Source organism: Sciurus vulgaris (assembly GCF_902686455.1).
Source record: "Sciurus vulgaris genome assembly, chromosome: X".
Classification (NCBI taxonomy): Eukaryota; Metazoa; Chordata; class Mammalia; order Rodentia; family Sciuridae; genus Sciurus; species Sciurus vulgaris.
Window position 1 is genome coordinate 73454196 of NC_136471.1, and position 125593 is coordinate 73579788.

Below are 125593 nucleotides of genomic sequence, written 5' to 3' on the forward strand. Positions count from 1 at the left end.
CCTTTATATCAGTCCTTATCCTATCTCAATAATCTTGAGGGCCACATTTTAAGATGGACTTTACCAGCATGGGCTTTACCATCAGGCAGGATGTTAAAGAGTATGGCAGTCACATCACATGATAAACACTTGGGAGAATAGGACATGGTCCACAAACAAAGGACCTGGCAGGTGGGGAGAATAATAAAAACAAGTTTCAGCCAGATGTGGTAGTACATATCTATAATCCCAGCGACTGGGGAGGGTGAGGCAGGAAGATTGCAAGTTCAAGACCAGCCTGAGCAAATGAGTGAGGCCCTAAGCAATTTAGTGAGGCTCTGTCTCAAAATAAAAAAAAAAAAAATTTAAAGGGCTGGAGATGTATTTCACTAGTAAAATACTCCTGGGTTCAATCCCCAGTGCCATACACAAAAAAGCAGTTTTCAAATATGCTGGGAGAAATCACTCTCATGGTTAAGAGATCAGACTCGACTCTACAAAGTCAAGACACAAAAGAGCTGGGTGTAATGATATGCACCTGTAATCCCAGTGACCCAGGAGGCTGAAGTAGGAGGATTGCAGGATTCAGGCCAGCCTCAGCAATGTAGTGACACTCTAGGGCTGGGGACACAGCTCAGTGTTAAAGTACCCCGGGGCAAATCCCCAGTACAGAAAGAAAGAAGAAAAGAAAGACCTCCACTCATTACATTTATTAACCAAATTTTGTGCAGACGAAAGGCACAAGCCTGTGGCTTGAGCAAAGATCCCTTTCTTTCCAAAAAGAGGTCAATGGAAGGCTCTATGATGTTTCAACTGGAATATCCCAAGCCCTTCGCACAGAAGAGGGGCACTGCATTTAAATCTGCATCTACCTAGCTTGTTGGAGGCTAACCAATTTCTTTCCTTAGAGAAGTTCTTTGGCTTTGTCTCTGAACGTTGAATTCCTTTTAACGTGCCTTTGTGCCCAGAGGTTTGGTTTCGCAGTGCTGGGGATGGACTCCAAGGACTTATCATGGTAAGTGCCTGCTCTATCTCTGAGCTACACCTCCAGCCCCCAGAGTTGTTTTCTCATGTAAAGAGCTACAGCTAAGTCGATGAATTTCAGAGGGTAAAGTTCTCTAAGTAGGTGACTGTCTTCAGAGTTAAAAATTAGTCACTGTCCATTTTCATTTTCCTAATCAGTCACAGATTAAAAACTATTTCTGTTGAACACAAATAAATATGTGCAAAGGAATCTGAAAGAATACATACCACAATGTTACCTGGTAAGTGGTGAATTACAGGTGGCTTAGTTTTGGAAAAAGAAAAACAATAACAAATCATTACATACTTATTTTCTTCCCACGGCAGCTTAAACAAAATGACCCCTGGATTCTGTCTCTCTATAAGATTACCTTCTTCCCCCACACTACCTTTCACAAACTTTAGCTACAGTCAAAAAACTACAGTCCTCAAGCTGCTCTGGAGCCCAGGGTGTTAAAGAGAGACATGACTACTAACAGAGTCTCTAGAGCAGCTTGGGAATGGCAATGGGCCTTTGGCCGTTTGTAATCAAGGTGACCAGCAGCCTCCTCTAGCATTTATTGTTATTTCTTTTTAATTTTTTTAATTTTTATTTTTTTAGTTGTTGCTGGACCTTTATTTTATTTATTTATTTATATGTGGTGCTGAGAATCAAACCCAGTGCCTCACGCATGCGAGGAAAGCACTCTACCACAGAGTCACAACCTCAGTCCTTTGTTACTTCTCTTTCTCTCTCCTTTTTTTGTACTGGGGATTGAACCCAGTGGTGCTTCACCACTGAACCACATCCCCACCCCCATCCCTTTTTATTTTTTATTTTGAGACAGAGTCTTGCTGAGTTGCTCAGGGCCTCACTAAATTGCTGAGCCTAGCTTTGAACTCATGTTCCTCCTGCCTCATCCCAAACTGCTGGGATTAAAGGCATGCACCACCATGACCAGCCCATTAGTGTTATTTCCAGCCACCAGATCCTGATAGGGATTGAATCCAGAGGTACCATACCATTGAGCCACATCCCTGGTCCTTTAAATTTTTGAGACAGGGTCTCACTAAATTGCCCAGATTGGCCTGGAACTTGTGATCCTCTTGCCTCAGCCTCCCAAGTAGCTGGGGATCCTAGCCATCTTAATGTTCTTCCAAAAATTTTGGACTTTTCCTTGACTCCTCTCTATCTTACCTTATAATCAAATTAAAAACCAGGAACTCTAGTTGACTCTACATTCAAAATATAAATACCCCACTGCTACCACCATGATTTAGGGCATTTACCTGGATTACTGCTATAGCATTCTAACTAGGACTGCCAGATAAAATACAGGGAACCTAGTTAAATTTGAATTTCTGATAAATGAGATAATTTGTTAGTGTAAGTTATGTTTTATACTGTATACTCTGCCTCATGCTTCTCTGTGGCAAGCCCCCCCACTTCCTTCAAGTATATTCTGAAATGTCTGCTTTAAAGTGAAACTTTCTCTGATCCCCTTATTTAAATTGCAGCCCCTCCCCAGTATTCCCTACATTCCCTTCTCTGTTCATCCCCCCCACACATGAGTTGCTATAGTTAGCGTCTGAAACATACCCCAGAGGTTCATGTGCTAAAGGCTTGGTTGTTTAGTTGGTCTGGGGTATGGCCTGAGAATTTGTATTTCTCCCAGGTGATACCAATGCTAGTGGCCGGGAAATCATGCTAGGAGTCAAGCATGGTCTCAGACAATGAAACCAAAATGTGATTTGCTAGAAAATAGTTACCGCCAGTGGTTCAACTTATTAAAGAAAAGGATAATTTTGCCAGGTACAATGGCGCATGCCTATAATCTCAGATACTCAGAAGGAGGCTGAGGCAGGACAATCACAAATTCAACGCCAGCCTGGGCAACCTAGTGAGACTCTATCTCAAAAAAACAAAACAAAAACAAAAAGGACTGGGGATGTTGCATAGTGGTAGAGTGCCTCTGGGTTCAATCGATGGTACCACTAAATAATAATAATAATAATAATAATAATTAAAAACTTTGAGTAGAGGGAGCAGGTTCATTGTGACTATTTAAAGCAAGACTTTGCTCTAAGGTCTTAAATATAAGAACAGACTCAGCTATGCCTCAAAGTAGGAGTATTTTAGTTGAACTGGTACAAACACGAAGAGCAACAATTATGAAGGAAAAGGAAAGGCTAACTGCCAAATTTAAGGACCCAAAGAGATATGATTAGTGTTGGGAGCATTTGAGACAAGTAGGCTGTTATTTTGGTGCTCCTCAAATCATGCCATTTGGGGACCTTGTAAAGGCAAAAACATCTCTCTTCAAAATATGAAATTGGCAATTTAGGTAGCTCCAGATTAATAACTGACCTACACAGCCAAGTGACCATGGGCAGTTTGTCTTTCCTTATGCCCCAAAAAAATAACCACTTGCCACCGTATCTCTGGTATTTTGGGAATATCACCCCACATTATTGTTTAAGTCTCACAATTCAGTAAGGTAGGTATTATTATCTTCATTTTCCACTTGAAGAAACTGAATTTCAGCCAGGTCAAGTTAACTTGTCCATGTTCACTATCATAGGCAGAATAATGGCCTCCAATGATGCCCATGACCTAATCTCCAGAACCTGTGACTAAAGACTTTGCAACTGTGATTAAGTAGAAACATGAGGAAATTACCCTGGATTATCTTAATGGATGTGATATAATCAATCATTTTAAGAGGGAGGCAGGTGGCCAAAGGTAAGACAGTGTGACAATGGAAATGAGAGGCTGGAGTAACATGATGAAGGGGCCATGAGTCAATGAATACAGACAGCCTTTGGAAGTCAATGACCAAATTCTCCCAAAGGAATGCAACCCTGGTGACACCTTGATTTTTTTCCCCTGAGATTCACCACAGATTTCTGACTTCCAAAACTGTAAGATAACTTTTTTTTGTTTAACTAAGTTGGTTTTCATTTTACAGTAGCAATAAGTGGTCACCCACCCAGCTGGTAAGTTGCAGAATTGTTATTTTTGCAACTAGGTCTAACAGACTCCAAAATCAGTGATCTTTCCATCATCATGGGGATGTAGGGGTTTAAAAGAAATCTTGGATGTGAGAATGGAAAGTAAAAATCTACCAAAACCAAGAACAGCCTAGGAGAGCTGATCCTGGGGTCTACTTACTCCAAAATAACCTCTTGCGCATGGCCTGATGTTTTTCATTTTAGTAGTTGTAGTCATTTGGATTGAAAAGCACTGTTTTAAGATTATTGAAAATACCTCTGGCAAGCACTAAACGTCACTGGCACTTTAGGATGGACTGAGTTAATCTCAGTTTTTCTGCTATACTTGGTGATAATAACTGCAATAAAGAAATTGGAATTTTTTTTTTTTTTTATTTAAGAAATTGGAATTTTGACTGGGTGAGGAGAAGCAAGAAATTCTGAAGTCATGGTAGCATTCCAGTTTATAGACATCTTGTGGGGCGGAAGAGGGTGCTGACTATGAAAAGCTTGGGGGTCACTTGAGGGCAATAAATACAGTATACCAAAGATACACAGCATGTAGTGTTTTCTAAGCAGAGAATTGACTATATGGAAGTTTTCAGGATTTTGGGGGGTACCGGGGATTGAACCCAGGGGTACTCTACCACTGAACTACATACCCAGCTATTTTGATTTTCTTTTAAATTTTGATACAGGGTCTCCCTAAGTTGCTGTGGCTGGCCTTGAAATTGGGATCCTCCTGCCTCAGCCTCCCAAGTTGCTGGGATAGTTTTCAGACTTCTTATACAGTGTGGGATTCTACACAAACAAGTTTACTTAAACCTTCTCTTTAAGAGCTTTGCCTTTGAGTTGTGTGCAGTGAAGCATGCCTGTAAACCCAGGTACTCAGAAGGCTGATGCCGGAGAATGAAAATTTCAAGGTCAGCCTCAGCAATTTAGTGAGACCCCCAGCAACTTAACAAGAATCTGTCAAAAAATATGAAATTTTAAAAAGGGTTGGAATATAGCTTAGTGGTAGAGCAGCTCTGGATTCAATTTCCAATACCAAATAAATAAATAAACAGGCTTTCATACCTCTATTGCAAGTTATTCCCACAAATAGTTGGACACACCTGTGAAGATAAAGCCATTTAGCAAGTAGGGCTGTTAGGCCCCACCAAATTTGTGAAAGAGCTCTATTTCTCCTATCTCTATTTGAATTCTAGCAGGGTCTTTATGCCTTCATCTAGCAAGCATTCCCCAATAGGAAGGTTTTGTTGATTTGGAAAGTTTTGAAACCTCACCAGCTGTGATACTGCAATCACTATACATTCTTCTCCAAGATTAGTCAGGAAACCAACAAAAAAGGGAGGCTGACCAGTTGGATGGATGCCGCAGCAATTTTACTCCTACGTTACCATTTCTGGTCCTATCTCATCACTTTGAGTAATCCCGCAGATTTGGTGAGAAATGGAAATTAATTTCTCAGATAAGTTCAAAACCCTTTCCTTAACTCAAACGATTGTTTGGTATGGGACTGTATCTTGGGTAGGATCTTCAAACACACTGTATAAGGCTCCCCAAAAGCAAGAAAAGCTCTTTTCTCTGTTTAGCTCATTTGGGGTAGATTACTCGATTGAGAATGTATTAGAGACTATAAAAGACAGGAGGACAATGATTTTTTTTCTTTGTTTCTCATCCTCACTGAATGATATGGCAGGCTGAGTGGAGTCTGAAGGAGAACAAATTTCCTCTCTCCCACACTTACCAAATGTGTAGTGCTGCCTCCAATCCTGCCACATTGTAGATTAACAGTTGGGGGAAAAAAAACACAAAGACACCAAGAGTAATTTGGAACAATTGGTAGAGAGAGTTGGATGATTTAACAAAAGAGACACTGACAACATTTTTACAATACTATAATTATAAAGTTGAAGGCACATCCTTGGCAGAAATATGATCAACTACATGCTTGTGGAAAAACAAACTACTATCTTGACTACAGTAGAAGAATATTGCACAACATTGTCCACTGCTGTTTTGGGTATCAAACAATGTTTAACAATGTTTAGTGAAACATTTCATTAACTAAAAACATAAGGTTGAGACGCCTGGTTTGGGCTACAAAAGGCATTTATGATCAATGTCATTAAAGAAATTCTTTGGACTGAAAAACAAGAATTCATGCTTTGTGCTGTATCTAATTGCTCATACCAGATTAAGGGACTAAAGAAAGTTAGTGTAAAAATAGGCATGAATCCATATTTTTTAATATTTGGTAAAATAATACTTTTTAAGAAATATAGGAAAGAAAACAAAAAATACCCATAAGGGAGTGAATAATAGGAATGTCTTTATTCTTTTTAAAATAACCAGTAACCAGATGCCTCAACCAAACAAAATAACAAAATAAAATAAAATAAATATTCAGAAAAATCATTTTAAAGCAGGATCCACAATCATGGAAAAAAATTATCCAACACACATTTTGATTTGAAGCTGTGTATAGAAAATATATGCACACTTAAATTTTTGGAAACATCTTGTCTACAGTACTATTTTAAGCATTCTGTATATCTGAATAAAGTATAATTTTTAAAAAATTAAAGCACAATATAAAATTATTTGTTCACAAAGCATCAAATTTAACATTCTAAAATGTTGATACTAAACTAGGAAAAACATTTGTAGTTTCACAACTGACAACCATACTTTTTTAGACTGCAACACTAAATATTCTAGTTGGGTTTTGATCTTTGAAATTCAAAAGGCATCTTTGGATATTTAAGTTAAGGTGCCCCATGGCTGAGTCTGCACCAGCACTAGATATCAAAGTGTTCTTGTCATCTTCAGACTGAGGGCATGATTGCTGAGTGAATATGGAAGAGTGATAAAGACAATACAAATAAAGAACTTTAAAATATATCAAATTTAAATATAAATCCATTTTCCTTCTACATGATAATATAGATGAATACATATGTGCAGGTACATATAAATTTGTTTATGTGCATGAATAAACAGAGATACACACACTTATAAAATTTCTCACTAGTAACTAGTTACTTAGTTACTAACGAAAGCAATGATTTTGATCCCCTCCATAAATCACCTCTCTCACCTGTGAATATAACAACCCCTCTGTAGCTAATAGTTCAAGATTTCAAGAGACCTGCGGTAGAGAATTCAAATGTGGCTACAGATATCTAAAGCAGGACTCTTAAAAAACAGCATGTCTTCTGTTCTTGTAGTAAGAACTGAAATTACATCCTGATTACTTCCAAATCATAAGCTATTAACTTTTGCTGTCCTATGACATGCATGATATAAAGCCAAAAGATTGACTCAAACACACACACACACACAATAAAAACAGTAACTGGCTATGTTCAATTGTGTGGGAGGGGGGCTTCTTTTCTCAGTTTGGCTCCAGAGTAAGAAAAAGGTATTAAACATTTGTCATACCAGCTGTTTCTTGTAAAAGAAATGAGTCATGTTATCATGGTCCACTGGAATTAAAGAAATGAATATTCAAACTCAAACTGTAAGCATGGAAGATGGGATAAGATTGGTCTTAAAAAAGTCTAAACATACACACTGATTCATACATTTTTAAAATGGGCTTGCCTTTCTAGATTAATAGCACCTTAATCAAAAGTGTCTGTTCTGTTCTCTCTTTAAGACATGTATAGAAATTACATCTTTTCCAAATGTGAAAAGACAGCATGAAATAATGTTGTAAATTCTGTGTGTGTGTGTGTGTGTGTGTGTGTGTGTGTGTGTGTGAAAGGATACAAGAGAAAAGGGGGAGAAGAACCTTGTCTCCTACCTTTTAGACTCCCATCTATAAAAATGATTTTTCATATTTAGTACTGACCTCAAGGAAAGAAAAGAACTAATATTTACGGAGCACAAATCCTATGTGTTGGGTATTATTCTGGCAATGGGAACAAAATGCTTGGAATTTACTTATAAATTATCTTAATTTACATATTCTGCACATGAAATCCACCTTGCAATTAACAAGGAAATTTAAACAGTCACATAAGTACCAGATCTCTGACCAGTATATTAGCTCCTGGGCACTCACCCTGGAATTTTCATGTGACAATGGGAACAAGCCCCTAAATTTGCCAACAACACTAACAAGACAAGTGCAAATGTTTTGTTGTTGTTGTTTTTATGGCACTGGAGATTAAAACCAGGGGTATCACTGAGCTAAAACTCCAGCCCTTTTTATTTATTTATATTTTTTATTTTGAGACAGGTTCTAAGTTGCCCAGACTGGCCTCAAACTTGCAATCTTCCTGTCTCAGCCTCCCCAGTCACTGGGATTACAGGTGTGTGCCACCACACATAATAAGTGCAAATGTTTTAAACAAGAGAAAAGTATATATTTGGCTAAAAGATATCATGGCCTAGGGACATTCTAATTTCTATATTACAAATTTACTGTAGTTTTTGGTACAAGCAGCTTTGCGTAATAGTATTACTTTAAAGTCATGTTGACAGCCTATATGAAACAATAAAAGATAATTAAAATCTATTAAATTATATATACCAGCAAAGAAATTCTATATATTAAATATAATAGCGTTAATCTTTTGAATGAAGGCTCAAAATGTTAACTTTCTGGACTGAACAACTTAGAGCTGAACTCAGCCGGAGTGAATTGAAAGCTAGCACAAAGCTAGGGAGACTGAAGGAAGAAGGTTAATATACTTCTTACAACAATGGAAAGATGGGAGGCAGGGATCCCTACAGACCCTTAAGGTCTTTTTAGCTACAAAGTTCTTAAAAAAGGAACAAGGTAGTGGAAAAATTGTCAGTTATTTTTATCAATGAAAAAAAAAACACCTAAATTTGGCTCACTTAAAGGAAGATAACAAAAGAAGACATCTTGGAGAATCTAAGAAAGCAACTGCAAAGACAAGGATACAGGGAGATAAGGGTGAAAGAAAATCTACAATAAATAAGGCACGTCTATTTTTAAACAGTTGCAACTGTTTCCCTTCTAAAACTAGATGCTTTATACAGTGCTTTGAGAATCAATGCATCCCGGTAGGGCAGGGATACAGACTCAAAAACATCCTTAAACTCATGCTCTTGAATCTTCAAATTTTTAATTATCCTCTTTTTGACTCCCCCTATTTTGGTTAAATAAAATATTCTATCATTTGAGCAGCAATTCAGCAATCTCTAATTGTACAGCTTGTTGTAAATCTCACTGCACTTTCCTTATCTATCACTAGAGAAAGCAAAAAAATGCTGCAAATTCATTTTAAATAAAGCTAGGTTCAGAGCCCACGCCCTGAAAAAGGTATTTTGCCATTAGACAAATGCAACTCAAATTGAATCCCTCACATAAGAGCATAAGATTATAAGAGCATAAAATCCTTCCACAATATCTTGAAAAGCTAAAGTAATAGCATGAATGCTGTGTCAGTGCATAACAATTTCAAATAGCAGTGCTCTCTGTTGCCTTTACAATGTGGTGTCTTCATCTTCCCTGAAGTCTCCCACCAGGAGCGAGTGCTTGTCAGGTTCACTAGTAACAACACTGTTTAGGGAACGTCTATCAGATAGTAATGAGTTTATGGAGGCTCTGCTGTAATTAACAATCCGGTTCAGCAAACCCAGTTTAGGAGAATTTCTTGAAGTGTCATCTATTCCAACATGAACGCTGATTTCTGAAGGACTCTTCTGTCCTATCTGGCTCCGGGAATGCAGTTCATAGTTCTCATAAGTTGGTTTCCTATAACTGGACACATGGAAAAGCATATAAGTTTAAAATAATCAAATGGTGAATAAGGTGCTTATTACATGTACAAATGAAAGATGTACCTGGTATGAAAAGTACAAAGGTTATCACTGCTAGAAAGGTAGCCTTAAGTGAACTGAATAGAGCCACATGATCAGAAATTCCATTCTCAAAACCAATTTTAACCAGACTAGATTTTATCTCACTCAGTGCTAGTGGTTGCTATGCATAAACTATATGAAGTGACAATTACACAGCTAATTATTATTATTACCTAATTATTATTATTATTATTATGAATGGCTTGAGTTTATTATTGATCCATGGTCAAGACTGTAGAAAAACAATAAAAGGTTTGTAAAAAAAAAAAAAAACAAAATAAGCAACCCATCATACTTACAGTTTAAGGAAGAGAGAAGAAAGTACCACAGAAACAGATGAAGCAGCCATTGCTGCAGATCCCATCCAGGGTTGCAAAACCAAACCAGCGGGCATAAAAACTCCTAGGAAATGAGTTTGGATTAGAGTATACAGTACTAAATAGATCATCTATGTGTTTTAACACATATATACAAATGATTTCTTTGATTTTTTTTTAGCGTTTTATCTTCTTGGTGGTAAGGATTTACGTTGTCAAATTTTTTGTTGTTTTCCAATTTTTCATTAATAGAGTATTGCTGTGAACATTCTTGTATGTCTCCTTGTACCCTTGTACCCATGTTTGAGAATTTCCCTAGGGTACGTCCTAGGGGTGGAATTGCTGGGTCATGATAACCTGGGCACATCCTCAGCTTTAGGTAAATATTCCTTAGTTCTCCAAAGTGGCTGGACCAGTTCACAATTCCAGCAACAGTGTATGGGAGTTCATGTTCTATAAACTCACCATACTTGGTTTGACAGATATTTTAATATTTGTTCATATGATGGAGATAAAATATAGACTTACTATACTTTTAATTTTTATGTGCTTATCTGGATTTTTCTGCTTGTTCTACAGTGATCATATATTACTTGTATAGTTTTTAAAAAATCACTTACTCCATGAATTAATCTTATTAAGCTGAGGTTGTTCTTTTGCTCTTTGTCCCCTTAGCATTTGTATGTCCTTGTTGATAAATAGCTTTGTAATTGTTTTCATGTCATTTCATGTCTTTGTCTCTCGAACCAGAGAGAATAAGAAGAAATGGATAGCTATTTCTTCTCTCATTATCAACTCCTACCACTTCTAAATTTACGAGATTCTCAGATGCTTATTAAAAAATCCTAAATTATTATTTCTTGGCCTTTTTCCTTTAATCCACCTCATTTGATCTCTGAACCTAAAATGACACCTATTAACTATACCAGAGTATTAAGAACAGAAAATTCTCTGTATGCTACAATCATAACTACACAAGACCAAAACTGACACAGAGTAAAAAAGACTGGAAGGAAATATAAAATACTAATAATGGCTGTTTGGGAATGAGATTAAAGGTTTATTTGTGGCCAGGTGTGGGGATATACACCTGTAATTCCAGCTACTTGGTAGGCTGAAAAGGATCACAAGTTCAAGGCCAGTCTCAGCAATTTAGTGAGACCTGTCTCAAAATAAAGAATAAAAGGACTGAAGATGTGTAGCTCAGCATTAAAGCATTTACTGAGCATGTGTGAAGCCCTGGAGTTCAATTCTCAGCACTGTTAAAAATAAGAAGGATCCAGGCACGGTGGTGCATGCCTGTAATCCCAGCAGCTTGGGAGGCTAAGGCAGGAGGATCACAAGTTCAAAGCCAGCCTCAACAAAAGTCAGGCGCTAAGCAACTCGGTGAGACTCTATCTCTAAATAAAATACCAAATAGGACTGGGCATGTGGCTCTGTGGTCAAGTACCCCTGAGTTCAATCCCCAGTAACCCCCCAAAAATAAAAAGAAAAAGAAAAAGAAAAAGGATATTTGTTCTCTTTGGCAAAAAATACACTTAAATAAATACATATGTGTGTGTGAGTATATGGAGAAAGAAATGAAGCAATGTGGCAAAGTATCAATTGGTGAGCTTAGATGAAGGGTACACAGATTTTCATTGTATCCTTTTTTGATGTTGATGTAGATTAGACAATTTTCAGAATATAAAGTTAGAGGGGAAAATAAACCTGTCAGAATGCTCATACAGTCTTAGACCATAGTGAATACTGCTGAAAAATGAAAATTATTGGGTTTAACATTACTTTTCACTATGGCAGCAGGTTATATACAAAAACTAAGCTGAAAACTAATAATACTAAATCATCCAATATAATAGGTCTCTAATGACATCCATAAAAAAAAGCAGTAACAGTTAAGAGTCACATACCAGCAGCTATGGGAATTCCAACCAGATTATAAATTAGAGCAAAGACAAAATTTATCCGAATCCTCTTGACTGTCTTTCTTGATAAGTCAATACTTGCCACTACATCCAGAAGATCATTCTAAGAACAGAAATATTTATGATATTAGTGAGAGACTCTAACTTTACTAGTAACTTTTGTATTTGATACTGTATATATTGAAGATTATGTATACCCTTCAGTAATATGTGTATTAACTACAAATCTCAGACATTGCTAAAACCTCTGAGCCAGTCTTGGAAGATGTTTTACAGAAATTTTTCCCAGGGTTCTGAAAACACTTTAAAGGGTTGTTCTGGTACAAGGATTAAATATCATTAAAATAACCTCAACAAATATTACAGAAGATAATCATTATAAATACATTCCTAAATGTTATTCTTCACATTGGCAGTTTAGAATTCTCATTCACATTGATACATTGAGAAAGTCAATAGGCAATTGGTAAGATTTCCCATACTCCCACCTCAAATTCTCATAGTCTTCATAACTAGGAACATGGGAATTAGGGCAGAATCACTGTGTTCAATATACTTTATGACATTATCACTGACCATGTATGGCAGTCTCATGTTCCTCAGAGGTCAGGCCATGGGACTTACCCTTATCAAAACCACATCAGCTGCTTCAATGGCTACATCTGTGCCTGTGCCAATGGCAATTCCAACATTTGCCATTGCCAGAGCTGGGGAGTCATTGATTCCATCTCCTACCATGGCTACCCGTTTCCCCTCCTCTTGAAGTTGCTTCACCTTAGCAACTTTGTGGGAAGGTAAAACTTCAGCAAACACCTTAGTAATGCCAACCTACGAGAGGAAAATAAACTCAATTCACTTCAAGCAATAATACTGAGTACCTGAGGAATAACTCAGTAATAACCAGCCATCGTTTTTTACCCACCAGATGTCTACATTTTCAATGACTGATAATATCCAGTGATAACATGGGAAATGAGTTTTCTATACACTGTTGTTGAGTGTGTAAACTGACAGTCATTTCGGAGGGCCTTTGGCAGCATATACCCAAGTGTGCACATCATTTGGCACAGCAGTTCTACATCTAGCAATATTTTGGACAGACTTGTACACGTACAAAGATGTTTATTACTGCCTGTTTGCAACAAGAAAACTTTCAAACATTTGGTATTTAAGTTTAGTTGCATTTTTAAAATACATCTAATCAGATTAAACAGATTCAATTCTATTTGCTTCAAGTATAATGCTGGCAGGTTTCTATACTTCTCTGTGGGATTCAGTAAACTCTACATTTATTAATAAAAAAATGGAAAACTTTCAAATTTACCTAAATGTCCACCATTAGGGGAATAGTTAAATTTTGAATGATCCATATCATGGAATTCCATGAAACAATATTAGAATGAAATAACTTTATGTGTTCACACATGAACAAAGTTCTAAGGAATAGTTATATTTAAAAAAAACTAGGGAATACTCTGTATAAAATGATCCAATTGATGTTGAAAATATCATAATTATACATTAGTATAATCTGTATGTGAACATACATGCATTTGTAGGTGGAAGGGGTAGAAATGGACAGAGAGCATGGGAAAAGGGTAGCAAACTCTTTACATCCTTCTCTATTTTATAAAAAAAAATTCATATATTCTTTGTGTTATTTATTAGAAGAGGGGAGAAGGCATTCCCAAGTAGAAAAGACTGAAAAATGTTGGAGGTAAGGCAAATGCAGGAATCAGCAGAAAATTTGTATGTCAAAGTGGTGCATTAGGAAAATGGTTCCATTAGTGGTGTTTGGGACTGAATAGAAAGGAATCTGTTTGGTGTTATTGTCAAATTTCAGGCAAGAGATGATGAAAGCCTGGCTAGGCTAACAGCACTGTAAAGAATATGAGCAACATGTCAAAGGAAGCATCAACAGAAACTGGTGTACACTCAAGCATCTAATGAGCTAAGCAGATACCTTTTTACGTATACTAGTAACACACAAACCTCAAAGTCCTTCTAGAATAGCATGCTAATTCTTCTTTAAGGAACCAGATAAAGCTATTTGGTGTGAATTGCTTAGTATTTGAATGCAATAAATAAAATGTATGTGAAGAATCAGAAGTCACCACATGCCCAAAGCCCAACAACTAAGTAAACCAATTACCTGAGAGGCAATAGATCTAGCTGTCTTACTGTTGTCTCCAGTCATCAGAACTACTTCTAAGCCCATAGATTTCAGGATATGGACAGCCAATTCTGCTTCAGGCTTCACAGTATCAGCAATGGCTATCAAGCCACACAGCTCATCTAATATAGAAGCAGCAGAAGATAGTTTGGAATATGGTGAAAAGTTGAATATTTTAATGTAAAATTTCAGAAAGAAATGAATTTTGTTAAGTTATTCAGGGCTTGACTTAACTCAAAATGTCTCTGAACCCATACAGACTTTATACCATGAACCCTATAATAAACGTTCATATTTGGTTATGAAAACTTCACAGACGAAAGCAGGGGTAACTAACAAAAGTAGAAATAGGAAAACAGAGAGATCTTACTGAATATTAAAATAATCCTTTCCTTTCCTTAGATAGGTATTTGCCAACAGCTATGAACACTTCCTAGCTAATTTAAAGGGAAATGAAACTTACAACTAATACTTTTCTTCTTTTTAAAAGTGAAAGGGGTGTGTGAATGGAGCTAAAACTGACATTTTAGATAGGTAAAAATTACTGCAAAATACTTATTTTATTCTGTTTAAAAGACAAAAGTAAAATGATATTCTCTGTTTCTTCCTGGACCTAAAAGCCATAGTAAGATACCTCCTTCATACTTAGCAATGATTATAAATGTTCAATGACTAATCTCAGAACTAGAAATTTACCCTAAGAAATAGTTTAATAAGTGAAAGCGCCTAAAACCTCAACGATGTTTATTGCAGGGTTATTTACAATAATGAAATATTAAGAATTCCCTAAATTTCCAACAATAGGGGAATGATTTATTATAGTGGTAAGCTGGATGAATCATGTAGTATTAAAGTAAAATTATAGGGCTGGGGTGTAGCTCAGTGGTAGACTACTTGCTGAGCATGCACAAGGCTCTGTGTTCAATCCCTAGCACCACACAAAAACAAATAAATAAATAAATATGAAAATTACATAGCAATAATGGAAAATAATTTTATTAAGTAAAATAAAGAATATGAAATTACAAAATGGTATGTATACAAGGGATTTAACACTCTTACTTAACTTTATTGAGGTAAAATGCACATACAATAAAATGCACTCATCAAAAATAATATATAGACTAGTTTATGATAGACTACTATCATAAGTGGAAATACACATGTTAACAAAATCAGGAATAGAAAATATGAAATGAACTCTGACATTGTCTCAGTATGACAGGGTTCTGAATGTTACTTTGCTATTAGTTTACTGTTATATTGCTTTTAGGATTTATTTGTATAGGGGATTGAACCCAGGTTCTCATAGGCAAGCACTCTACCACTGACCTACGTCCTCAGCTACTTTTTGTTTTTTTCTTTCAAATCCATGATTAGCTTTTATTTATTTAAAACAGGCTAAGGAAGAAAGTAACAAAGAAAGGCAAATATAAGAGGATTTTTAAAAGACTTTTCTCCTTCTTTTTTATAGTACTGGGGATCAAATCCAGGGCCCTAGCCCAGGAAATTTTAATTAGTCAGTAGCAATCATATGCTACTCATGTTTTTACTTTGCATCAAAAGTGCTTGAGAAAAACCCACAGAGTTCAGAAGTTTCTCAAAAATACACAAGAAAGCACTTTGTATGGTGGCTCACACTTGTAATCCCAAAGACTTGGGGAGCTGAGGCAAGGGTATCAGAAGTTTGAGACCAGCCTCAGCAATTTAGCAGGACTCTTAGCAACTTACCAAGAATCTGGTCTCAATATAAAAAAATAAAAATGAGGGCTGCAGATGTAGCTCAGTAGTAAAGTGCCCCTGGGTTCAATCACCAGTACCACAAACAAACAAAAAGACCCCAAAACACACATGAAACAATTAACTGAGATTACAACGGTGAATCACAGTATACTCATGGAAAACCTTACCATCAACTGCCACCAATACAGCAGTACGACCTTTTCTTTCATGTTCAGTCATGGAATCATCTACATCATTATTAATGATGAGACCATTTCTAATCATCCACTCCCGGTTACCAATGAGAACTTTATACTGCTGAGTACTAAAAGTATCTGAAAGTAATTACAGAAATAACAATTGGTGAGTTCATGTAATTTTTATACCAACTCTATGAAGGCAGTTCTTTCTGTCTCATCTTGTAGTCATTACAGCTTATTTTTGGTAGAACACAACCTGGAATAGCAATTTTCAAATTTTCTGGGAATATACTCTGTTCTTCCATGTTTCTAGGCCTTTGCATATTTTGCTGCCTTGGCCTGAATATTCTTACCTCCTCCTTTCCAAATAGCAAACTTCATTGAATTCTTCAAGAGCCAATTCAAATGTCACTTTATTGGTGAAGCTTTCTCTTTGACCTTCCAGAGCAATTCAATTAAATTCAAAATATTTATTGTGTATCAGTAGCTGAATGTTGGACATAAATATGCAACCATGTTAATGTTACATTAAACTTGTGACCACTAACTTTAAGTGAGCACTTAGTGCTGTCTGGCAGTTCATCCACTTTTCCTTAGGTTATTCATCTTCCATTTCTTCTAGATGGATATTTCACACCTTCTCTCCTCCTTTCAAATCTTCAACTTCTCCTCCCCCATTCTTATACTAGATAAGAACTCTGGTTCCTACTTCAGAAAGAAAATAGAAGCAACCAGAAGAGAACTTCCACAAGCTCTCATTACCTCATCTACCCAGGGACTTGCGCCTCCTGTGTCCATATAATTTAGCATCCCTTCTATTCTTATAAACTGACCCTGTTCCTATTTAAGACCAACCTCTCCATTTGTGCATTAGATACCCTCTTTTGCTTATTTCAGAACATCTTTCCAACAATTCTCCCCTCTCCTTTTCTATTTCTGCTGTACATTGTCCTACCTTTAAAAATACCTCTGGATCTCACCTACCTCTTTAGCAACCACATTTCTCTGCCTATCTACACAGCAAAACTTCTCAAGTGTTTTTATTGACAGTCTACAATTCATGTCTTCCCATTCTCATAAGAACACACTCCAATAAAGTTTTTGCCTCTCCTATTTCAATGAATTGTTCATAGGGTACACCAGTGACCTTTACTCTAATAAACCTAGTGGTTAATTCTCAACCATCATCCTACTTGCCCTATTAGCAGCATTTAACACAGTTGCTGATTCCCTCCTTCTGGAAATACTTTCTTTGCTTGGCTTCTAGGACACCACATTCTTGCAAGTTACTCCTTGCTCACCACCTTTCAGTCTTTGCTAATCCCTCCTCACCTCCCTGACCTCTTAATCTATAGTGCACTGGGGTTCAGTCTTCAGCCCCTGCTTCATGATCTTATCCAATTTTATGTCTTTAAATACTACTCATATCAGCATTGTCCAAGAGAACATTCTATGATGACGGAAATGTTCTGTATCTGCTCTGTTTAATATAATAGCCACAAACTAAAACATGAGACTACTGAGGTCTGAAATGGGGTTAGTATGATTCAAGAGCTTAATATTAAATTAATTTTTAATTAATTTAAATAGTCTCATATAACTAGTGGTTACTGTACTGGACATCACAGATCTACAAGCAAATGACTCCCAAGTTTTTATCTATGACTCAGTCTATTTCTGACTCCTATAGCCAGAAATTTCCATTATATGACATCTCCACTTGGACATTTAATAGGTTCTCAAAAACATGTGCAGAACTGAAATCTTGATCTTTTCTCCAATACTACCTTCTCCTGTGGTCTTGCTCATCTTATTTAGAGGGTAATTCCATTCTTCCAACTGCTTAGGCCATAACCGTAGCACAAATTTTGACTCTGGTTTCTCTCCTACTCCATATATGAAATCTGTGAAAAAATCTTTCAATTCTTCTTTCAAGACACATCCAGAATCAGAACCGAGGTCATGGTAACAGCCCACTAACTCATCTTCCAGCTTCTGCCCTTGCCCCCAACTCTCACCTCCACAGTATAATTTTATCAGAGCATCCAGAGTGATAATGTGAAAACATTAAGTCAGATTCTGTCTCTTCCTCTACTCAAAACCCTAAAAATAGCTTCCTAAGAGTAAAAACCAAAGTCTTTTCAATGTCCTTACATGATCTAGTCCCATACTACCTCTCCAATCTTGTCTCTTGCCCCTATCCAACTCATTTATTCTGCTCTTGCCACACTGTTCTTGTCACTCCTCAAACAAATCAAGTACACTCCTGAATCAAGACTTTCGTACTTGCTGTTCCTCCTCCCTGGAATGCCTGTGTCATGGATATTCACGTGGCTTTATGCCTTGACCCCTTAGGTGTTTGCTCAAACACCACCTTCGCAGTGAGGCCTACCCTGATCAGCCTATATGAAATGGTACCCACTAATCCCAGCATTCTCCATGCCTTTTTCCACATTTCATTTCCTTCCATAGCACACTATCTCCATCATACTATATTTTTGATTTCTTTTCTGCTTTGTGTTCTCCTGTGTGTGTGTGTGTGTGTGTGTGTGTGTGTATGGGTACATGTGACAGAGAGAGAGTGTGTGTGAAAGAGAGAGACAGAGAGAGATAGAAACAGAGAGAGACAGAGAGAAATAGATATGTGAATTGAACCCATGACCTTGCACATGTTAAGCACAAGTTCTACCACTGAGCTATACCCTCAGCCCTGTCTGCTGATTCTTTAGTGCCTTGAACAGTATTGACACAGAGTAGATGCTCAATAAAAACTGTTGAATGGTTTCCTATGTATCTGTGTTCTTTATTTCAGAAGTCCACAAACAAATAATAAAAAAGTCACAGACTAGTATAGATGGCTGAATTATCATACAGTCTATCTAGTACAACAACAGAGATTAAGTACAGTTATAATTTAAGAAGAGCAATTATCTCCGTCAGTATAGAATGCCAGTGAAGAAAGATGTGAGCTTGGTCTTGAAAGATAATCATAATTTCACAAGGTAAATGCTATTTGAGTACAAGAATATTACATAGAGGAAATAGTAAATGAAATGATCTAATAAGTATGAAATGACACACTGTAACGAGGAAATGAAGTAGTTAGGTATGGATGGAACATAGAGTACATGTGGAACAATGGGAAAGACAAGATGAGTGATCCAGGGAGGCAGGAGATATAACACAGGGAACAAATCTTGAACAAAGTCCAGAGACTTTGACCTAAAGGAGAGAAAAAAATATCAAATCTGGGACCCTTAACCAAGATCTATGGATGGCCTTCAAGGATACACATGAACCTCCTGAAACAAACATACTAGAAGGGATAGATTCCTAGCTTTCATCACATTCCTCCAAAAGATTCACAATTCACAAAATAGGTTATAAACCACTACAATAGAGTCATGGGTCAGAAAATGATATGATCATATCTGCATGTTAGCAAAATTCCTCAGACATAAATGGGTGGAGAAGTAATAGCACACTTAGATCATGTTTTAGAGGCAGATAAGAGACCAATGTGAAGCTCAGGAAATAGGCCTTAGCTAGAGATACAGATTTTACAGTGGTAGTGGAAGCTGGTAGATAGAGGAATAAATGATGGGCATGAATGAGACTGTACAGAGAAAGTATAGAAAATGAGAAAAAAATACCAAATACATTCCTAAGGATATCCAGTATTTGAGAACAGGAGAAAAGAGGAATTAAAGGAAGATTACAAGGTATAGCCAAGAAAGTAAGACTCTTCTAGAGAAAAGCAGAGAAAGCAGAGTCATGGAGTCAAGGGAAGAAAGAGTTTTAGGGAGGAAGAAAAATCATCAAATATCTTAGTGAAGTCACATGGGATGAAGATGGAAAGGGCTCAGAGTGACCTAGAAAGTATAATGTCAGTAGTATGGATGGAACAGAAGCCAGATTACAATGAACTAAGGCATGGCTCTGCATTAAGTAAGTGAACCCAACGAGCTCACTCTTTCTCAAAGTTTAGATAAAAAGGAATGGAAAAAGTCTAGATGGGAATATAGTGATTTTGACAGGAGGAATATTTAGAGATACAGATTTTGGAGTGGTAGTGGAAGCCTATAGGAAAAGAAGCTACTACAGGAAAAGAATTGGAAAATAAAGAAGCAATGGAATATGACAGAGAAAGGTAAGTCCCTGAGGAATTAAGAGAACATGGGATCTAGAGTAAAGATAAAGGAATTTGCTAGAAAAGACAAGGGCCATCTCTTCCTATGAAAAATGAATAATTTGGGCAAAAATGGAAAGAATGCATGCCTGAGAATCACAAGTTTCTAGTTGACAAATAACATAATTTGCAGAGGGGACCAGGGGGAGGATCAGAGGATCTTTTGAAAGATATAAAAAGCCTGGATTAGTCATAGTGAGAAATAAAAGAAGGATCACAGAAGATCAACTAAGACTAGACCTCATCACCCTATAGGGTGTCAATGAACACAGTTAGGAAACGTTCTAAAGCAAACTGAGTAAAGATATCATATGGTCCATAGTAAAGAGAGAATGAAATCATGATGCCAGTTTTTGTTTCTTATATAACAATTCAGAGTTATAAAGTTAGCCATCTGTTCATTACTCATACTACAAAGAAAATTAGCTTACTTGAGAGCTGGGCATCAATAATCATGGAAGACGAAGTTGATGACTGTTCATTTCTTGCATCAATTTGAACCAGGGATGCATTTTTAATGTTATTTTCCTCTAACTTCCAGTTATTCTTATGTAGCAAGCCTTCAATATTGGTGACTTTACAGCTAATGCCACAGCCTGGTACAACCTGGAAATCTATGCAGGTACCCAAGGTTTCAGTGTCCAGCTCCTAACAAACAGAAACAGAAGAATTTCCTCTGTTGTTCTGATAATCCAAGGTCATCCATTAGCAAGATTGAAGATTACTCCTGGTGAATTCTAAGTATTTTGAATAAAACTGTCACATATCGTTGCCTACTTGATAGCAGATTTTGATAAGAATAAAGGAACAGAGCATTGAGTATAACATTCAAAGTTACAGGAGAGTCTCAGAATTCTTTGTTTTAATTTTACTTGCTCAAATTTATAGAAATCATGGAAGCCCTGCTATCCTCTGCCCTTTCCCATAGAGAATCACAAGTGAAATACTTAATTCACAATCAAGTCAGGCTTTCTGGTCAGTACAGGGCAAAGAGTAACAAAGAACAGGGCCTTTAGTTATCAGAGTGCTCTATAGTCTCATTCTGTGTCCTTAGTAAGCCAAAGAATTCTGGGAGCCACATTGTTTCCTGGCTCTTTATATATTCATCCTCTCTGTTGTTTGATTTGGGTGTAAAGAAGCCAGGTTAGTAAGAGTTAATAAGAGGAAAGAACAAATAAAGAAATGGCAACACCAGTGGTAAAACTGTCACATTTTAAGTGTAAAGTGAATGAGAGATAATTAATAAAGAATTTACACAAATCAATGAGAAAAAAGACAACCCTATGGGAAAATAGGCAAAAAATACAGACAGCTTAGCGAAAAACAAATTCAAATGGCCAATAAACATAAAAAGATGTTCAACCTTACAATTAAGGAATGCAAAGCAAACCATCAACAAGTAAATGTTTTTCATATTAAATTGGAACAAGAGTGTTGGTAAGAATGTAGGGAAATGAGCAGTCATAATTTCGGGTGCAGGTATAAACTGGTAGAAACTCTTGCACAGGTGTTGGTAATATTCATCATATAGCTGTCTATAATATTCATCAAATTTTAACTACAAGAATCCTTTGATCTAGCAATTGCTCTGAGAGGCATTTAACAGAAATAGATTTGCAAAAGCTGATGAAGATGTTCAGGGTACATTAAAAGAGCCAAAAAATCAATCTTACAACAGACTAAAATACAGTCATTAAAAACAATGGGACAGATCTATATTTCCTGATATGGAAAATTCATTTAATCAAATAAAAAGAAAGGTATTAAAGACTACTCATTGTATGACCTTTGTACATAAAGTTTCTTTTTTTTTTTGCCGTGCTGGGGAGTGAACCCGGGGGCCTTGTGCTTGCAAGGTAAGCACTCTACCACTGAGTTATATCCTGAGTCCATGAAGTTTTATAAAATGATAAATACAAGTATTTTTAAATATGCACTAAAATTGATTAGTGAGCCAGACACAATGGTCTGTGCCTATATGCTTAGCTACTCAGGGGCCTGAGACAAGATCACCTGAGCCCAAGAATTAGGAACCAGTCTGGGCATCACAGGGAGACTCTGTTTCTTAAAAAAAGAATGGTTAACAGATGCACACTTTTGTAAAAAAAAATCCAAAATTATTAAATCATGTACTTTAAATGGATGAATTTTATAGTATATGAATTATATCCTAAAAAAGTTGTCATTAAAAAGAATACGTAGCAGATTAACCACTGTTAAATTTTGGAGAAAGAAATTATGGAAGGGGGAAGGGAATGAGGTTTTCACTTTTCATTATTCACTGAATTTATCTGAATTTTCCTATCATAAATATGTATTACTTCTATTTTAATTTTTAATGTAAATAGGGGTTATCTATATGGTAGGATTATAGTTGATTTTTGTTTTCATCTTTATATGTGTCTGTGTGAAGAAACTAAGATGTGTAGAGTTAAATGAGGAAATACAATTCTTTTAGCCTCTTACTAACTATATAGATAAATTATAGCCAAACACCAGTCTGGATTTGGCTTGAGTAGTTTCTACAGGAGATGATTATAAAAGGAAAAAACTGTACCTGCTTGCAGTATTTGGTTACAGCTGCTCCTAGAGGGTGTTCACTGTTACTTTCAGCAGTCCCCACAATGGCAAGGATCTTATTGCGTGATATCCTGTTACTTTCCACTAGGACCTTTACTTGATTCACTACTGGGGTTCCATGGGTAATGGTCCCAGTCTTATCGAATACCACCACCTTTACCTGTAAGAAAATTAAAAATACAATGCATCTACATATGACTTGATAATCTTTAACATCACCTTTCTAGAAATGAGAAAAAGATTTACTTTGACAAACAGATTACTATTTTGTTTTGTATAGACTGACTTGATTTGACTTCATAAATGGTCTTTAGGGAAACAAAAAGGAAAGGAGAAACGTTCTAGTTGTAACTAATAGCTCTCCCCTGAAAATGTTCAACTGTTCAGTACTGCTAAATGCCTGTGAATACATCATAAACAATCAGAGCTAATTGTTAAGGGTTGACTGTTAATAAGTAATTAAGAGGCCTCTACTGCCTCCAGGGAAAAGACAAAGGCTTTCAATACTAATGAATTATAGATCTGTTGGGAAAATCTGGGCAGTAGGCAGACGATTATGAGAGAAAAGTTAAGTAATTAAGTTGAGGTGAGTGCCAATAAACACCAGCTGAGTTGCTTTGGCTTGATTTCATCTTGGTTAGAAACTTGGGCTGAGAAGAGATAGCTCAGGGAGCCAATGTGGGAAACTCAGACCACACTGGAAAAGGGAAGAATCTGGAATTACAGAACACATTCACCTTACTAAAAACGCAGAAATAAGAACCCTGAAAAATTAATAGCTCAAGGAACAAAGATCAAAGAGAAATGAACATTAAATACAAATGATTCTGGACAAGGGAAAATATAGCTATAAAGGGCATTATTGAAACAACTGAGGAACTGGAAAATGAGTGTAGATAAGATAATAGTATTGTATCAATATTAATTTCTTGATTTTGATAATTGTACTGTGGTTATATAATAGACTGTCCCTGTTTTTCAGAATGGTGTCCATCAGCTGTAGCAAAGGTCATTTGGTTCTCTATCCTAGTACTGCAACTTTAAATTTGAAATTATACCAAAATAAAAACATTTCTGTGAAAATGGCCTGTATTCACTGGCTAGATGAAGTTTCAGATTTCTTCTATGTTTATTGCATGCATCTGTATATACTTTGTATACTTATACTAGTAGAAATGTGTTTATTTATGAAATATGGTCTTAATTGAAGTCAAATAGCTTAAATTGAGATTGTGAAATCCTAGTATCAGAGAGACAGGGATACAATTATATTTCTGAAGTCATGTCTGAAAACTGCCAGCTGGTGGCAGCAAAAGCAAAGAAAGTGCATTGTTATGGCGGGTGCCAGTTAATGCTGAAGAACATAAACATGGAGTAACACACAAATGCATTAGAAGCCCACTAATCTTTGGCAAATTTTCCCAAGCAAATACTTATTCTATCTGCCTGCCTGAAGACTGGTCTAGACTGAGCAGGGACAGGTTTCCACACCAAAGTCTGCTCTAGGATAGGTCTGAAGTATTTTTAGAGATCTTAGATAACTAAAGACAATCTAGAGCAGAACCAAAACACCTTTCCTACCTCAACCCTCACAACAGCCCAAGAAGAAGCTTGGCTTATGAACCACGTGGAAATAATTTAGGACTCAATTTGGTTTCTCAAAAAGGGTGCTATTACAAGTTTGGATGGGTCAATTTGTAGTTCTGGGGACTGCCTTACCTTATGAGCCATCTCCAATGGCTCTCCACCTTTGATAAGTATGCCATTTTGAGCACCTACTCCTGTACCCACCATCACAGCAGTTGGAGTGGCCAGTCCCAATGAACAGGGACATGCAATACACAAAACTGTGATAGAGGCTTGGAAAGCAAAGCGTATTATAGTTTCTGTTCGGGAGATACTTCTATTGTAGCCCTTTAGAAGAAAGGTAAAATTTTGGTTAACTGATTTAGAGCTGTTCAAAAGAAAAGAAACAAAGCTTAACTCATTTAAATAAGACCACAATGTTAAAATCACATATCTTACATATGTTTTAGTTACTAGTAAGAAAAGTTTTTCTTTTATGAATATAATATGACATAACTGGTAAACAAGTCCTAAACTCAAGATTTCATTTTCAATTACTTCAGCATTACAAACTATGTAGTGAAAATAAGAAATACAACAATCACTTTTTCTTTTTCTTTTCCTTCTTCCTTTTTTCTTCCCCATAAGAGTAAGTGTTTTTACTACGGACTTTCAGGAATAGCTGTAAACATGAGGCATAATTCTCAAAAAATGTGATTCTGAACAAATAGAATTCTGGTCCTCTGTATGCTAAGAATATAAATATGCCTTTTACATTATTCTTTAAAGACAATTCACCTGGCATGTCAAGGGAGTTAAATCATATATCCACAAAATCCTTTCAGATGTAACAATGTGAACTAAGCTTATGCACTAGTTGAGCTGCTAGTTACACTGAGTGCTCATGTGGGGAAATATGATTAACAGTTTTAGGCAAAATCTCCTAAGACTCATGAAACTCATGAAAAAAATTCCTGAAGGACACATTCTAAAATGCTTTCCAACAATCCAACTGTTCAATGTGCACTTAAACCAAGATGAATAGTTTAAACAAACATTCTCATATTATGTACATATGATTTACTAATAAATGTGTACACATATGATGTATGAAGGACTAGAACATGGAATAGATAGATAGTTGTTATGATTCTATTTTTTTGTTTTTTTTATACCAGGGACACTTATCCACTGATCTATACCCCCAGGCCTTTTTTATTTTGAGACAGGATCTGAGTTGCTCAGGGCCTTGCTAAGGTGCTAAGGTTAGCCTTGAGTTTATAACCTTCCTACGTCAGTCTCCTGAGTTGCTGAGATTTCAGGTGTGTGTTACCACACCTAGCTTCTACTTTTTCTTTAACTGAAGGAACAAATACAGTAAAACAGAGTATAGCATTTACAAAAATAAAGCTTTCTTAAAGTGCTAGGATTTTTACTAAGTTCTTAAATATTCACCTAAGCACAAAGAAATGAAGTTGGAAAGGATTTTCATAGATACCTAGGTTTATGCTTTCATGTACATCATATATGTATGTTCTCACATGTTGTATGCTTTAACAAATACTAATTGCTTTAACCAATACTAATCCTGCAACACAGATATTATTATCTCTATTGTACAGCTAAGAAAACGGAAGATAACGGAAGGTGATTTCAAGTTTATATATCTAATTTGAGCCACAAATCAAGTCTACTTTAACACGTTACAACAACATACTTTAGAGATCATCATAGTAGGCACTAATATTATCTTATATTTGTAAAGTATTTAATAAATTACAAAGTATTTCCAATATACTATCTTTTTAAATTAACAACAACTGCAAGTCACTTGACCTCACAGATGAGGAAATTGAAACTAAGCATTTATGTGTTCTAAGATCACACTGATAATAAATGACAGAGTGAGATCCTGAAGTTTTTCTCAATGTATCTACATAGTCCTTTGTGAAAACAAAATCATGCCAGAAATGAGACTAAGAATAAAATGTAAAAGTTCAATACTTCCTTTTGGAAAAATCGCAAAGCATAATGAACATATTTTTCCAAAAGGAAATCTTTTATGTTTACAGGAAGGTAAGAGTTATTCATATCACTCTCCTGCTCCGGCCCCTTAAAGATACAGTAGTTCCTACTTATCTGCAATTTGAATTTGAGTTATTTGCAGTTTGACAAAACTGTGGTCCAAAAATATTAGGTAAAGCCAGGTGTGGTGGCACACACTGTAATTCCAGAGGCTTGGGAGGGTGAGGCAGGAGGATTGTAAGTTCAAAGTCAGCCTCAGCAACTTAGTGAGACCCTGTCTCTAAATAAAATATTAAAAAGGGGCTAGGGATGTGGTGCAGTAGTTAAACACCTCTAAGTTCAATCCCCAGTTAAAATATATATATGTGTGTGTGTGTAAAATTCCAGAAATAAATAATTTATAAGTTTTAAATTGCATGCCATTTTGAGTAGTCTGATGAAATCTCATTCTGTCCCACCTGAGATAGGGATCATTCCTCTGCTCATCATATCAGTGCTAAACACTACCCATCCATTAGTCACTTAGTAGATTTTTCTCAGTTATCTGAACAACTGTTGAGGTATTGCAGTGCTTGTGTTCAAGTAGCCCTTATTTGACTTAATAATGTCCCCAAAGTGCAAGAGTGTGATGTTGATAATTTGAATATAACAGAAAGATGCCATAAATGCTTCCTTTAGGTGAAAAGGTGAAAGTTCTTGACAATAAGGAAAAATCTATGCTAAGGTTGCTAAGATCTACTATAAAAATGAATAATCTATCGGTGAAACTGTGAAGGAGAAAAAAAATACATGCTAAATTAGTTGCATATCAAACTGCAAAGTTACAGCTACAGTACATGGGAAGTGTTTAGTTAACATGAAAAAGGCATTAAATTAAATTTGGTTATAGGTATGTGTATGTGTGTTTCATATATATATATATATATATATATATATATATATATATGAAAAAAACTGATATATAGTATTTGGTACTATCTGTGCTCTTTTAGGCATCCATGGGGGGGGGGGGGGCGCAGGGGGGGTGGTCTTAGAACATGTTCCCTGGAGAGAAGGAGATACTAAAGTACTGGTAATTTTTATTCTTTTTGGTGCTGGGGATCAAACCCAAGGCCTTGTGCATTTCAGGTAAACAAGCATTCTACCACTGATCTATACTTCCAGCCCCTATGCTGGTAAGTTTATAAGTTATTTCCACTTAATTACTTCTGCAAAAGACTCACGAATGGTTTTGCATAAAGAGTTATTCCAGGTCACTTACAGGAAAGTAGGTTTCCACAATTTCAAAATTCAGAAATCCAATTATGATCCATACCAAGAGGGTAGCAATGGAAACAAACACGATAAAAGGAACAAAATAGCCACTGAGTTTGTCTGCAAACTGCTGGATCGGAGCCTGGAATTAAAAATCATTACAATAATAATTATCATTTTATTTCAAAGTCTCCTTTTCTGATACCGAATACAGAGAATTTTCAGTAGTTAGCACAGAAATATTTTTTAATAAACTCCATATTAATTCACCAAAAAATCAAAGAAAATATAAAATTCTGAACAAGATTTATACTGAGAAGGCTTTAAAGAAAACACTTTCTTTTTCTTTTGGGGGGTTAAGTTACCTTTGATGTTTGTGCCTCCTCCACAAGTTTGACAATTTGAGAAAGGGTTGTGTCTGCTCCAACATGGGTTGCTCGGATAAGTATAGACCCATTCTGGTTAATGGATCCAGCAATCACTGTGCTGCCAGGTTTCTTAGCCACAGGCATTGCCTCCCCTATAGGAATAGTGAAGATAAGATTCAAGGAGCACAGATGATCACGACCTTCAAACATACCATCATTTGTTAATTGTCAAGAAATAACTAAACTACTTCCATATACAACTAAAAAGAACAAAATTTTTTAAAAAGAAACCAGAGAGAAGATTCTCACTTTATGAAATAGAATCTGGACAAATGTGTAAGTGAAAGTTGCCCTCCCCTTTTCCTCAAGTCAGTTCTAGGTCAAACACAGCGATATATACTTTAAACTGAAAACCCTAACATGTTAGCTCTTGCTGAGAGATACTTTTGGAGCTTCATCCTGGTCCTAAATCCCTGGTTCTCAACTTGTTCTCAAGCAGCACTCAGAAATGTGGGTGGGAGTTTTTCTTTGTAATATTGACTGGAATGAAAGAAAGGTCATGGGAAAGTGGACCAGGGTCAAGGACACTAATTTGTACTACAGTGAATAAGACAGTCCCCCAGAACTAAGACTTTTCCCATCCAAACTGGAAATGGTACCCCTACAGAGTACTAAATTATTTCTCCATGGTCCATAAATTGAGCCCCTTCTGAGACTATCTGGAGAATTGAGGAGGAAAGGAATTATTTTAATTCTGCCCCAAACTGCCCTTAGTTATCTAAGACCTCTAAAAATACTCTAGGCCTACTCTTTTAGAGCAGACCCTGATGCAAAAACCTTGTAGTTGTAGCCCAGCTCAGACCAGAACAGTCTTTAGGGCAAGAAGAGAGAATAGATATTTGCCCAGAAAAATTTGCCAAAGCCTATCTGACTCTACAGTAGACTGAGACAACTTCCTTTGGTTAGGCATTCTGGTAATTAATAATCTTCGATGAAAGGAGACTCCAATAGTATAACTAAAACCACAAAGTAAATCTGAATAAACTGATTTAACACAATCTTAAAAGGAAATCATATTCTTTGTTCATAATTTATTTTGTGTATAGTTTCTACAAAAAGTGTTTTATCTTTAGTGCCTATATTCATTAACACTTTGGATTCAATTCCCTTTCATGTCATGATCCTCTGAAAAAACATTACCTGTGATGAGGGACTCATCTACCATAGAATGTCCTTCAATAACACGACCATCCACTGGAAATTTGCCTCCTGGAACGACTTTAATGATATCTCCACGTTGTACAAGTTCCACATCCACTTGTTCTTCACTAAATATGAGTTAACATAGAAAGTATCATGACAATATACTTTTTACCCTGACCTATCCATGTAAGCTTTGTAGTTCATGTCAAGCTTCATGCTCCATAATTACTACCAACAGTAGCTAAGACCAGCATTTAAGTCAGGAACTACCACATTGGTCTTGCTCACTTTTGGTGAGCTCAAAAGTACTCTAAATATTTGTTGAATAGTCATATAATAAATCAGTGAAAGATTTAAAAATAATGTGATGGGTTTTATTTAATTAAAACATTTATTGTGTAAATTTGTCTAATAATTTTATGGGTATAAAACTGGGAAATGTAAAGGATGAAATCTAACCAAGCCTTTAGCTCTAATTTCCAATTTATAAGTAACATAGGAGTTACAGAATAAGTTAAATGAGCCAAGTGTGGAGGCTCACACCTGTAATCCCAGTGACTCAGGAGGCTGAGGCAGAAGGATTGTAAGTCTGAGGCCAGCCTCAGCAACTTAGCAAAGTCCTAAGCATCTTAGTAAGACCCTGTTACAAAATAAAAAGTTCAGGGATGTAGTTCAGTGGTAAATCACCCCTGGGTTCAATCCCCAGTACCAAACCAATAAAAATAAACAGGTTAAATGATATCACAAGGAAGCTAAGAGAGATTGTGGGATATTCTGTAGAACATCTGATGGATGTTTCTTCAACAAGTCAATTATAATGGGGCTGGGGAGGAAGGAGGAGGGAGGAAGAGAGGAAGGAGATATTCTAGATTAAAAGAAACGTAAGACACATGATAAAAACATATACATGAATCAAAACATCACACTGCATCTCAAATATTTAAAAATATTGTGTGTCAATAAAAACTCAACTAATTTTTATTTTGGTACCAGTGATTGAACCCAGGGGAAGGTTAATCACTGAGCCACACCTCCGGCCCTTTTTATATTTTATTTTGAGACAGGGTCTTGCTGAATTGCTGAGGGCCTCGCTAAGTTGCTGACGCTGGCTTGGAACTCAAGATCCTCCCGTCTAAGACTCCCAAGCCACTGGGATTACAGGTGTGTGCCACAATGCCCAGCAAAACTCACTAATTTTAAAAAAATCAAAATGATATAGTGACCTTATTTGAACTTTATTTCAAACAAAGATACTGAAGACATTTTGGAGACAAAAGGAGAAATGTGAATGTGGACTGGTTATAAGAAGACATTAAAGAGCTGGGCATGGTGGTGTATACCTGTAATCCCAGTGACTTGAGAGGCTGAGGCAGGAGGAAAATTGCAAATTCAAGACCCATCTCAGCAATTTATCTCAAAATAAAAATTTATTCATCTCAAATAAATAAGATTTATCTCAAATAAATAAATAAAAATGTATTTATCTCAAAGTAAAAACAACAAAAAGCACTGGGAATGTGGATCAGTGGTAAAGCACCCCTGGGTTCAATTCCCAGTACCCATCCCCAAATAAAGAAAACATTAAGGAATTATTGTTTATTTTGATAGGTATTAAATGGAATATGTCCCCCTTTTTAGAGATATTATAGGGAATTTTAGCAATAAAACAATATGGTTTAAATATACTTTTTTTTTTTGGCAGTGCTGGTGATGAACCCAGGGGTGCTCCACCACTGAGTTACATCCACAGTCCTTTTTCTGGTTTTTTTTTGTTTTGTTTTGTTTTTGTGTGTGTGTGTGTGTGTGTGTGTGTGTTTGCGGTACTGGGGATTGAACTCAGGGCCTTGTGCTTGCAAGGCAACCACTCTACCAGCTGAACTATCTCCCCAGCCCTTTGTTTGTTTTTGAGATAGGGTCTTACTAGATTGCCCAGGCTGGCCTAAACTTCTACTATGACAACAAAAAGAAAGATGAAATGAGTAGATGAAGTAAAGTCTGGCAAAAATGTGGATAACTGTTAAATCTTGGAGATAGATTATGTGGTTTTATGATGCTTTTCTCTCTATTTCTGGGTATATTTGAAAATTTTTGTAAGAAAGTAAAAAAAGACAAGTGATAAGAATGAAGATAAATACCTCAGGAGGATATTTTCAGAGTTAAGAGTTACAATAGTTGCTTCTGTAGCTTGTAGTGAAATCAGCTTTGCAAGAGCCTCTGATGTTTTGCCCTATAAATTAAAACAAACACATTAACAATGCTAAGAAACAAAATGTTTAGATCTTAACTAAAATAAAGATATAACTTTAACATTTACCAAAAAGTCAGCTTTGGAAATATTAATTTGTTCAAATGAGAAAAAAGGTCATATCAAAAATATGAAGCACACAAAATATTGAAAGGAATAAATATATTTTATTAAAAGTATAATTTAATAAGGAAAATATCAGGAATTCAATAAATATATCAGAAAAGAACATAATAGGCAAATCATTCAAAAGGAAATATAAATACCCAATGCATGGAATAATGTTTATCCCTGTTACTAATGGAAGAAATGCAAACTAAAGCAACCCATTAATGTTATTTAATGCCTAATTAAGCTTGCACAAATTTAGATAAGATGCAATGCTAATGAGGTTGTAGTACTAGTTCACTGGCACACCCTTGATGGCAAAAATTGTTTCAACTTGTAGCAAGAAACATATAAAGTTTTATGCTCTTTAACCTGGTAATCACATTCTTTATAATTTCAATAAAGATACTAGTTCAAAGGAAATGACTATTAGACATGAATATGTTCAATACAGGATTATATAAAATTTTTAAAAATGGAAATGACCTAACTGAGAACAGAAGCAGAATGGTTTAATAAATTACAGAACATTGACTGTACTATGAAATAATTACCTAGACTGCAAAAACTGGGAAAAAACTTTACAGCATTAAGGATACAAAGTGCTAAATATATACTATGTTTGCAACTCTTAAATAAAAAGATATGTGGAACAGGATTAGAAAGCAATTTACATTACAACATGGGACTATGGGTAAAATTTTCCATCATTATTTTAAACCATTTTATATCAGTCCTTTAATTAGTAATGTGATATAAATAAGAATTTCTCAAATACCTCCTCTTAAAATAACCATGGACATACTTTATTCTATAAATTTGTTAAATCTATTAAAGGAATATTCAACTTAAAATATTACCAAAACAAAAATACTTATTTCATGGAAGGGAACCAGGGTAAAGGGAGGGCTAAAGGAGGATAATGGGGAAGTAGATTAAATCACAATGTTATTTGCATATACTAATATGCCACGATGAAACCATTCAAATGTACTAATAAAAATATTCAAAGGGAAGGTACTAGGGAATGACATTGACCAAATTACATTATATGCACATATGAATATGTAACAACAAGTCCCACTATTATGTATAATTATAATGCACCAATAAAAGTAAATTTAAAAACTAAATTTTTTTCCAAAACACGCTTGTTGCAGTAAGTGGTTTGCTACATAAAATCAATGTAGAAAATATTGTGGTCATTTATCTGATACCCAGGATTTTATTAAACATCAGCCGTTCTTACTTTACCTTTGCTATATGTTCCAGCCATCGGCCTAGTGCAATAAACACAAACAACATAGGAGGTGTGTCAAAGAAAGTAATAGGGTTCACTGTGGCTCTCTCATACATTGCAACCAGAAGAATAACCAAAGAGTAGGCAAATGCAATGGTGGTTGCCAGCACAATTAGTACATCCATATTCGCTGTCTTATGCTTCAATGCTTTGTAAGCCTGAATGTAGAAGTACCAGCCTCCAAAAAACTGTAAAATAAGAACGATAATCATTCAATTTTTAAAAATGCCAAAATTCACACATATACCTAAATAACTTAAAGTATCAATATCTATAAATCCTTTGGCTTTTAACTGATCCACAAATATAAGGGGATTTTAAGCTAAAGCAAGTTTATATTTTAGCAGATATATATGCAGAAGGAGGGATTCAAATTGCTGTACAAGTCCTTGAGGGCTGTCCTCTGTGATCCAATGAATATTCCATATCATAAGGAAAGTCAGATAGTTCTTGGATTTTTCTTTTTGATGTCAGTAAAACACAACAACAAGGACAAGAATTTACATTTTGGTCAAGGATTTTTAATTTTTTTGTTATACATGTTAAAATTATATAATGACAGAATCTATTTTGATATATTTATACAAGCACGGACTATATCTTATTCTAATTAGGATCCCAGTCTTGTGGATATACATGATGCTGTGATTCGCTGTGGTGTATTTATATATATACACAGGAAAGATATATCAGAGTCATAAAACTCAACCCCCTTTCACCATACTCAACCTAAGTGGTGTGTTACAAGTTATTGTATCTATTGGCTGCTTTTGTTGGTAAACATAACTGGAAAGCTCATTTTTCATTAGTATAGGGAAACATAGTAAGATGTTTTTAAAATTGCTACATTTTATAGGGATCAAATCAAGGAAAAGATTTATTAAATGGAAGTGTTCTATTCCACAAAGAAAGTTTATCTCAAAACAAGGGTTGAAAACATATAGAAAGTAATAAAGTGCCAGGGAGAAATAATAAATATAATATAAATATAAATAATAAATATAAAGCTATATACAGCAGCAGATATGAATATCAAATCCAAAAAACTTGAACCCTTATTCTCTGCTTTGTCATTAACACCATTCTTAGGAATTAAATGATATCTATTATGTACTTCAACTAACTATTCAGTTTAAGATTATATTTTGTAAAACATCCAACATAAAATGATCAGACTTCTGGTTAATATGTGTTTTGCAAACAGAAATAACCTCCCTGGCCACTTTTGGCTATTTTTTCATTATTACCAAATATACTTGCTACATTTCACTTGCCTGTACGGGTATACATAATAAAAAGGACAGCAAATTCATAATGGACAATCCTGGCAGGATCTGGCGCTCCAGGAACATAGAAGAATGAATGTTGATCATTTCCTCATTACTTATGTTCTGATTATGGTGAAGGGTTGTAAGGTGGTGGTCCATAACCATCATATATATCATCAGCCCCATTACAGGAATACAGAAAAACAGGCTCACAAGGAAGGACCGTCTCCATCTTACATAGAAAAAAGTTAAGAAGATAAACATAATTTATTAAGTAGCTTACGGTTAAAGATGTTATGTACTATAAAGACATTCAGGTTGCAAACATTCTATAAGGATAATATAAAAACTCACATACTAACAGTATGTTAAATTTGCAATGAGGAGTCAAAATCTGGTTTTTTTACTGACACTCCCAAAGTACTTACTGTCTGATTTCTCGTTTGTGGTCTAGGTGACTTGCTGACCGATCCTTCTTGACCAAAGAAGCTTCAAAACCTAAGCTCTAAGAAAATTCATGAGAAAACAATTATTTCACTCAACATAGAAATAATATATAGAGAAATTCTAAGCCATGATATTCTCATTTACAGCAATTCAGTTTGATTACTGAGTGTAAATCACTCTGGAAAATAAGATTATATGCTTCCTGGTGTTGATTACCTTTGTTTCTAATATTTCATCAAGTAAATTAATATTTCCTTAATTTTAGTTAATGTCTATCTTACTGCTCTCAAACTAACAATTTAACTCAAGTGCAGTTGTCCTCAGTAGAGGTTCTCATTAATAGTTCACAAAAGTGGGCTGGGGATATAGCTCAGTTGGTAGAGTGTTTGCCTTGCAAGCACAGGGCCCTGGGTTCAATCCCCAGTACCGCAAAAAAAAAAAAAAAAAAAAAATAGTTCACAAAAGCTAGTACCTTACTAAATAATTCAAGGCTTCATGTATGCTAGCCTTGATTCTGGTTCCATCAGAAAGAGAACTTAAATAAAAAACATTTTCCCCAACAAAACAAAGTATAAAAAGGAAACTGCACCTAAGTGAAACTCGAATAAGTTTAGACAGTAACATACACTATATTTTCAATTGCTAGGGAAACTGCTGCCATCTTACATTTGATGGCCGTGTAGTACCAAGAAGAGAGTCAGAGTGATTAGGTTCAAATCCCAGTTATGATTACTAGCTACGGACAAATAACTTCTCATAACCAGAGTTTCCTCAACTCACCTGTGGGAATTAGGAGTTGAAGCTTTGCAATCTTGCATTACTGAGTACTGTCATTTCATTACGACACGTGTGAGTCACAGGTACTCAATAATCCCAGTTTCACTAAGATGTTAATGATATTATTACCTTTACTAATTGGATCTTCTGTGAACTATTAATATACTTTAGATTATTAGAAAATCAATTTTACAGCACACTGAAATTCTTAAAGGACTTTCACACATATTATTGCTTAAAATTTGCTGAAGAACACAGGATAAATTTGGTGCAAAGAAAAGGGTTTGGTCTTTTTGATTTTTTTACTTTTACTTAAAAATAGGGTTTTTGCTTTGACCTAACAAACAACATATCTAGCATGATGCTTCATTTACTTAGTGAATTAACAAAAATTTCACTCATAACAAATCTATTTCCATTTTCTACAATTTATGGTATACCTTAGAGGACCTGCCTAACATGTGTGAAGCACTGGGTTTGATCCCCAGTACCACACACAGAAGTCTTTATTTCCATTTTCTAAATATTTTTAAGTGACTTGTAGTTCTAACTTAGTTTGTTCATAATTAATAGTGCTTTAAATGCCACCTTTGCCTAAGTTTTCCTGAAAAAGACCAAGAAAAAAATAGGCAGACACATTTAAATTAAATTTTTAAAAAATTAGCTGCAGATGGACACAATACCTTTATTTTACTTATTTTTATGTGGGGCTGAGGATCAAACGCAGTGCCTCTCACATGCTAGGAAATCGCTCTACCGCTGAGTCACAATCCCAGCCCCTTATAATAATTTTATTTTTTATTTTTTTGGTACTGGGGATTGAACTCAGAGGCACTCAACCACTGAGCCACATCCCCAGCCCTATTTTGTATTTTATTTATAGACAGGGTCTCACTGAGTTGCTTAGCACCTTACAGTTGCTGAGGCTGCCTTTGAACTCATGTTCCTCCTGCCTCAACCTCCTGAGTGCTGGAATTACAGGCTATATCACTGCGCCCGGTTCCCTTACATTAAATTTTGACAGAAAGAGATCTTGTCTGGATTTTGTTTTTCATTGTCTCTATCTGATATAAACTAGATGTGACACACTGAGGTGTTGGTTAAATAGGTAAGAATATGGAAATGCAAAGATCTTGGCACTTACTTCAATTGTATGAATAATATCTCTGGGGCCAATAATTTCTGGATCATATTTAATATGTGCTTTGTTGGTTGCCAGGGCCACAGAACAGTAGAAGATCCCTCTGTGTTTTGTAAGAGTAGACTCTATTTTATGTACACAGGAGGCACAAGTCATTCCTCTCACCTGTTAAAGAAAAAGCCTTTGTTATTTGGAAATATACTTTTTCTTCCATTAAACATGAATTAGTACATTTAACCAAAAGGACTATTATAACACAGGACTGCCATGAAAAATCTCATCTGCCCTATTAGTATGCTTTAAATATGATCATTAGGATATCATTTTTATATTATATGGAACAAAGATATAGTCCTAACTACTACAGGTTAAAGAGAAGTACATTTCATTAAAAATCTCTCTCTTCCTGTCACTACTACTTAGTAATACAGGATTTGATATCTATCTTTGTTTATCATATCTAAATGCGTTGCTTCCCTCTAGATTTTTTTTCATCCTGCTGAAGTATATTGCCTTTAATATTACTTTTAGTGAAGGTTAATAGGTGACCAAAAAGTTTCAACTTTGTATGTATAAAGATATGGTTTTCTCTATATCTTAAGTGGGGTTATTGTTTAGTTGTGTATTAAAAATTAAATTGATGGGGCTGGGGTTGTGGCTCAGTGGTGGAGCACTTGCCTAACATGTATGAGGCTTTGGATTTGATTCTCAGTACCACATATAAATAAATGTCTATCAACCTCTAAAAATATTTTTTAAAAATTAAATTGAAAAAATAAATTTTAAAAAATTAAATTGAATGGACAGGACTTCCAGGATGACAATGTAAGGACCTCAGCAAATCCTTTTCACAAAAAGCAATAATAGGCCAGGCCTGATGGTACACATCTATAATCCCAGCAACTTGGGAGGATGGCAAGTGTGAGGTCAGCCTGGGCAACTTAGGTGAATTACAGGCATGTGCCACTGTGCCTGGCTCTATGTTATTCTTTTAAATAGCTGTATTTTGTTCCATAACATGTCTATACATAATTTATATAGCCACTTCTTATTAAAGGACATTTAGGTTGGTTCTAAACTTTTGCTCTTAAAGTTTTATAACAAATATAACCTTATATATGCTCATATTTCCATAGGAAAGAACCCTAGCAGTCAATTTTCCAGGTTGGAGAAAAATCATCTTTTTTTTTTTTTTTGGTGGGGGATGATCATTTTAAACCAGTATGCCTTACACCTGTTTTATAACTTCATTTATAAAATTTAAGTCTGTAGTCTATCTGGAATTTATTCTTTACATGTTACTAGATAGGAATCACATTACATTTAAAAAGTTGATTTTCATTTAGTCTTTTAAAACCAATTCTTACTTTTTGGTTCTTAAGGAACATATAACAATTATATTCCATGCCTGAAGGCCAACACAAACTTATATTTTATCCTCCTTTATTTCATTATACATCTTATTTTCCCAGCCTTTAGTTATCTTCAGAAGTCTTCTATGAACCCTCACCAAGTTTCCCTGGAAATTTTATTAACCATACAAAAAAGTCTTACTCACAACAAGTTCCAAAACACCATCCCCTTCATCAGCATTTTCTATCAAAGTGGCACCAAATCCAAGGTCTCGGATGAATTCTGCTATCAATGGTGGTTGTATAACAGTAGGATTATATCTTACTTCTGCCTTGCCAGCCATCAGAGCGACAAGTACAGAATATATTCCTAGGAACATTCATAAGAAAAACAATAGAGATAATAATCCTGATAAAAAATGTTATATTTTTGTATTTTTTCATGTGTGAAAGGATTAAAATAAAATTACTTAACTTTATACAACTCTTGAACCCAAACCAAATAAAACTCTTTGTCCTTATTTTCATAAACCTATTATAAATAGTTTCAATATGCAAAGAAAAACATAAGAAACTTGATACACACATCACCCAGATTCTACAATTATCAATAATACTGATCTTTTTATTTTTCTTTTAAGAGACAGGGTCTCACTATGTTGCCCAGACTGGCTTCTAACTCTTGCACACAAGTGATCCTTCAGTCTTAGCTTCCCAAGTAGCTAGGACTATAGGTATGTGCCACCACACCCAGCTTTGATCTATATTATTACTCATGCTATTCCTTGCCCTCTACCTGGATTATGTCGAAGAAAATCCCAGATGTTATATCATTTCATGTGTAAATATTTAAATATGCATTTCTCAAAGATAAAGACCCTTAAAGATAACCAAAATGGGGCTGAGGTGAAGCTCAGTTGTAGAATGCTTGCTTAGCATGCACAAGGTCCTAGGTTTGATCCCCAGCAACACAAAATATAAATTAATAACCATAATACCATTTTGTAACTAAAATAATTCTTATTTTCATCAAATATTCAGGAAGTATTAACATTTCTACAAATTGTAATATAACTGTTCATTAGTTTAACAATTTTTTGCTGGAATTGGGATCCAAATAAACCCTATGAATTGCAATTGGTTAAGACTATACTTGTAAACATAAGCATTTTTAGAAGGTAATAAGGAGAAAGAAACTAAAACAATCGTCACAATTGTAGCAAAGTATCCAAGAATATACCAATATACACATTATAATATTACCAAATAATAATCATTTTCTAAAATACTTTTTTTTGTGGGCGAGTATCAGGGATTGAACCCAGGGGCACTCAACCACTGAGCCACATCCCCAGTCCTTTTTTGTATTTTATTTAGAGACAGGATCTCACTGAGTTGCTTAGGGTCTTGAAAAGTTGCTGAAGCTAGCTTGAACTCTCAATCTTCCTGCCTCAGCCTCCGAAGTCACTGGAATTACAGGTGTGCGCCACTGCACCTGGCCATTTCTTAAAATTCCTAAGTTTAACTGTCTGTCACACACTTATCTAAAAGGCTCTTATTCCTTGATAAAAGAAAGTGTCACACAACTTGCTAACGAAGCAAACAGGATGACTACTGTTTGTTGGTGCAAATTTTTGTTAAAATCCATTCCACTTATCCAGGCCACTGCCAGGTGTCACTGCCAGGAAAATAATTAATTCCACACAGCAGAACAGCAGCCCTTTCTAGGAATCTGTGGTACTTGGTGGCTACCTGACAGGAAATGGAGATAAAAGTCCATAGGTCAGCCGTGGGGTTTGACAGAAAGGAAAAAAATGATTGAATATTAATTTAATAATAGTTTTAAGTTTAAAAGTACCTAATATAATCTAAGTGTCCATACAAACTCTTTACGTTTTGGGCTTTATGGGTACCAAATAATTGAGATGATCAGTTTACAAGAAAAGTTTCAGCAGTTAAGAGAAGTGTACACAGAAAGTGGAAAAACAATCTTTTTGCTTCAGTTGACTGTAACCTATGGCCAAGCAGAAACAAAAGGGAAATATTATTTTTCAGATTTCAAAAATGTAAGTTCAATCACTTACATAAATTATAGTTAATTTAACAAAATTCCTCAACAGGTATGGTGGCACACCCCTGTAATCCCAGTGGCTTGGGAGACTGAAGAAGGAGGATCTCGAGTTCAAAGCCAGCCTTAGCAACTTAGCGAAATGCTAATAAGCAACTCAGCGAGACCCTGTCTCTAAATAAAATACAAAAAAGGGCTGGGGATGTCGCTCAGTGGTTAAATGTCCCTGGATTCAACCCCAGTACAAAAAAAAAATCCTCTAACTATAATTGGTATTCTTTCTATTCTTTTTTTTTTTCTTTTTGGTGATGGGGATTGAACACAGAGCCTCATGCATGCTAAGCACCTGTTCTACCACTGAATTACACTCTCACTCCCTCTATTCATTTTTAGAAATATAATGAACACTTAATTGAGTAAATGTCAATGCTATTTAGTTAAAGAAAAGTGAATATAGTGACCCAAGGTAGGCTAACAATATTCCTAATCGGACTAAGAGGTAGTAAAGGGTATAGTATATGTTACATGGAAGAAAGTGCTGAATAAATTTTAAAAAAAGTTTTAGAACTGGTACAGGAATTGCTTATCTCATGAAAAGACAATTTCTGAATTGCCTGAAAATAGTTCTCATACTAAACAGGAACCTTTCTACCTTCTTTTTGTTCTCATTTTCTTGGTAACCTCCCTCCTTTTTTAATTAACCAAACAAATGTTTGCATTTACCATATTCCAGTTCAAAATCATGGGGGCTGTAATGAAGGACGCAGACATGACAGAATGCAGACGAGATAATATTAAACTGAAGATGGCTTGGTACATCATGTATTTTGTTGAAATAATGTTTTTGCCTTAATACATAAGATGTTGTGATTACTGTATACATTTGGAATTATTTCTCCAATGGTAGGGATAAGTTTACACTCATCCTTATTTCCTTATTTAACCCTTGTGAATGTATGACTGAGACACTTAGTAGGTTAGGACAGCCTAAGTACCAAACCTCAGACTTACGTCTCATTAAACATAACATATGGACTAGGGCTGTAGCTCAGTGGTAGAGTACTTGCCTTGCACGTGAGGCACTGGGTTCGAGCCTCAGCACCACATGAAAATATAAATGAAAATATTGTGTCCATCTACAACTAAAAAAATATTTTAAAAACATAATATATAGCCAATATATAATAACCATAACATCTGAATGGTTAACAAAAATACTATGTTACACTGAAAAGTCTATAGATATGAATGTAAATAAGTTAAAACATCTGAGTGTTACTGAATAAAAAATTGTGCTGTAGATTTTCTAAGATTTATAACTTAAAATTAAAACCTGTACATGATATTAAGCAACTTTTGGACATTTTTATCATAAGCAAAGTTCAGATATCAAACTGTTAGAAGAGAACAATATAGTTGAAAACAAACTTGCTTTTGATCTGGTGCTCGATCCAGGAATGGTAGCACTAAAACTCATATAGATTCTAATTTTCAGTTTTAAGTATAGCTTTAACAGAAAATTTGTTTCTTAAAATCCATTGCAGCCATGATCCATAAAAAAGAATTATCCTGTGCATTTCTTTCTGCTATATGTGTGTGTGTGTGTGTATTTTTTGTGTGCGGTCCTGGGGATTGAGCCCAGGGCCTTGTGCAGCACAAGCAAGTACTCTAAGAACTGAGCTATATCCCCAGTCCTCCTTCTGCTATTTTTTCTGTAAATTTCATTGACATTAAAATATAACCATATAACCATGAGGTAAATGAGATAACACTAACAAAAACTGGCTATTAGGACATCACAGTGGTTCAGCACAGCACTGATAGCCTTTACGAAGTCCAGGTCACAAACATAAATGTGGTTACAAAACATATGAAGAGCCAGGCAAGGTGCCGCACACCTGTAATCCCAGTGGCTCGGGAGGCTGACACAGGAGGATTGTGAGTTCAAAGCCAGCCGCAGCGAAAGCAAGGTGCTAAGCAACTCTGTGAGACCCTGTCTCTAAATAAAATACAAAAAAGGGCTGGGAATATGGCTCAGTGGTGGAGTGCCCCCTGAGTTCAATCCCCCACATAACCCACATAAGAGAAAAAAGGAAAAGAATCCTCAAACGAGTATGTAAAATATCAAGCTTTAAGTGCCTCACCTTCTTCACGCCTTAAATTCCGTTCAATGTTTGCTACACAAGATGCACACGTCATGCCAGTGATCTGTATGTAACACTTAGATGAAGTCTTTGCCTCCTCCTTATTATGAACTGGTGTCATCGCCTTATTTAATTCATTAGTTGATGGCAAAGGTGGTATTTCTGATGAGGGCTGAGCTATCACTACCAATGGCTCATTCATGTCTGGAAGAAAAGGAAAGATTCTTTTCATTTGTACTATTGATTATTTTCCAGTTGCCACCTTGTCACATATCACAATCCACACTCCTAAGCACTGCCAATTCATTTCTTTAAAACCAACAAGGTCCTACAAGTCCTCAGTTAATACGTAGTCTTTACACTTTCCCAGCATTAACTTCCAATTTCAACAGTGCCCACCCCAGTTCCCAGGAAAATATGAGCTAACTGAACAAGCCAAACTTAAAAGTTCTTCCAGGCATTAACTCCATCCCCTACACCAGATAAAAATTAGTTTGTTAATGGATAGTTCTTATTCTTATTCTTAATATGGACATTTATCATTATGTTGATAATTTGCATACTGGCATTAAAGAAATTCATGATATACAGCAGTCCTCCTGTATCAGGGGCGGGGGTATATTTCAAGACCCCAGCAGATGCCTGAAACTGTGGATAGTATGGAACACTACATAGTTCTGTATTTTTTTATACATACCTATGACAAAGTTCAATTTATAAATTAGGCACAGTGAGAGATTTATAATAAGATAGGACAATTACAATAATATACTGTACTGAAAGCTATGCAAATACAGTCTCTTTTTCTCTCTCAGTCAGGTATAGTGGCACATGCCTGTTATCTCAGCTATTTGAAAGGCTGAGGCTGGAGGATTGCAAATTTGAGGCCAATGTGGGCACCTAAGCAAAACCCCGTTTCAAAAAATATGAAGGGCTGGGGAATGTAACTCAGTGGTAGAGCACCCTTGGTTTTAGTTCCTATCAAAAAACAACAATAAAATAGTATTTTCAGACTGTGACTGAATCCAGGGTAAGAGAAAACAGGGAAAGTGAAACCATGGACAATGGAGGACTACTTCATTTTTTAAAATTTCTTTTAGATGTTGATGTACCTTTATTTTATTCATATATTTATATGTGGTGCTGAGAATTGAATCCAGGGCCTCACACATGCTAGGCAAGTGCTCTACCACTGAGCCACAACCCCAGTCCAGGACCACTTTATTAAGTGGAACAAAAAGCAGTCTGTAAAACAGCATTGCAGTATGATTTCACTTAAAATGTTGGGGGCATATACATATTTGAGAATATGCCTAAGAAAGTATGGGACACTACATAACAAATTTAACAGTGGCTACTTCAGGAGTGAGGTTAAGGCAGGGATAGAATGAGAGAAGGACAAATTCACTCTAATGATGCTCTATCTAATTTGAATTTTTAGCACAAATTTAAAATGTCTTTGTGGACAGTATAAGAGACAAGGAATAAGTAGTAGCCTTAATTTTTCATAAAGGAGTATTCAGAGAATCTCTGTATAAAATATTTATAAACTGTGGAACTTTTGTCATCCCAGAAGCTCCCCTATAATCTCAGAAAATCTGTTTTAGTTTAGCCATTGAGGTATTAATCACCTCCCCAAGGAAAAAATCATTCTAATACATTCCTGCACCTACAGAAATGCCAAAATGTTCTCCTCTCCTGTAGAGACAAAGAGGTGATATGGAAATTTCTACTAACCTATCTAACTTGTTTTTTCTCCCACATGGAAAAAAAAAAACTGATGCAGGTCTACTTGGCCATCCCACAAAGGAACACCTGCATAGCAGTTTCCAGATTAGTGAAGAGGAGCATCGTTGGAAGACACTTTAACAAAAGCCTAATCATTTCCCTAAAGAATAAAGATGTAGATTTCTCATATAAAAATATCTCTTAAATTTTATGCAAGTAGAATCACCTGGGGCAATCTTATTAAAATACAGATTCTGCAGTGTAACTCCACATTATGTACAACCACAAAAATGGGATCATAATTGGAATGGGTTGAACTCCGTGTATTATAATATGTCAAAATACACTCTCCTGTCATGCATATCTAAAAACAACAAATAAAAAATGCAGATTCTACAAATAATCCAATTAACAAATGGGCTAAGGAAATGAACAGACACTTCACAGAAGAAGATGTACAAGCAATCAACAGATATATGAAAAAATGTTCAGCATCTCTAGTAATAAGAGAAATGCAAATCAAAACTACCCTAAGATTTCATCTCACCCCAATTATCAAGAATGGCGATTATCAAGAACACAAGCAACAATAGGTGTTTGAGAGGATGTGGGGAAAAAGGTACACTCATACATTGCTGGTGGAGTTGCAAATTGGTGCAGCCACTCTGGAAAGCAGTATGGAGATTCCTCAGAAAGCTTGGAATGGAACCATCATTTGACCCAGCTATCCCACTCCTTGGCCTATACCCAAACGACTTAAAATCAGCATACTACAGAGATACAGCCACATCAATGTTCATAGCTGCTCAATTCACCATAGCCAGATTGTGGAACCAACCTAGATGTCCTTCAACTGATGAATGTATAAAGAAACTGTGGTATATATATACAATGGAATGAATATTACTCTGCCATAAAGAATGATAAAATTATGGCATTTGCAGGCAAATGGATGAAATTGGAGAATATCATGCTAAGTGAGATAAGCCAATCTCAAAAAACCAAAGGATGAATGATCTCGCTGATAAGGGAATGATGACACCTAATGGGGGGTGGGAGGGGGGCAAGAATGGAGGAAGGAGGGACTGTATAGAGGGAAAAGAGGGGGGGAGGGGTGGGGGGAAGGAAAAAATAACAGAATGAATCAAACATCATTACCCTATGTAAATATATGATTACACAAATGGTATGCTGTTACTCCATGTACAAATAGAAACAACATGTATCCCATTTGTTTACAATAAAAATTAATTAATTAATTAATTTTTAAAAAACTACCTTAAGATTTCATCTCACTCCAAATATAATGGCTATTATCAAGAATACAAGCAACAATAGGTGTTGACAAGGATGTGGGGGAAAAGGTACACTCATACATTGCTGGTGGGGCTGCAAATTGGTGCAACCACTCTGGAAAGCAGTGTGGAGATTCCTCAGAAAGCTTGGGATGGAACCATCATTTGGCCCAGCTATCCCACTCCTTGGCCTATAACCAAAGAACTTAAAATCAGCATACTACAGTGATGCAGCCACATCAATGTTTATAGCAGCTCAATTCACAATAGCTAGATCGTGGAACCAACCTAGATGCCCTTCAATAGATGAATGGATAAAGAAACTGTGGTATATATACACAATGGAATATTATTTGGCCATAAAGAAGAATAAAATTATGGTATTTGCAGGTAAATGGATGGAGAATATCATGCTAAGTGAGATAAGGCAATCCCCAAAAAAACAAAGGCCAAATGTTTTCTCTGATAAGTGAATGCTGATACATAACAGGGGGTAGGGTGCAGGGAGGTAAGGGAAGAATAGAGGAACTTTGGATTGTGTAAAGGGAAATGAGGGGAGGGGACAGGGCAAGGGGAAGGAAAGATGATGGAATGAGACAAATGTCATTACCCTATGTACATTTATGATTACACAAATGGTGTGGCTCTACATCATGTGCAACCAGAGAAATGAAAAGTTGTATCCCATTTGTGTACAACGAAAGAAAATTCATTCTGCTCTCACGTATAACTAAAAATTTCATTCTACTCTCATGTAGAACAATAAAAATAAAAAAGAAGATTTTATGGTATGTGAATTATATACCAATGAAAATCTTTAAAAAATAAAAAAGGAGAATTTCAATAGTAAAGGACCATATTCTCCCTGTTCCTAAATTTGTCAGTATCTGATCTTTCTTTTAAATATTTTTTTAGTTTATAGATGGACACAATACCTTTATTTTATTTATTTACTTTTATGTGGTGCTGAGGATCAAACCCAGTGACTCATGCATGCAAGGCAAGCACTCCACCACTGAGCCCCAGCCACAGCATCTGATCTTAAAGAGAATCACTTTGAAAAGCTATTCATTCAGATTATAAGAATGTTTGTTACTTAGAACACAGAAGGAGATAATTTACCAACTAGTACCACTGGTTTTGTCTTGTTTGTTTGCAGTACTCAGGATTGAAACCAGGCCATATGCATGCTAGGCAAGCACTCTACTACTGAGATAGTTCCTCATCCATTAAAAAAAAAATGAAACAGTCTGGCCTTCAGTGTATCTAGAATTATAGACAGGAGCAACTTCACCCAGCTTTACTGTTATCTTAAAGGACTCAAAAAGGAGGCTCCTTCAGCAAAAGGTAATAACTTGGACTTTGAATAAATCAATTATTTTAATATAGCCAGAAACTTCCTTCATTCTCTCATAAGTACTACTGAATCTAAAATCATGAACTTGGACAATGGGAAAAAAACTGTAAGTCTTGTTCCAGAGCAATTTAGATATTTTAGGTACCAGAGGTAACCTGGAATATCATCTGCAATTTTCAGACTCTGGAAGTACAGTATTAAAATAAGTCATAGAGGGAGTCCCCTTCAGTTACTGTGGTATGATCTTTAAATAGTTATAAAATCATGGCCTTTAGTTCTGTTAGTGTGGCAAGCAAAATAACAAAAGTTTCTCACAAAGGCAATGAAAGTATTAAAAGGTCACAACGAATTAAATGGTTGATTTCTTCCGGTTTTTTTTTTTTGTTTTTTTTTTGTTTTTTTTTTTTTGGTGGGGTTGGGGGTTGAATCCAAGGCTTCTGTGCATACTAGGCAACCACTGTACCAACTGAGCTATATCCACACCCTTGGCTGGCTTCTAATTTGCTTTTCTATAGACTATAACAACACTTCTTATGCTTAAATAAATCAAAAGGAAAGTTGATTTGAGGCAATAATTTAAAAAGATTACAAAATGAAAAATAGCAATGTAGTTCAGTAAAGGGAGGAACTACCTTAAAGGAAAAACCAATCAAAGGAGAAACCAAGTCAAGTTAAAAATCAATAATAAGCCCAAATGACTAGGAATACAAAACATATCTCAATAATAACCCTGAACGTTAATAGCCTAAACTCATCAATCAAAAGACATAAACTGGCAGATTGGATTAAAAAGAAAGACTCAACAATATGCTGCCTTCAAGAGACTCATCTCATAGAAAATGACACCCACAGACTAAAGGTGAAAGGATGGGAAAAACCTATCATGCACATAGACTCAGTAAAAATGATTACAAAAATCTCAATAGTCAAAAGTGGAAGGGGCTCAGTGTCTGGTGTAATGTAATACATAATCTGAAAACGGCAGAAAAACAATGATAAACACCATGTCTGTAATTTACTATCAAACAGTTTGTACACAAAATAATATTCACATATGTATATGTGTATATCTATCAGAGAATGCAACAACAAAGGTAATGAAATCTGAACAACTGAGGATATGAATGAAATTGATAAACAGAATTTCTTTCTACTATTCTTACAATTTTCTTGTAAATTTGAAATTAGTTAACTTTTATTTAAGTTATAGCCTGGTGCAGTGGCTCATTCCTGTAATCCTAGTAACTCAGGAGGCTGAGGTGGGAGGATCACAAATTCGAGGCCAGTCTCAGCAACTTAGTAGATTCTGTCTCAAAATAAAAAAGGGTTGAAGATGTAGCTTAGAAGTAAAGCAGGCTGAGTTCAACCCTCAGTACCGAAAAAATAAATTAAAAGTTATAAAAGGAAGGAATTTAATAGAGTATTCTGTGTGCTTTAAATTGTTAATGAAGACTTCACGTATTACATGTCTTTTTATTTTAAGAGGATGACAATATTGATGGTTGTGATAAAAGATAACCTCCATTTTTCTCACAACCTCCTTTAACATTTATGATCCATGCAAGACATGGAAGGAAAACCTTTTGATCCCTTCGTCAGAGAACAAGTGACAGTGACAGACTCTGAGTCTAGGATCGGCACTGACACTGATACTCAGAAAATTAAAATTAAAATGGACAGCCACAATTCCGGCAGAATCTTAAACTCTGATTGATCTCTAGCAGAACCACAGGATGCAGTTATTTGATATCAGTCTTTTATCCCAATAACATGGATCACTGTTGTCACAGCTCTAATTGTTTTAGGTGACATTCATTGCACCAAGGTTTTGTTTCATTTTAACCTATCTATCATATCCATTAACACATCTGTTATGAGCCCTAACAGATGTAGGCCATATAACTGGTTTCTGATAATAATTTGTTGAATAATTAATTCATAGGGCCCTTGACGATAGTAGGTTGAAATAAAAGAAATTGTTAAAAGTTACTGAGCATGCTGTATTCATGGTTCCTGAGGACTAGATGGATGCTCTATATGGTGTCAGAGACTGAACGAGTACTCTTGAATTCCAATTACTAGTCTCATCAAAATTTCTCCTATTGGCCTGGGGGTCTAGCTCACTGATAGAGCACTTGCCTAGCATGTGTAAGACTCCAGTTTGAATAAAAGCATCACAAAAAAAAAGGGGAAAAAAAGAAATTCTATTGCTCAAGTCCATATTTGAAACCACCTAAGGAAACAGGAAAGTTGCTGCTCTGCCCACATTTGTTACACAAGACATCATAAAATGCTGGCTATTTAAATTATATCCTTTAATATTATATTTTTATTGCATTAAATGAAGCTTCTGGACTTTGCATAAATAAAACTAATATAAATTCAATTCATTTTATTCATAGAGGTCAACAGAGCAAATTATTTAGAGCAATGTTCTCAAACTTTAATGTACATATGAATTACTTGGAGGGCTCATTAAAATTTTGGTCCAATGGCTCAGCAGTGGGTCAGAGATTCTGTATTTCTAACAAGCTGCCAAGTGATGCTGATGCTGCTGACCTGTGAACCACACTTAAAGTTGCATAAATTTAGACTCAAGGGTCTAGTCTGAAAGTTTATGGGGCCCTTACTTAATGTATTGACAGATACCGGATCTGAATGTGAAAAATATTTGTTTTATATCGTATGTGATATAAATTAATTATATTTGGGTTCCTATATGTAAGAGGCAAGTGAATATTATAAGGTAAGCAACTTGTTTTAATGATAGTGACCTAAACTAAACTTATTTATGTGGTATTCATCATCAACAAAATACTTTATACCAAAGTATTTGGATTTTATAGAAACCCTGAAAAATAATTCAACATTATGAATTACTGAAATGTAAAGCAACATAATTTTAAATTCTGCTACTTTGAAAGTTTTTCAAAAGTGTAAGTGGTGACGGTGGAACCAACCTAGATGTCCTTCAATTGATGAATGGATAAAGAAACTGTGGTATATATATACAATGGAATATTACTCCACCATAAAGAATGATAAAATTATGCCATTTGCAGGCAAATGGATGAAATTGGAGAATATCATGCTAAGTGAGATAAGCCAATCTCAAAAATCCAAAAGGCGAATAATCTCGCTGATAAGCGGATGATGACACATAATGGGGGGTGGGAGGGGGGCAAGAATGGAGGAAGGAGGGACTGTATAGAGGGAAAAAGAGGTGGGAGGGGTGGGGGAAGGAAAAAAATAACAGAATGATTCAAACATCATTACCCTGTGTAAATGTATGATTACACAAATGGTATGCTGTTACTCCATGTACAAACAGAAACAACATGTATCCCATTTGTTTACAATAAAAATAAATTTAAAAAAAGTGTAAGTGGTAACAAAATACGCTGTAATTGGTAACAGATAAAATTAAATTTTGCTAAAACTAATTTTAGTCATTTTTATGGCCACCTGATACAGTTTCACTTCCTATATATCTATTCAATTTAAATTTTCTTTCTAATTTCATAATTATTTCCTTTTGCAATTATAGATTCCCTAAACTTTGTTCAGACTTTTGGTACTGGAGGCTCTTTAACATTTTAATATTTTGTATAATTTTCTAATAAAGAATAATGTGTCACTTTTTTAGAAGACAAGTTACATTATTCATAATAGCCAAAAGTAGAAACAACTCAAATTTCTATTAACTGATGAATGAAGAAACAAACATGGTATATATCCATACAGTGGAGTATTATTCATCACCAAAACAATGAAGTTCTGATATATCCAAAATATGGATGAACCTTAAAAACATTATTCTAAATAAAACAATCCAGACACACAAAAAAGGACAAATATTATATAATTCCATTTATATGAGATGGGGGTGGGTGGGAGAGAGGGTAGAGGAAGGGTGGATGGACTTGATCATATGCATGTATGAAAACATCATAGTGAATCTCACAAATTTGAACAATTAATATGTGTTAATGTTATGTTAATAATAGTGATCACAAAAAACAGTAGTCACTAAAGGCTAGCAGGAGAAGGAAATGTGGGGAGTGATTGCTTCTGGGTATGGGATTTCTTTTGGGGGTGACAAAATGTACTAAAATTATATAATGGTGATGCCTGCAAAACTGTGCATACACTAACAACAAATTAAGTTTGCATTTTCAAAGGGTGAATTTTACGGTATATGAACTACAGTTTGAGTAAACCATGTCAGAAATACTTGGGGTCATTCAACAGATGAATGGATAAAGAAAATGTGATATATATATATACACACACACACACACACACACACACACACACACACAAACACACACAATGGAGTAGTACTCAGTCATAAAGAATGAAATTATGGTATTTGCTGGGAAATGGATGGAACTGGAGAATATAATGCTAATTGAAATAAGTCAATCCCAAAAAAAACAAAAGGCAAACGTTCTCTCTGATGTGCGGATGCTAACACACAATAAGGGAGGGGGAGGGAAGAATTGAAGTTTGTTGGATTAGACAAAGGGGAATGAAGGGAAGGGGGGTTAGAAATAGGAAAGACAATAGAATGAATCAGACATAACTTTCTTACATTCACATATGAATATATGATGTGTAACTCCATATTATGTTTAACTACAAGAATGGGATTCTAATTAGAATAAGTTATACTCCATGTAAGTATAATGTGTCAAAATATATTCTACTGTCATATATAACTGAAAAGAACCAAAAAATGCTTGGAGTCAGAAGTGTTTTGGATTTTTGAATATATGCCTAAATGCAATGAAATATATAGAGGATGGGATCCAAATCAAAACATGAAATTCATTTATGTTTCATATATACCTTATATGCACATCTTGAAAATAATTATTAAAAACATTTTTGGTATGCCTATGTTTTGATAGCAACCCATCACATGAGATGAAGTGTGGAATTTTCCACTTAATGGCATCATGTTGGCACTCAAAAAGTTTTGAATTTTGGATTTTCTCATTAGGGATATCCAATCTGTATATGTCATCTTCAAAATGTGAGAATTATATAATTTCTACCATTTGTCATCAATATGAAAATTAAGAATGTTTTGTATTTCTCAGGGTGCTCCCTGAGAAATATATATGGTTTATTATTATATACCATAATAATCTAGGCATGAGTTTACTAGAAGCTTTAATTCAGTGTGAGTGAGCTTAAAAAGGGACTATTATTATTTGATATCTTTCATTCTAATTAGAATAGCAAAGGTTATGACACTGTAAAACAGTTATATTTGTTTCAGTCATTAAAGAAGAAATTTCACTAAGACAATTCTTCAGTTTAATTCAAGGCCAGGTTCAATTCTGGTTTAAAACAAGAAGTTCACATAGGCAAATTCCACTGGATATACATTTTTGGTTTCAGTTCAAAAGTAAGAGCTGTCAGGAAATATGAAAATTTTGGAATACATCTGGAATCAGTTTAATTTGGATGTCTAAATTTAAAGTCACAGTATAAATTGTATTATTTATTTCTACCTTTTCTTTTTAAAATAACACTTGGTTCCCCAATTATATAAATACATACATATATTGTTGATATAAAATAAATGTATAACACACAGGAAAGCACGATGGAAACAAAAAATCACTTATTTTCTACCAATCAAAGATAACCACTATTAAAATTTTGGTTTGTGTCCCACCGGGAATCTTATTCAGTTCTGCAAATAAATAATATATCCGCAGTATAAATTCATACACATTTGTTTATAATTTTGATTGTAGTACACATGTAGAATTTCAGTTTTTTTTCATTTAGTGAAGTATCTCAGATACTTTCCTATAGTATTACTTATCTTTAATACCATCATTTTTTATTGCTTCACAGCATTTCATCACATTGTTATACCATGGTTTATTTACTGTTTGTAGTTTTTTTAATACTACAAATAATTTTTTTAATACTACAAATGCAAACACCCTTAGGCATCTTTATATGCACTGCTAACAACCTCCCAACGACTTGTTGGTAAAAAGTGGAATTTCAGTGCCTATGAGTCATTTCTCATTGCTGAAAGCCAAATGAAGCGGCAAAATGAAAATCAAAAAACATCAGGGATGTCAAAAAAGTGATAATTACCTGATAAGGTAGCATCAAATCCCATGTCTTCAATTGCTTCTCTCAAGGTTTCTGGAGAGGTTAGTAGAGGATCATACTCAACAGTTCCATTACTATTTGCAAGCGAGACCCGTATGGATTTTACACCTGTCTTTTTTGATATGACACCTTCAATAGACTGCACACAAGAATTACAAGTCATACCATCAATGTTTATCACAGTTTCTTGAGTAAGAGGCTGGCTAACTATGTTCAAAGGCATCTTTTGAAGAGATGAGCTGGAGGGAGAGGTGGAGGTACTCTCAACTTCACTTGAAATACTAACTCTATATTGCCCTGGTGAAACAGCTTCAATTGCATTTCTCAGCATTTCTGGAGTGACTGAGCTTGCATTGTACTTTACAAGGGCAGACCTATTCTCTAAAGAAACTACTATGCTGCTTACGTAGTGGAGTGTAGATAAAGCACTTTCAATATTTGACGCACATGATTTACAATGCATGCCATCTATGATGAACGTGGCTGTTGTATCTCTGGTATATGATGATGATGGACTTCTTTGTTGTGATCCTTCTGGAGATTTGACTGGTGTGTTCTTTAGACGTTCTACATCAATAGCTCCCAATTTAAGGTACTTGGGCTGTTTTTTGATGTGTGCTGGAAAGCCTGCAGCTTCAATCTGCTTCTTTATTTCCTCTACTGTGATAAGATGAGGTTGATAAATGATAGTAGCTTCTTGGTTGTCTAGGGAGACTAGTTAGTGAAAAGAAACATGATTATTATTTGAATCAGTTATTCCTGGGCCCCTTCAGAATCAATCATTATTTTTCTCTTATTCTTCTCAACATCTGTTCTTAAAATAATTTTGACTGACATTAAGTGGAAACAAATAAAAGATATTACCACTGTTGCTATGGTCTCTAAGTTTCTCTAATGCCTACACAGAAATATATTAAAGAGTCCCCCAGGCATGTTGTGGTAAGAACCCTGAACTCCAGGAATCGCTACCTCAGCTGCCCTTTCTGCCAAACTAAAGTTCAAGACTCTCATAACTTTTAATTATAATCATTAACTTTACTGACATTAATGCTGGGAACATGCTATGCCTCAAACTTCAATGCAGCAATAAGCATTCTAGTCCCACGGATTCAAAATCCACGCTTGAGAAGAAAGCAAAAAGTTAAAAGATCAAACCAGAAAACTAAGCTTTACAAAACAAGCAAAGTCACAGCAGATATATTACCTTTAATTCGCTGAACACCTTGCAGTTTCCCAATTTTTCCTTCAATAGTGCTAGTGCATGAATGGCAGGTCATTCCTTCCACTTTCATCTTCAGCATTACTTCCCCTGCTTGAGCCATACTGTTATCTTCACAAGTTCCTGCTTTTTTCTCCATAGTTCCAACATCTAAACTGAGGTCTGGAACCAGCTCTATTATCTGATTGGCATTAACTATAGAAGGAATGATTGTCACTACTGCAGTTCTTTGCTGAGAGGAAATTTTAATATCTGTCACACCCTTGGTCTCGAGCAACATGCTTTGGATATGGTCCCATGGTGGAGCCAATGAAGTAGGAACAGTCAAAAACACAGTATCGGTTAAAACCGGAAGAGGGTTAGGATTATGGAGAATTGCATCAAAGCCCATATCATCAATAGCTTCCTGTAAGGTCTTTGGAGTCTGCCGTTTAGGGTCATAAATAATAGTTGCATTTTTTTCTTCCAGTGAAACCTTTTGGAATGAAATTTCAGAAGTCAGTTTAATCAAATGACATGACATTGGGATTTATTTATTTTTGGGGTACTAGAGATTGAACCCAGGGGCACTCAACCACTGAGTCACATTCCCAGCCCTTTTTATTTATTTATTTTTTGGTTTTGAGACTGGGACTTGCTAAGTTGCTGAGGCTGGCCTTGAACTTGTGATCCACCTGCCTTAGCCTCTAGAGTTGCTGGGACTATAGGCATATGCCACTGTACACAGCTCACATGATGGAGGATTTTAAAATATCAATAACCATTATCGCATTCAAGAAGAATAAAATAACTCAAGCTAATTGGAGTAAATAATAATTTATTATTTTTCGTGTATACTATTCTCATTGGAAAGAAATACAAAATGCCTTGTCTATCTAAAAGAAAGGTAAAGCAATATGTAGGCTTATGTGACTATGGTACCAGTCAGTATTTGAAGTATGCACGTGGACAAACACACCCTAGAATTTCACAATAGAGTACAAACTACTTTTTCCTACCATCTCCTTTCATGAACTATTCCAACACTTCACATTCTACTAATTCAAGAGGTTATATGGGAAGCAGGATTAGCTATAGAAAATAAGAAGGTAACAAAGTTTGCTCTTATAAAATGTTCAGTTAAGATAACCATTGGCAAGAAAAGACATTAACATGCCTATTTATGAGTGAAGGCAATATTCATAGGTTTTTGTAGCATATACTCCTATTACTCCTAAGTCACTACAGCATAGTATTAATTTTGTTCAAACCAGAACACCTTTATTGCTTCTTTTATGGTTCATAAACATGATGGCTGGGTTTTCACAATCACGTGTAAGATTTACCTCAAAACTAGCTATGACACTAGCACATTTTCTGTCTGACATAAAAAGGAACTTTTGGTGTTTTGCCTGATTAGATTATAAAACAATGGTTGTAGTCTTAGAGCTCACTTATGGATGTATATAATTTAATTACTGTCATGACTGCATCTCCTTGGCTGACATATTAAAAAGATTTATGATGAACGCACACATCCGCAAATACTGGGTTGAGAGAATATTTGAATTCCAACTACGATTCTTTACTAGTTATTAGCCAATCATACTTCATTAGTTCCAGCATCTAAAAAATGGAAAATATGCCCTATGTTCTCCCAGGGTTTTTTATAATGATCATATAAGTAAATATATAGGAAAATTCATTGTAGCAGCAACAAATTATATAAAACAACTAATCATTATCAAGCACTTATTATATGTGCCTAGAAATGGGATTCTCAGGATACAAACTGAATGGCATAATCACAGGGAGCAGCAATACTGTGGCATAGACTCCAGAAAAATTCACACTCATTTATCCTTGGGAATACAGGTGAGGGGAGATAATATCTGACCATAAAAGGACAGACAGGAATCAGCAAGGATGTAGGAGGCAGGGAAATGCAGACAACTAGAAGCACAAAAGTAGTGAGAACTGAGAAGCTAGGGAAATAGACAACTGCTCCATTATGGGGGCTTACTGAACAATATTGTTTTGTAATTTATCTTTTAGTAAGTGAGGAGGCATGGATAAGTTAAGCAGGGAAATGACATGATTAGATTTACTTTACAGAGAAGTCACTTTAGAGGCAGTGTGGATGATGATGAGGGGTGGAGTACTACGGGAGGAAGGAAGATCAAAGAGGAGGCTATTGCAATTACAACAGTGGTGCAATAGAGGGTCTGAATTACAAAACCAACACTGAAGCCAAGAGAAAAGAGGAAGTTCCAAGATACATTTAATATGGCAGGGCCTATCAAGAAACAGAGGGTAAGGGAACTGACTGGGATGATTCATAAATTTCTGGCTTGTGCCAGTGGACAGACAGATGGTGATGCCATTAAATACTATTAGAAGAGAAGGAAGGAGGAAGTCAAGAAGTAAGAGTAGAGAAAAAGGAGAGATGATGAATATAGTTCTAGACCTGTTGATTTTGAGATAGTAGTAGAATATTAATGTTCAAAAGGTAGCTAAAATATAGGTGTTATTTGTATTAATTCAGAGTGAAAAGCTTTGCTTCGCGCAACAAAAACAACTTAAAACAAAGCTATATATAATTCAGAACTTGAAATATCATTTTAAGCTGTCTACAATAATTATACAATTAAAATTTTCACTTATTTTCATGGACTTCACTTTTTATTTTTTCCTTTAACTTGATAACTAATGACTATATATTTGATGAAAATTTGAAATTGCTCATGGCAGGGGAAATTTCTATGACTCAGGTAATTCTAGATGGTTAGCTTGTTCTTGTTATAGAAGACATCACTGGCACAAATTATCCAAAACAGAACTGGGAAAATGATTTATATGGGTTTTGGATTATACTACATAATATTTTCCATCGAAAAAAACTTCAGAATAGTAAATCACATATAGCTGAGACACATGTTTGAAAAAGATACAATATTATGACAATCATTATCAAATGGAAGCTTTTGTGTCTTTGGGTTTTCAAAGAGATCCTCTTTTAGACTTTAATGTCACTCCCCTGAGGTCAATGATTTTCTGATTTGAAAAATATTTAGGGGTGCTGGGGATGTGGTATGTGTGAGAGCCTTGGTTCCATCCTGCAAAAGGAAAAAAAGACTTTATGACTAGGGGTATAGCTCAGTGGTAGAATGTTTCCCTAGCATGTGCAAGACCCTGGGTTCCATCCCTGCACCATGAAAAAAAGATGAAGAAAATGGCATTACATAATGTACACATGCTACCTAAAGGGGAAGATGGAAAATAGATCAGTGGTTTTCAGGAGTTAAAGGTGGGGAGCTGGGCTGGGGAGATAGCTCAGTTGGTAAAGTGCTTGCCTTGCAAGCACAGGGCCCTGGGTTCGAACCTCAGCACCACCAAAAAAAAAAAAAAAAAAAAAAAAAAAGGTGGGGGACAAGTATCACAACAGTTTTTTGGAATGTTGGGATTGTGCTATCTTGGTGGTGGTAGTTAAATGAATCTATACATGTGTTAACATTCACAAAACTAAGAAAGAAATCAAAAGAACTCTCTACCAAAAAAGTCAATGTTATTGGATAATTTTTGAAAATAAAACAAAAATGAAAAATTCAGTTCCTTAGCTATACTAGCCACATCTGAATTGTTCAATGGTCAACATGACTCAAGGTAGCTAGTGGCTGCCGTATCTGATAGGGCATATGTAGGATAGTACCATCAGTGTGGAACATTCTTGGACAATACTTTAGATACTACTACATTTTTTTCTGATAAAGTGACAATGTAAAGGATTCTTTTCCCTTTAGGTTTGAATATATTATATCTGGTGTCAAGACTGGTTTTGAGCTAAATTTCCCCCCAACGATATCAATTTACTAAAATACCCAATGAGAAATTGGTCTGATTTTATGAGTAAAAATAATTTCATCACTGCATGATTTGCTATACTTTGTATTGCCTTAGCCTATATTTTATTTATAAAAGATATGAGACTATATATAAAATACTATACAAAAAGGTTATATTACCCTGTGCTTTTCATGCTGCAGGGGGGGAAAACACTTCCTTACCTAAACTATTTCTTTCAGCTGGCCATCTATACTCAGCACAAACAAAAATGTTCCCCTTGGGGTAATAATACTCAACTTTCCCTCTGTTAATATCAAAGAGACTTTTCAAACCTGTTTTCAAAGCATACTGTATCTTATTTCATTTTAAGAAGAAATTCTCAGAGTAGCTGGTAATTTTCACAATATAGTTGGGGGTGCCAAATTCTTGGGCAGGAAGCTAAAATGGCATTTATCTTGTCAACAAATATTTGAATGCCTATTATGTACCTGGCCCTGTGCTAGCCTCCTCCAATTCCCCATGTGGACTCAGAGTTTCAAAAGCTTCTTTTTCTCAGAATCGTTTATTAGGAACCAATGCTATTATTTTTATTTTCAGAGAAACTATTTCCCTTTAGTTCCCAATAGTTCCTCTGGAAAGTAAACAGCATACAACTATGAACATAGGAGGTATTGAAGATGAAGGGCTTTCATTGTATTTGGAGGAAGGCAGCAGTGGGAGGGGAAAAAAAGAAAAGAAACCAAATTCTGTGTAATCTGAGGCTTTACAGCATGATAGAAGTAGAGAGGGTGCTGACTGTTCACAGAAATTGTAAAGATCCATTATTTTAATGTTTGTGGTGTTCTGTGTTTCCTGAAATGTCAAAGATGAAATTCAGGCACAGTATACTTTTTTGAATACAATTTCTGCATAATTTGCATAAATACATAAAGGTCACATCTTATATTCTTAGGCAATACAAAAGTTAAAAACCTGGACAAATCAACCAACCTCTGAGGGCTTCCATTTCCTGACACTGGACAATATTCCTTTTATGCTTAAACATTCTATAAAAGCTAAAAACTGTTAATATATCTGGGCCCCCACAAAATTCATGTTGAAACCCTAACCCCACCCCCCCCAGGAGGGGCCTTGGAAGATGAAGAAGTCATGAAAGGAGAGCCCTCATAATTAGGATTAGCACTCTTACAAAGGAGGCACCAGAGAGCTCACATGGATGGGTCTACCATATGAGGAACAGGAAAATGACACCATTTATGGAGCAGAAGTCAGCCCTCACCAGACAGTGAATTTGCTATTGCATGAATTTTAGACTTCTTCCCTGCCTCCAGAACTACAAGAAATAAATTTCTGTTGTTTATAAGCCACCCAGTTTATTCTATTTTGTTATAGCAAGTAAACAGGTTAAGGCAATGGTGATCCAATTCTGTATGTATAAAAAGCTAGGAAATTGAATAAATTGCCCAGAACACACAGCAAGAAAATGAAACAGCTAGGATTCAAATGTACATGTAAGGAACTCCATTAGTCCATGTTCTTTCAATCTAGAAATGATTAAATTAGATGATCTCCAGTTTCTTGAAAAACTAAAATTATATGCCTTTGATTTGAACAATGTGTTTTACAAATAAAAAATAAACCTGAATAGCATTAAATAGTTCTAGTGTTTGAACCAAATTTTAGTTCTGTTTGCTTTTCCCTCTACATTTCATTGCTTCTCCCATGCTAGTGTAAATTAAAAATGATTTAGGGAACAAATTTCTTTGGGTTTTTAGCAGATTTGAAAATCAGGACATTTTAATATTTTCCCATTTTTAAGTTACTTTGGGAAATGTCCTTGGCTAATGTTTTAGCACAGTGAAATTTCTTTTTATATCCTAGGGATCAATTTATATATCATCACAATAAATTCAGTGTAGGAATCTCAGAAGATTTGAAGCTCACTTTCTTTCATTTTCATCTAATGATTCAACAGAGAGGTGAACAAAGTGTTTCATGGTTGGAAAGATTCTGCCATTTTACAGATGTAGAAACTGAAGTTGGAAAAGTGAAGTGATTCATCAATTATCCTGAATTTCTAATACATTTTATATATAATTCATGTATTTTTAAATCAAGTCAAAACCAATTACAATAAACAGGAGCCCCATTTATATATAGTTACAATACAAATTACATTATTGTTTATTGAAAAAGAATGTTATATCCATTAATAGAGTAACACTCTGCTTTGATGCTTCAATATAGGATACTAAAAATTAAAATATCATTTTAAGAGGATGCCATTCAGCTCTATTAACATGTATTGGGGGGCCAGAGCTCCAGCTCATTGATAAGAGTTCATGCTTAGCATATATGAGATCCTGGGTTCAATCTGCAGGACCAAAAATAAAATTATCCTTTTGACCAATCTAAATAAAGGTTACCCTTAAAATTATTAAATCAATTTATGAATTGGCAAAAGACAATTGCTAGAAACTAAGACAATAGTTCAAAACCAATCTAAAATTTCAAAAAATCAAATGTTTTAAGATGAAAGAGATGTAGAGATCTTAGTTTTTAAGTTGTAACATTGTTTTTCATGAACTAAACTATCTGTAAATTGAGTGCTTTGTCAATTCTCACTTTTAATACATTTTCATTTGCTTCAGAAATTATACAACACATGATTATCATTATAAAAAATTAAATACAACAGTATAAAAAGGAAACAGTTAAGGTTCCCTTCACACCATTTCTCCACTGCTAGGTTTTATCTTGGATTTGACCTTTTTTTGATCTTTGGAATACAGTGCAGAAGCCTAAGCCTCTGTGAAAAGCTGACCTTATGTTCTTACAGATGTGTGATTATTACCAACTAATCTATAACAATCAAAATGCCTATATTACCCTAATACAGTGTAGGTAAGAAAGCATCAGTCTGAAAAACAGAATGCTGAATACACTATCATTTGCAATAGGAAATTTTTAAAATCTCAAACAAATAAAAATATTAGATGGGAGCACTATATATTGATATGGAACAATATCTAAGATATATTTACTAAAAAAGCAAGGTACAGAATGATATGTACAGTATGCTTTCATTTTTATAGAGAGGATACACATATATTAAGTATCTATACATATATACATAATTTTATATTCATAGTCTTTCTGGAAGGATACACACATATATAGGATAACTTGTTTCCTTTGGGAGCAGGATTTTAATCTGTGCATGTGTTACTTTTTCAATAATAAAAAGTAAGTTGATTTTAAGGGGATCTCGGAATGTATTTATTGATTCACAGAAGGAATTTAGTAACTGCTAGCATCTAAGTAGTCATTTTTCCATATTTTTATTGGTACATTATAATTACACATAATAGTGGGATTCACTGTTACATATTTGTACATGCACACAACACAACAATATAATTTGGTCAAAACCATTCTTTCTCCTTAGATGGTCATTTTTTTCCTGTAGTCCTGGGGATTAAACCCAGAGACATCCTACCACTGAGTTACAACCCCAACCCCTTTTTTATTTTTATTTTGAGACAGGGTCTTGCTAAGTTTCTGAGTTTTGCCTTGACCTTGTGATCCTCCTACTGCAAACTCCTGAGTCACTGGGATTACAGGCATGTAACATTGAGCCTGTCTAGGCAGTCATTTTTATAAAGGATAGTCTATATCAAAAGAATAGGCAGCAGTGTTTATCTGAGTAAATGTTAAAAGCACTCAAAAAGTTAGCATTATAAAGTTTCACAGACAAAGTAATTTGTTAATAAGGCATTAACCTTTGGAATCATTCAGTACTTATATCTAATTAAATCTGTTTCTACATTTTTACTTCACAAAGGCCAAATGATCCCAGAGAAAGACCTTCGCATTATCTGCCCATTTTATTTTTCCTTTGAACAGACTGCTGGGGTGATTAAATTAAACTTCAGGTTAATACCTTTAAAGTCTGGCAGGAAAAACAAGAGTATTATATTCATTTAATGTATGATTTAGGATACAATTCCCAAAGTGTATTCACATGCTAAACCTGCAAAGGGAAATTAATCATATTCTTTCTGTTCATTCAAAAATTTAGAGACTTCTTAATACAAGTTCAATAGATTAGACAAAGAGGAATGAAGGGAAGGGAGGAGGACAGGAATAGGAAAGTCAGCAGAATGAATCTGACATAATGTTCCCACGTACATATATGAATACACCACAATGAATCTCCATAGTATGCACAACCACAAGACTGGAATCCTAATTAGAATGAGATATACTCCATATTTGTATAAATATGTCAAAACATACTTTGCCGTCATGTATAACTAAACAGAACAAATTTTTAAATATTTTTGTAGATGTTGATAGACCTTTTATTCATTTATTTTTATGTGGTGGTGAGAATTGAACCCAGTGCCTCACACATGCTAGGCAAGTACTCTACCACTGAGCCACAACCCTAGCCTCCAGAACAAATTTTTTAAAAGGGAAAAAAATTAGAGAATTGTTGACTATTCATGTTCCTTGAATTGTTAAAGCTTTAATCTGTTCCACTGTTGCATTTTTCAACAAAGCAACCTCATTTGATCGAATTTATTTGTTTGTTTGTTTATTTAGAGACAGGGTCTCCCTAAGTTACTTAAGGCCTTGCTAAACTGCTGAGACTAGCCTCGAACTTGTGATCCTCCTGCCTCAGCCTCCTGAGTCGCTGGGATTACAGGTATGCGCCACTGTGCCCAGCTTACCAAGAGCTCTTTGACTTAGTTAAGACACTGCTCTCCTGAAATCTGGTTTTAAATCGACTGCACATTAATTTTAATTATAATTTTAGAAATTAGGACAGAAATTTTAAACCTTAATATTTTTTAAAAGTCAGTAATGTTTATGTATTATCATATTGACCTACTTTCTGATTATAAACTATGTTTGGACAAGGACAATTTTCTATATGGTGGCTCAAAAGATGCAAATTCACATTTTATAGCATCTGAAACTCAAGTAACAATAAATATATTTATAAAATACTTATTTTATAACTACAAAAAATAAGATTAAAAATATTCTAAATAAAAGTATATATTCTCAATATATAACAAAAATCACACTACAAATTTGTTAAAGTTTAATATCATAAACATCCATAAAATAACATTTTTATTAATAATGTCTGATATATCTTTCTTTTCCTACACATCTAGTTGTACATTGTTTGGTTCTTCCTTTGACAGCAAATTGATAAAAACATTTTCTGTACAGAGAGAAGACAGATAATTCGGTCTTTCTTCTAGACAGGATGTTATTTTTGTTAGTTCTACAGCACTGGTGATGGAACACTCTACCCAAGAGCTACATCCCCAGCTCTAAAATGTTTTTGATTAGCAACAGTTTAGAAAAGTTCCTTTCAACATTACAATTCATCACAATTCACAAAAACTGGTCAGTTTTTAGAGCTGTTCTCAAATCTTGGATAACTATTGAGTTTCTTTCACATACAAACTAAGATTTCAGAGCATTTCAAGTTTATTTACGCAGTTTCTAATCTTACATAATCTTTCAGTTGATAGCATTAATGTATCAGTTATACAGTGAGCCCTGTACCTTCATGTCACAACTCTGCTGGTGTCTCTGATAGGGATTTTGAAAGTCATTCCTATACCAGAATTCCTAGCGAAAACTTCCCCACATACAGGAGTAACCAAAAATCGCACACAGCTAACGAGTCTACTAACCCCAAACTAAACATATCCCCAACTTAACTTCCTCTCTGTCAGATCCCCAAAATACACAAGGCCACTCCAATACTACCCAACTCAAAGGGGGAGTTCGAAGAGGAATTCAATGAATGGGGGCTTAAAAGATAGTGGTTAAAATATTTAACTTTTACAAATTGTGCAAAAATATGTGACCATGTGAACACACTACAAAGACTCCTTCCAAGTTTGTGGAAGGAGGTCAATGCAAAGGAGGGGCTCTGAAACATAAGCTTCATTAACTTCACAATCAATCTGTCTCTGGGCTTAGAAAACAACACTTAGTAAAATGTTTTTTAAAGGAAGGAAAAAAGAAGAAGAATCACAAATATATCCTATTTTATAAGGGCTTTTGACAGATGGAAGGCAAGCAGAGCTGAAAAAAGCAAAAGTATCTTTCTTTTTATGTCTAGAAATCAAATTATGAATGTGTCTTGGAAAGTACCCGCTTGAGAATCTGTCACTGGGATTTGTGTCACTATTAGTAACACAAACTGCTTTTACATTACCTCATTGCTATCCTTCCTTTACAATTGAATCAAAATTCAATTGCATTTGTCTGACCTTAAACAGATCTTATTAGGCAGGGTTGAATTCTGGGAAGATGCAATTAGTAGTCTTAGATATGAGTGGGGTACAAGTAGGCTGTTTTGGGAAATAGGAATGTACTTAAAAATATCAAAATGGAATCTAGCCTTCTAGTTACACATGCACATGTCAGCATAAACAAATAATCACCCAAAACAGTTTGCCAGTCAGGAAGTTGGGGGTTTCAGAAAATACATTAGTTGCTGGTGGACAGTAAGTACCTAAATCACTTGAAGAAAAATTATGTGAACTAGCTTCTAGATGGTTAAAAGTTTTACTACAATTAGCACAGAAACTACTATATAATTAGTAAGCTTCAGCCTCTCTTCCAGCCTCCAGCAACAGCCCCACCTTAAATCAAGTGGAGGAGGTTTAATTGGTTTCATTTGAGGATAAATCAAATACACATGTCATACATAATACTCACTGAAATTAAACAACTCATTTTTAAAGTCTTAAGACTGAAGGTTGCAGAGCTACTTTTGTTATCCTGTTTCATAAGATATTTATCTAATTTTTACACAGTTGTGATTAGTGAAAAATATTACAAAATGTTTTATAAATTTGAATATTTTAAAGACAAACTCATTTGCAAAACCTGCAGTACAGTAAAAAAAAAAAAAAAGTACCTGTAACCTCCTATCTTTTCCAACTTGGCTCTCTCTCCAAAGAAAATTAAAGGCAACTGTATCCTCATTTGGACCATGGGGGAATTGAAGTAATGCAGGAGCCTCTAAGATTGGAGTTATGCCAAGGTAGAGAGTGAATACAAATTAAAATCTACTTTTGGAGCATGTGAAAATGGAAAATTCATATTCAAGTATTCACATGGATGTCTCAGAGACAGAAAACTTAGAAGGCTTATTATACTATGCAAATAAAGCTTTTCTAACCACAAACATCAATACAGAGTATACAGTCAACAAATAAGAAGCACTGCTTTTCCCCCATACAAATAGCTGCCCATATATTAGTTAGGATCACATTTTATGTAACTCTTAAATTAAGGAAATGTATCAACCTTCATAAAGAATCATGATATGCCAATTAGTTGATTTTTTTGTAATGAAAACAAGGCAAATTGAAGTCAATCTACTCAAGAACTTATAAGAAGTTAGAATCACAGACAAGAATACTATAGAGACAAGAAAGTATGAATCCTGCATTTCATTGAAAAGCCATAATCACTTTGAAATCTTGAATAGGTAAAAATTAATGTTTAGATTAATGATAATTATAAAACTAGAGCTTCCATAAGTATCTGATCTAGATATACACAGAATGTTCCAGTCACAGTATAATGAGCTTCTAATAATTAGAAAGAATCCACTGGATTCCTAATTTTAAATCTTGCACTAAATCTAATGTTCATTGAAACAAAGATCCCTTTAGAATATTAATATCTGCTCTGAGTACCAGATATATAAAAATATATCTTTGCATGAGGATCTCAACTGGTCACAGGAAAACCATTCTCTGATTGAAGCAATCTGATCAAATTCTAAAGTGGTATTTACTTTCACCATCAATATAAGGAACATTGCATCAAAGCAAAATTATATAAAACTCCAGTGAATGAAATCACCATCAATATAAAGTTGATTTAAAGATGGTAAAAGTTCAAATATTAAAATGATAGGTTACACAAATGAACCCACAACTCAGCTAAAATGGCACATCTAGGGATTGACTCAATGAGCCCTGGCAGTGAAAATAAACATGTTCAATACTAAGCAATTTGTAGCATAATATTTAAACAAAAGTTTTCTACCCATTATTGTTATTACAGTAACAATCCTCAAAATTCTGGCAAAAAAGTGATATTGTTAACTTCTTTGGATCCTGTTTTAGTCAGTTTTTCCCTGCTGTGACTTAAAGATGGACCAGAACAACTGTAGAGGAGGAAAAGTTTAATTGAAGCTCAGGGTTTCAGAGGTCTTAGACCATAGAAGGCCAGCTCCATTCCTCAGGTCTCAGGGTGAGCCAGAACATCATGGCAGGAGAGTGTGGCAGAAGGAAGCAGCTCACATCATGATCAGAAAGCAGAAAGACTCCATTCGCCAGATACATATATATACCCCAAAGCCACACCCTACCACTTCAATTAATCCCTATCTGGGGATTAATTCACTGATCAGGTTAAGGCTATAATCCAATCATTTATCCTCCAAACCTTCTTGCATTTTCTGACACATTAGCTTTTGGGGAACACATCACATCCAAACTGTAACAGACCTTTAGATGCAAGTCAGAGAGAAATGGGGGAAAATGGGTGCAAATCTAACTTCATGAAGCTGGAGAAAGAGGGATTAAGCTAAACTATACTACTGTCAACACTGAGAATCTCAAAGAGTGACAAGGGAAAGGCAGAAGGCAGCAAAAAAATGCTTGGAAATGGCAAGTAACTAGCATGGAGATATACTAGGTAATTCCAAACCAATAGGCAGGGATCTCTACCTCTTAATAACTAACTCTTAGAAGTATCAGTAAAACACCTTACCAAATTCAGCTGTTGAGATTCTCATGCAAATGAACAGCAAGTATTCTAGGCAATGGGTTTAGGGAGGTTTCTTGTACTCGATTCTCCACTTATGTGTACATTTGAAATGTTTCATTAAAAGTAAGTATTCTTTAATCAAATGGGGCTTATCCTGGGAATACATGACTGGGTCAACATTTGAAAATGAATGTAAAGTATCATATTAACAACTAAAGAAAAAAATACATGATCCTATCTAAATTCAGAAAAAGCACTTGACAAAATACAATATCCACGACATAATTGTCTATGTACAAAATCCCAAGGAATCTACAAAAAAACTAATAGATTTAATAAGTCAGTTTAGCAAGGTTGCAAGATACAAACTCAACATATGAAAATTATTGAACTTCTATATGCTCATCATGAACAACTCAATTTGAAGTTGAATTGAAATTTAAGAAACAATATCATTTACAATAGCATTTGAAAGCATACACAATACTTAAATATAAATCTAACAAAATATGTACAGGAACTACATGCTGAAAACTACAGATCTCTGAAAAAAGAAATCAAAGAATACCTAAATAAATGGAAAGATAAACCATTTACATAGACTGGAAAATTCCATATTGTTAAGATGTTAACTCCATCCAAATGAATCTATAGGGTGAACAAAATCCCAATAAAAATTCTAGCAGACATTTGTGTAGAAACTTATAAACTGATTCTAAAATTCATACTGAAAGGAAAAGAAACTAAAATAGCCGAGACAATTGTGCAAAAAAGTTAAGGAATTGCATTACCTGACTTTAATACTTATTATAAAGCAAATTTTTATAGTTAGTTAGTTCAGTCATAGAAACGACTTTTCTCTACCTCATTGAAGGTGAAGAAAACCTTTTCCTAATTGAATTAAACTGTATACATGGATGGGTATGAGTCGTTAATTTTGTTTATGAATATAGATGTTCAGTTTTTCCAGCACTGTTTCTTCAAAAGTTTATTCTTTCTTCATTGAATTGCCTTTGCAATTTTGTTGAAAATCAATTGACCATGTTTATTGGTTTATTTCTGTACACCTAGCTGGGTGTGGTGGTACAAGTCTATAATCCCAGCAGTGGCTGGGAGGATGAGCCAGAAAAGTCATGAGTTCAAGGTTAGCTTGGCCAACAGAATGAGACCCTGTCTCAAAAAATAATAATTTCATTTTTGCACACCCTATTCAGTTCCATTGATTTGTATATCTGTCCCTTGGCCAGTATCACACAATCTTGATTATTATTGCTTGCACTTTGGGTCCTTCTGTTTAAGAGATGCCACCAAGCTGTTTAGCTGCTTTTGTCCGTGTGTGTGTGTGTGTGTGTGCGCGCGCGCGTGTGTGTGTGTGTGTGTACATACGTATGCATGTATCCTGGAAACCCCAGGACACTCTACACTGAACTATATCTCCAGCCCTTTTTATTTTTTGAGATGTGGTCTTTCTAAGTTGCCCAAACTGGCCTCAAACTTCTGATTCTCCTGCCTCAGCCTCCCAAGTCACTGGGATTACAGGCACACACTACCACACTGGGCTTTTATTTATTTATAACTATTATATTAATATTTCATGTAAATTGCATAAAATTAGAATACCAGATAAAGATGTTTATATTACTAAGTAAGATCCTGACATACATTATAGCAAGAGATGTGTTAAAATGGTATTACTAAGGCTGAGGTTGTGGCTCAGTGGAAAGAGTGCTTGCCTAGCATGTGTGAGGCACTGGGTTTGATCCTCAGCACCACATAGAAATAAATAAAATAAAGGCAAAAAAATAAATAAAATTAATGTTAAAAAATGGTATTACTAGCTGAGTGCCATGGTGCACAGTTGTAATCCCAGTGGCTTGGGAGGCTGAGGAAGGAGAATAACAAGTTCAAAGCCAGTCTCAGCAACTTAGCAAGGCCTTAAGTAACTCAGTGAGACCCTGTCTCTAAATAAAATATAAAAAAGGGTTGGGAATGTGGCTCAGTGGTTAAGTGCCCCTGGGTTCAATCCCTGGTACAAAAAAAAAAAAAAAGATGGTATTACTGGGGCTGGGGTTGTATCTCAGTGGTAGTGCATTTGCCTAGCACATGTGAGGCACTGGGCTCAATCCTCAGCACCACATAAAAATAAATAAAATAAAGATATTGTGCCCACCTACAACTAAAAATATTTTTAAACGAAGATGGTATTACTGGGCTAGGGATCAAAGTACAGCATTAACCTAGCATGCAGGAAGCCCTGGATTCAATTCTCAGAACCACACACGCCAAAAAGAATGGTATAACAGCCAGGTGTAATTACAGGCATGCCTGTAATCCCAGCGGTTCGGGAGGCTGAGATAGGAAGATCTCGAGTTCAAAGCCAGCCTCAACAATGGCGAGGCACTAAGCAACTCAGTGAGACCCTGTCTCCAAAGAAAATACAAAATAAGGTTGGGGATGTGGCTCAGTGGTCAAGGGCCCCAGAGTTCAATCCCTGGTACCAAAAGCATAAATTAATCAATTAATTAATTAAATAAATAAAAAAAGAATTGTGTAACAAAAGCCAACAGTGACAAAGAAGAATAGTTGCTACATATATTACTTGAGTAACCCTATCAGTGCAATAAGAAAGAAATTCAAGTTCTATAATAATAGTTACTAACATTGTACTCTAAGGTATGTATTAAGAATTCAGGGGGCTAAAGTTGTGGCTCAGTGGTACAGCAATTGCCTAGCATGTGTGAGGCACTGGGTTCGATTTCAGCACCACATATAAATAAATAAATAATAAAATTAAAAGTCCATTGACAACCAAAAAATAAATAAATAAAAATTTAAAAAAAAGAATTCAGTAATAAGGGAGAAGGAAGTGGTGGTACTCAAAAGAGATACTGGCCAAATTATATTGCATGCATGTACTGATATTTAACAACAAATTCCACTATGATATACAACTATAAAGCACCAATAGAAAATGTGCAGGGAAAAATATCAATACCAGTTTTTTTTTAAATACAACATTCATTTCCTTAATGGTTTGTGCTTTTTATGTTTGGTTTAAGAAATTTTTCCCATAAACGAAGTTACTAAAGACATTTTTCTACAAAACAAAAAGAATAGTAAATATTGCTTCACAGTATTTCTTTGAATGATGTAGAACTAGCAACACAATTTTATAGATGAAGACCAGGCCTGACAGGAAAAGAGGCTAACAAAATAGTCATTCAGAAACCAAGTTTGGTTTTAGGATCATTTTCATTGTTTATTTTTTATGAAGAAATTCTGCTGTAATAAGATATTCCATTTTAAAATTTCTATTTCTTCTGGCTTATGCCTTCCTAAGTGCTGGGAGGATTATAATGCATACTTAGTCTGATAATGTTGACATTCAGTATGTTCTTTTGCACTGGTCTAGTGTCATCATGTACAAACAAGGCTTAGGCCATCTAATTCAATAACAAGATAATCTAAACTACTGTGCCTTAAAAGCACTGTATTCAAAGTCCATTTTTCAGGATGGGGTAGGTCAGTGGTAGAGTGCTTGTCCAGTATGTGTGAAGCACTGGGTTTAATCCTCAGCACCACATAAAAATAAATAAACAAAAAAGGTATTTTGTTCATCTACAACTAAAATAGATAGCTATACATATATATGTAAATATATTTTAAAAATAAATAAATAAAACAAAGTCCATTTTCTCTTTTCTTTTTGGCACGATAGGTATACACTGGTAATAAAAAAATAAATACTGCATTACAGATCTCTGTGCTTTGTAATGTGGCAAGCACCAGTATGAAGCAATGAAAGTATCACATATAATCTTAGTCACAAATTTTCAACTGTCGCTGTAGTGACAAAGCAGCCATAAACAACACATACACAGACAAATGACTGTTATGTTCTATAAAATTTTACTTACAAAGAAATTTGAATTTTATATAATTTTCATGTAAATTGAAAATATTAAAAAAGAAGGTTCTTTTTTTTTTGTATTGGAGATTGAGCCCAGGGCTACTTAACTGCTGAGCCACATGCCTAGCCCTTTCTATTTTTAATTTTGAGACAGGGTCTCACTAAATTGCTTAGGGCCTTGCTAAATTACTAAGGCTGGCCTTGAACTTGTGATCCTCCTACCTCAGCCCTCTGAGTCACTGGGATTACAGAAGTGAGCCACCACTCCCAGCTCAAAAGAAGATACTTAAGATAATCACAGGCACCTCATGCAGTCTTCAGAAAGTTCTTCTATAACCTGAACTTTGTCTTTAACCATTGAACACTTAGAATGTTGTTGATGCTCAAAATGTAAAATACCAATGTATTCTTCCTTGGGCACACCATGTAAGATATAGCAGTCTTTTTTTAGACATTTTCCTATTGATTTTAAATCACTGTCACCATATAAAAGAGAAAAAAGGAGCTGGGGATAGCTCAGTGGCAGAGTGCTGCTTGCCTAGCATGCACAAGACCCTAGGTTTAATCCCCAACACCAAAAATGAAGAAGGAAAAAGAAAGAAAACCCCCTAACCCATACTCTGAGAACATATATTTTAGTTCAGTATGACATTAAGAGTAATAAAAAGCATAAATATGTAAGTATTTATGTACTTTTAAAATATAAATCTATAAATATACAACTACAATATGCCAAGATTCCATGTTCCAATATTTTGAAATTGAAAATTAGATTTTTTTCTTTTCCTTCCTTCATTTTTGGTTTATTTTTACTTTGAAATGGGATCTCTCTATGTACAGGATGGTCTGGAACTCCTGGGCTCAAACAGTTCTCCTGCCTCAGCCTCTGAAGTGCTCAGCCTCCCAAGTAGGTCTTGCCACCACACTTAGCTTCTTCTTTTCCTTTTTAAAGAGGAATTTGTGGAAGAAACAAAACTTATTTAGCATCAGGGTTAGAATTGTAGTAGTCTTTACTGCCAAATGTCAGTGTGTCTGCTTCTATCCCAGTGTTAGAAGTAATTTCCTAACAATTCTAGTCAATTGCATTTATTTTATCTCATTCATTTTTTTTTTTTTTTTTGCAGTGCTGGGGATTGAACCCAGGGCCTGTGCTTGTGAGACCAGCACTCTACCAACTGAGCTATATCCCTAGCCCCTATCTCATTCATTTTTAAAAGTTCTTTTTTTTCATTTGCAGTACTGGGGATTGAATTCAGGAGTGCTCTACCACTGAGGTACATTCCCTTCCCTTTTTTAAAAAATTTGATTCTCCTGCCAGAGTCTCCTTAGTTTCTGGGATCACAGGTATGTGCTGTCACACCCAGTGAGAGTAACTTACTTTTTAAAATTTATATTATTATTATTATTATTTTGCTACTGGAGATTAAACCACTGAGTAACATCCCCATCCCTTTTTATATTTTATTTTTAGACAAGGGCTCACCAAATTGCTGAGGCTGGCCTTGAACTTGCAATCCTCCTACCTCAGCCTCTGTCCAACCTCAGCATCTGGAGTTGCTGAGATTACAGACATGCACCACAATACCCTGCAAGAGTAACTTACTTTAATGTGATGTACACCATTCACTTTTCCAATCTGCTGTTCAATGGTCCAAACACAGGAATTGCATGTCATTCCTTCAATAGAGATGGTAACAGAATTCACACCCATACTTGGATCCATTTTGATTTCTCTTTACATTCCTGTTGGAAACAATAATATAATTAATAATAAAATTATTAATTTTAATGATGAAAATATCTTTGCTCAACTTTTCCCCCATGTCCCCAATTGAAAATGTGCCAGTAATAAAACATGGCCAACATTCTTTCTACTTTCTTAGGCAAATGTTTTCTTCACCTCCGATGAGATAAAGTAAAACTGTTTCTCTGGTCAAGCTAACCAAAAAAGAAATGCACAATATTCAAATAAATGTAACTAGCTTTTACAGATTGCTTTCCTGATTTCTAAACACTTTCCGTACACAATCTCATTTAATATTGGAAGTAGAATAAAAAACTAATCAAAAAATGCCAGAAGTCTTTACAATTGCCAACAAGTTCCTACATGATTTCTAATTCTTGCCAACCTCAAATTAACCTCTCTGACCTCCTCTCCTACCACTCAGCAAACCTTTCTCTTGTGTCATAGTTGTTCCTCATGCCTGGATGACTACCACCTCACAGATTTTTCTTTTACTATTCCCTTGGTTTCAGATTTTCTCTTAGATAACTGCTTAGCTAAGTTCCTTATAACCAAGTCTTCTTTTAAAAAATATTTTTGTTGTAGACGGAACACAATACTTTTATACTATTTATTTATGTGGTGCTGAGGATCAAACCCAGGGTCTCACACATGCTAGGCAAGTGCTCTACCAATGAACCACAACCCCAGCCCTCCTTCAAGTCTTTGATCTAATCTAAACTCCTTCCTTCCTTCCTTCCTTTCCTCCCTCCCTTCCCTCCCTTCCTCTCCTCTCCTCTCCTCTCTTCTCTTCTCCTTCCTTCTTTCCCTCCCTCCCTCCCACCCTCCCTCCCTCCCTCCCTTCCTTCCTTCCTTCCTTCCTTCCTTCCTTCCTTCCTTCCTTCCTTCCTTCCTTCCTTCCTCCCTCCCTCCCTTTCTTTTTTTGGAACTGGGGATTGAACTCAGGGGTACTTTATCACTGAGCTACATACTCAGTGCCCCCCCTTTTTGAGTGTGAGACAGGGTCTTCCTAAATTCCTCAGGGCCTCACTAAATTGCTGAGGCTGGCCTTGAATGTACTACCCTCCTGCTACAGCCTCCTGAGTCATGAGGAACCCCATCCAGCTAACCCAACCTTATTGAACCCTATGTAGACCACACTATTTATTGCAACCTACATTCCTTCCACATACACATAACCTGATTCTCCTTACCTCTGCTTTAATTTTTGTCATAGAACTTACCACCTTCTAACATATTCCATAATTTGTTTATTTACTCTGTTTATTGTCTGTCTTCTTGTGATGGTTTGAAAATGTTAGTAAGCAGGGCACCGTGGCACATGCCTGTAATCCCAGTAACTCAGCAAGTTCAAGGCTAACCTCAACAATTTAGGGAGGTCCTCAGCAACTTACTAAGACCCTGCCTCAAGATAGGAAATAAAAAGGGCTGGGTGTGTGTGTGTAGTCTCTTTAAAATTTGAGATGTAATTTACAAGCTAAAAAAAAATCTACCTAAAAGGTATTACAGTTCAGTAGTGTTCATTGTATTCTCAAAAATGTGCAGCTATAATGACTACGTAATTGCAGAACATTTTTTTACCCCCAAAAGAAATCCCATGCCCATTTAGCAGTTGCTTCCCATTCCCCTCTATTCACAGCTGCTGGTAAATACTACTTTACTTTCTACTTCTATAGCTTTGCCCATACTGGTCATTTCATATAAATGGATTCATTCAATATGTGTCCTTTTATGTCTAGATTCATTCACTTAACATGTTTTCAAAGCATATTGAAAAACTGAATGCACTGGTCTTGATTCTTTTCATTGGTCTTGATACTGTTCATTGAAGTACAAAAGCTTTTAATTTTCCTAAATTCTAATTTATTTATTTTCAGCTGATGAACATTTGGGTTGTTTCTATTTGGGGCCATTATGAATAATTATGCCATAAACATTCTTGTACAAATTTTTGTGTTTTCATTTTCCTCAGGAAGTACCTATGAGTGGACTTGTTGGATCTTATAATAACTCTGTGCATAACTGAGGAAAGGCAACACTGTTTTCCAAGGAAGCTGCATCATTTTATATTCTCACCAGCGGTATATGAGGATTCCAATTTCTCTACCTCCTCACCAACATTATTATTATTTGACATTTTTATTCTGAACATCCTAGTGGATATGAAGTGGTATCTCATTGTAGTTTGCATTCATATTTCCTAATCACAAGTGACATCAAGCATTTTTCATGAGCTTATTGACTATCTGCATATCACTAAAGAAATGTTTTGGGTTTTGGGGGTGCTGGTGCTGGAATCCAGGGTCTCACACATACTAAGAACAAGCTCTGCCACTGAGCTACATCTTAGCCCCCTGAAAAATGTTTATTCAAGTCCTTTACCCATTTTTATAGTGTTATTCATTTTTTGATGTCGAGTTGCAAGAGTTCTTTTTTTCTTTTTGTTTGTTTTTAAGGTACTGCAGATTGAAAATAATAGCACTCTACCACTGAGCTACATTGCCAGAATTTTTTAATTGAGACAAGGTCTCATTAAGTTGAAATCCTCCTGCCTCAGTCTCCACAGCAGCTGGTATTACAGGAATGTACCAGCACACCCAGCAAAATGGTTCTTGATTGTTTTGCAGTATGCAGGAATCAAACCCAAGACTTCAAACGTGCTAGGCAAGTGCTCTACCATAGAACTATGAAAGTTCTTTATATAGTCTATATATTAAACCCTGATCAGATATATGGCTTTGAAATATTTTCTCCTATTCTGAGAGTTTTTCCCACTCTCTTGATAGTATTCTGTTATACAAATCTTTTCAATTCTGAAGAATTCCAATTTATCTATTTTTTCTTTTGCTGTCTCCATTTTCTTTTTCTTTTGACAGCACTGGGGATTAAACTGAGGGCCTTCTGCATGATAGGCAATTGTTCCACCACTGACCTACATCCCTAGCCCTCCATTGATTTCTGAAATAAAAATGTCTTAGAAAAGCTAAGAGAAAAATTCATCCCTAGGCCCATTACTCTTGGTCTGAATTTTAACCAGCATTACCTCTGGAACAATTATTATTTTTAATGTGACTTGATCTAAAATAGTGTCATAGTTATTGACACATATGAAAAATAACAATCCCCAAGACAAAAAGTGAAAAACAACCCTCAGGGAAAAAGCAGGACAATGTGATTGGGGGGTAACAAGGAGCTCTGGGCTCTGGACATTCATTCCCCCTTTCCCAGAAACAATGGGTTTTGAATTTTTGCAACTGTTTTCTGATTTGGGCTTTGAACTTACACAACTGTTTCCCCTGACTGCCCATCTGACACATTTTACAAATGATTTAAATCTTGTTATGAATCAAATCTCACTTATTATGAATCAAAACTCACTCAAATGTGAATCAAGTGAATCAAATGTCACTCAAACCCTATAAGAAATCAGACCCCTCCTGTAATCAGTTGCCATTTTCTCTCCTGAAAATATGCCATTCTGCTGCTTAACAAAGTAAGTTTGCTGATTCATTAAGGTCTGTTCCTTGTTTCAGTCATTTTTGCTTTTAGTTATTAGTCTGTTTATACTATTTACTTTTAAAGTTATGGCTAGGAGCTGGGATTGTGGCTCAGTGGTAGAGCACTTGCCTAGCACCAATGAAGCACTAGGTTCGATCCTCAGCACCACATAAAAAAACTGAACAAAATAAAGATATTGTGTTCATCTACAACTAAAAATATAAAGGAAGTAAAGTATGGCAATAGCAATTCCAAATGTAATACTTACCAATTCAGTTATGTTCACTGGTTCTTAAGAAACTATTGTTAAAGTATTGCCTATTTTTACACAAACACTTATTTATTCAATATAAAAATACATTTTGTCTACTTTTTGGTGCTAATGTTTTGAAGCAGCCTTTACTCATTGGGAAAAAAAAGTCACAACCTTTAATGAGCCACACTGGCAAAGATTTTTACCTTTTGGTATCTATGACTTGCAAACAATCTATATATAAAAATAAGTTATCATTGCTCTGAGAAACTCCATCTTCTTTCCTCTAGCCAGAGCAGCTGCTACCTTTGGAACAAATCTGAATCTTGACTGAATTTTTTTTTTTTTGGTACCAGGATTAGAACCCAGGAGCACTTAACCACTGAGCCACATCCCCAGCCCTTTTCTAAAAAGTATTTTTAGTTGTAGATAGGCACAATACCTTTATTTTATTTATTTATTTTTATGTGGTGCTAAGGTTCGAACCCAGTGCTTCACATGTGCTAGGCAAGTGCTCCACCACCAAGCCACAACCTCAGCCCCCCGGCCCTTTTTTATATTTTATTTAGAGACAGGGTATTGCTGAGTTGCGTAGGGCCTTGAACTTGTAATCCTCCTGCCTAAGGCTCCTGAGCCCCTGAGATTATAGGCATGTGCCACCAATTTGACTGAATCTTAAGAGGAATAAGGGAAAAAGTAGTAAGATGGAATTAGTTTAAGGGAACTAAAACTAACTAGTTAAAAAAATTTTCTGGGCTGGGGACGTAGCTCAGTTGGTAGAGTGCTTGCCTTGCAAGCACAAGGCCCTGGGTTCGATCCCCAGCACCACAAAAAAAAAAAATCTACTCTGCCTGAACTTTCTAATGCACAAAATTTCATGATTTAAAGATTATTTGTTAATCAGTATCTTCCTGTTTTCCTGAATTAAAAAAAACTTCAACAATACTTACAAATCAAAATGGTATAATGAACATCTACATATCTTCTCATTAACTCAACAGTTGTTAAGATTCTGCTACATTTGTTCTATTCTTTCTAAACTACTTTAATATAATTTTTAGAAACCATGATGCTTCACCACGCATTTCCAAAGAACAAGGATTATTACATAATCACAATACCATTATCACAGGTAAAAAATTAACAATTACACATTACATAATAGTCTTTCTCTATTTAGATTTTCTCAAATGACCCAAGAGCAGTCTTTGTAGCTTTTATTTTTCCCAAATCAGGATCCAGACAAGGTTCACACATTTCATTTGTTTGTTATGTTTTTTTTGGTTTGGTCTCATTTAATCTAGAAGAGCCCCCTCCATATCTCTACCCTCTACAAAGTGACTTAAGAATCCTGGTCAGTTGTTTTGACAGCCATTGCATCTTCTTTTTAAATATTTCTATTTTGGGGGACAGGGGTTGTGGCTTAGTGGTAGATCACTTGCCTAGAATGTGTGAGGCACTGGGTTCAATTCTCAGCACCACATAAAACTAAATGAATAAAAGGTCTATCAACATCTTCAAAAATATTAAGAAGACCATCTTATAAAAAATTTCTATTTTTAACTGACACATAGTAATTATACACACTTATGGGGTACCAGGCTATATGTAAATACATGCATATTATATATAATGTTCAAAACAAATAGGCTATCCATCTCTTCAAACATTTAACATATTTTTGTGGTGAGAATACTCAAAATACTTTCTTCCTGTTGGGTGTGGTGTCACATGACTGTAATTCCAGCAACTCAGGAGGCCAAGACCACAAGTTTAAGGTCAGCCTCAGCAACTTAGCAACATCCTGTCTCAAAATAAAAATAATAATAAAATAATAAAAAAAGACCTGGGAATGTAGCTCAGTGACAGAGCACCCTAGGTACAACCCCCAGTAACACACACACACACCCTTTCTTGCCTTTTTGAAGTCTACGTTAATTATAATTACCCTACTGTGCAACAGAACAAACTCTTCTTTGACAGGTGATTGACCTTTGGAATTGCATTCCCTGATACATCAGGTCAGTTACTACAAAAGAACAAAGCCTAGATAAGACAGAAAAGGCAGGTAATTTTGAGCAAAAGATACTTAGGACAAAGAGAATAGGATTAGCTCCAGTGGAGAGTTCAGGGTTTGGGACCTAAGGCAAATGTGGAGGAGTCTCTGGGAAGCAGTACAAGAGTATGAAAAGGGAAGTAGGTAACTTTTTTTTTTCTTTTTTTTACCAACCTATTGTAGTTTAATAAACATGACTTATACAGTTCACTGAAAAAGTACTTTAATATAAACATTGCTTATACACAAAACCAAATAATATTGATATTCTAGTTCTAAAAAAGTCTTGGTTTGTCTAAAACACTAAGATGCAACCTCAATAGTGACTGCTTCACATTTTCCAGTCTCTTGATCAGTGCATGTCACATGTAAAGATCCATCCCTTTTCATAGTAAGAACAGCTAATATATCACGTAATCCATTTTCTTTTTTATCTAAATCCTGTAGTACAACCTGCGCAAACTTGGATTCCTCTTTGGCACAGTTCTTCCCTTCAGACTCATAGAGTTCAAGGCATACAGAAGATATATCTCCAGGGGCTTGTAATGTGTGTTGTCTTCGAGCCGGCAAAGGAGTCCCTGATGGAAAGAGCACTGTGAATCTGTTGGCTCCTGATTCATCCACTCCCTTCACTAAAATATCTTTAGCTGAACACTCTATCATTAGAGAGTCTTCCATTAATACATTTTCTTTCCCAATAAGAATTCCTGCTTCTATAGCTGCACCAATAGGGATCACCTCATCAGGAGGGATAGAATTGAGAAGATCAACAGCTGGGAAAAGATCTTTAATCAGTTGCTGTAGCCTTGGGATTCAAGAAGACCCTCCACAAAGGACAACCTTGTTGATATCATCTGCTGTAAATCCACTTTGATCTAAGAGTTCTCGGATTGCTTCTATGCATTTATTAAAAAGAGGAGAACAAAGAAGCTCAAATCTTGCTCTGGACACATTGCAATCAAAATCTTGACCTTCATATAATGAGTCAAGGAAATAATTGGCACTTCCCAAGGTTGACAAAGAATGTTTGGCAACTTCAGCGCTGTTCATCAGTTTCATCATGGCTCGGGCATAGACCCTCACATCATGTCTGAAGGACCTCTGGAACTCAGAAGCTAGATACTGTGCTAAGGTTTCTGTGAAATGTGCACCACCGATGTTATCGTCAGTGTTTGTTGAAAGAACCCGATACATTCCACTGTTAACTTCCATGACACTCAGAGATAAGGATGTTCCTCCAAGCTTAAATACCAAAATATTGCTTTTTCCAGTAGGGGAGTCTTGTCCAATTCCATAAGCAAGAAGAGCTGCAGATGGCTCATGTATTAAACGCAAAACATTAAATCCAGCAGCTCCAGCTGCTTCTCCAAGAGCATTTTTTTGTTTTTCTCCAAAGTCAAAGGGAACAGGAATAACTACATCATTTGCATCTGAGCCCAAGACAGAATGAGCTGTTTCTTTCATTTTACTAAATATCAGTCTGGCAACATCTTCTGGGTTAACAAATTTTGTTTCTTCTCCAGTATCTATTTCATATCGTAATTTCCCATTTTTTTCAACAACTAAACATTTACTTTCCATGATGTATTTCTGAGCTTGTGGGTCATCAGAGCTCTTCATTTTCTGAGTAAGCAACAACAGCTGGAGTAACTCTATCGCCTGCATCATTTGCAACCACACCAGCCCGGCCATCCTTATAGACGGCTACGCAGGCTGATGTGCAGCCCAGGTGGACTCCGATGGCCGCCATGAGGCGGCAGGGACTGCGACGGCAGTAACGAGCGGACCCCTGCCGCAACAGCTACCCGCCACCCGGGAAGTAGGTAACTTAAAAAACAAACATCTTATCAAAATTTTACCCAGGATAGGTCCTTGCCTTTTAAAAAGGAGGCAGTTTTCTTTTGTAGCACATGACTGCTACTTGCCTATAAGACAGAGTACACAGAATGCTCCAATATTTTATAAATCCAATAAGGTTTATGAAGGCTGATCAAGGAACATTACCAAATTGTTTATGGGAAAATGTCAAGTTCAGATAACAGAACTTGTAACAAATTTTTGGAATCTTGTACATTCTGCAGATCAAGGCTAGTTTGCCTCATTAGTTAGAAATATAAAACTAAAATATAGCTGGGCATGGTGGCACACACCTGTAATCTCAGCAACTTGGGAGGCTGAGGCAGGAGGACCACAAGTTCAAAACCATCCTCAGCAATATAGTGAGGCCCTAAGCAAATTAATGAGACATTGTCTCTAAATAAAAAATCAAAAGGGCAGAGGATGTAGCTCAGTGTTAAAGTGCCACCAGGTTCAATCACCAATACCACACACAAAAAAAGACTGAAATACAATTGTGGCTGGGTATTATAGGGAATTGGTTCCAGGACACCCCACAAATACTGAAATCCATGAATGTTCAAGTCCCTTATATAAAATGACATAGTATTTGCTTTAATCTGTGCACTTCTCCCATATACTTCAAATCATCTCTAGATTATTCATAATACCTAATATAAAGTAAATGTTACATAAATATTTGTTATATTGTATCGTTTAGAGAAAAATGACAAAAAAGGCTGCACATGTTCAGTATAAACACAATCATCAACTTACCTACGTTTTTGATCCACTATTAGTTAAATCTATGAACATGAAACACTCACATGGAGGACTGACTGCAAAGTTTTATTATGGGGTATGAGCTATATCAAACTACTAAATTAACTCCTAGGTTTACTGAGAAACTGAGAGAAACTAGTTAAGCAGAAAGACACTTTTAAAGTACCTGGATATATTGGGGAGGACAAAATATCTGAACACAAAATGAAAGTCACATTGATACAGTCACTTTTCCCACTACATTCTAACATAAGCATGCCAATTTACCTATAAGCACATATGTATTTCCTTTTGCTTCCATAATTCACCTGCATTTTTTTTCAAACCTCTATTTAAATTGAACCTTACACATAAAACCTCAGAATTCCACCTTACTCTTTCTATTCTGTTACACGTATATACACTTCTAATTGATTTTATAATGTCATGTCCCTCTTTTTACGTTTTAAAGGTCTTAAAGATAGATACAAAACCAGAAACGTTTACTGTAAACCCCCACCCACTGCAAAATGACTAAAAGTAAAATGACTCAAAACAGAGAATGAACATAAACAATTTCATGTGGTATGGAAAAAAAAATGCAGGCTTTGGGAAATCACAATATCAAAGAGAGAAATTTGGTATACAGCTATTAGTAATGAGTGACTCTGAGAAGAACAGCATCCAACATCACTGAGGGAAATACCTTCTAGTTATTAAAGTATTTTTAGCCACTCCCTAAACACAGATGGCAATCACCATCATTAATACCATTTTTAGGAGGAAGAACAATATTATGACTAAATCACCATCTCTGGTTTGGAAACAAACTGCAGAAGTTGAGTAAACATGGCACATACAGTCTGACTGCTCAAAATCACTTCTTAAAACTGATCACACCAGCATAAACATCATTTTTAAATTTCCCTAAAATAATTAGTACTCACAATTTGGGGAAGGTTTCTGGATTCTTATTGATTTATCACATAGTAAAATTTAATTTCTTTTTTGGATACAATTTTATCTGGATAATTCTGGGTCCTTATGATAATCAAGGAAATAAAAATGAAAATCACAATTGAATGTCACTTACCCCCATCGGCTAAATAAAAACATCAAAATCTTACAACCAGATCGTTCTTATTAATTAGTGTGAATGAGTACAATTATGAAGCCTGACAATATCTGGTGGAGGTGAAGATATAAATACAGAACTTGACATTTTACTCCTCAGCATTTTACCCCAGAGATGACCTCACACATATGCTTAAGGAAACATGAAAAAAGGGGTGCTACTGGCATTTAGTGGGTAGAGTCCAAGGACATTGCTAAAAATCCTAAGGTGGACCAGAAAATTCCACACGACGAAGAATTATCTGGCCCCCAAATGTCAATAGCAGTGAGACTGAGAAACCCTGAACAAGAGGCATGAGTAGCAACAAGGATAAATCCCACAAACATAGTTGAGGAAAAGAAGTTTCAGAAGGATACAAAAGTTGAAAACCATTTAAAAATGACAAGCTGATTTTTGCATGCACACATATGTAGTAGCATTAGTCAAAATATAAAAATGTTAATAGGAATGATAAATTCCAAATTCAGGAGCTGGGAGGGGGAGGAGTATACAACTGTTAAGGAGCACAAAAGGAAAATTTAACTACACTGGTGTTTAACTTTGGATAGTGGACACACAGGTATGTTATAGGACTCCCTGTGTTTTTATAGGTAGAAATTATTCAGTATAATAATCTTTTAAAAGAGAAAAACAGGTCATTTTAAGTGGAAATAAGGAAGAAAAATATAGGGACTATGCAGGAATTAAGAGAAAAGTTACCATTCAGGTGCGGTGGCGCATGCCTGTAAACAACCCAGCAACTTAGAAGCACTAACTGTAGCATTCTAGGCAGTCTCTGATTTATCCACAGATTGTATCTGACAAACTTGAATTGGGCGATTGTTTTGATGAGGAAAAAAAGTATTCCAAGCACCAGACTATCTTCTTAGAATCTAAGACTACTACACCAAGTCCACATTTAACCCCTAATGTGGTTGAAAAGTAGCTGACTAATTTATAATGTCAAATAGTTAAATCCTATTTATCTCTACCCCTGAGATAATCACAGTTGCCTTGTCTGAAGTCAGAAAAAACTTTATGCACATCAAAAATATGTCACCCCCACCCCCACCCCCAGTCTATTATTGACGTGGCAGCAGTTGCTCAGGCACTTGTGGAAAGATACAGATACTTAAGGAGTATTTCTTATTTTCTGGGCAAACTATTTTTCAAGCATTCTCTCCACATTACTCCCACCTTTGCCTGGTTTTACGTTATGGCTTTTGCAAACACTGCCCTTTAAGTTAATCCTTTTGAGGCTATTGTTAGCTCTGGGCTCATGCTTGAATTGGCTCTATGAGCGTGGGCATGTCTGAGCTTTAACTTCCTCTATTTTAAAAGGAAGTCACCATACTATTTATGAAGCAGGATTGTTGTGAGCTTCATGTACATAAAAATTGTGTCAACTATGCAATGCTACAGGAATCTGAAGTATCTGTATTATCATAGGACAATTTATTTGTAGAAATGTTGTGACTAGCCTAGGAGTCACAGAGTGGCTTATAAAGCCCATTGCCTTTTTAAAGTTTCAATGTTCTGTGCTTTTTTTGACCTATTCAATATTTCTTATTATTTACTCCTTATCTTTTAGGAATGGTCAAATGAAAAGAACAATTATGTTTTAAAAACATACACCTGTCTACTCCAGCTGTTTCATCTGGAATCTTAGTCCTCTGTTTATATAATAACAGTTGTCTGATAAAAGAAAGCAGTGTTTTGAAAACAGGTTAAGTAATAGGATTAATTTCATTTTAAAAGCATATTAATTTTTTTAAAAATAATGTATCATACAAAAAATACATAGAAGCTGATGCTTTCCTATTTGTTTTCATTTTAGAGGTAGTGGTGATTTTAAAGAAAAGCAAATGGATAAGAAAAATTAAATGGATTTGGAAATATTATATAGATACCACGAAGGCAACTAGTTCTGTGTTGCTTGCATTGATGGAAACAATCCATTTACTGAACAAAGCAGACATGTTTTTATAGTCCTGGTATAAATAGAAATGGGTGACTTGGAATGTTTTATGTTTGTTTTATCATTAGTCTCACTGAATTATTTCAGTTTTGGTCTCTCTCCCTCTCTCTCTCTCCCCCCGCCTCCTCCCTCCCCACCCCCTCTTTTGTAACACTGGGGATTGAACCCAGAACCTCATGTATCCTTGCCAAGTGTTCTCCCATTGAGGTACATCCCCAGCCCTTTTTGTTTTCTGAAGTAAGGAAAATGTGTTGGAATTAGACTACAGTAATGATTACATGAGCCTGTGAATATATTAAAACTTAATAAATTTGATACTTCTGTGGTGCTGAGGATGAAGCCCAGGGCCTCAGAAATATTAGGCAAGTGATCTAATGAAAGAATGGACATTTTTTTAAGGTGTCTGTTTTATCTCAACTCCCTAAGGTCTCCCTCCCAGTGATGGGAACAAAGCCCTTAAAGCTATTCCAGGAAACAGCCCCAAACAGAGAGTAAAAGGGTAAATTGAGCAAGATAGTGCTCAGACAGTTAAGATATATGGGATATAAGATTACCAGAAACTGTTGACCAGAATCTACGCCCTGTTGTAAAACATCGTGAAACATGTTGTATGTTATCAGCAAACCCAGACCCCCTTTGGAATTTCCCGGTGGCTTTGTTCCCCTTTTCCCTTCCGTGTGCGAACCCTCCCGATGTGTGGTTTCTGCCTTTATAAACTTGTAAGATTTTCTGCTAGGGACTCGACTCCTCGACTCCTGCGTGAGTCACGAGTTGGGTCCCAGCACGCTGGAATAAAAGCCTCTTGTGGTTTGCATCAAGTGACGCCTCCTGCGGTTGATTGGGGTTGCTGTCGATCCGTGGGACAGAGTTAGGGTCTCCTTTTTGGGGGTCTTACAATACCACTGAGCAATAATATCACCAGTCCCAACTACAGCATTTTTTTTTTTTTTGCAGTGCTGGGGATTGAACCCAGGGCCTTGTGCTTGCAAGGCAAGCACTCTACCAACTGAGCTATATCCCCAGCCTATAGCTGTCTTTATAAGGAAAAATCCATGTATAATTTAGTTCAAAGACAAAAGAGTAAACCAAACCTCTGATGCAACAACTGTAAATATTTAACCATTTATATAGAGTAAGTTGAAAAAACACTTGTTTTATATTTTCTAAAACTGGTTAAGAACTAGGCTAGAAATGACAACTTTGACCAAATATTTTGTGTATCTCATTGATTTTATAAAAGCCAACACTACAATGATAATTATGCTAACTACCCAACAGACATTAAAATGTCTTTATGACTGTTAATTATTAAAAAGCCTTATACTAGATTGGGGTTATATAGCTCAGTGGTTACATAGCAAGGTGAGGCACTGGGTTCAATCCTCAACACCATGTAAAAATAAATAAATAAAATAAAGGTATTTTGTCTATCTACAACTAAAAATATTTTTTAAAAAAAGTCTTGGAGCTGGGGTTGTGGCTCAGTGGTAGAGCACTTGCCTAGTATGTGTGAAGCACTGGGTTAGATTCTCAGCACCACATATAAATAATAAAATAAAGGTCCATCGACATCTAAACAAAAAGAAAAAGGATATACTTTATTAAAAAAAGTCTTATACTCCTGGGCACAGTGGCACATGCCTGTAATCCCAGCATCTTGGGAGGTTGAAGCAGGATTGTGAGTTCAAAGCCAGTCTCAACAACTTAGGCAAGGCCCTAAGCAATTTAGCAAGACCCTATCTCAAAATAAAAATTAAAAAAGGACTGGGGATATAGTTAAGTGCCCCTGGGTTCAATGGCTGGTGCCAAAAAAAGTATCATACTAAAATAAGAAATAACTTGATTAATAAATGGGCCAATGACCTTATCAGACACCTCAATAAACAAATATATCAATAAATGGGCTAAGGAACTGAACAGACACTTAGCAGAAGAAATACAATCCATCAACGAATATATGAAAAAATGTTCAACATCTCCAGCAATTAGAGAAATGCAAATCAAAACTAAAATTTCATCTCACTCCAGTCAGAATGGCAATTATCAAGAATACAAGCAACAATAAATGTTGGTGAGGATGTGGGGAAAAAGGTACACTCACACATTGCTGGTGGGACTGCAGATTGGTGCAACCACTTTGGAAAGCAGTATGGAGATTCCTCAGAAAACTTGGAATGGAACCACCATTTGACCCAGTTCTCCCACTCCTAGGTTTATACCCAAAGGACTTAAAATCAGCATACTACAGTGACACAGCCACATCAATGTTTACAGCAGCTCAACTTACAACAGCTAAACTATGGAACCCACCTAGGTGTCCTTCAACAAATGAATGGATAAAAAAACTGTGGTATATATACACAATGGAATATTACTCAGCCTTAAAGAAGAATGAAATGATAGCATTTGCTGGTAAATGAATGGAGCTTGAGAATATCATGCTAAGCAAAATAAGCCAATCCCAAAAACCAAAGGCTGAATGTTTTCTCTGATATGTGGATGCTAACTCACAATAGGCGGGGGGGTGGGGTCTAGCAAAGAACAGAGTAACTTTGGATTAGGTAGAGGAGAGTGAAGGGAGGGTAGGGGAATGGAGTTAAGAAGGATAGCAGAATGAATCTGACATTAGTACCCTATGTACATATATAACTATATGATCAGTGTGATTCCACATCATGTACAACCAGAAGAATGAGAAGTTGTCCTCCATTTATATATGATGTGTCAAAATGCATTCTACTGTCATGTATAACTAATTAGAACAAATAACAAATAAGTAAATAAATAAAATAAAAAATACATGGATGGTAAATTGGCATATGAAAAAGATACCCCAAATCATAGGAAATGCAAATTAAAACAAGAATGAGATACCATTGCACACCTATTAGATGGAACAAATCCAGAGTAATGACAACGTCAAATACTGGAGAAGACATGCAGCAACAGGAATTCTTTCATTGCTGTTGGGAATGCAAAATGATACAGCCACTGTGGAAGACAGCTGAGTAGTTTCTTATAAAACTAAACATACTCCTACCATACAATCCTGCAATCTTATGGTATTTACCCAGTGGAGCTGAAAACATGTCCTCACCAAAACCAGCACACAGATGTTTATAGCAGTTGTACTCTCAATTGCTAAAAACTGGAAGCAATCAAGATGCCCTTCAGTAGGTGAACTCATAAACTATGAAACAGCCAGACAACAGAATACTACTCAGCACTAAAATGAATGTGCTATCAAACTATGAACAGACATGAAAGAAATGTAAATGAAGCAAGGAGTGGTGGTGCATGCCTGTAATCCTAGCTACTTCAGAGGCTAAGGCAGAAGGATCACAAGTTTGAGGCCAGCCTTGGGAATTTAGTGAGACCCTATTTCAAAGTAAAAAAGTAAAAGAGAGCAAAGATTTGGTTTAGTGGTAGAGTGTCCTTGGATTCAGTACCAAGGGAAAAAAAGAAAAGATTCAGAAATGCGCATTACTAAGTGAAAGAAGCCAGCCTAAAAAGGCTACGTACTGTATAATTCCATCCCTATGATATTCTGAAAATGGCAAAACTCTGTAGAACAGTAAAAAGATGAATGGTTGTTGGGGATTTGGGAAGAGGAAAAATAGGCAGAACACAGTGGATATGGAAGGCAGTAAAAATACTGTGTACATACTATAATGATGTATACATATTATTAAAAATAATATAAATAACCCTAATATAAACTACACTACACATATGTGGGACAGAGAGTCTATGCGAAATCTCTGTACCTTTTGATCAATTTTGTTGTGAACTTAAAATTCATCTAAAATTAAGTCTAGGGTTGGGGCTGTAACTCAATGTTAAACATTTGCCTAGCTTGTGTTGAGGCTCTGGGTTTGATCCCAGAACCACCAAAAAGTAGTCTACTTTTTTTAAAAAAAGTCTTGTACTGGTCAGAATAGACAAAAATATTCTTACAACAGAACAGAAAGTTCTAAAAACAGGCATATGTGTACACATAAGAATTTAGTATACAACAAGGGCAGCATTTCAAATAAACTGGGGAAATCAGTAAGTAGTACTGGGATAATACACTAATCATTTGAGGTGAACATTTTGATTCTGATATCAGGATCTAAAATTTCAATGGGGTTAGTTAAAGCCCAAAGTATAAAAAAAAATAGATAGAATACACTACAAAGATATAAAAGTGACTATTAACAAAACAAGGTGAGAAGGTCTTCCTAAGCATAAATCGAAACAAATAATAAAAGATCTTAAAACTTAAATACATGAAATTTAATTCTTTTATGCCAAAAACCACCATGTAAGCAAATTGCAAAAACATGCATGCATGGGATTTTTTTCCAGATTAAGGAAAATATGTTGGAATTAGATCTCGGTAATGATTACATAAGTCTGTGAATATATTAAAACTTGATGAATTTGATACTTTATTTTTTTTTATTTTTTGGTACCCAGGAACTGAACCCAGGGGTGCTTAACCTCTGAGCCACATTCCCAGCCCTTTTTATATTTTAGAGAAAGGGTCTTGCTAAATCACTTAGGGCCTCAATAAATTGCTGAGGCTGATTTGACCTCATGATCCTCCTGCCTCAGCCTCCTGAGCTGCTGGGATTACAGGTCTGTGCCACTGCACCTAGCCAACTTGATTCTTTAAAAGAATGAATTTTAAGGTATGTAAATTATATCTCAAGTAAAATAAATACATAAATGTGTGTGTACATCAGACAATTGACAAAATAAGCTATCCAATAAATGCATAAAGAGTTATTCAAACTCACAATTTTTAAAATGTAAATTAACTAAGATACATTATTTTCCTCCTACTTGGATGATAAAATGTGACTATTACTAAGGGGCTTAAAACAAACAAAACTAGAAACAACCTAAATTTTCAATAATAGGGCATTAGGTAAATAAACTCTAGTGCCATCTACACTGTAACAGATAATCATCATACTTTTGGTTACACAACATCCAAAGACACATCCCATGTTAAGGAAACGTACCCCTGTGAGAATCTTGGCAATGAGCAGTAGGATTTTGGTTCCCATTACTGAAGCCAAAGCATATGTGTTGTGCTGAAAGGGGAGAAGAGAGAGATATTTCTTCTCCCTGTACCCTTGAAGCCAAGATGTTCTTACGTGATTTTAGACTAGGTACCAGAGCAGGGGGTATATGTGTTTTGTCCAGTGGCAGCTGGTGAGACAAGTAACAAGTATCCTTTCCACAGTGCTCTCAGTTCTACTTCTATTCTCACTTAGAGAGGGTTTTATGTTAGGCTGTAGAAGCAGTGACACCATGAGCATTAGCTTGTTTAGTTTGCTTGTCTGACCAGGATCCCAAGGAGCAACCATCCTGGTGTACATGTAAGAAAGTAGCTTTTGGCACATAATACTAATTTTTTTTTTATCATTTAAAATTACATGTTTATTTCCAAATTTTCAGATTAACAGATTGTATTTTATTAGAAGTCAATTTACAGGAGTTTGCAGCACTGATTTTTTTATGAAAAGAAAAAAAAACAGTAATGATTAAGATTTGCAGATATGAATGGCCATGAAAACAGACTTCTTCCTGGAAACCAAACATACAGAGAGATTCCCACTAATCCAGCAGCAGTGTCTTGATGATGAGCTGAATAAAGACATAACATCTTAGGTGCACCCAGATGTAGGATAAGGCTTATTAAAGCTGCAGGCAGCAAAATGTTCTCAGAAAGGCAAGATGCAGGTGCCACTGGCTGCTGCCTCTCATAGATGCACAGTGCACGCTGCTGCCTCGGTAACGGGCAGGCACAGCAATATGAAGTCAGCAGTTCACTCTCAGAGGAAGGGCCTTCCCTTTCTGAGTGATTCAGGCAATGCATTACAAAAAAGACAAGGTTCAAAAGAAACATTTGCTCCAAGGCACTAAGGGTGTAAAGTTTTTTAGAAAATACATAGAAATGAATAGACTAAAAAAGGAAATTAGTTCTCAATGGAAGAATCTATAATTACTGTGACTAGTGAAATAATTACCTCAGATAGATTACAATCGAAATGCACACTGAACAGACTGTGCAGGGTGAGGGATTGCCTGACCAAAACACATCCCCACAGCCCTCAGGGCTGGCTAGAGCACACTCATGAAGCTTCTTCCCGAAGCCAGAGAAGCTGGGCATCATTTGTATTTGTAATATCCTTCTCCAGTCTTCTTGCCCAGCTTCTTCTCTGCTACCAGCTTATTTAGGGATGCACTGGGCTGAAACAGTGGGTTCTTCACATCCATTTCATGCCACCCATCCAGAATGAACTTTGTAGTATCCAGCCCAACATAATCAACAAGTTCAAATGGACCCATAGGGTATCCAGCTCCCAACTTCATTGCAGTGTCAATGTCTTCCTTGGATGCATCTCCTCGTTCACGTAGCCTGATCGCTTCTAAGAGGTATGGCACCAGGAGACGATTCACAATAAACCCCGGAGTATCCTTGCAAGAAACAGGATGTTTTCCCAAGGTTTTGCTAAAGTCTACGAGAGATTCAAATGTCTTCTGGCTTGTCATTGGTGTTTTAATGACCTCTACAAGTTTCATCATGGGCACTGGGTTGAAGAAATGGAGGCCAGCAAATCGGTCTTGTCTGGTGGTGGCATTGGCTATGCTTGTGATCTGCAAAGAAGAAGTGTTGCTGGCAAAAATTGTATGTTCAGCAGCAAACTTGTCCAGCCTTTGGAAGAGCTCATTCTTCACCTTCAGATTCTCCACAATGGCCTCCACCACCAGGTCTGTGCTGTGGACAACAGACGCTGCATCTGTGCTGGTCGATATGCTGCTTAGGGTCTTCTCCACAAACTCATTACCAGCCTTAGGGTTTTCTGCAAACTTCTTCTTTGACATTCTACGAAGGCTCTCCTCAATACTTTTTTTGGATTTTGCAGGATGTCCTCTGTTTGGTCCACCAATACTACTGTGTGGCCAGTTGCTGCAGCAACCTGGGCAATGCCAGCGCCCATCAGCCCGCCGCCAATGACCGTCACATGCTTGACGATAATTTTCTTCGCCGAGGCCGAAGCAGAGGACGAAGAAGACACGGAGCGCACAAATTGCCTGGTTACGAAAGCCATGGTGCAGTGGCGGCGACAGCGACCGAAGACTAAAGGGAAAGCAAGAACGACTGGGCCTAGGCAGCCAGCGGACTTCTGGGGGCGGGGGCCCCGCGGCCCCGCCGCCTGCCTAATAATACTAACTTTTTATAATTTTTAGTATGTAAAAAAAAAGCTATTTTCTTTTAAGATTATTTGTGTCTCAACTTTTCAGCCCAGACTTGCTCTTACTACTCCCTTAACTTGGTGAGGTTTTGGGGAACAGAAAGGAGGCATTTAGGGACATGGTGTCTTGCTGTCCCCCTTTGTTTTAAGGATTATACACTCCATCCCCATGTGCCTAGGTGTCCTTACAATTTTATTGTGCCCATCTTCCACAGTGTCCCTTAGGTGGCACATCAGGATGTCCATTGTAACCAAATCCCATAACAGCAATACAAAGAGCAGCAAAATGTAATAAGCCTTGCTATAAAACCAAGTGGATAATACAACATATCACCAGATATTATGAAGAGATTGTAATCAAGTAGAAGAAGAACTGATATCAAGTTTACCTATAGTCATAATATGGGTTTGCAACTTAAGTAGAGCCAAAAACACATTAAGATGATCATCAGGGATATACATACACAACACTTTTCTTTAATGAGTGCATAGGTACCTCCCTGTACTGTAGTTAGCATAGCTAGCACCATTCTGCTCTGAAGTACTACCTTTTACATTTGAGTAGTTTTTTAAAATTAAGTTCTGGCTCTGTGAGTATTATTTAAAGTAGCAGCATTGTGTTTAAAGTCTTGACGTGCAACTCAAGGTCTATTATGTTGTTTGAGGAGAAAGTACAGCAAGTAGGTAAAGCCACCAGGCAGCTTGGGTCACTCTATGCCATCTTTTGTAAGGTCCCAATTAGTAAGGACTATAGACAAAGTGGGAATTATGCCATCTGGTATATACAATCATTTTCAAGTACCTTAGCAAATCCAGCCATGAGGAACATACAGCCACCCAAGGGTGCCACATGTCTATAACCACCCCAAAGGGAGGGATATACTGTTACACATGTTGTTTGACTTTGTCCTTCTTAGTCACACAGTGGTTAAATTACACTGATTGCCAGGGGTCCAAAACATACTCACAGAGAGTTGGGAGGTGTTACTGCCTTTGTTTTTCATACAAAGGGAAACTTTTAATTTTTACCCATGTTGCAGTTAGCTACCCCAGGCCATCAAACACAATATATCTTAGCAAAGGCTTAGCCATAGTCATCTGTTTTCACACACCAAATGTAAGACATGATACTTGGTATCCTTAAAAGCAAATACACTCATGTTTAAGTTCACAGAGCAGCTGTCTAAGAGCTATGAGTTTTGCTCCAGTTTAACATTTGCTTTCATTGTACCAAGGTGGCTAGTTGTAGGTGCCCCAGGAGACCAGTGGAGGATGACAGAGGAGGCTCACTGCATTCCCAGCAATTTGTTTCATTTTATACTCCTGTAATGATTATTTGTCCATTTTGTAAACAGGTTAGCTCGAAGGATGAAATGTAACAGGTGTTAATATAGATCAATCTCTATTACTTAACAATATATAAGTAACCTGATCATCCTGAATGAGAATAATACTGGCCAGTATATCATCCTCAGGACCATAATACCATAATTTATGTCCCAATGGTACCTAAGGTTTGACAAAAAAAGCATAACAACAGTAGAGTTGTTGCAGACCATAATGAAATTACACACTTTTTTCTTAAGGATTAAAAGCTCTGGGTTAGTAATCTTTTTAAATATTTATGTCCTGTTTTAGTCTCTTTGCCCATGGACCTAGGAACCCACATCATTGAGAACCATTTGCTATTCCCATCCCAATAGACTCTACGGGTTCCCTGTGGCAGGTCCTGTGGCAGCAGCAACAGCAAATTATCCCTGTGTTTCCATTTATGGAGTGCAAGTGTCCTTTTTAAGCATCATCATTTGAATCTAGACCATGTCAGGTTCTTTTGTCAACATCAGGCAGGTGTTGGGGAATGTATTTTAGTCATGATTACTGAAAGTCCTGATGGCCATCCATAATCACTTAGTTCACACTACCACATATTCAGCCTCCATGTTTGGTTGTTTTCTTAGTGGGGTATTTATTTGTGAAATAAATCCTGCTACAGCTGGATTGCAAGGCAAGTGGAAATGTCAACGTATGTCCAAATTTTTAGCCCATTCTTGCACCCTGTGGCCATTATGTGGGTTCCCTTGACACTGCCTATGTCTGCAGGGGAGCCACACATGGTGCCAGGCAACTGAAGGCCATGTATGGTTGTCCTTTGACCTTCTGAAAGGATGTGCCTATGGCAGTCCAGTGTATCTGTGTGCACATAATTTCCCTTCTGATAAGGGAAAGAGCCTGATGAAGACAACCTGCCACTGTTTTATAGGCTGCCATCCTCAAGCTATCCATCCCATCACATGAGGCAGTGGCCATGGCCACTTCATGGAGCAGGTAGAGAGAGTCACATACACATATCATGTCCAAGTATCTTGGTGGGAGCTCCCCCTTCTTTGTTGTAGGTCAAAGAGATTTTTTTTTCGCTTGTGGACTGTCTTTTGGTTATAGCCAAACAGCTACACACTTAGCTGGAACATCTTCCAACCACCTAATGTCACTTAGATTGTCTGCTTTTTGATTGCCTGACAGAGAAGCATGACTGTGCTGCCATATAACACTCGGTCACATGGCAGTTGTTTTCAAATGTCTTCTCATTTTTTTTGTATCCTTTCATATCTGTGACCAAGATCCTAAGGGAATTCATTTATCGTACTGCTGTTACCACAAAAAACACTCAAACCCATCAGGGCAGCGAAAAACACCTAACGTATAGGGCTGTTTTTTAGACTAAAATGCTCAAGTCTTGTAATCACTCTACAACATTTTTTGCTTGAGAAAAGGCCTCAAGTTTTCAAATTCCAAGTCACACTAGGCCTTTCTTTTTATTAAATCATACAAAAGTTTTAAAATTTGTGGTATTTATAGAATGAGGGGATGCCTACATTTCAACACTCCCAAAAAGTTCTGTGATCTTTTTGGAGTAGGGAAAACAGCAGTGCCCAACTAGATAACCCCCAAGTACTTGGCAGGCAGACCATATTCTTGCAATCTGGAAGAGTTGACTGCCCATTCTCTCTATTGGAGATGTGCCAACATTGTTTGAATTGCCTCCTCTAGGTGGGAAAGAGACTCAGAAGTTAACATCACATGTCAATATAACTAAACATCAATTCTATGTCAAGTTTTGTCCACCATGCCATGACATATGGTTGGGAATGTGTAAATACCCTTGGGAAGAACAATGAAAGTTCATTGTTGTCCTTTCCACATGAAAGCACATTGCTCTTGGCTTTCCTTATTGGATCCCTTGTGTTTCCTTTGTCCTCTCTTTCTTCCATCTTTTTACCCATACCGCATGTCCCTTGCTTTATAATCTTTTTAGTTTCCCACATATCAGCTACAGCCTGTGCTGCTTGAGAAACAGAAAAGCCCAAAACGAGGTTCAGGATTGTTACCAGAGCTTTATAATATTGCCTCAAAGCCATATGGAGAATGGTCCTTCATTTTTGCTGTGAATGTTTCAATATCAGGACCAAAATGTTTGCTGCATAAACAACCTGATTTAGCCCTAACTCTTAGGAGGTCTTAAAGTTCTTTCATGGATTGCCATCTCTGAGGTGCCACAGATATCAGACCAAACCTTTTTATAGGTAGCTATAAACCAGGACGATAAAGAGATGACATGGTTCTCATTAACTGCCAAATATAAATGTTGCAGCAGAGTGTGGTAACTCAGGCAATTTTACTCATCTCACTTCCTGATAGGAATATGCCTTTAGCACCAGTGTCCCAAAGCTGCAGCAGCCATCCTGATACATTTCTCCTGACTTTCTGTCTAAACTCATTCCTCAGTTTTACCAATTTAGCAGCAGTGTAATCTCTTGTGAAGGTCTTATGCATGTGCTGGTGAGAGAGGGCAGATCCTCAACATCCATTCCCACCACTGTGGCTGATCTGTCTTTATCTTTTGAGTTATGACTGGTCTGGCCCCTAGCACTAGCACCTCAATCAGCTCATGCCAGCCCTCCTCCTCTTCTTCTGAGCTGCTGGGTTTACAGGAGTCCCATTTATGCTGGTCCCAGTCCTTTTACATAACCACATTCCTTACTCTAGTTTGTGGTAAACAATTACCTTTTAGTTTAGCAAAGCAGCCGGTTAGTTTCCAAATTTTTATCAGCATTCCTCAGACGAGCAAGTAATTTTTCAGTAGTCCCTGCTTGAGTTAAACATGCTTTGCTCCCTCTTTAACTCTTCCTGCAACTGCTTAACAAAGGCTTGGGCCTGCAGCTCTGCCTCCCTTACTGTGCACAATGCCAGGGGAAGGAGCCACACCACAGCTGCTATAGTTGTGTCTACCTCTTTCTTTTTCTGTAGACCAGATTGCTTGTCCATGAGAAACAGTAGTTCCCCTAATCCTTGGGATGTCTTGGGGGCATCACCATACTTACATGGTAGCCCCCAGGCATAATACCTGTCACCCCACCCTACACAGAGGTAGGAAGCCCTCCTGGGAGTCACCCCCTCAATATATTTGCCCTTCTGAACTGCCATAGTCAATCTGCTCAAGGGAGTTTCTTTGGCCACCTGCCTGACTTGCCAATTGTCTTATTCATAATCCAAGTTGTGCCAGGGCAGTGGGGTATGTTGCAGACAGGCCAAAGAAAGTGCCCAGAGACAGCATGGGAGATATGTAATTTATTGGGGAAAGCTTACAAAGATCAGTGACTGCTCCAAGAAGAGTTCAGTGGCAACAGGCTGACAGCACCTCTGTCCATCACAATGCTTTGTCAAGTATTGCCTCCTCTCCTTCACGATGTTTTGTCCAGCAGCAGCTGGCTAGACAAGTGACACATATGCTTTCCACAGTGCCCTCAGTTCTGTGCCTGTCCCCCCTCAGAGAGGGGTTTTATATGTTAGGCTGCAGAAGCTATGACATCATCAGCATTAGCTTACTTAGTTTGTCTGGCCAGCATCCCAAGGAGCACTGTCCTGGTATACATGCAAGAAAGCAGCTTTCTAAAGATAACATTAATTTGTCCTACAGTTCCCAGTGTTCATAAGAGAAAGTCATTATCCTTTAAGATAATATGTATCAGGACTTTCCAGACAAGACATGCTCTCATTGTTCCCTTAATTTGGAGAAGTCTTTGGGAACAGAAAGGGGGCACTCAAGGACATGGTAGCTTACAGCATCCCTTTTACTTTAGGGATGATATACTGAAATATGATATCAGACACTTTTTTATTATAAACAAATGGGATACATGTTGTTTCTCTGTTTGTACATGGCATAAAGGCATACCATTTGTGTAATCATAAATTTACATAGGGTAATGTTGTTTGATTCATTCTGTTGTTTTTTCCCTTCCCCCCACCCCTCCAACCCCTCTTTTCCCTCTATACAGTCCTTCCTTCCTCCATTCTTGCCCCCCTCCCTAACCCTAACTCTAACCCTAACACTAACCCCTCCCATCCCCCATTATGTGTCATCATCCACTTATTAGCGGATATCAGACACTTACCCAAGATCTTGAATCCTAAGGAAGTGACACAAATACACAGGGACAGATCAAAAGAATTCAAGGGGGCTAGGATGTAGCTCAGTGGCAAAGCATTTGTTTCAATCCCCAGTTCCACAAAAGAAAAGACCAAAAAAAAAAAAAAGGATTCATGGCACAGGAGGCAGCAGACATAAGATGCAGACAGTGGCAATAGCAAAAGTCCTAAAAAAGCTAATGTCAGTGAAGAGGTCCTTACCAAACTGTTCCTAGAGTATAACTTTGGCCCACTTTAGCTTCAATGAATTCATAACCATTTTCCAAGCCTGGCTGACCACTGTTCCTGTTGACTCTATAAACAATAGCCTACCAATAAATTCCTTTTATGGTTAGCTGACTCAGAACTGCTTTATGTTGTTTGCAAGCAAGAACCCAACCTAATACATGTATAATAATTACCATGTGGCCATTAAAAACAATGACATATATCTCCATTTTCAGACACAAAACATGTTCAAGATAAATATAATAAGTAAGAAAAAAGCAAATTTTACTCTGCAAAATTTCTCTTAACCAACCTGCAGTGGGTTAACTGATGATCTCCTGTTTATTACTAAAATATTCAGGTTCCCACTGCATGTTTGCTACTTGTGGCTGATACTTGAATGCATACTCCTTATTCCACCTAGTAGAATTGTTGGCATATTGAGATACCACTGTTTGCCCTCATGCTGTTCGTGCCCATTGAACTGCTCATAATCATGCAACCTAATTAAGTATCCTACAATCTGATCAAATAAAAGCATAAAAAAGAATTGTTCTTTCTATGAAAACAAAAGTGAACACTTTATGAACAGTTAATAAGGGTAAATAGTAGTAAAATTTCTGCTAAAATAGCTGTATGTGAAGCAACTTTAAGAGACTGGAATGGGCACAGTGGAGGCATCCCTGAAATCCCAGCTACTCAGGAGACTGAGGCAGGAGAATCATAAGTTCAAGGTCAGCCTGGGAAACTTAGCAAACCCTTTTTCAGAACAAAACATAAAAAAGGACTGGGGATGTAGTTTAGTGGCAATGTGCCCCTGGGTTCAATCCCTAATACTGCGAAGAAGGATTGGGGGTAAAAAAGCTCTGCTTTAAATAAAAGCAAACCAAAAACTGAAAATCTGGACTGAAACAATGTAGGTATGGTTTATACAAGAAAGAAAAGGAGAAATGCTAAAGGAGCCACAAGCAAAGAAGTGACCTTTGCCCTACATATAAATACTAGAGAATGAAGAAAATGTTTTAGATTTTTAAAAAAACGACTAGGCTATTTATCCATAATTTTTATGATTTTCTTCTTCAACCGACCAACCACCGAATGGTTAAGAGAGTTTCTACCATGTTTCCATCTTCTGTGGGGGAAGGCTCTGTACTACATCAAAGAAAAAAGGAGAAGGAATATTTGTCTTCAATTTTGTTCTACCATCATTGAATTTCCCATGTTTGTCCTATAAAACCATGAACTGAAACTGCCTACTATAAATGGAAAAATCCAATATATTGTGCTACTATTTTTTAAGTTGTTGCCATATAATACTCAGTAGAAGTCAGAGATGATTTTCCCCACACACGGGTTTATGACATTTGTTTTCCTTCAAACAAATTTACTGAGAAAGGCAGACTCTTTAGCTTTTAAAAACTGTGATAGGTGGAGCGGCACGCACGGCACGAGCGTCACGCCAGACAGCGGCCCGCGCGTCTGCCCCGCCGCCGCCCCGCCGCCGCCCGCAGCCGCCCGCAGCCGCCTCGTGCTCCCGCGCGCCAGGCCGGCGGCGGCCGCCTCCCGCCAGCCCGCGTCTGAGAAGGAGCCCGAGATGCCCGGCCCCAGAGCGGAGAGCGACGAGGAGGACGAGGAGGAGAAAGAAAAGTCTCATTGTGGAAGGCAAGAGGGAAAAGAAAAAAGTAGAGACGTTGACCATGCAAGTGTCTTCCTTACAGAGAGAACCATTTACAATCGTACAAGGAAAGGGGCAGAAACTTTGTGAAATTGAAAGGATACATTTCTTTCTGAGCAAGAAAAAAACAGATGAACTTAGAAATCTACACAAACTGCTTTACAACAGACCAGGCACTGTGTCCTCATTAAAGAACAATGTGGGGCAGTTCAGTGGCTTTCCATTTGAAAAAGGGAGTATCCAATATAAAAAGAAGGAAGAAATGCTGAAAATTTTTAGAAATGCCATGTTAAAGAGCATCTGTGTGGTTCTTGATTTGGAGAGATCAGGTGTAAATAGTGAACTAGTGAAGAGGATCCTGAATTTCTTAATGCATCCAAAGCCTTCTGGCAAACCATTGCCAAAATCTGAAAAAAACCTCTAGCAAAGGCAGTAAAAAAGAACGAAATAGTTCTGGAATGGCAAGGAAGGCAAAGCGAACCAAATGTCCTGAAATTCTATCAGATGAATCTAGTAGTGATGAAGATGAAAAGAAAAACAAGGAAGAGTCTTCAGATGATGAAGATAAAGTGAAGAGGAGCCACCAAAAAAGACCTCTAAAAAAGAAAAAGCGAAACAGAAAGCTACTTCTAAAAATAAAAAGTCTGTAAAAAGTGCAAATGTTAAGAAGGCAGATAGTAGTACCACCAAAACACTTCCAAAAAAGAAAGTGAATCTGAGGATAGTTCAGATGATGAGCCTTTAATTAAAAAATTGAAGAAACCACCTACAGATGAAGAATTAAAAGAAACAGTAAAGAAATTATTGGCCAATGCTAACCTGGAGGAAGTCACAATGAAGCAGATTTGCAAAGAGATATATGAAAATTACCCTGCTTATGATTTAACTAAGAGAAAAGACTTCATAAAAACAACTGTAAAAGAGCTAATTTCTTGAGATAGAGAACAGAGACAGATGACTCGTTTCCATAGATTTGAAGATCTGATTTATACCATTATACCAGCAGAGAGAATGTATTTCCTTTTCTAAATCCTTATTAAGCATTGTGTTGGTAGAACTTACTGCTGACCTTTTTATCTTGAGTGTTACATAAATCAGTTGGCCGTTTTAAATTGCATTTCTATGCAGTTTTTAGTTAAAATCTTGCATGGCAGTAATCGTTCCTTGCTTTTATAGCTGTATTTTGTACATTTTGGATTTCTTTATATAAGATCATAGGTTCCTGAACTGTTGTGGGTTTTAGTGCACTTAATATTAGATTGCTTAAGACATATTTTAATCAAGTAGAACAAAACTATTATAGTCAGCATTTATACATGCAGAGACTTGAAGTATTTACTATATATTTTGAATACACATCTCTTCTGTCAGTGTGAAAACTCAGTGGCAGTGTGCCTATCTTTAACAAGCTACAGCTGGCCAGGTGACTAAATTGGAACTTTTCTCCTGCATGTGTATATATGTCAAATTGTCAGCATGACAGAAATGACAGATGTTATTTTTGTATTTTTAAAAACCAATTTGTTGTATATAAAGTTTTTTTATTTCTTTTGTGCAAAAAAAAGTGATAAAATACACATAACATAAAATTTAACATTTTAATGCCACCCCTTTGAAGTACTGAGGATGGAACCCATGGCTTTGTGAGTGTTCTACCACTGTATTACACCCCCAAACCCATTTTTTGTTTTATTTTGAGACAAAGTCTCACTAAATTGTTCAAACTACCCTCAGACTTCACATTTTCCTGCCTTGGCCTCCAGAATAGCTGGAATTACAGATGTGCACCACCACTCCTGGCTCATTTTAACCCTTTTAAGTGTACAATTCAGTGGCATTAAGTATGTTCACACTGTTGTGTAATGATGAGCACTATCCATCTCCAAAATTTTTTCATAATCCCAAACTAAAACTCTTTACCAATAAATAGCAAGTCAGGGCTGGATATGTGGCTCAATGGTAGGGTGCCTAGCATTGCATTAGGCCCAGGGTTCAATTTCCAGCACTGTAAATAATAATAATGATGATGATAATAATAATAATAACAACAATGGTTACTCTGTAGCCAGGCATGGTGGCTTATCATTATAATCAAAGAGACTCAGGAGGCTATGCCAGGAGGATTGCAAGTTCAAGGCCAGTCTCAACAATTTAGTAAGTCCATAAGCCACTTAGTGAGATCCTGTCTCAAAATAAATATTAAAAAAGAGGGCTGGGGCTGGGTGCGGTGGCGCATGCCTTTAATCCCAGCAGCTTGGGAAGCTGAGATGGGAGGAAGCAAGTTCAAAGCCAGCTTCAGCAAAAGCAACGTGGTAATAAGCAACTCAGTGAGACTCTGTCTCTAAATAAAACATAGGGCTGGGGATGTGGCTCAGTGGTCGAGTGCCCCTGAGTTCAATCCCCAGTACCAAAAAGAGCAGGACAGAGCTGTGGTTGTGGCTTAGTGGTAGAGTACTTGCCTACTAGCATGTGAGAGGCACTGGGTTTGATCCTCAGCACCACATAAAAATAAACAAACAAACAAATAAAAGAGTTAAAAAATGTTTGATTAAAAAGAAATTAAAGGGACTGGGGTTGTGGCTCAGTGGTAGAGCCTAGCATGGTACACCTAGCATGTGTGAGGCACTGGGTTCGATTCGCAGCACTGCATATAAATAAATAAATAAAAATAAAGGTCTATCAACATCTAAAAAAATTAAAAAGGGCTGGGACGTGGCTTAGTTAACCTAGGGTAAGCATCCCTGGGTACAATCCCTGGAGTGCACACACACACGCACACGTAAATCCCCATTCCTCCTCCCTCTAGACCCTGGTAACTACTGTTCTACTTTATATCTCTACAATTTTAACTACTGCAGGTACTGCATATTAAGTAGAATCATGATATTTGTTCTTTTGTGGCTGGCTTCTTTCCCTTAGTGTAAAGTCTTGAAGGTTCAGCCATGTGGTCACGTGTCAGAATTCCATTCCTTTTAAAAAATATTTTTAGTTGTAGATAAACACAATACCTTTGTCTTATTTATTTACTTGTATGTGGTGCTGAAGATTGAACCCAATGCTTCACACCTGCTAGGCAAGTGTGCTATCACTGAGCCACAACCCCAGCCCAATTCCATTCCTTTTTAAGGCTGATAATGTTCCACTGTATATACAGAGCATATTTTGCTAGTCCTTTTATCTGTTGATGGACATTTGGGCTACTTTCACCTTTGGGCTCCTGTGAATAATGCTGCAGTGAACACTGGTGTACAAATATCTGTTCAAATCCCTGCTTTAAATCATCTTGGGTATATACCCACAAGTAGAATTGTTGGATCATGTAGTAATTCTAAGTTTAATCTTTTTAGGAACCTGTGTACTATTTTCCACCAGGACTAGACACTTCACCAGTAATGCACAAGGGTTCCAGTTTCTCCACATCCTTACCAACACTTGATTATTTTCTGTTTAGTAATAGTCATCCTATTCGGTGTGAAGTGGTAACATCCTTCTTTTCTATATCTCAGACATTTCAATGAAGAATTGGAAAATCAAAACTAAAGTATAAACTAAATATAAAGATATAACCCTTCATTATCAGTTATTTCATTTTCTTGGCAATTTTGGTTTTCTAACAAGAACTGGTTTTAATATATACTTTAAATGTTAAATATTATTGTTTTGAATTTTATTTTATGAATGATTAGTTTATGGATGATTAGCTTAAATGAGCTTATGAATGGTTAGTGTAGTAATATGGAATGGGTTCAAAGAGATCAGGATAAGAAGATATAAGTGGTCATTAGTGGGTGGTTCTAGACTCATTGAGTGCTTATTTTTTAGAGTGGATATTAAAAAATGAAATATTTGTGAATTTCCTGTATACTAGTTCTTCAAAAACCTACCATTCACATTTAAACACATTCCTCTAACTTTCTTCTAAAAGGAATAAGAATATACTAAAGGGGTAAAGACAATATTGTGCTTTTAGCACTGCAATTTCATAGCCAAGTAATAATAAAGCAATACTAGTCACAAGTACTACAACAAAGTAGTCTGACTAGTTATGATAATGGGGAAAATATCTAGAATCTATGAATATATTGTTCTATCATTCTAAATAACTAGTTTTTCTGTCTTTTAAAAAATAATACCAGTGGAACTGAACTCTGTCACTAAAAGTTACTTATTCAAATATTTGCCCTCAACCCACCTAAGCATTTTTAATAAATGCTTCTCACACAAGAATGAAATAATTCACAATATATTTCAGACTGATGAAATTAAAGAAAACTTAAGTAGGAGGCTACGCCCAGTATTAACTAAAGTAAATAAATAAAAACAGCACCTAGCACTAGTTATTGCTAAATGTTACTTATAAATATACAACACATATTATTGCTATACTGTTACAATGCAGAGATTAATAGCATGAGTCAAAACAACATATACTTGGCCAAACACAGACCTCCAAATAATCAATGTTTGGCTTCTCAATAAGGAATCCCAACTGGTGCCAAAGAACCAGAAAGGGTGCAGCAGATATACTTCAACATTTTACCCTCTCACTAAGATGAAAATCATCTGTTCTAAACCTTCCGAGTCTTAACTAGGGGAGGAATCCAGGTTGGAAGGAGAGGGAGAAGAGGAGGTGGAAAGGGAGAGAAACAAAGCAGATGTTCAACTGATATTTATCTGTTGGGTGGATGATCACTTAAATTGATGAATAAGGCAACCTCTGAATTCTCCTGTGAGATGAGAAAACTAAAAAAAGGAAAGTGATTTCTTTTTGTCAGAAGACTAGAAATGGTAAGAAACCATTAACATTCTGATATCTTTGCTATGCACTCTTTAATTTTCCCTTGACTACAAGATGGAAACTGAACAGGGTAATGTCCACCTTAACTCACTGATTGAGATTAGTATCACCTTTTGTGGGACAACTAAGCATTATGTACCTCCTATGTACCACCTATGAAGTTTCTGTACCAAAAATTTTAAACTGAATCTAAATAAGTCTATAGAACTAAGTTCCAATTCACAGGAAATGTCAAGGAATAAAGGATGAAGTTAAATTTGAATATGAGGACACAATCAGAAAAACCCAGAAGATGGGGCAAGAATAGCACTGTCCAACAGAACTTTCTTTTTTTCCTTTGGTACTGGGGACTGAACTCAGGGGCACTCAGACCACTGAACCACATTCCCAGACCTATTTTGTATTTTATGTAGAGACAGAGTCTCACTGAGTTATTTAGCACCTTACCACTGCTGAGGCTGGTTTTGAACTCACAATCCTCCTGTCTCAGTTTCCCAAGCCACTGGGATTACAGGAGTGAGCCACCACGCCTGGCTCCAGCAGAACTTTCTGGGATAGAAATGTTCTATCTCCATGTTGTCCAACACAGTAGGCACTAACCACAAGTGGGTACTGAGTATTGAATGTGCCTTGTTCAAAATAAGATGTACAGGAAGTGAAAAACAATAGATTTCAAAGAAGAAAGAAGGATGTAAAGTATTTTGTTAATAATTTTATATTGACTACATATTGAATGATAATGTCCATATATTGGGTTACATAAAATATATTATTAAGATTAATTTCACATTTCTTTTTACTGTTTTATTGTGGCTATTAGAAAATTTTAAATTACATATGTGGCTCACATTATTTTGTTGAACAGTGCCATTCTGGAATCATTATTATTTTACCTTTTAACTTTTTTTTTTTTTTTTTTTTTTCGCGGTACTGGGGATCAAACTCAGGGCCTTGTGCTTGCAAGGCAAGCACTCTATCAGCTGAGCTATCTCCCCAGCTCCCTATTTTACAGTTTAAGTCTATGATCCTCTGGAACTGCTTTCTGTAGGTAGTATGAGATAGCAGTAAAAGTTCATTTACTCCCATATGGACAGTGAACTTATGTTACCATTAACCTTAATTGAAAGGGAATTTTCTTGTAAGGTTTTGATACTAACATGACACTGACTTCATAAAAAGAATTAGGAAACTCATTATTTTTTAGACTTCTAGAAAATTTGCCATTAGATTGTTGCTATTTCTTCAGTAAACAACTGGAAGAATTCACCAGGAAAGTCCTTTGGGCAACCAGTTTCCTCGTGGAAAGACTGTCCTATCCATTATAGGGAGAATTATACTAACACATTCAGTTCTGCCCATTTTTTTGTTTCACATATTTTTAGCCTATGCAATTAGGTTCACAGAAATTAAGGAATATTGTATCTACTGAATTACCCTTTCATTGTGAAGAGTTCTCCTCTCTAATAATACTTTTGATTTCAAGACTACCTTGAAAGTAGTACAGCCATACTAGTTATCTTTTGGATATTTCCATAATGTATTCATAATTTCCATAATATATTTTTTTATCTTCCTACTTTTAAAATTTCTTTAACCTTTATACTAGAAATGCGTCTCTTTTGAATCACACTGAATTGTTAAGTTTTTTTAACAACCTTGGTGTGAGGCTGGGGGTGTGGCTCAGTGATACAGTGAGTGTTTAGCACATGTAAAGCACTGGGTTCAATCCTTAGGACCACAAAATAAATAACCTTTCTTACAAGCTCTGTTCTGAACTGTATTATGTGGTCCACTTTCATTTAATGAAATTACTGATATATTTGGTTTTATATTTCTATCATTTTCCTATCTGTTTTTGATTTATTGCAACTTCTTTAATAATTTTTTCCTATTTATGGCCTTGTGGATTAATCGATTTCCTTCTTTATTCTCTCTTAGCTGTGTAAGAGCTTGCTACTTATACATTTTAAACGATATTCTTGGGCTGGGGATATAGCTCAGTTGGTAGAGTGCTTGCCTTGCACACACAAGGCCCTGGGTTCAATCCCCAGCACCACAAAACAAAAACAAAAACAAAAAATGATATTCTTTAGTCAAAGCAATTTTTTGATCAAAAAGAAACATCACCATACCCTATCTTAAGACATAACATAGGGCTGTAATAACCACAACAGCATGTTACTAGAATAAAAACCAACACACAGACTACTGAACAAAAAGAGATCCTGAAAACAAATCCCATCAATTCTCAACAAAGGTACCATAAACACTGGAAAAAGGACAACTTCTTCAATAAATAGTGCTGGCAAAAACTGGATACCTATATGAAGAAGAATGAAACAAGCTACAAAAATCAATTCAAAATGGATCAAAACCTAAACTGAAGATCTGAAACTATGAAACTCTTTGAAGAAAATATTAAACACTTTAAGATGTTGGTATAGGCAATATACCAATGATAAGACTCCAAGAGCCTAAGCAAACATAGGCAAATGAGATTATATCAAACTAAGAAGTTTCTGCACAACAGGGAGAAGAAGCAACCTATGTTATATAAGATAATATATGCAAACGATTCATCTGACAAACAGTTAATATCCAGACTATATTACAAACTTAAAAACTCAAAAATTTGGGCTGGGGATATAGCTCAGTTGGTAGAGTACTTGCCTCACATGCACATGCACAAGGCCCTGTGTTCAATCCCCAGCACCAGACACACACACACACAAAAAAAAACTCAAAAATTCAACAAAAAAATTTAAAAATGGACAAATAATTCAAATAGACATTCCTCAAAAGAAGATATACAAGTGACCAACAACTATATGAAAAAAGTACTCAACCTCACTAGCCACAAGGTAAATGCATGAAAACTACAATAAGATAGCATCTTACCCTAATCAGAATGATTATTACAAAAATGGGAAAAAAATTAAATGTAGGTTCAGATTGGAATAAAATGGAATTCATACACTGCTGGTAGAAATGTAAAACTAGTAGTCTTTGAGGGAAACAGCATGGAGAGGGGTGGGAGGTCAGAAGGAATGGAGGAAAGGCTGGGAAGTAATACTGGCCAAATTGTATTATTGTATTGTGTCATGTATGAATACGTAACAACAAATCCCATCATTATGTCCAACTATAATGTACCAATAAAAATTGTGGGGCTGGGATATAGCTCAACTGGTAGAGTGCTTGCCTTGCATGCAAAAGGCCCTGAGTTCAATCCCCACCACCACACACACACACACACAAAAGTGTGGGGCTGGGCACTGTAGCACACACTGGTAATCACAGCAACTCAGGAGACTGAAGCAGAAGAATCCAAGTTCAAAGCCAACCTCAGCAATTTAGTGAAGACCTAGGAAACTTAGCGAGACTGTCTCAAAATTAAAATAGGACACAGTGGTACAGGCTTGTAATCCCAGCAGCTTGGGAAGCTGATGGAGGAGAATCACAAGTTCAAAGCCAGCCTCAGCAAAAGCGAGTTGCTAAGCAACTCAGTGAGGCCCTATCTCTAAATAAAATACAAAATAAGGCTGGGGATATAGCTTAGTGGTTGAGTGCCCAAGTTCAAACCGTGGTGTCCCCCAAAAAATTAAAAAATAAAAGTGCTAGGGATATGGCTCAGTGGTTAAGTACCCCTAGGTACCAAAAAAAAAAAAAGGTGGGAAAAATATCAAACAAAAAAAGCAGTATGGAGATGCTTCAAAAAACTCAAAATAGAACTACCATAAGATCCAACCATCCCACTACTGAATATATATCCAAAGGAAATGAAATTACCTTATGAAAAAGATATCTACACTCCCATATTTATTGCAGATCTAGGCACAATAGCCAAGATATGGAATCAATCAATGTGTCCATTAATAGATAAATGGTTAAAGAAAATATGGTATAAATACACAAGGGAATATTATTCAGTCATAAAAAGAATGAAACCAGAGATTATGTTAAATTATATAAACCACAAACAGAAAGACAAAGTGCCACATGTTCTATCTCATACATGGATGCTAAAGGAGTTGATCTCAAAGTAAAAGAGAGTAGAACAGTGATTACTGAAGGATAAGAATAGGTGGGAAGGGGAATAGGAGATGGCTGAACAATCAGTACAAAAATACAGTTAGGAGGGATAAGTTCTAATGTTCTATAGCACAGGAAGGTAACTATATTTAAAAATGATCTATTATAAACTTTATGAAACTACAAGGAAAAAATTTGAAGGTTTCTAACAAAGAAATGATAAATTTTTAAGGACACATAAGGATGCCAATATTACCCTGATTTGATTAGTGTATATTGCATACTGTATCAAATTATCACAGTGTATCCCATAAATATGTACAACTAGATGTCAATTAAATATATATCTCTTAAAAAGAAAAGAAAGCATATATAGCAACAGAAAAATAGGTGAATTGGACTACATCAAAATTAAAAACTTTTGAGCATCCAAGGACATTATCAAGAGCCAGTTGTGATGGCTACACCTGTAATCCCAACCATTCCACAGGCTTCTGAGGCAGAAGGATCACAAGTATGAGGTCAACTAAGTGAGACTGTTTCTCAAGATAAGTTTTAAAAGGGCTGGGTACTTAGCTCAGTGGTAGAGTGCTTGCCTATTATGTACAAGGTCCTGAGTTCAATCCCTAGCACCTCAGAAAAAAAAAAAAAAAGAAAGAAAAGATGGGGTGGGGAGATAGCTCAGTTGGTAGAGTGCTCACCTTGCAAGCACAAAGCCCTGGGTTCAATCCCCAGCACCACAAAAAAAAAGAAAAGACACTGTCAAAACAGTGAAAAGACAACCCACAGAATGGGAGAAAATATTTGCAAAGCATTTATATGATCAGGGAATAATATCAATCTTATGTAAGCCAAGAATGATGGTGTGCACATACAATCCATGACTTAGGAAACTGAGGCACGAGCATCTCAAGTTCAAAGCCAGACTCAGCAACTTAGCAAGACCCTCAGTGACTTAAGAAGATGCTGTCTCAAAAGAAAATAGAGGGGCTGGGGTTGTGGCTCAGTGGTAGAACACTTGCCTGGCATTTGTGAGGCACTGCGTTCAATTCTCAGCACCATATATACATAAATAGAATAAAGGTTCATCAACAACTAAAATACATATTAAAAAAGAAAGAAAACAGAAAGGACTGGGAAAGCAGTTCAGTGGTAAAGCACCTCTGGGTTTGATTACCAGTCAAAAAAGAAATATGTAAACAACCCAACAAAGTACAACCCAATTCAAAATTAAGCAAAGGACTTATGTAGGTATTTCCCCAAAGAAGGTACACAAAAAGCTATTCAGTATATATAAAAGATGCTAGATTATCAGTAATTAGGAAAAGGGAAATCAAAACCAAGGAGATACCACTTCATACCTAAGAGGATGACTATAATTAATAAAAAAAAAAGAAAGAAAAAGTGTTGACGAGTATTTGGAGAGATTAGAACCCTGTGCCCTGTTGGTGGTAATGTTAGACGGAATTACTATATTACCCATTTGGTCTACTTCTACCAATACCTAAAAGAATTGAAAGTAAAAAAAAATAATAATTGAAAGCAAGGACTGAAACAGACACTTGTACATCCAAGTATTCTTTTCAATATCTTTCTTTCTCTTTTTCCCTCTCCCCCATCCCCTTCCCCTCCTCTCCCCTCCCTCTCTCACAGTACTGGGGATTAAACCCACAGCCTTGTGCTTGCTAGGCAATCACTCTATGACTGAGCTATATCCCCAGCCCACATTTTAATAATCAATAAAAATATCTCTTTATTCATGTGCTTTTTATATTATTAATGAAGCTAACAATCTTTTCTTCCGTTTTTCAAAGAGTTAGTTTTCCACCCTTGTGAATTGCCTTCTCTGATCCTTTGTCCATTTTTCTGTGTGTGTAGTAGGGTAGCTAGTATTCTAAATTATAAATAAGCATTCTGAACATTCTTGACACATGTGGAAAAAGTTCAATAAATAATATTTATGTTTTTTTTTTTTTTTTTTTTTTTTTTTTGCGGTACTGGGGATTGAACCCAGGGCCTTGTCCTTGCAAGGCAAGCACTCTACCAGCTGAGCTATCTCCCCAGCCCTCCTTTATGCTTTCTTAATAAAGCTTATTCAGTTGGCATTTACTGAATTCTAACTCTCCACAAGTATTGATTAGCAGGTGTGACAAGAAACAGCTCATGTCTCCAAGAGATGTACAAATCAGAAGTATTTTCTTTTCAGTACATGAAAGTATTGGTTTGATTACCTCATATATTTTATGAATATGCCCAAATCTTCTGACACTTATTTTTCAGCTCTGGTGATTAAACCCAGGACTGTGCATGGTAGGCAAACACTCTTATCACTGAGCTCCATACCTAGCCCTGAAATACAAAAATCTAATGGTAAAAAAGCTTTAAAATGTACATATAGAATGAACACAGGAGTTGCAAATAACCATTACATATCCTAAAGCTAAATGACTATAACTTCAGTCTATTTTATTACCTGTGAATGTAAGTCATACCTTTTGATGGACAATAAAAGTCAGAATTAAATCTATATTTTTGGGCTGGGGATATAGCTCAATTGGTAGAGTGCTTGCCTGTCAAGCACAAGGCCGTGGGTTCAATCCCCAGCACTGAAAAAAAAAAATCTGTATTTGTACTTTTGAAAAAGTAAAACTTGTAGCCTTAGAAATATAACAATATAGACTCAACATAGATTGTATTAAGTCACCAAATAAAATCCTCATTTGAAGGCAGTATTACACTGAAACCACTGAAGCAAAAAAAACTGCTCAGTTTTAGAAGTTTTCATTGAGGATATCATCCTACTAACTCACAACTTATAATTTCAGTCTTAACTTACTAAGACAATTTGGCAAATTACACTTCTGCTACTATTTAGCTCTGTAATTTTATTGTGTAATTCTGGTCAATTTAGTACATTTGCCTACAGGGACTATGGCCTATAAACACAAAATTAAGAGCTGTCATGGCAAACTGATGTTAAAGAGTAGTGAGCTGAAACAGTTATCTAAAATACAGGTTATAAAAGATATATAAAGTAAAAAATATTTAGCCTACTGTCAGGAATGATATAATTATACAAAAACTAAGTCACTTTCATTTGCAGAGTTGAAAATTGGCCTGTTCAGTCAGAAAGCAAGTGAGAGACCACACTAGGAAATAGCCACTTGGCCTATCATCTCAACATACTGAAGTCCATCAGTTGGGACTTCTTCATATGAACCTGAAAATATGATCAATTCACACATTGTTTCTTTATTCCAAGTATATGCAAGAAAAGAGGGATAAATGATTACATGCTTACTCTAATGAGTACATTTTTCTTGCTGAAAACTTATACTATACATAGTAACTTACAAAACTTTTTTGACATAATTTAGTTGCTAAATGAAAAGATGCTTAACTAAACCATTAAAATTACAAATGTGGGAGATAAAAAATACAAACTAAACAATAACAACCTGTTTTTGCTTATCATGTTGGCAAAAATGTGAAAGATGATGTATCTGGCTATTAACATGGTCAAGGGTATAGAAAAACATTTTATCAGTTGGGTGCAGCAGTGCGCACCCATAATCCCAGTTACTAGGTAGACTGAGACAGGAGGATCACAAGTACAAGGTCAGCTTTGACAACTTAACATGACTCTGTCTCAAAATGAAAAATAAAAAGGGCTGGGCACAGTGGCACACACCTGTAATCCCAGTGGCTTGGGAGGCTGAAACAGGAGGATCTCAATTTCAAAGGCAGCCTCAGCAAAAGTGAGGTGCTAAGCAACTCAGTGAGACCCTGTCTCTAAATAAAATATAAAACAGGGCTGGGGATGTGGCTCAGTGATTGAATGCCCCTGAGTTCAATCCCCAGTATCCCCAAAAAATATAAAATAAAACAAAATAATAAAAAATAAAAATGGCTGTAAGTATAGCTCAGTGGTAAAGTACTTCTCAGTTCAATACCCAGTTCTAAAAAAAATACTTACCATAGATATATAAGGCTATAAGTGAATACATATTTAAAATATTTAAAACTTGGAGATGCTCTAAATGTCTATCAAAAAGGAAATAAATTGTGATGCATTCATACTAAAGAATACTACACAGCAGCTAAGAACGATGAGCTAAATCTGTATATGACATGAAGCACATGTATAAATGGAAAAGAGTCTAGAAGAATATAAACTATTAACAGTGATGACCTCTGAGGGAGTGACTTTGTTTTTACTTTATATACTTCTCTATTACTAGTTTCATTAAAGTAAGCATTTCTTTAGTATTCAGAAAAAAAAATAAAGTAAAAGCTAAAAGTGGCCATTTTCTTTGCATGAATTGGATGCATTTATTTTTCTTTTAGAGCTTTAGACATTTGCCAATAGTTTTTTTTCTAAATATAAGAATAAACAGGTCACATACAGTTCCTGATTTAAAAAAAAAAAAACAGGAACCAGGAAAAGAGCAAAGGTTAAGAGTGATAAAGAAAGGATATTGTAGAAAATAAAAGAAGTAAAGAAAAAGAAACTAATAGAGAATGTACCAGAAATGTACCATTATTTTGTGCCCAGCACTAAAATAATGAACAGAATGTCATTATTTAATCTTTAAATTTGTATGTTTCTAATTTCATCTTAAATTTGTAAGAGAAGAAGAAAAACTGAGATATAGATTTCTTCAATCATAGGAGAATTTGAAATAAGCAGCAGCAACAACAAATCTTACTACACTGAGTTTAAAAGCCTAAGAAAATCCAACTGTGATTCAGAAATAATAATTTCAGAGAAAAAGGAACAAATCAGTTCCTAAACTTTCTGGTTGAAAATTTTCAGAATGATAAAACACACACACACACACACACACACACACACACACACACACACACACACAGCACATCCTAGTCTGACTTTTGGGATGACATAGATAAATTATAGTAAAACTCAGTATATGAGTAATTACTGAGGTTTGTATGTTAAATGAAGATTTTGACTTTAGAATCTGCTGGTCTGGACTTGAGACAATATTCTTTTTTGACTCATATTCAGCAATAACAAAAATATCAATAAATCTTCCTTGGGCAAAATAACTTTAGAGGTCATACTGCCTTGATAAGTAAGATGTTATGGTCATTCCAACCTGCCTAAAAATGATAAAACAGATAGATCACCTTTATGACCATTCTTTCTATTAAAAAGACTAAAATTACTGGATCTGTACTCTGTCATTTCCATCTGAGTCTTATGGCATGATATTGTTTCCAGAAAACAAATTTTGTTAGAGCAATGTCCTTAATTAATAAGCAAAGAAATCTCATGACTTTAGTCTCAAATTCTTCATTCAATAAAAAGATACATATGATAATTCATATACAGATTTAGCTCATTGTTCTTAGCTGCTGTGTAGTATTCTTTAGTATGAATGCATCACAATTTATTTCCTTTTTGATAGACATTTAGAGCATCTCCAAGTTTTAAATATTTTAAATATGTATTCACTTATAGCCTTATATATCTATGGTAAGTATTTTTTTTTAGTACTGGGCATTGAGCTGAGAAGTACTCAGATCACACAGCATGTAACATCATTTCTCAGAGCCAGTTAACAAAGCTTTTAAGGTGACTGAAAAAAAGTGAGAATACATTTCTAAATTATATTCTAAAAGTACAAATGAGCCAGCTGTTGTGGTGCATGCCTGTAATCCCAGTGACTCAGAATGCTAAGGCAGGAGAATCAAAAGTTTGAGGCCAGCTTCAGCAACTTAGGGAGACCCTATTTCAAAATAAAAAATTAAGAAAAGCGGGTCGGGGTTATGATTCAGTGGTAGAGTGCTCACGTAGCATATGTGAGGCACTATGTTCAATCCTCAGCACCACATAAAAATAAAATAAAATAAAGGTGTTGAGTCCATCTAAAATTAAAAAAAAAATTAAAAGAAAAGGTCTGGGGGTGTAGCTCAGTTGTAGAGCACCCTTGGGTTCAATACCCTGCACCACATACACATAAAAAGATACAAATGAAAACTTCATTATTTCCAGGGCATTTGGGGGACAATGATGGGGCATGAACCCAGAGGTGCTTTACCACTGAGCTACAACCCTAGTCCTTTTATATTTTTTTAAGACAGGGTCTCACTAAGTTGCTTAAGGCCTTGCTAAAATTGCTGAGGCTGGCTTCAAACTCGTGATACTCCTGCCTCAGTCTCCCAAGTCATCGGGATTACAGGTGTGCACTACTGAGTGCACCAGCTCCAGTGCGTTTTTTAAGCCTCTGTAATGCCTGTTTCCTCTGATTTTTGCTCTTTACACAGATGGAACCATATTACACGTAAAATTTTACAGTATGTATTTTTTAGTATATCTTGAACATCATGTATCAAGACATATAAACTTCCACCAAACAAAACAAAACTGGTGCTTGGAATGTAGCTCAGTGCTAAAGAATCTGCCGAGCACACATGAGGTCCTGGGTTCAATGCCCAACCTTGCAAAACAAAACAAAACAACTTATCTATTCCAAAAAAACATATAGAACTACCATTTTATAAAATTATTGTATGACATTCTCCATTGTGTGGACATGCCATACTTTATTTCACTTGTTCCTTTTGGATTAATATTTAGGTTTCTTTAATTTATTTGCTACCGAGAATTGTACTCAAGGGCACTAAACCACTGAGCTATTTCCCCACCCATTTTAACTTATTTATTTTTACCCTGAGAGAGGGTCTTGCTAAATTGCTGAGGCTGGCCTCAAATTTGTGATCCTTCTCCCTCAGCTTCTGAGTAGCTGATTTCAGTTTTGTGCTACTCAAAACACTGCTTCCATGAATATCATTGTATATTATCTTTATTTTATATAAAATTCCTAGAAGTGGAATTGTTGGATCAAAGGCCACCCAAAACTTTGATAAACAGTGCCAAATTGACCTCCAGAAATGTATTTATTAATACTCTTGCTAACAGCTTATAAAAGAAGTACTTTTTAAGGCTTTTGATACACACTGCCAAATTGTGCTCTATAAAGATATCGATTCATTCATTTCACATTTCCACTAAGAGTTTAGAGGAGTGTCTGTTTACTCGCACTTATACCAGACTGTTTTTGTTTTTTACACAGTACTGTGGATAGAACCCAATAGCCTTATGCTAGTCAACTATTATTAAAATTCGTTTTGGGCCTCAGTGATGGAGCACTTAACCTGACATGTTAAAGGACCTGGGTTTGAGTCTGATAAAAGAAAAAAATCTTTTTAAATACTGTCAATCAATTATGTGAAATACGGTTTATGTTTATCTCTCATAACTTGAGACTTTCTGACCATTTGCATTTGTTTCTTTGTGAACTGCCTGTTTCCCTTGGGCACTTTTGGGTCTTTACCTGTTGTATGTAAGAGATATTTGCATATTAAAAATATTCATCATTTGCCTGTCATACATATTGCTAGTCATTTTTCAGTTTTTTTTTGTTTATCTTATTATCTATTTGTGCTTTTTTCCCCTATCCAGAAGCTTTAAAGTATCATGTCTCTGGTATTAGCCTTCCCTACACCGGGATTATACTAATATTTGCCTGTACTTTTGTCTAGTATTTTTTGTACTTTACATTTAAATCTTTAACTTATCTAGAATTTACATTAAGTATTCAAAATAGGTAACTTTTTTCTTCAAAATCATTAACTGGTTGTTCCAATGCCATATTAAGTGAGCCATTCTTTCTTCCCTACTTGAAATGCTGCAACTATGAGATATATACTAAATGCTTGTTTATAGTAAGGCCTCTCTGGATGTTTTTATTCACTGACATGTTAATCCATTTTGATACCAGTACTATTTCTTTGGTTTTTAAGAAAATTTATTTCATTATATTTTATAATGAATTTTATACTCCCACTTTACATGGGATCTACCCTCTTAACAAACTTATAAGTGTATATTATCCTTGACAAATTGGTGTATCTTTTAATGCATTTTGCTCCCTAATAAGGCATATTCCCATTATCATGCTTCTTTTTCAGAATTTGTCAGTATGTTTTCAAATGTTTATTCTTTTATATGAATCTTGGGAATCACTGTGTTTAAGATTTTCTCCACCTCAAAATCTCTTAAATTTGTAGACTAATTTGGATAGAATTAACCACTTTTTACAATATTGAATCTTCCTATACATTTCTATTAAGTTTATTCCTGAGTATATTTTAGTTGTTTTTCAGGACCATGTGGAGGTACTATATGAATGGAATCTTTTATCATTATATTTTCTAGATGATTATTATAATTGTATGAGTGATTATGATATATTAACTGATAATCTTACTAAACTCTCCAATATTTCCCTATATTAACTTGATCTTTCTTAAATTAATTCAGTCTTAAATTATAATAGTATATGCTTCAAGGAAACAAACCAATCATCTAACACACATGAATTTTCTATAAAATGTATAAATTAATATAAATTTATATCTGCTTATTTTGAAATTTCTCTGAAGGGGGATGGGCAGTCAGTGAATGTTACTTTTTAACCTTATACCTTTTGTACCTTGCATTTTTCTATTACTATGATCATATGTATTACTTTTAAAATAAATAAGTTTTAAAAAGTGCCACGCTCTGACCTGGCCCTACTACTTTCAGAAATATATCTAAAGGAAATAAACAGAGAGATACTTGAAGATGCAGAAATATTACTTAGAGCGGAAAAGAAGTGGATACAAATGAAAACACTAATAAAATGAGGTTTGGTAAAATGAATAATGGCCCATGTATTCAACATAATACTGTATGGATATTAAATTTAATTTTTCTTTCTACAAGACTTTTTAAAGAAGAAACAATGTCAATACTCCTCAATTTAATTCATAGAATAGAAAGGGATGGAACAATTCCAAATTCATTAAATGAAGCCAGTATCACACCCATTAAAAAAAAAACAGATAAGGACATGTCAAGGACAGAAAACTACAGACCAATATCCCTGATGAACTTAGATACAAAAATCCTTAATAAAATATTAGTAAATCATATTTAACAACATATTAAGATTATACACTACAACCAAGCTGGTTTCATTCCAGGGGTGCAAGAATGGTTAAACATGTGCAAATCAATAAATGTAATTCATCACAAAAATAGAATTAAGAACAAACGCCACTTAGATAACTATGTTGAAAAACCCAAAGCCAACATCATGGTAAATGGGGAAAAACTGAAAGCATTTTCTTTAAAATCTGCGACAAGACAAAGATGTCCACTCTCACCACTCCTGTTCAATATAATCCCATTCATAATAACCTCAAAAAATACTTAGGAATAAATCTAACCATGGATCAACAAAATACCAATGACATTCTTCGCAGAACTAGAAAACAGCAGTCCAAAAATTCATTTGAAGGATAAAAGACCCAGAATAGTCAAAGAAATTCTAAGCCAAAAAAGCAATGCTGGAAACATCACAATATCTGACTTCAAATTATACTACAGAGCTATAGTAACAAAAACTGCATGGTACCGGCATAAAAACAGAAATGGATCACTGGTACAGAACCGAAGACACAGACAAACCCACACATCTACAGACATCTGATCCTTGACAAAGTGTCAAAAAAACATTGGAGAAAAGACAGCCTTTTTACAAATGTTGCTGAGAAAAGTGGTTATCCATATGTAGAAGAATGAGAATAGATCCTTATCTCTCACCCTGAATAAAAGTCAACTCAAAATGGACCAAAGACCTTGTATAAACTATAACTCCTAGTAGAAAATGTAAAGTCCATACTCCAACATAGAGGCAGCAGGCAACAACCTTCTCAATAGAATCCCTAAAGTAATAGATGACATCAAATTTACAAGTTTCTGTACAGAGCAAAGGAAACAATTATGAATATGAAAACAGAACCTACAGAATAGGAGAAAAATCTCTGCTAGCAACTCTTCTGACAGAATATTTAAGGGAGTCAAAAACTTAATACCAAAAAACCCAATTAATAAATGGGCAAATGAAGCAAACAGTTCTCAATATATATCAACAAATATATGAAAAAACTTCAACATTGTTAGCAATTAGGGAAATACAAATCAAAACTACAATGAGATTTCATCTCACTACAGCTAGAATAGCTGTCATCAAGAATACAAACAAGGGCTGAGATTGTGGCTCAGTAGTGAAGTGCTTGAGGCACTGGGTTTGATCCTCAGCACCATAAACAAAACTAAATAAAATAAAGCTATTACAAAAAACCCACTTTAGAAGGAAAAGAATACAAACAAGCTATTGAGTGCGGTGGCACATCCCTGTACTCCCATCTGCTCAGGAGGTTGAGACAGGGAGATCACGAGTTCAAAGTCAGCCTCAGCAAGACTGTGTCTCTAAATAAAATATAAAATAGGGCTGGGGGATGTGACTCAGTGGTCAAGTACCCCTGAATTCAATCCCCAGTACCAAAAAAATTTTAAAAAATTTAAAAAAAAGAATACAAAGAAGCCTGTGATCCCAGTAACACTGGAGGCTGAGGCAGGAGGATCACAAGTTTGTGGCCAACTTATCAAGGTCGTAAGCAAATTAGTGATACCCTATCTCAAAACAAACAAACAAAAAAACAAAAATAAAAAGGGCTGGGGATGTGCCCCAGAGGTAAAGCACCTCTGGGTTCAATCCCCAGTACAAAAAAAAAAAAACAAATACAAACAATAACAAATGCTGGAGAGGATGTAGGGTAAAAGGAACACTTCTACATTTTTGGTGAGATTGTAAATTAGTACAATCACTATGGAAATCAATATGGATGCTTCTCAAAAGACTAGGAATGGAATCACAATATGACCCATCCATACCACTCCTCAGTATTTATCCTAAAGATTTAAAGTCACCTTAGTATAGCAATACATGCATACCCATGTTTACAGCAGCACAATTCATAATAGCCAAACTATGGAAGCAGCCTAATCTGTCTGTCAATGGATAGATAAAGAAAATGAATATATACAGAAAGGAGTTTTATTCAGTCATAAAGAATGAAATTGTGTCATCCGTAGGAAAATGGATGGAACCTGAAAACATTATGTTAAGTGAAAGAAGCCAAACTCAGAAAGTCAAGGGTCATATGTTTTTTCTCATAGTTGGAAGCTAGAGAGGAAAAAGAAGAAGAAAGATGGTGAAGGATCTCATGAAAACCAAAGGGAGATCAGTAAAGTAGAGAAAAGGGACCAAATGGAAGGAGGAGGGAAAAGAAAGAGGAAATACTGTGGAATGATATTGGCCAAATTATATTGTTATATGCATGTACAAATATGTAACAACAAATTCCAGTATTATGTACAACTCTAATGCACCAAAATATGAAAAAATTAAATAAATTTAAATTTCCTGACATATAAGGACTATCAATAATATATTAAATAATGAACCTTCTTTTTTTTTTTGCAGTACTGGGGATTTAACTCAGGACATCATGCATGGTAGGCAAATGTGCTACCCTCAAGCTATACCCCCACTCATTTTTATTTTGAGACAGGGTCTTGCTAAGTTGTACAGGCTGGCCTTAAACTTGCAGTCCTCCTGCCTCAGGTATGTGCCACCACATAATTTTTTTTTAAAGGAGACACAGACACACATATGTATATTTGCATAGGAAAATTTGGAAGACTAAATAGTTACCTTGATATCAGTAATTCTGATAAGCACTATTATAACATTTTGCTGTATTTTGTTTTCTCCAAAAAGCATACATTATTTAATGAAATAAATAAAAGAGATGATGTGAAAATTTCTATTAACCTATCTAACATATTCTTCTTTCCTCTTGGATGAAAAACCGGTTCAGGTCTATTTGGCAAGTCCACAAAGGAACCCTACAAAATATAGTTAGTATTCAGATTTAATGAAATAAATTAAGAGGGTAATAACTCATGTGGTGTTAAACTCATAAAAGCTCACTACCCATGTATATTCCTCAAACAAGTTCAAATACCAGTTTGGTTAATCCACTTCTGTAAGAATCCTGGGACATGGCTAGTTATAGCAGGCTGTTTTACAGGAGTCATATGATACCTAATGTTTATGAGGAGATTTAATTTTTAAGTAAAATAAAGGTACTGGTGATTGAACCCAGGCCTTGTGTGTGCTAGGTAATAAACACTCTACCACTGAGCTATACCTCCATACCTTTTTATGTTATTCTAAGATGGGGTCTTGCTAAATTGCCCAAGCTGGCCTTGAACTTTTGATCCTCCTGACTCAACTACTGAAGTAGCTGGGATTAGGTGTGTACCACCATGCCCAACTAAAAGCTCTTGTTTTATATTTAATCGGAATATCCATTACTGCTTGATATCTATTTCCTTTGATAAGTTACTGTTAGTCTCCCCCTTTCTAGAACATAAACTCCATGAGAGCAAGAAGCATAATGGTTAAAAACACAGACTCGAAAGCCAGACTGAGCTGGGTCCAGTGACATACTCCTGTAATCCCAGGGACTCTGGAGAGTGAAGCAGGAGGATCACAAATTCAAGGCCAGTCTCATCAAATTAGCCAGGCCCTTTCTCAAAATAAAAAAGGACTGGGAATATAACTAGGTGGTACAGTACCCCTGGGTTCCATCTCCAGTACTGAGTGGGGGTCACACCACCAGGGTTTGATTCTTATCTGATGATTACTAGCTGTATGACTGGAAAAGACACCTAACCTCTGTGCCTCAGTTTCCTTATCTGTAAAATAGGGATAATAACTTCATCTGTATCACAGGGTTGTTGTGAGAATTAAACAACTTAATATCAGTAATACACTCAGAACAGAACCAAGTACTCATTAAAAACTCAATAAATGTTAGTTATTATTATTGAGCTGGTTCACTGCTGTCATTCTTATCTATTGAACTGGCACCTAAAAAACATTTACTGGATAAATAAACAGTAAAAGCTCAATGCTCCAACTGAGTTGGTCTTATAGTTCAGCAAAGTTCTTAAAAGGTAAGAGTTGGGAAAGAGAGAGACTGGGGAAAGGTGCTTTCAGAGGGATCAAATTCTCAGTTCACATTCCATCTACCACCCTAAGTAGAAAGGGTTGCTGGTCGCCATTGGGGAATCATCTAAATTCCTTCGGCAGCTAGGAAAATCCCTAGGTAACCCTTTCTCTACTATCAGCAGTGCTTTGTAGGTATTAACTGATTTAACCCTCACAACAACTTTGAGCTAAACAGTACCATTCATCTTAACAGATGGAACACAGAGGCACAAATAGTTTAAGTAGCTAAGTCTAAACTCAAACCCAAGAAGTCATGCAAGGCCCAGGTTCAATCACAGCAGAGAAAAAGCCTATTTTCAGAATTCATGCTTTTAACCACTAGGTATTTTAGTAGAATAAATGTTACCTAGCTATCTTTTTTATTGTGGAACCCTGTCATGTCTACTCTCTGGAATTATTTTCTCTGGGGTCATTCAGCTTTCCAAATATTCTCTAACTTTCTACCTGAGGAACAAGTTATATTTGCTGATATATTTGGGAGCAAGTTGAGAGGAAGGGGCTGCCCATTCGGTATGCAACTTCCACTGAATCTCCCAGCTTTAGTGCCCTCCACTTTGCCCCACTGTCCAGGGGCCCAGGGCCTTTCAGATTCACTTAGTCCAGAGACTACTTCCGGTCTCCTGCATCCTAGGGCACGACAGGGGATGTATAGCAGGAATGGGAAGAAACCTGCGCAGTCTAATTACTTTGTTCAGTTTTTAAAACCTTTCCCTTATTTTCAGTCTTTGGTCTCCTCTTTGTATTTCAGGAAGAACATTTAGCTTCAAGCACCAAGCCTTTCATGGGTAATGTGATATTAAAGAACTCACTACTTATTGATTTCTCACTTTACAGGAAGCTTCCCCCTCTTATCTGCTTCCTATTTTCCAGTAATGTGTTAAAATTATTCCTAATCTGATGCCCCTCTCTTGTTCTCTTTGTTATTGCAAGTTTAAGCCTGCGTGCATGTTTCAAGGGATGGGGCAGGTTACAGGAGATAAAACCAGAGCCTTGGGCATGTCTAGGTAAGTGTTCTCCCACTGAGCTACAACCCCAGCGCCCCCACCCTTTTTGAGACAGGGTCTTGCTAATTTACCCAGACTGGCCTCCGGCTTGCAATTCTCCTGTTTCAGCCCCAGAAGTAGCTAGGATTATGTATGTGAGAGACCACACCAGGACAGGTTTAAGCCTTTTAAAGTTTCACTACTTGCCAGTCATGGCATCGTTGAGGCAGGAAGAACACATATTCAAGTCCAGACTCAGCAACTTAATAGAGACCCTCAACGACTTATCAAGACCCCATCTCAAAACAAAATATTTTTTAAAAGGGCTAGGGGTTTAGCACCCTAGCCCTAGCTCAGTAGTATAGCACCCTGGGTTCAACCCCCAGTACCAAATGAATAAATAAAGTTTCACTACTTGGGCTGGATATCAAGGCACATACCTGTTATTCCAGCCACTCTGGAGGCTGAGGAGGCAGATCAGGAGTTTGAGGCCAGCCTCAGGATCTTAGCAAGCCTCTGTCTCAAAATAAACAATAAAAAGGGCTGAGGATATAACTCACTGTTAAGAGTGCCTCTGGGTTCAGGGAGGGAGGGAGGGAGAGAGAGAGGAAGGGAAAGGAAGGGAAGGGAAAGGAAGGAAAGGAAAGGAAAGATAGTTTCATTCTTGTTACTTATGGTGGCATGGACCTGTAGTCCCAGCTACCTGGGAGACAGAGGTGGGTGGATTGCTTGAGCCCAGGAGTTCAAGGCCAGCCTAGGCAACAGAGCAAGACCTTGTCTCAAAATAGAAATAAAGCTTCTTTACTGTCATAATATTAGAGTTTTGAGAAGGACAAGAGTTAAACATGTGTAGTCAGGTGGCCATGTTTAAACCCATATACTACTTTTATAGACATTTTTTAGCCAGATGTGATGGTGCACACCTGTAACCCCAGTGACTTGGGAGGCTGAGATAGGAGGATCGCAAGCTGGAGGCCAGCCTCAGCAACGCAACTTAACAAGACCCTGTATCAAAATAAAAATACTGTGTGTAGAAGTATATTAAATTTGAATAATTTAGTAACCACAGCAATAGTGAAGTCTTAAATTGACAATGTATCATAATTGTGCTATTATCAGAGTAATTATCAATTATTTCCTTATACCAGATTGTTGTGTTTCTTATAGTTTTGATATATTACATGTTGATGAGCTGTTCTCTCAGAGTCTGAAAGCTGTTTGACATTTTATAATTTCAGTGACTTTCATCAAAGCATTCATGAACTTCACCTATAATATCAGAAGTAAATAAATGCATTTGACATGTGCTAATTTACCTAAAATAAATAAAATTAAAAAGGGCTTGGAGTATAGCTCAGTGATATAGCACCCCTAGGTTAAATCCTTAGTACCACAAAAAAATGTTATTTTTCCAAATACAGATTTTAAAAATAGAAGATAAGGGCTGGGGATATAGCTCAATGGTAAAGTCTCTGCTTAGGTTGGGTGAAGCCATGGGTTCAATCTTCAGAAGCACAATAAAAATAAAACAGAAAATGACTCGGGTTATAAGGGAAAATGGGGTAAAGGGAAGGAGAAGTAAAGGAATTAAGATGTACTGAGTTCCTATCATATACTGGGCATTTTAAAACACATTTTAATGCTGGCTAGGCATGGAGATGCATACCTGTAATCCCACTTGCTGGGGAGGCTAAGGCAGGAGGATCACAAGTTCCAGGTCAGCCTGGGCAACCTTGTGAGACTCTGTCTAAAACAAAACAAAACGAAAAAAAAAAAAAAAACTTTAACTCTAATAACTACATGAAACTATTCTCTTTTTTAGAGAAGATTAAATTCAAGTTCAAAGAAGGAATGAGGGCTGCTTTGCCTAATGCCAAGAAGTTAATGAATGGTAAAATCTGACTCAACATAGATCTATGAGACTTCAAAAAGTATGCTCCTTCCCCTATTTTTGATGTTATCTGGAAAGAACAGTTCAGGGAAAGGTGACATGCTTAACTCAAGTAGTGGTCATCAGAGTTGGATTCAGGAAGAGGGTGGACATACAGCAGCAGCATTATGGTGCTCTTCTCAAGCAAAGACAGAACACTCGCAGGTCAGCTTTGTACAGATATATGCAAAGATTAATGTATCAATATGTGGCACTGTGGAGACAGATGCATTCGTTCTCACTCATCCTAAGAAGACAAACAATATCCTCTTTTCACCTTAATCTAAAACAAATACATACTTTTCAACTCTCCTACTTCCTTACCATTTCCAGTATGTTTATATCTTCTACTTCTTCTGGCCATCCGGTCATTCAATCCTGTTCCCTCAAGTTCTATAGAATCCCCCCAATCCTTTGCCTAGCATAAAGAAACAGATTCCAGCAGTATTTCCTCCCTGGGTTACAAATGCAACTGGTTGTATTTTGCCCTGGCCAAAAACAATATATAAAGGTTAGGGGTATCTTGACCCTAACCTTTTTATTATCAAAAAAAGAAATATCCACTGCATCCCTAGCACATTTCTCTGCATACACATCGTGTTTGTCAGCTTTCCATCACTGTGACAATATACCTGAGATTAGAAAGTTATAAGGAAGAAAAGTTTATTTTGGCTCAGTTTCAGAGGTTTCAGTTCAAAGTCACTTGGCCCTGCTATCTTTGAACCTGTGCCCAGACAGCATCACAGTAGGGAATGTGCAGTAGAGGAGGCTGCTTCCCTTTTGGCAGCTGGGAAGCAAAGAAAGAAAGGGCCAGGATCCCAATATATCCTTCACGATATGACCTCATTAACGTACTTCCTCCAATTAGGCCCCACCTACTAAAGTTTTTACTACCTCTCAATAGCATCATCAGCTAAGAACCAAGCTTTCAACTTACGATCTTTGGGGAACTTTTTCTTTTATACTAGGGATTGAACCCAGTGGTGCTTAACCATTGAGCCACATCCCCAGTCCATTGTTTATATTTTCTTTAGAGACAGGGTCTCACTAAGTTGCTTAGGACCTTGCTAAATTGCTGAGGCTGGCTTTAAACTCATAATCTTCCTGTCTCAGCCTCCTCAGCTGCTGAGATTATAGATGTAGACCACAGCACTCAGGAGAGACATTTAAGATCCAAACCATAACACATGATAAGCCTTCAATATATATTTATTGAATGAATATCTTCAATTTTAAAATGTGTTCCTGGAACAGTTCTCAACTGATTTTGAAAATAAACTAATAAACTGTATTCTCTCTCTCTTTTTGGTACTGGGAATGGAATCCAGGGGAGCTTAACTGCTGAGCCACATCCCCAGCACTTTTTTATATTTTATTTAAAGACAGGTCTCCCTAAATTGCTTAGGGCCTTGCTAAGTTGCTGAGGCTGGCTTTAAACTCACAATCCTTCTGCCTCGGCCTCCTAAACTGCTGGGATTACAGGCGTGCATCACTGCACCCAGCTATATTTTCTCATAGAAAGAATGTTATGTATGATGGCTAGGCTAACAGGTTGGTCTTTATAAGTTTATTTAGACAATAACACAGCTGCACTATATAATAGTACTCTAATAATGGGCATGGTGGTGTATGCCTATGATCTCAGCTGTAATTCCAGTGATTTGGAAGGCTGAGGCAGGATTGCAAGTTCAAGGCCAGCCTCAGCAACTTAGCAAAGGCCCTAAGCAACTTAGCAGAGCCCTGTCTCAAATAAAAAATAAAAAGGGCTGGGGTGTAGCTCAGTGGTATAGAGCCCCTGGGTCCAATCCCCAGTACCAAAAAAGCAAACAAAACCTCCAAAACTGTGAGCCAAAATAAACTTTCATCTTATCAGTTGATCATCTCAGGTATTTTACTACAGTAGTGGAAAGCTGATTACTATAGCCTTGAAATATACATACTATTTAGCCAAAAATTTCCACTTTGAAGAATATATAAAAGAAGGAAAAATTGCAATTGTACTGAGATGTGTGGTTAAGGATACTTATCACAATGTTTTCCATACTATTGAAAAACTGGAACTAAACTAAATATTGATATAAAATTAGTCATCTAAATTACCCTATTTGTATTAAAAATGCAGAGTTGTACACTTAATGACACCAGAAGATATCTGTGATGAGTTAGGTAAAGAGGGAGAGAGGGAGAGGGAGGAAAGGAGAGAGGCAGACTACAAAGAAAATGTAAACTACAGTCCTATTTTTATAAAAATATTCTATACACTTACATACATGAGGGGATGGGGATGTAGCTCAGAGGTAAATGGCTTGTCTAGTATGTGTGAGGCCCTGAGTTCAATCCCCAGCACCACAGGAAAAAAAGTAATATATTTATGAAAACATGAGAATATATTATGTGAGAAAAATACCTTTACAATACACCAGAATTTTTTTAATTTTTAGTAATTGTTGATGGACAACTACTTATTTATATGTGGTGCTGAGGATCGAACCCAGTG

General features: G+C 36.1%; 3 protein-coding genes and 1 pseudogene across 4 annotated transcripts; 1 reads left to right on the forward strand and 3 right to left on the reverse strand.

Annotated features, from left to right (window-relative positions):
* Positions 1-5856: 5856 nt before the first annotated feature.
* On the reverse strand, positions 5857-72226 carry ATP7A (ATPase copper transporting alpha). The gene is made up of 22 exons (XM_079123111.1): positions 72093-72226; positions 53917-54406; positions 52695-53426; positions 42189-42392; positions 38183-38346; positions 36628-36789; positions 34688-34764; positions 34266-34491; positions 32946-33179; positions 31474-31565; positions 29336-29463; positions 28133-28287; positions 27775-27909; positions 24642-24836; positions 22900-23082; positions 20774-20990; positions 16142-16288; positions 14211-14353; positions 12683-12886; positions 12044-12161; positions 10116-10218; positions 5857-9715 (listed from the first exon to the last, which is right to left on the reverse strand). Exons 1-22 carry the CDS (start codon positions 72210-72212, stop codon positions 9439-9441), a joined length of 4506 nt encoding a protein of 1501 aa, XP_078979237.1. The 5' UTR covers positions 72213-72226; the 3' UTR covers positions 5857-9438.
* A 5982-nt stretch (positions 72227-78208) lies between these two features.
* Positions 78209-79847, reverse strand: LOC306650765 (heat shock 70 kDa protein 14-like). Its single transcript, XM_079123048.1, is given in 3 exon segments — positions 78209-78853; positions 78857-79652; positions 79654-79847. Coding segments are annotated over 3 exon segments (1443 nt in total). The 5' UTR covers positions 79791-79847; the 3' UTR covers positions 78209-78343.
* Positions 79848-89174: 9327 nt separating this feature from the next.
* Positions 89175-90868, reverse strand: LOC306650638 (hydroxyacyl-coenzyme A dehydrogenase, mitochondrial-like). The gene is given in 2 exon segments (XM_079122746.1): positions 89175-90653; positions 90656-90868. Coding segments are annotated over 2 exon segments (942 nt in total). The 5' UTR covers positions 90840-90868; the 3' UTR covers positions 89175-89895.
* Positions 90869-98034: 7166 nt separating this feature from the next.
* On the forward strand, positions 98035-99936 carry LOC306651569 (protein DEK-like; annotated as a pseudogene). Its single transcript has one exon. The product of its transcript is annotated as a protein DEK-like (transcript).
* Positions 99937-125593: the final 25657 nt, after the last annotated feature.

Bases quoted from the DNA above. Each gene is read 5' to 3' on its own strand.
- ATP7A (XM_079123111.1), bottom strand. From the start codon at position 72,212: ATGGATCCAAGTATGGGTGTGAATTCTGTTACCATCTCTATTGAAGGA. The intron at 33,180-34,265 runs GCAAGTGAAATG...CTTATTTTACAG, and splicing joins TATTATGTATACCCGTACAG to TTTTTTGGAGGCTGGTACTT. The intron at 27,910-28,132 runs GTAACTTAACCC...TTTTAATTCCAG, and splicing joins AGGAGGCACAAACATCAAAG to GCTCCGATCCAGCAGTTTGC.